The 133,440-nt window shown below is 42.0% G+C and overlaps 6 protein-coding genes across 11 annotated transcripts in view; 4 read left to right on the forward strand and 2 right to left on the reverse strand.

Annotated features, from left to right (window-relative positions):
* mpp7b (MAGUK p55 scaffold protein 7b) overlaps positions 1 to 1,735 on the forward strand; it is a 61,004-nt gene extending 59,269 nt beyond the window's left edge. The window contains exons 18-19 of the mRNA XM_060866002.1: positions 1,030 to 1,208; positions 1,429 to 1,735. Of these exons, the coding sequence (XP_060721985.1) occupies positions 1,030 to 1,203 (174 nt within the window). The 3' untranslated portion in view covers positions 1,204 to 1,208; positions 1,429 to 1,735. The remainder of the gene's footprint in view (positions 1 to 1,029; positions 1,209 to 1,428) is intronic.
* Positions 1,736 to 24,570: 22,835 nt separating this feature from the next.
* mkxb (mohawk homeobox b) lies at positions 24,571 to 40,147 on the forward strand. The gene is made up of 7 exons (XM_060867839.1): positions 24,571 to 24,650; positions 25,318 to 25,560; positions 27,919 to 28,066; positions 28,267 to 28,420; positions 29,398 to 29,682; positions 38,554 to 38,587; positions 38,684 to 40,147. Exons 2-7 carry the CDS (start codon positions 25,397 to 25,399, stop codon positions 38,877 to 38,879), a joined length of 981 nt encoding a protein of 326 aa, XP_060723822.1. The 5' UTR covers positions 24,571 to 24,650; positions 25,318 to 25,396; the 3' UTR covers positions 38,880 to 40,147.
* A 3,103-nt stretch (positions 40,148 to 43,250) lies between these two features.
* Positions 43,251 to 52,298, reverse strand: rab18b (RAB18B, member RAS oncogene family). The gene is made up of 7 exons (XM_060867850.1): positions 52,133 to 52,298; positions 50,402 to 50,457; positions 49,845 to 49,906; positions 49,449 to 49,521; positions 46,514 to 46,632; positions 45,922 to 45,988; positions 43,251 to 45,487 (listed from the first exon to the last, which is right to left on the reverse strand). Exons 1-7 carry the CDS (start codon positions 52,198 to 52,200, stop codon positions 45,315 to 45,317), a joined length of 618 nt encoding a protein of 205 aa, XP_060723833.1. The 5' UTR covers positions 52,201 to 52,298; the 3' UTR covers positions 43,251 to 45,314.
* A 2,616-nt stretch (positions 52,299 to 54,914) lies between these two features.
* Positions 54,915 to 58,225, forward strand: LOC132842977 (patched domain-containing protein 3). Its single transcript, XM_060866014.1, has 4 exons — positions 54,915 to 55,736; positions 56,260 to 56,381; positions 56,477 to 56,622; positions 56,709 to 58,225. The coding sequence occupies exons 1-4, from the start codon at positions 54,963 to 54,965 to the stop codon at positions 58,223 to 58,225; spliced, it is 2,559 nt and encodes an 852-aa protein (XP_060721997.1). The 5' UTR covers positions 54,915 to 54,962.
* Positions 58,226 to 58,931: 706 nt separating this feature from the next.
* yme1l1b (YME1-like 1b) lies at positions 58,932 to 68,973 on the reverse strand. The gene is made up of 18 exons (XM_060867865.1): positions 68,791 to 68,973; positions 68,035 to 68,145; positions 66,537 to 66,717; positions 65,961 to 66,059; positions 65,743 to 65,852; positions 65,461 to 65,611; positions 65,277 to 65,360; positions 64,845 to 65,018; positions 64,584 to 64,736; positions 63,997 to 64,129; positions 63,820 to 63,882; positions 63,322 to 63,434; positions 63,007 to 63,162; positions 62,682 to 62,833; positions 61,428 to 61,554; positions 61,038 to 61,111; positions 60,084 to 60,170; positions 58,932 to 59,982 (listed from the first exon to the last, which is right to left on the reverse strand). The coding sequence occupies exons 1-18, from the start codon at positions 68,821 to 68,823 to the stop codon at positions 59,839 to 59,841; spliced, it is 2,145 nt and encodes a 714-aa protein (XP_060723848.1). The 5' UTR covers positions 68,824 to 68,973; the 3' UTR covers positions 58,932 to 59,838.
* A 902-nt stretch (positions 68,974 to 69,875) lies between these two features.
* Positions 69,876 to 119,842, forward strand: mib1 (MIB E3 ubiquitin protein ligase 1). 6 transcript variants are annotated; one of them, XM_060867886.1, is made up of 23 exons: positions 69,876 to 70,039; positions 71,071 to 71,310; positions 72,575 to 72,746; positions 74,027 to 74,156; positions 75,327 to 75,431; positions 76,545 to 76,611; positions 78,202 to 78,406; positions 78,580 to 78,763; positions 80,032 to 80,176; positions 80,886 to 81,019; positions 83,549 to 83,656; positions 86,019 to 86,216; positions 86,304 to 86,455; positions 108,447 to 108,579; positions 110,283 to 110,369; positions 111,234 to 111,392; positions 114,854 to 115,035; positions 115,403 to 115,592; positions 115,803 to 115,881; positions 116,103 to 116,222; positions 118,420 to 118,491; positions 118,882 to 118,982; positions 119,483 to 119,842. In XM_060867886.1, the coding sequence occupies exons 2-23, from the start codon at positions 71,082 to 71,084 to the stop codon at positions 119,621 to 119,623; spliced, it is 3,093 nt and encodes a 1,030-aa protein (XP_060723869.1). In that variant the 5' UTR covers positions 69,876 to 70,039; positions 71,071 to 71,081; the 3' UTR covers positions 119,624 to 119,842. The 6 variants fall into 6 exon arrangements, with proteins under 6 accessions (XP_060723869.1, XP_060723887.1, XP_060723895.1 ...); XM_060867904.1 differs by lacking the exon at positions 69,876 to 70,039 and having other exon boundaries at positions 70,973 to 71,310; positions 116,103 to 116,189; XM_060867912.1 differs by lacking the exon at positions 69,876 to 70,039 and having other exon boundaries at positions 70,973 to 71,310; positions 116,103 to 116,189; positions 118,423 to 118,491.
* Positions 119,843 to 133,440: the final 13,598 nt, after the last annotated feature.

A 133,440-nucleotide genomic window follows, 5' to 3' on the forward strand; every position in this document is an offset into this window, starting at 1 on the left:
ACCGCTCCAGGGTGGGCTGCAGGTGTCCTCAAAGCAGGTTCTCCTGCCCTCTGCACTGGCTTCATGTGATTTCTGGTGAGTCGTAGGACCGGAGTTTGGGGGTCTGGATGGAGAGGAATCATACTGTATGGATCACTCACACTGGAGCATCTTAAGCCACCCCAGGGTCTTATAAAAAACCCTTAAATGTCATCCCACACACCTGGATGTCGTTTTATGTACTGTCAGAGTCTGAGGTGACGTCCGAAGTGTCGCTCGTCTCAGTCTCAGCTTTCCGGATTAACCTGTGGATTAACGTCTATGATTTAAATAAATGAATTATTGGACGGGGGGCACGGTGGCTTAGTGGTTAGCACGTTCGCCTCACACCTCCAGGGTTGGGGCTTCGATTCCCGCCTCCACCTTGTGTGTGTGGAGTTAGCATGTTCTCCCCGTGCCTCGGGGGTTTCCTCCGGGTACTCCGGTTTCCTCCCCTGGTCCAAAGACATGCATGGTAGGTTGATTGGCATCTCTGAAAAATTGTCCGTAGTGTGTGATTGCGTGAGTGAATGAGTGTGTGTGTGTGTGTGTGCCCTGTGATGGGTTGGCACTCCGTCCAGGGTGTATCTTGCCTTGATGCCCGATGACGACTGAGACTGAGGCTCCCCGTGACCCGAGGTAGTTCGGATAAGCGGTAGAAGATGAGTGAATGAATGAATGAATTATTGGACTTTGGTCACAATCACATTCTATTCCACATCGAATCTTGATGTTTCGTGTACGATATGAAATGCCTTTATGAGAAAAATCCGGACTTATTTATGAGGATCGTACCGTAGCACGTTCAGTTTCAGGAATCCATAAATCTTTATTTTTCCGTTTTTAAATATGGCGGACACTGTCATTGTTGGACCGGTGACCGGTACTCTGTTTAACCAGATCCACATTAGCTGGATTAAACTGCACAGTTTTTTTTTTTGTACAGTGCATTAATCACTCAGCTAATTCTTTACAGCTGTGAAACACTACTGACATTTGAAATTTTTACAGGAGGCAGACTTCAAGGAGATGATTAACACCGCACAGGATATGGAGGATAATTACGGCTACTTGTTCGAGAAGATCATCATCAACGACGATCTGGCCGCGGTGTTCGCTGAGCTGAGAGCTGAACTGAAGAAGCTTGAAAAGGAAAGCAACTGGATTCCCAAAATATGGGCTTAAATACTGTGAGGAGTCATATAATGAATCGTAAATCACGAACAAGTCATGAATCAGCAAGTTAGATATCCAATTCAATTCAATTCAATTCAATTCAATTCAATTCAATTCCATTTATTTGTGTAGCGCTTTTAACAACTGACACTGTCTCAAAGCAGATTTACAGAAATATAGAAACGTTTGAATGTTTGAAATTAAATTACTGTTTATCTCTAAATCTATCCTTAGTGATCAAGCCTGAGGTCATGGTGGCAAGAAAAAGCATCCCTGAGATGATATGAGGAAGAAACCTTGAGAGGAACCAGACTCAGAAGGGAACCTCATCCAAAGATGGCGTGATAGTCTCCAAAATATATTTTCAGAATATATTATTATTAATTCCTTGAACTGCCGTTGCATCGGTCAGCTTTGTGCTCGAGTCTTCATCAGAGAACATTTGTAGACGTCTGCAAGGGGAAGTGGTGGCTCAACTGGTTAAGGCTCTGGGTTGTTGATCGAAGGATCAGGGTTCAAGGCCCAGCACTGCCAAGCTGCCACTGTTGGGCCCTTGAGCAAGGCCCTCAACCCTGCCTGCTCCCTGCACGTTGACCCCATCCTCCTCAGTTGGGGTATGTGAAAAGAATTCCACTGTGCTGTAATGTATATGTGGCGATGATAAAGGCTTCTATGCCTCGTTCTTCTTCTTCTTCTTCTTAAGAAGGAATTAGTGTTAAGTCTGTAATGAACTCAGTAATGACTCTGACCTGCTTGTTCATCAGGAGCTCTTGGATGGAGTTTATTCCACTCACCTACAAACAGTTGAAGAATGGACATTATTTACATTTACATTATTTCCTGTCCGGTGTCCCACAAATGAGGATGAGGTTCACTTCTGAGTCTGGTTCCTCTCAAGGTAATAAACTAATCATCAGGTTCATGGCGTCAGGAGACACTTCATTCTTCTTCATTCTTTTTTTCTTCACTTCCTGAAGTGTTTTGTTCTTCTTATAACACAGTGGTTTGAATTAATAAAATAAATAAATAAATAAATAAAAATAAACATGTAATCTTTTTTTTCATCTATTTCTAGTTATAGTTACTGATGTGGAAATTTCTGGAGTTTGCCTCGTCGGTAAACGTACAGCTTTACCTCAGACTAGACTCCTTCGATTAATCATCAATAAACAGAAAATTTCACCGTATGATTAATTACACTGATTTATTTATTTTTTTAATCGGTTTCTGTTTGGCGTTCATCGTACTAGCCCCAGTAACTGAGCGGTTACTATAGAAACGATACCTGGAGATTGCAGCTGCTTTAATCTTGAAGCTGTAATCTCTTATAGAAAATGAATCAACTTTAAGGCCGAAGAGAATCAGAAGAATTCACCAGCGCTGTTGTATAAGCTGCTGCTTACAAGTTCTTAAAAAAAAAAAACTTCATATCTCGCTCTATTAAATATGACAAGGTTACAGAGGACAAATGAGGCTGCTAATTTTAATATAATCTTCAGTAACAATCTGGCCATCGAAATGAACCTGAGACGCTCGCAAAAAGTTAATCAGCCGCATTCCAAAAAATATGAGCTCCGTTTTCAAAAATGTGGAATTCCTGTCATGAGAACCGACGGCCGAACGCGTGTAATAAGTTTATGTCATGTTTTGACAGCTAGAGAAAGCGAAGGTTGTAATTGAAAGCTTATAAACTTTCCAGTCGCGTTCGCTTGTTTGTTATGATCCGTTACATTGTTGAAAAATCGCAGCAAAACGAACAAACGTAACGATTTCACGTCTCAATACGGCTCTCGAATGTAAACGCGATGCTCTGTTTGTGTGTGTGCGTGTGTGTGTGTGTGTGTGTGTACCGCCATAGCTCATATTTGGACATTAATTGCAAGCAGACCTGGACTCTCCATAACAAGATGTGTTCTCAATTTGGATTAAGTGGGGTAGAGCAAGGCCACGATCATCGCTCTTAACTCGTGACTACAGGAGTGAACTCTGGATGAAGCCCTCTGAAACATGTCCAGGTAGCTTCAGTGTACGTGCACCAGACGTTTCCACTGAAGCACGAACACACTTCCAGTCCGCTTCTGATGCTGACCATGGCCGGAGGCTTACGATGATTTACATGCGTCTCGGTCTTCTGCATACCGTTGACTCAGTGTTTAGACTTGGAGAAATTGATGGAGAAATTGATCCATCGTTACAGAATGGATCACAAAGCACCTCGTGTTAGATCGCTGTTCGTGTTGTGTGCTTGTATGGACAGCCAAAAGGGTCAATAGTTCACGAAAGGCCTTTTTTTTCCCCCTCAGAAAAGGAAAGCGATTTGGTGTGGGCGAGCTGAAACAGAACGGTGAATTAGGAGCCACTGGGACTTTCTAGAAGCCAGGAGAGGAAGTACTTATTATATTAAAGTGGAATTAAAGAGTGACTGGGGAGTCAGTTGGATCACTTCGGCTGGATGTCTGGGTGGGACAATGGAAGCAAAAAGTCCACTTCCACCTGATTTTTACCTTCAAGCGAGGCCAGGATGACAAGAGAGTCCAAAATATGCATTATACTGTATGTAATATGTATTGAATTATCAGAGTTCCCCTTGTAACTTAAGGTCTCTGATGAATTTGTTTAATAACGTGTCCTTGGAGCTCGGTTACACATCCTGTACTTCACATTTGAAGATCAGATATTTTTGTTATTGAGAAATTTGTGGGTAGAAACCAGGAAACGCCGACAAACACTTAGAGCTACAGACTGGATCTTTTTTTAATCTTTCTTTTAAACTACTGAACTTTTCTAATATGTGTGGTTATTTCTCTAAATTGAATTTTCTAAGGGGGGGCACGGTGGCTTAGCACGTTCGCCTCACACCTCCAGGGTTGGGGGTGCGATTCCCGCCTCCGCCTTGTGTGTGTGGAGTTTGCATGTTCTCCCCGTGCCAAAGACATGCATGGTAGGTTGATTGGCATCTCTGGAAAATTGTCCGTAGTGTGTGATTGCGTGAGTGAATGAGTGTGTGTGTGTGTGTGCCCCGCGATGGGTTGGCACTCCGTCCAGGGTGTATCCTGCCTTGATGCCCGATGACGCCTGAGATAGGCACAGGCTCCCCGTGACCCGAGGTAGTTCAGATAAGCGGTAGAAGATGAATGAATGAATTAATTAATTTTCTAAGTGTATTGTTTTATTACCCTTATCGATACAGCTAATAACTGGTGGTCCGTGGTTCGGCCGAGAACACAGCATAATGCTGGAGAAATTCTGTAGTATAAAGGGCTGGTAGTAAGAAATAAATGTAAGCTTTTGTTCAGTGACTGTTGTGGCTTCTGTACTACATTCTCCACCAGCTACATGGCTAGAGATATGAACGTTTTCACAGACTTGATTTCACAGAAGTTGCCTAGCAACAGACAATGGAAAGGTTGATCACAATTTTAATACAGATGATGTTACAGCCATCTACTATTAGGATCAGGTGGGAGGGATGATGTTGCTCTCTCACCTGTCAATCACAATAACACCAGCCAATCATGGGAGTTTGTGTGTGTTTGAGGAAGGAGGCAGATATCGCTTTAATTTCCTGCATGTGTGTGTGTGTGTGTTGAGAAGATGCACTTGAATGGTTTCACGTGTCTCCCAGGGAGCTTACGTTGTATAATAGTGGGCGGGAACGGGTTAAATTTGTTAAGACATTTTATTTAAAATGGACCTTCATCTGTTTTAGTGGAACCTCTCAAGTGCTGTTACTTTAGTATTCAAGCATCTCTACTTCAAGTTTCAACATTTCAGAAGATAAATCACTTCTTATCTCTAATCACTTCTTACCGCTAATCACTGCATTTCTCTAACTTTATTAGGCACCGTTTTAAATCAGGCAGCTTTCAAGAAGTCCATTGAAATTCCTGACGTGTCTAAAGTTTAACAGATGGCAGACATGATGACTTGTAAGACCCATCGCTGTAATCTATCTGCTGCAGTTAGAAATCTTAGCATTCAAATCGAGTTATCCTCGTGCTAGCTGACGTGCATGAAGTTCGAAATTAAGCTGTTACAACTAAGCATTAGCTAATGTTTTGCCACATTCCTGGGTTTCTTGGTGGGACTAATTTACCAAAATCGGTGTGTGATTTGAATTTGAGACAAACGTCTTGTCTTATCCTTTTAATCTGACTCAAAGTTTACGCTTTAAACGGAGGATTTATTCACATGAGTCACTGCAGTTTTACTCGTCCGAATTAACATCACTGTCGGTCTTACGTCGCCTCTGGTAACTGATTTACAGTCAACCAGTGCAGGAGAACCTGAGGCCAAGTGGAAGATCTGGAGAGCGAGATGCTTGTGATACTGCACGCGTCTGGTTTTGTGAGGAGATTCGGCGGATCGCACGGAGCACGAAGCTTGCAGCTTTACGAGAGGTCAGGTTCCTTTACAGGCTGATGTCATCTCTATTAAAAGGCTATCTGACCAGCCAGGCAGGAGTGTGTTGAATCATCTAAACAGAGGCTACGGCGCTGCCTGAACTGAGTCTGTTACAGTCATTGAACTCCACTGCATTGACTGGCGTGTATTATTTGTTTCCTTCTAATCCTGACACGGGTTTGTTGCCTCGCTGTTTAACAAATTGCGTCGCTTGCCTAAAGCATACCTGCGCTCGAGCCAATACAAAGAAACAATCTTCCATTTTAATGAGGAGTGCTATTAGCAAACCGCCAGGTGAAAAAGAGCGATCCCAGCACTCTATTTACACTGCCTAATTACTAATGGATAAGGTCATTTGATGTGAATTCATGCGAACGGAGCCAAATATAACACTTTAAGGAGGCTGATGCAGTGTGACGAACGGCGCCTGGTTTCTTAAAGCGTTTAGCGCAGTCACGGTTTACACCCGTGCAGCGGAGAAGGTGATTGGTCGAGCTCATTGCCGCACACTAGTCGTTGATCACGCTGTTGAAATTAGAAATGCAAACGTTTTCAGATGTGCTACCTTTTTTTTTTTCAAGACAGAGTGGATAAACTAGGTCCAATGGGTCGCAGATTATGTCGGTCTGTGTCTGTGTGGTGTGTGTGTGTGTGTGTACTGTAAGCTTGAGTGTGTGTGAGTGTGTGTGTGTGAGTGTGTGTGTGTGAGTGTGTGTGAGTAAGTGTGTGTGTGTGTGTGTATGTGTGTGAGTAAGTGTGTGAGTGTGTGTGAGTGTGTGTGAGTGTGTGTGTGTGTGAGCAAGTGTGTGTGTGTGTGAGTAAGTGTGTGAGTGTGTGTGAGTAAGTGTGAGTGTGTGTAAGTGTGTGTGAGTGTGTGTGAGTAAGTGTGTGTGTGTGTGTGAGTAAGTGTGTGTGTGTGTGTGTGAGTGTGTGTGTGTGAGTAAGTGTGTGTGTGTGAGTGTGTGTGTGTGAGTAAGTGTGTGTGTGTGTGTGTGAGTAAGTGTGTGTGTGTGTGTGTGTGTGTGTGAGTGTGTGTGTGTGTGAGTAAGTGTGTGTGTGTGAGTGTGTGTGTGTGTGTGAGTAAGTGTGTGTGTGTGTGTGTGTGTGAGTGTGTGTGTGTGAATGTGTGTGTGTGTGTGTGTGTGTGTGTTTGTTCGTGTGTGTGTGTGTTCTGCTTCAGCCAATACCATGCTACCTTCCTGGACCGAATTCTTCCAGAAAGTTCTCTCAAAGCAAGGCTGCTGAACATGTGTGATAATTGGTTGGTGTTTTTTTTTTTTGTTTGTTTTTTTTTCTTGACTAGCGATAAGTTGATACGTATAATAAACCTTCAAATGCATTTAAAAGGGTGGTGAAGTTAGTTATAACCAAACATACAGCTGTGGTCGAAGGTTTACACACCCCCGTTAATATATAGATCTTTTTCCACATTTAATGTCATATAGCAACCAATATGGGAATAAATTAGCAATGAGATGGTTGTATATGTCCTTAACTAGCACTTAAGGATCTCCTGACTCCAGTGCGCAGCCTTCTTTGAGTCGTTCCACATGTTTTCTACAGGATTAGAATTCTAACTAGACCACTCCAGACCTTGGATGATGTTCTTCTAAAGCAGACTCTGATTTGTGCTTTGTGTCCAGTCCCAGCTGAAGAGAAGCAGAACCACAGCATGATGCTGCCACCACCGTGCTATATCTTGGACGCTAGTTAGTTCATCTTGGATGTTTTTTTGTTTGTTTTGTTTCATTTCTCCATACCAAAGGTCTCCTGTCTAGCCGCTCTACCTCAAAGCCGAGACGTTTAAAGAATACGAGAGATTGTTGTTCCATGAAAGAAGTGACCAGTACTAGCCAGATATTCCTGCAGCTCCTTTAACGTTGCTCTAATCCTCTCGGCAGCTTTCCTGATAACGTTTCTTTGTTTGCCAATTCCACTTTTGGAGGAACGTTCTGTTCTTGTTAGTGTCGCCGTGCTGCTCCGTGTTCTCCACTTGTCGATCATGACTTTCCTGATGTTCTGAGGTATACGGTAATGTTTTGGAAATCATTTATTCCCGACTCCTGTTCAGGAATTTTGAGTGAGCGAGATACCACGCATGCTTTGTAAGATCTTTGAGGATCACGGCTTCAGCAGGCGGATGTAACCAAGAGGTCAATAAAATCGTACAGAAGCGGCTGATCTTTATTTGGTGTTCAGATATCACTTCTTGGCGGTGTTTGGAATTAAAGTGGCTTGTTTTGAGTGTTGTTTGAGGGTTAAGGGCCTTGATCAGGGGCCCAGGAGTGGCAGCTTGGTGGCCCTGGTATTCAAACTCATGACTTTCCAATCAGTAGTCCAACAATTCCCCATATTTAATCGGCTATTTCTGAGTTTGCGCACAGTCACCTGCCTTGTTATAAAACGGTGTGCACATTTACACAGCCAGGATTTTACACGTTTTTTCCCTCCTTTTTCTTTTCGTAATCCAGAATGAATCGCCATTTGTTCAACGAAAGCTAAATGCCCTTATGTTTACAGAATATGACAGATGAAACAAACGCATACTTCCACTTTTCATCAGGTCCTGTAGCAAAAGTCACGCAATCAGACTGTTTTTCTAAAGCAGATGGATCAACAGTGTGATATTTTAAAGGCAAATGGGGAAAGTTTTATTCTGGAAGCTGACATTTGATTTCAAACATTTCAAGCAGCAGAAACAAGGTTCCTTTTGTACCGCCTAAGTGCTTTATTTAGCGTTTTTATAAACTCGTCCCATTCTGTGGTATTGTAGTGTTTGCCTCAACACGTAAACTATTCAGTAATTAGGCCCTCCTGGGATTGATTACATCTGGATTAGAAAAAAAAATCCATTGCCTTATTTCGGAGCTTAGATATGTTGCATGTGTTCACGTGTACAGTCCAGCTAGCAAAAGAAAAGAAACATGCAGGTGTGTTCCCGCTCTTTTTTTTTATTACGGCATCGCATTTATACCGAAAATAACCTGTCAGATTTTTTTAAACAAGTCGACATGTTGAGCATTTAATTATTCTGACAGTGGGACAATTTTGATTAAACGCGTTTGTGGAAGCTATGAATGAAACCGACTCACATGCGCTTTGAAATGCGAGAACGGATATTCTAAACACATTCAAAACCAATTAGGACAGATTGAAAGGGTGGACCCTCCTCACTGGAGATAGACATGAAACAAGCGCACCACATGATGAGAGCAAAAGTCACAAATTAGTATGAACAAATTCATTCTGCACTCCATCTCTGGACACTGCATTTTGTACCATGTAATAAAAACACACATTTTGTTTTGTTACAGTTACTACATGTAACACAACTGGACATTTTGTACAGTTACAGTTACTACATGTAACACAACTGGGCATTTTGTTTTGTTACAGTTACTACATGTAACACAACTGGACATTTTGTACAGTTACAGTTACTACATGTAACACAACCGGACATTTTGTTTTGTTACAGTTACTACATGTAACACAACCGGACATTTTGTACAGTTACAGTTACTACATGTAACACAACCGGACATTTTGTACAGTTACAGTTACTACATGTAACACAACCGGACATTTTGTACAGTTACAGTTACTACATGTAACACAACCGGACATTTTGTACAGTTACAGTTACTACATGTAACACAACCGGACATTTTGTTTTGTTACAGTTACTACATGTAACACAACCGGACATTTTGTACAGTTACAGTTACTACATGTAACACAAGCGGACATTTTGTACAGTTACAGTTTCTACATGTAACACAAGCGGACATTTTGTACAGTTACAGTTACTACATGTAACACAACTGGACATTTTGTACAGTTACAGTTACTACATGTAACACAACTGGACATTTTGTACAGTTACAGTTACTACATGTAACACAACTGGACATTTTGTACAGTTACAGTTACTACATGTAACACAACTGGACATTTTGTACAGTTACAGTTACTACATGTAACACAAGCGGACATTTTGTACAGTTACAGTTACTACATGTAACACAAGCGGACATTTTGTACAGTTACAGTTACTACATGTAACACAACTGGGCATTTTGTACAGTTACAGTTACTACATGTAACACAACTGGGCATTTTGTACAGTTACAGTTACTACATGTAACACAAGCGGACATTTTGTACAGTTAAAGTTACTACATGTAACACAAGCGGACATTTTGTACAGTTACAGTTACTACATGTAACACAAGCGGACATTTTGTACAGTTACAGTTACTACATGTAACACAACCAGACATTTTGTACAGTTACAGTTACTACATTAGATTTCTCATTAGTTACTAATGTAAATGAGAACTGTTACCAGAGCAACAATAATAATAAGTGCATTTAATTCATAAGAACCTGTGCAGAACCATTCTGTCTTCTGACCAATCAGAACAAATAATTCAGCTTTTCTGTGGTAATTATTAAACCTTTCCTCTGGTGGAGTCGGATCCTTTGCTCATGATCGTTAAAGCCAGCCAAAGAAAAGACAAACAGAGGAAGAGAAAAAAAAAAATGTAACTATGTCCACTATCACCGTTTTCCCTCAGCAGAATTCTGTCTGTTGCAAAGTGCAGAAATGTAGTTGGATCGTAGCTTTGTTTCATTAATCAGCTGTGGAGTCGCTGTGGAGTCTGTGGAGTCGCTGTGGAGTCTGTGGAGTCGCTGTGGAGTCGCTGTGGAGTCGCTGTGGAGTCTGTGGAGTCGCTGTGGAGTCGCTGTGGAGTCTGTGGAGTCGATGTTCTTACACTCTCACCTTTCCCACCTTCTGCACACTGACATGATAATAAAAGGGCGATGAAACGCTGTTTTCTTTGGGACTGTTTTTTACGGCATCGTCCGACAAATTGGTATCGGTGCAGGATTTGAGCGTGAGGTGGCGTGGCGTGGCGTGGCGTGGCGTGGCGTGGCATGGCAAGTGAGCTGAGCCACGCTCCTGCAACATTTAATGGACTAGAACCAAAGAGAACATAAAGAGCCACAGAGACCTGGCGTTCACCTCCGACCAAAACGCTCGATCGGTCCTTCGGCCCAAATCTGGGATTACAAAAATGTGTTTTTCTTCAGCTCTGGCATGATCGCTGTGTACAGTATGTATAGGTTATATATGTATGCTCTGGAAATGGCTGTGCAAACTGCATAATGGCTGCTGTGGGATTTCAGACAGACTGCAGACAGACCAGCGTTGTTTTACGGCTCTGAATCGACGCGTGCTAACGCCTGTGCACTTGTGGGGGAATTCTTTAAAATGGGACTTTCTCTTTTGAACTAAAAGATAATATTTGTTCTTCATTGTTTGAATCGATACGATTGTTAAAGAAACAACGCTGATGATCCAAGTGTGTAGAAGTTTTCTGAATAAACCTTTTAAACCTTACATACAGGCAGCAAAGTACTGGATTTCTCCTGCGTTTCCTTCCTGTGGTTAAACTGCTTTGTTGAGATTTTGGATCACTTACATTGTCAGATTTGGTTGTAACTCACGTTTTTGCATTAAAGAAGAAAGAATGAAATAAAAAATTAAATAATAAAAAAAACATTTGTCACACTATGTTGTTGACAAGGTTGGATGTGGCACTGACGAAAATGAAACCTATATTAAAAATATATCAGAAATATATTAAAAACAAATTGAAAGCAGATCGGTGAGTCAGTTCCCCTGACGCTTCGTTTTTGCGGAAATAAGGCTGCAATTAATGCTCTTTAAATATAACCCTAATGAGGACTATTTATTGTGGTCACAACCAGCATTTCGTCTTCTATGGATGAAGTGAGTATATTTTGGCATGGACAGGGCGGAATCTGATTTCCAAGCAAAACACCGTTTTATGTGGCTCTTGTAACGCGGCCATTTTTAAGTGAGACGTGATTCCGAAAACAGGACACTTCCTCTCCCGGGTGTTCTTGGGTCACGTCCTCGTTAGATTTGACACGTCAAAGAGATACAGGAAAGTGAGAATATAATCCAATTGAAACCCTGAAGCAGATTTTAGCACTTTTTAACTCAGAGTGAAGTCCAGAAAGGGGTCAGATTCCTCTCCGGTGGCTCGACTCGGTTTAGATTGGACGTGCGGATCCTCTGTGGAGGTGCGAATCGGTGACTTTAGCCTTTTTGCTTGTATGAATTCTCAGCACAGTGATTCAGGGATGTTTATTTTTCTGATCTGTGTGCGAGAGCCCGAGGCCACCTGGAGTGAATTTTTACACTCTTGTGGCTCACTTGTTGTGAGCTTTTACACGCTTTATATATTTTACGTTCTTTCTTCGGCTCTAGTGAGCTTCAGACACCAGTGTAACCGTGGCTACGTTCACCACGTACAACACACTAGCAGTTTTAGGGAAACGGTGCCATGTCTACAAAGTAGTCGAACGCCCTGCCCTCTAGTTATAAGTTCTCTAGTTATAACATGATATCACTTACATTACATACATGATGTGAAATGTCTGATAGTCTGGATACTAAACCTTACAGGCTCGTGTGGCTGAATTCCTAAAAAAAAAAAGTCCAAAGCTCACAGTATGTCACAGTATAGTCTAGAGTCTCCACAGCTGTGCCACTTGGTGCCACAAAACTCCCAGAACTTTGACTTCCACAGCGGCCAGACTTCATCTAACGCTGGAAAGTTCTTGAACCTTTCAAACGGTTGTACATAAGAGTGGAAAAACTTGGCATGTCTGCGAGACAAACTGCCTCGCTAGCTGCTAAACTAAAAAATAACTTACAAAATTCCTGCGTTCACAGCCAGATGTTGTGTTTTTCCACCATGATGGGGGGAGATTCATTTTCTTTAGCGAAATATCCTAATTTGTATGTCTGCTCTTTCATTTTGGATGTCCTTCTTTGGAGGAGGATTATCCTCTCGCTTGTTTAGCTTGGTACGCACGAGTATATCGAGAGGGCGCTGAAGGCTTTCCAGACGTGATAAATAGAGATGACAGTAAAAGGTGGATGATGAACACGGTGCCTATTAATCCAAATGAAACACTAGAGTTGGAAGCCAACACAAAGTCAGGTAGTGTTGCCCAAATCCTTTCTAAAATATTAATGACCTAATATCAGGAAAGTAAATGAATAATCCTTACGTTTCTGGACTTATTGTGGTGGCACTCGGTTACAGTTGAGTCCAAGCAGATGTTTTATACTCGGACCAACAGGAGCTTGGCACGGAACTCGCTTCAGGATGGGAGAATTACAGCGTCAGCGACACTCATTACCGGCTCCATGCCTCATTATTCTCCGTTTGTGCTGGTGACCGAGCAGCTAGAGAGACGGTAATGAGAGCCGTAATTGCAGGTGAGTTCGTCTTGTGTACATCATTAGTAGAAGATTGAGCATGATCAGTCTAAATAGTGAGGAATAAAATGCTTAGGGGAAAACAATTAACAGAGCAGATCGAGCGTCACCCCGAAGTGGATCTATTCCTGAACGGTTTAATAAAAACAACTACCCTGTTAATGGCACATTTATGAACCTGTTGTTATGAACACACACAAGACCAAGTGCTGACACTGGAGACTCCTTTCTTAAATGAGTGTCTTGTGATTGAGTGGTTACTATGGAAACGATAGCGTATAAGAAAGAACATATTTATACAAACCCCAGCACTGGAAAACCAAACAATTTGAGAATTCAACAGAGCACCGTGCTAGAAGGAGCACCGAGCAAAAAAAATCTCCCTCTCCTCTGGATCATACAGTCAATTGGGCGTGAAAGGCATAAAATAGTGTGTGGGCGGAAATCAGCATGATGCTAAGTAAGAAGAAGTTAATGTGCTACAGGGGATTCCGGTACAGAGTTACGGCTGAATGTACACATTTACGGACACACACACACACACACATTCACACCAAAAAGCTTCCAAAGAAGCGCTGGAATGGGATAAACGAGTCGACAGCTGTCAGGTCTGATTATGTCCCATAGTAACTCAAAGAGCCTGAAGTGGTGTTTACAGCTCCGCTCAGGAACCGCCGAGGAACCGCGCAGGAACCGCTCAGGAACTGGTGAACGGAGAAAAGCATGTGGAGTCCCCAAATATTGAATTATGGATTGGCTGCTTGACTAACAAACATGACCTGATCCATGAAACACGGAGAAGCCTGTGAGGTGAAGGACGCATGTGGAGAGCGAGTCCACGGGAAAGCGCTCGGGCTTGGAGGAACATATGGGAACTATTTGTTGGGTTAATGATGCATTTGTATGAAAAGAATGATTGATGGCTAAGTCATAATTATATGATATAGTTACTACAGCATTTAAACACCCAGGGATTTTAGGGAGCACATGTGGCACAGCCCTGTGTGTTCATACAGCAATTCATCAAAGCAAAGTCACACAGAGCATTGGCTCTTACAACCAGGGTTATTATTATTATTATTATTATTATTATTATTATTATTATTATTATTATCCACAAAGTCACCGTATAATGTTAAGATGCATAAAAACTCAACAGCGATGAACCTGAGAAAGATGGATATGCGGATGCTTATAAAGCAGCTATCACATTAATTCAGCTCTTATTTCTCTAATATTATCGTTGTCAGGCTTGAGTCTGGAAACAAGATGTCCATTTACAGCTGCATTACACCATTAATACTCCATTTTCCCTCATGTACAATGTCTCATATAGTTATTGCTCTGCACAAAAAAAAAATCCTGCTTCACCACCAAAGTTAAATGGCATTTGGAAGCCAGAGCGGTCGAGCTGCCAGAGATTGTAACAACGAATCTGAACGCTCGTTTAAATTAGGTTTTGAACGCACCCCTTATAATAACACAGTGATCCTGAATGAAGCCTCACAGTGTTTTTCGTGCAGGATTTTAATAGAGAATCTACAGGAAGAACCACACAGCAGGCCACATCCAAGCAACATTGTTATTTGTGTAATTATTATTATTATTATTATTATTATTATTATTATTATTATTATTATTATTATTATTATTATTATTATTATTATTATTATTATTATCTGCTTCACACTGATGGCGATCCAGCCAGTCTTGGTTGTTGATGAGGTGTTCATCATGTTGAGATCTTGTCCAATTTTTTATAGCTTGCTGTTGTATATAATCCTAGATATTCACCGTTTATTAAATCTGATGAAATCGCTGTTTTTGTAATTATTTTAATTATTTTTCATTTAATAAAAAGGTCAATCGTCCAAGCTACAAATAGCAAAATTGTTTGCATCATAAGCCAAATATCAGATAAAATCAGTCTGACATAAAGCACATTTTATTATTATTAATATTATATTATTTATATAATTATTATTATTATTTATTTATATTTATTATATATTTATTTATATGTATTATATAAGTATTAATATTATTTATTTATATTATTATTATTATTATTATTATTATTATTGTTATTGTTATTGTTATGATTGTTATTATGATTGTTATTATTATTATTATTATTATTATTATTATTATTATTATTATTATTATTATTATTATTATTATTATTATGAACAGTTTTTGTATTATTTCTTGTCTATAAATCACAATTCAAGTTAATTTTCTTCTTTCTCTTCCCAACCCATAGCCTATTTTCACTGAGCCCTCCCACTGCTCATGAATATTCATATTGGACCCAAAAACAGTCCTTGATCTTTAGAAACTTCTTTAGCCTGGTTATGGTGAACCTTCAGGAAAACTGGCCACAAGCTAAGAATACACAGTGTTACATCTAGGGGCAACCTAGTGTCACCTGTGGTAGTATTAAGTGTTGTTCTGAGGTAGGAGGAACCCAGAGAACTCATAGGAAACACACATGGACACAGAGAAAGCCTCCACATCACTGGAGCTATAAGATGCCGATGCTACCTGCTGCATCACCTGCCTTGTTAGTTGTAGTAGTAGAATCTTCTTCTTCTACTTTCGTCTTTTCTCGTTAGGGGTCACCACAGCGAATCATCTGTTTCCACCTGTCCTCCTTTAACACATCCATATATCTCCTCTTTGGCCTTCCTCTTGACCTCTTACTGTACCTGCAGCTCCATCTCCAACATCATTCTACCAATATAACCATCTCCCTCCTCTGTACACGTCCAAACCATCTCAATCTAGTCTCTCTGTCCTTGTCCCCAAAACAGCCAACGTGATCTGTCCCTCTGATGTCCTCGTTCCTAATCCTGTCCATCCTCATCACTCCTAAACAGAACCTCAACATCCTCATCTCAGCTACCTCCATCTCTGCCTCGTGTCTTTTCCTCACTACTACAGTCTCTAACCCATACAGCAGAGCTGCTCTCATTACCGTCTTCTACACCTTTCCTTTTATAGTAGTAGTAGTATGTTAATTGGTAATAGTACTAGACGTAGTCTCTGTGTTTGTATTAATAGTTATTAAAGTATTAATAGTAATAGCAGTTGTAGTAGTCACAGTCATAGTAGTAGCAGTATAGTAGAAATAGTAGAATAGTGATGCTAATAGTGTTGTTGTAGATGTGTAGTAATAATAAGTGTAGCAGTAATAGTATTATAATTGTAGTAGTAATTGAGAGAAGTTAATATGATGAATAAAAGATTTTTTGTACACATCACATAAAGTGACTCTTTGAGGTCCAAACGCATCTAATTCATATTTAATGGAAAACATTGGTTAACATTATAGTAGTAATAGTAGTATAATAATAATAATAATAATAATAATAATAATAATAATAATAATAATAATAATCATGCATTTTATTTCATGGCGCCTTTCAGAACACCCAAGGTCACCTTACAAGCAATATACAGGTCATTGCATAAGACAAAACACATAAACAAACAGCATATCGTCGCTGTCGGGCGGAATCCTCGTATCTCCAAAACCGTTACTTTTCAGGAAATTAAAAAAAGCCGTACCTTATCTGCAGTGCACAGGGTTTAGTCCGCGTTGCAGTGGATTGTCTTGCGCTAAATTCCTGTCCTCAGACGAGCACCAGAACCAGTGGGGGTCAAGATTTTTTTTTCTTTGAGCCCAGTGTTTTGAAGGCATTTACCTCAGAAGACGTGTTGATTCGTTGCGACTCTTCTTGAGGAGAAATATGCCGCGAAGCTCTCCCGAGTGAGGAAGAGGTGGACAGTTGAAGTGTCCAATGGAGTTATGAGATTTGCGCTCAAGCTATTTTCAAGACTTTAGATTGGTTAATAACTTGTAAAAATAACAGACCCACGTGGGGACTGACCAATAGCATCGATATGTGAAAAAAATATGAAATTGACCAAATTTGGACATACGAGGTTTCTGCTCGACAGCGACGATATATTATATAAATATATATAAAGTGCATTTAAGGCTCAATAAAACATGTTATAAGAAAGCCTGTATAAAAAGATAAGTCTTAAGACGCATTTTAAAAGTCAACAAGCACTCGCTATTGCGAACATCGAGGGGAAGAGAATTCCATAGGCGGGGGGAAACATAACTAAAAGATCTGGCACTCATAGTAGTAAGTTGAATCCGAGGTACCACAAGAGAAATAGAAGATGAAGATCTGAGTGCACGTGAAGGAGTGTAAACCTGGAGAAGTTGAGTAAGGTATTGTGGTGCAAGATTATGAAGTGCCTTATAAGTGAGTAGCAGGATTTTAAACTGAACTCTATATTTTACTTTGTAATAGTAATAGAAAGTAATAATAGTAATAGTAGTAATGATTGGAGTCTTGGTTGTAGCTGAAGTAGCCGAAGTAGTTGCAGTAGCCGGAGCCATAGCAGTAGCAGGAAAACTAGTATAGTAGTATAGCAGTAGGAGTGTAGTAGTAATGATAGTATATTAGTAGTGTTAATAGTGCTGTGAATAGTAGTAGTGATAGTAGTAGTAGTGTAGTTATACATTTTTGAACACATCACGAGAACTCACAATACAGCCTTTGAGTTCGAAAACGCTAACGTTATAGTCATAGTAGTAGTAGTGATAGTAGTGCTACTAGTAGAGTAGTGGGGGGGGACATAGAAGCCTTTATTATCGCCACATATACATTACAGCACAGTGGAATTCTTTTCTTCAACTGAGGAGGTTGGGGTCAGAGTGCAGGGGCAGATATGATACAGCGCCCCTGGAGCAGGGAGGGTTGAGGGTCTTGCTCAAGGGCCCAGCGGTGGCAGCTTGGCTGTGCTGGGCCTTAAACCCTGATCCTCCAATCAATAACCCAGTAGCCTTAACCAGTTGAACCACCACAATGTAATAGTATAACCGCCCTTTTAAGAGACTTTTTTTTATATTGCATTGCAAAGAAAGAAAAGCTTATTTATATATTTAAAACATAGTTTGTTTATTTATTTATTTATTTATTTATTTATTAGTTTATTTTAGTGTATCTGGTGATCTGCATCCCGTGCTATAGCAGTTTGCTGTAACTGACTCCAGCATTAAAATCTAAGGAACATACCATAAAGAACACGTGACTTCAAATTAGACTCAAGCCAAGCAGGTGTAAAATCTCACACAGGGTGTGAAAAGATAGTTAATCACATTCAACAACGTTGTTGTTTTTTTTTTTTTATATCCTTCAAGAATCATAAACCCTCTCGATCAAGCTGCTCCTCAGTTAATGGGCAAAACAGCTCTGACACGAAGATGGTGCTGATGTAAGACGGTCATCAGGCTACATTTACTGGACTCTGTGGATGATATTCAGCCCCTGTTGATTTATTAGCGAAGAGAAAAATGACGCAAAAGGGATTTTATGGGATTTAACTTTGCAGATTGTTGATTAGTGATGTGACATGATGAGAAAAGAAAATGCAAGGCTTCGCTGGTCACACACATGGAAATGAAATCACAGCAGGCAGAGTGAATAATGTTTTGTAATATTACTTGTTCTAACACTTAAAATCACATTACGAGCATGTTCACTATTTTCCTCATCCTCATCATTTTCTAATTTGTCTTATTCGTTTTTCATATTGTACGCTGCACATTTTGTGGTTTACACTGTGATACACAAGTAACTGTGAGATGACGATTATTTAGCATTTATAGAAGGAGTCTCCGGTGTCGGTGCACTGGACCGTCATAATAATTAGCTTCCAACTAACGATCTGGCATGAACTGACAAATGGGCTAAAGGTACTGTACTGTACTGTATATCCATGTCACAACACCAGTGACTCCATGATGTCATTCCAAGACTGAAATAAAGTGCAATGTTATTAGTTATTTACACCTTTAGCTTCATGTAACCTCAATGAACAGTTTTAAACAGGACTCACAACAAGGTAAAGTAGCTTGTGGTCATGAAAAAGATCTTTTGGCAGAACTATATGAATTCATGGTCATGAGTCGATTCGGACAAATCCAGTCGTTAATTTAGGATTTTCTTGAACATTAAGTTTAGATTCTTTCCGTGTTTTCCGATAAAATTTCGGATCCGAGTTTATACTCTAGACCAAATAGTTAGTTTAGTCTAATTTGTATTTTGTCCTGTTGTTCGCACGGAAGCCTTATTTATTTTATTGACATATAAATCTTTGTGATAAAACTTTTTACGATACGATTTTTTTGCACAAGCTCTCTCTCACTCTCTCTCACTCATTTTCTACCTCTTATCCGAACTACCGCGGGTCACTGGGAGCCTGTGCCTATCTCAGGCATCATCGGGCATCAAGGCAGGATACACCCTGGACGGAGTGCCAACCCATCACAGGGCACACACACACACACACTCTCATTCACTCACGCAATCACACACTACAGACAATTTTCCAGAGATGCCAATCAACCTACCATGCATGTCTTTGGACCGGGGGAGGAAACCGGAGTACCCGGAGGAAACCCCCGAGGCACGGGGAGAACATGCAAACTCCACACACACAAGGTGGAGGCGGGAATCGAACCCCCAACCCTGGAGGTGTGAGGCGAACGTGCTAACCACTAAGCCACCGTGCCCCCTTTGCACAAGCTATTTCATTTAATTTAATTTAGTTCAGATGTATAGAGACATCGGATAGAAAATTTGGATGTTTTTGTTTTATGTTTTTGAGAGGAACTTTTTTATTTTTTCTGTAAACATATTTTGGATGTGAGTTTATTAAAAAAACACCACGGATTTATGTTTGTTATTAAGTTTAGTAGTACTGTAGGTGTCCTTTCTGCTTGTTTCAATGAAGACTATCAGTTCATTAAAGTGTACATTGAGACAGCACTGAAGAGAAAGCCCCCCCCCCCAAGGCAAAATGGCGTCTCGTGCTGATGAAAGAAGGCGGAGAGTCACGCAATACGGCCGAGTATAACTTTATTTCCTTGACATGAATGGGGCGAATATTTTATGTGTCAGTAGCAATTTGACACAGAAGTTACGTCTAAGCCAATGACAAGCTAATCCACACGTTTGTCTAGCAGCAGGAGGAGAAAAGTGAGCCGTCTTGGCACGGTGCTTATTTAGATAACACATGTGGAGCTGGTTATGAGAAAGAGAGAGCGAGAGAGAGAGAGAAAAAGAAAGGAAAAGAGAGAGAGAGAGAGAGAGCACGAGCACTTTCCGTTACACAGAGCTGAGTGTGAACGTGCTGTTTAAAAGACGTAACAGCCAATCAGATTAAAACGCCGCGGCCTCACGAGCCAGGGCCGGCCAATCAAATGCAGCAAATAAAAAACAAAATAAACAAAACATGTCCCAATAGAGGAATGGTTTCTTTTCTTTCTTTCATTCTTTTTTTCTTCTTTCTTTCTTTCTAAAGCTTTATTTTCCAGACAAACCTAGCTGAATTTCATGTCAGCTCAGTGTTAAGACAATCTGGCATAAGCAAAAGGTCAGTAATAAAAGGAAAATAAATATATTAATTAGATATTAAACATAAAGCCAAAGAAAGGAACGGCGCTGGATGGAGTGATGAAAAATGTCTTTCTAAACTGAACAGACTAACAGGCTGTTTCATATTGATCTCATGGCGTATTATAATTATAACCCCATCATTTTATTGTCTGTTACAGAACGTTTTGGATTCAAAGCTTGCGGTGTCTCGTCACCTCCAAATTGGTACCGTAAAGTTGCATTGTCTGGTGTTTTTCATAAAAATGTCTAAAAAAATAAAAATTGGACAGCCGTTTTTAGGGCTCTGCAGCCACATAACTACATTTTCTCATAGAAATTGCAGCAACAGAGTGTCTATAATGTAACAGCAAATCTTTTTGGGCTTGACCTTGAACTTGGTGGGTAGCACATTCACCTCTCACCTCCATGGTTGGGGGTTCGATTCCCGCCTCCGCCTTGTGTGTGTGGAGTTTGCATGTTCTCCCCGTGCCTCGGGGGTTTCCTCCGGGTACTCCGGTTTCCTCCCCTGGTCCAAAGACATGCATGGTAGGTTGATTGGCATCTCTGGAAAATTGTTCGTAGTGTGATTGCGTGAGTGAATGAGAGTGTGTGTGTGTGTGCCCTGTGATGGGTTGGCACTCCGTCCAGGGTGTATCCTGCCTTGATGCCCGATGACGCCTGAGATAGGCACAGGCTCCCCGTGACCTGAGGTAGTTCGGATAAGCGGTAGAAAATGAGTGAGATAGAGAGAGAGAGAGAGAGAGAGAGAGAGAGAGAGAGAGAGAGAAATTTGCAATTGAAGTATACAATATATACAATTTGTATGTAAACAGTAAACAGTATAGACAATGTACAGGTGTGCAAGTATGAAATGTGCAAATTGAGTTATACATAGTACAAATGTGCAAGTGTGAAATGTACAATTAGGTGTTGTGTGTTCCATGGTGTTAATTGTTCATCAGATGGATTGCTCGAGGGAAGAAACACAGAGCTGAGTGTGAATGTGCTGTTTAAAAGACGTAACAGCCAATCAGATTAAAACGCCGCGGCCTCACGAGCCAGGGCCGGCCAATCAACCAATCCACCAATCCTAAAATGCGTCGCTGCTGTAAACAGGTTAGTCTGTAGGCTACACTTCAGCCAGAATGAATGAATTTAAAAAAGTAACGGACAAACGCACCGTATGGTAACAGTAACGGAGTTACTTTAGTTACTGTCAAAAGTAACTGCGTTACTAGTAACACATTCCTGCCCAACACTGGTTATCACAGACGTGTTTCCATCACTTGCAGAACTATCAGCACAAAGTGTAAAATACTTCACGTTAATCTCGAAACACGTGATCAGGAAGTCGTGATGAGACGTTCAGAGGAACGATAGTGTTTAATAAAAAACTGTCACACCTCCTCGAAATCAAATTAGGAACAAAAACAAAAGGTAACATTAAACGCCGGAGCACCGTGTCACCTGAAAATATTACTGAGAAAACAAAGGGAAGATTTCTTTTCTTTCTCTTTTTCTTTTTTAAACAAAATCTAAACTCCAAAGTCATGTCAATGAACATTTGAACAGAACATATAACGAAAAATGGTTTACTTTAATCATTATTTATTTTAAAGTCCAAATGAATAGCTTTTGTTTTAAATACAGAATAATGTTCACTTCCTGAATATTAAAAGCAAACACATTGGGATTTTTTTTTTCAGCTTCCAGGCAAACAGAATCCAGGAAAACAGATCATTTGAGTAAAGTCTAGAGGCTTTTATTGTCATTTCAACCATATGTAGCTGGCGCAGTACACAGTGAAATGAAACAGTGGTTCTCCAGGACCCTTGTGTTACATAGAAAGTCGTAAAGCTACATAAAAACTATACAGAACTACACAGAGCTAAGGACTTAAAGGTGCGGTGCACGATGTTTGAAAGACAATGTTGACATTTGAAATCACCAAAACAAACACGCCCCTAACCCAAATGGGTGTCACCCCTGTTTGATAGCTCCGCCCACACATATATACGCAACCCAGGCAACTATTATGGCGGAACCTGTTGGGGCAGCTGACCAAGGGGATATTTTTATCAATAAATGAACACAATGAGTAATACTATGGTAATACAAATGTGTTTTTGTAGTACTGTGTGTTGTACCGTGAAAGGTTTAGCTCCGTTTCACGCGGAAGACGACGTTCAACACCTAGAACAGAGGTCAGTACGAACGAGTCAGAGGTAACAGCAGGTATCCGCCATGTCAATGTTTCAATCTCTTTCGGCTAATGTCAGACATGCGCACCGAACACTCTCTCCGCCCCATATTGACAAGACACGCCCCTTTCTGCTCATTGGCTACACGTTTGTTTTGTTAGTCGGCCCGACTCAGTTTTCTGAAGCATTTCTCAAACATCGTGCACCGCACCTTTAAAGGCAAGTTGTCTTATCCACATAAAGTGTGTTGTGCAAACAGTGCGAGACAAAAGACAGCACAGACAGACACGACAGGACAAATACACAAAATAACGCCAACCGGTGTGTATTCAGTATATTACACAGTACAATTAAATGTACTGAAATGTTGTGTTCAAAACAGCAGTTCAGTTCAGCGCTTTACTCTGTTCTACACACTTCTCACTACACATGTTCTCTAGAGTTCTTTGCAAACATCAAATGTGAACAGCTCAACTTATGTTCCTAATTTCCCCGTGTCCTTCAGAAAGAAAACAGAGCCTTCATTTTTATCCACAGTGACCACAAGCGATGTCGAAAGAGGAAACCCGGCAGAGATACGAGCACCAGTCATCCTTCACCTCACAGACAGCAGGGCAGGACAGACCACAGCTCGAAAGACATAACTCAGAAGAAATGCCGAGCGTGTCTCGCGTCTCAGAGCTTGTAGCACATCTCGCTAGATGCTAACTGGCGGAAAGGTTCTGTGCGATCTCTGAGGAGAAGGGATTTATGATGTGTGCAGCTGTGTTAGTGGACTGTACCGCTGCACTGGAATGTGCTGTCTGGGTTTTACAGTGTCACAGGGGGATGAGCTCAGTGATCAGCAGAGCTTAAAGCTTGGAATAATAATAATAATAGTAATAAAAAGTAATAATAATTGTCGACTGTCCAGTTTGGGCCCAGCGTAGCCTTCGGATACCTGGAATCCGACGTGATCTTCCATGTAAAGATTATTTAGCCTTCCTGGGTTTTATTTTTTCTGTGTAAACTCTACACACTTCTGTGCATGAACATATCATCAGTGATCATCTCTTTCCCACTTGAACCGAATGTGCATGATTTTACACACTGGATGATTGGATATTAGACATAAAGAGCAGGTGTACATGTGTTCCTATTAAAGTGGCCGTACACCTGGGTGTTTTTATTTATTTACTTACCTGCTGACTTATTGGAGCTGTTTAAAGGCTAAAACGGCGTCATTTTAATATTAGTTGATACTTTAAAAAGGTTTTTTTGCCACATGCTGTTAATAGCAGGTCTGTGTTTCACGTGCGGATGTGAAAGAAAAAAAAAAAAGAAGTAATGCGGTTTGGCACGCGCTCGGTATTGCTGAAACCGGAGCGTTCGCTCTGTGCCGCTGTACACGTGCAACTTGTCTGTGTTGCGCGAGCCTCCGGTAGCCGCTCAGTAGCCATCCGGGATCTGCGTGTGCGCGCGCGTGTGCGAGAGAGAGAGAGAGAGAGAGAGAGAGAGAGATCAGTGAGACAGAGAGAGAGAGAGAGAGAGAGAGAGAGAGACAGAGAGAGAGAGAGAGAGAGAGACAGAGAGAGAGAGAGAGAGAGAGAGAGAGAGAGAGAGAGAGAGAGATCAGTGAGAGAGAGAGAGAGAGAGATCAGTGAGAGAGAGAGAGAGAGAGAGAGATCAGTGAGAGAGAGAGAGAGAGAGAGAGAGAGAGAGATCAGTGAGAGAGAGAGAGAGAGAGAGAGAGATCAGAGAGAGAGAGAGAGAGAGAGAGAGATCAGTGAGAGAGAGAGAGAGAGAGAGAGAGAGATCAGTGAGAGAGAGAGAGAGAGAGAGAGAGAGAGATATCAGTGAGAGAGAGAGAGAGATCAGTGAGAGAGAGAGAGACAGATTGACACACAGAGAGAGAGAGAGAGAGAGAGAGAGAGATCAGTGAGAGAGAGAGAGAGACAGATTGAGACACAGAGAAAGAGAGAGAGAGAGAAGGGAGGGTGAAGGGAGGGAGGTTCAGGCAGAACAACATACAGTGCGCACCACCGGAATCACCATAAGGATTTCCGAGCTGATGGAACACGAGCCGGAGTAAGTGATGCTCTGATAAATCTGTAGTACAAACTTATTAGTGATCAGTGTTTGTGTTTGTGTGTTTTACATCTGCACTTTATAGTTAGCTCTTTAAGATCACTGTGCAGCTGCAGCTCTTCTCTTTTATTATACTTTATTTTGGGCTTTGTTTATATTTTTTGAAAAAAAATCTATCTATCTATCTATCTATCTATCTATCTATCTATCTATCTATCTATCTATCTATCTATCTATCTGTGTATCTATCTATCTATCTATCTATCTATCTATCTATCTATCTATCTATCTATCTATCTGCCTGTCTATCTATCTGCCTGTCTATCTATCTATCTATCTATCTATCTATCTATCTATCTATCTATCTATCTATCTATCTGTGTATCTATCTATCTATCTATCTATCTATCTATCTATCTATCTATCTATCTATCTATCTATCTATCTATCTGTCTGTCTATCTGTCTATCTATCTATCTATCTATCTATCTATCTATCTATCTATCCATCTATGTATATGTATATACACATACATACACATATATACATATTTACACACACACACACACACACACACACACACACACACACACACACACACACACACACACACACACACACACACACATCTGCACCATTAGACTAAACTCCCACTCTAACTCCTCAGGAAGAGAATTTGGGACTTGTCCATGGACCCACACCCACACACTAACTTCTGAGCTTGATGCAAACGGACCTCTAGGACGATGAGTGCGCTGGTGTTCAGCAAACTGGACGAGCGTCTGAGTTTCGAGGAGAGCGGAAAAGCCGTAGAAAGGAAGAGCCTGAGTTATCTAGAAGTGCTCAACGGACAGCATGCGGATTCTCTGACCAAGAGGATGGACGGAGCTCTGCAGCACCGGAGACAGAGGTATGAGCCGTCTGTATCTCAGCACAGGTTTAAAGTGGAGACTAGTAGTAAATAAATAAATAACATCCAGTCTCATGTGGATCGTACAAATCATACAGACAGGAACTAAACAGAAACATCTACACATACTGTATGTACTGTACCATTTGAGATCTGTGAAGCACCAAATACAACATATACAGTATGAATCTATAAGTAGATTGTGACTGAAGTTAATCCCAGTGCATGTGGATGTGTGTCTGTCCGTATTGAATGCTTAGTAATGCTTTAAATGGCTTTACATGTTCAATAGAAATGATGTTTAACCATGTAAACATGGCCGAAGCACTGACTGAGGGGTCAGGAGATGATCCTTTCATTAAATTGTTGCTCTCAGTTTGTTGTTTTGTGAGTACAGTGTCATCACTGTGAAGTGTGTGTGTGTGTGTGTGTGTGTGTGTGGAGTGAACAGCTTTTACTCCACACACACACACACACACACACACACACACTTCACAGTGATCACACTGTGAAGTGTGTGTGTGTGTGGAGTGAACAGCTTTTACTCCACACACACACACACACACACACACATACACACACACACACACACACACACACACTTCACAGTGATGACACAGCCGAAGCACTGACTGAGGGGTCAGGAGATGATCCTTTCATTAAATTGTTGCTCTCAGTTTGTTGTTTTGTGAGTACAGTGTCATCACTGTGAAGTGTGTGTATGTGTGTGTGTGTGTGTGTGTGTGAAGTGAACAGCTTTTACTCCACACACACACACACACACACACACACACACACACACACACACACACCTCACAGTGATGACACTGTGAGGTGTGTGTGTGTGTGTGTGTGTGTGTGTGTGTGTGGAGTGAACAGCTTTTACTCCACACTGACATCTGCTGCTTAAACTAACTTCCCACGAAGCTGCTTAAAATGAGTCGAATCAAACGAAGCCAGTCATTAAATCCAGGATTTCCTTTACGTTAAGTTTCGATTTTTTCCGTGTTTTCAGAATCGTTTGATATTTAAAGTCAGATTTGTATTTTGTCGTGTTGTTCACACAGGACCGTTATTTATTTAGTCGTGGTGGGAATCTGAGAACTGAGTATTTGGAGGTCTGTTCTTTTTATAAGTTATACAACAAGCTGTGATATAAACAACACTTTATTGTCATGTTGCTGACTTTATTGTTTCATTTGACTTCATCATGGTGGGAAGGATGGATTTAAGGACGAAAGATTCTTCTTTAATGAAGAATGGCATCGTTACCTGTTGTGTACATCCAGTTGGAAAAAATATAACAATCAAATAAACAACTCTGTGTAATGAAAACTGTTGAGCTCCGCCCCTTTAAAGGTGGGGTCTCTGTTGTTTGAGAAATGCTTCAGAAAACTGCGTCGGGCCGCCAAACAAAACAAAAACAAAACTAACGTGTAGCCAATGAGCAGAAAGGGGTGTGTCTTGTCAATATGGGCAGAGAGAGTGTTCAGTGCGCATGAGTGACATTAGCAGAAAGCGGTTTTAACATTGACATGGAGGATAAAAACATTTCACGGTACAACACACAGTACTACAAAAACACATTAGTATTACCATAGTATTGCTCATTGAGTTCATTTATTGATAAAAATATCCCCTCGGTCAGCTGCCCCAACAGGTTCCGCCATAATACTTGTCTGGTGAATGTGTGGGCGGAGCTATCAAAACAGGGATGGGACACATTTGGGTTGGGGCGTGTTTGTTCTGGTGATTTCAAATGTCAACATTGGCTTTCAAACCACGGAGACCCCACCTTTAATCTCCCTGTTCTGAGCTCAAAGTCAGATTTAAACTCCATCCGTGCCTCTTGTTCTAAAACTCGCTTTCTATTTCACTGTAGTGACTGAAAAATATGGTTTACAATAAAGATTTAATAATAATCCAGGATTTTCATTGGTTAAACCCGAGCTGTAGCGACAGCAGAGCGTCGGCTTATCTATTAAATCAGCCGTCAATGAAAGGAGAGAAAATATGAACACAGTTTGAATAATCTGAGAAGAGAAAATCATGACCTCTGTTTAGCATCGTGTGGCTTCATTACACTAAAGTGCAAATAAAAGTTGTGAAAAATGTGTTGGCTTTTCCAGGCCTGTGCTATTTCAGTCATTTCCCAAGTGTAGAGCTTTTACATTTCAGGACTCGGTGAAATCAACTCGCAATTAAATAATTATCCTGTAAAAGCTTGGAAAAGTAAACTAACCAGAAATGTCTTGACTCAGGATGCAGAAGTTAGTGGAAACTAAGATCTCTCTCTCTCACACACACACACACACACACACATTCACTGTCGCTGTTTTTTTTTTTCTCCGTGATGAGTGGAGGGAAGGTGCGGCACAAGCGTCAGGCTCTTCAGGACATGGCCAGGCCTCTGAAACAGTGGCTGTACAAACACAGGGACAACCCGTATCCAACCAAAACCGAGAAGATCCTGCTCGCCCTCGGCTCCCACATGACCCTGGTTCAGGTGAGCCTCAGAGATGGCGCTTACATATGAGCGCAGTCATTTTGAACTGAATCGGATCTTTCCTAAGTCTAAGATACAAAGCACATATAAGGAATATCCGATACGATTTAATGACACGATTAGACCGATTTGAACTCTACGGTAAACTCTTCTTGTTTATCCTGATCGTTATATAAGGAACCGAACCTCTTGCATTGCAGGTATCAAACTGGTTCGCTAACGCACGCCGCAGACTGAAGAACACTGTGCGACAACCCGACCTGAGCTGGGCGCTACGCATCAAACTCTACAACAAATACGTTCAGGGCAACGCGGAGAGGCTCAGCATCAGCAGCGACGACTCTGATTCTGACGGTAAGAAAAAAAAAAACAATAGCAGGAGGTTTATGGGTCCAAAGCTCCGTAATTCACATCTGGACAAATCATCTGTTTATTAGGTAGACTAAGAGCTCAGGTTGTTGCACAGCCCTGTATTTTGGTGGCCTGGAGTCTGACTAGCTTAAAAAGTGGTAGCTAGCATAAAGCAAGAATGTTGCTAGTTAGCTTTATGACTTCTGTAGGATCGTGTCTTATCTGTTCACATTAAATATTAGGGATTTATCAAAATTCTAACGTCTACACGTCTGCCGGGGTCTTTAGTTCATGCAGCAGGTTGGATTTAGCAGAACGAGCTAATGAGCAGCTGTAGCTACTCCGACGATGTGATTCATAACACTGCAAAGTGCATTAAGGGTAATCGTAGTATCGCGTTATAAAAATATAGTGTAAGTTATTTGTTGATCTCACTTGTTTACTGAAGAATTAATTGATCCATTTAGTCCAATAACCTGCTTGTCCTGGAGACCTCGCTTCTGATTTGTCCAACCACGTCATGGGAGATATGACAAATATATCAGAGCTTCATCACACATCTGGATCTTATGTTGCATACTTAATAAAAAGTCAATATTAGATGTAAGAAATGTTACTTTGAAGCCATAAAAATTCTTGGTTTTGATTGGCGGGAAGGTGTGAAGTTTGTTTCATTGTGTAATCAGGCAACGGTTTTGGAAAGGCTTAAATCCAGGACCTTCCTCCAGAGCGTTCTTTGGTTTGTCCATGTTGAACATTAGAACAGTCTTCAGGAACTTAACGTTCCAAGGAACCTTTCAAGAATCCGATTTCCCATGTCGAAAATGTACACCATGTGTATATATGTGTATAAAGATAAAAAAAATCCCAAGAATTTACTTCTGTACCAAATCTGAACAGTTTAAATACCCATGATTCATCGTTCCTGTATATTCTATTAGCTATAATCCGCTCACAGACACGATCTCTTCTTGATCCAGACGGTGAGAACGCTCTCCAGATGCAGCCCAGCGAATCCGAGTCCAGTCAGCCCACGCACAAGAGCGTGATCCAGGAGAGCCGAGGCCTCGATTACGTCTCCCCGCCGAAGTACAAGAACAGTCTGCTGAACCGCTACCTCAACGACTCCCTGCGGCACGTCATGGCCTCCAACACCGACTCGCGCAAGAGGAACCACTCGGGATCCTTCAGCTCCAACGAGTACGACGACGAGCTCCTGTCGCCCTCGTCGTCTGAAACCGAGGCCAACTTCAGCTTCCGCACAGGTCAGAGCCGTTTACAGAAATCTGAAATGTTTTCTGCTTTTATATTAATTGCAAAAAAAAAAAAAAAACAACACCGTAGGATGTGCTGTTATGGCAAAACATGTAAACGTCGGGAGGTCGTGGCCTAATGGTTAGAGAGTCTGACTCCTAACCCTAAGGTTGTGGGTTCGAGTCTCGGGCCGGCCACGACTGAGGTGCCCTTGAGCAAGGCACCGACCCCCTCCAACTGCTCCCCGGGCGCCGCAGCATAAATGGCTGCCCACTGCTCCAGGTGTGTGTTCACGGTGTGTGTGTGTGTGTTCACTGCTGTGTGTGTGCACTTTGGATGGGTTAAACGCAGAGTACAAATTCTGAGTATGGGTCATCGTACTTAGCCGTACGTCACTTAGGTCGTCATGTTCAGAAGGAGTCTCTGGTGTCAGCACTTTGTAACAGTAAACTTTAGGTCTTCAGGACGCTCTTCCAAGCTGCGTTTTTGTCGTCTTAACATGAACAGAGGAAAAAAAAACCTAATTGCTGAGGTATAGTAATTGGAATAAAACCCTTTCCAACACGACTATCTTTACGATGACGTGTTACTTCACTACGCATTTGTCCCATCGTTGGACTTTATTCAGGTCGGAAACTTCTATTACTCGGTGGCGTCGGTAGCTTATAGAAACACCTGCTAACGTCTTGGGACGGAGAACGTTTCTGTCAGACCGCAATCGCGGGCTTTTAATTCATCACTTGCATAATTTCCACCACAGACCCCGTTTTTATTTTTTTTTAATCATGAATGTTCTATTGCTCTGTTGGTTTTGTCTCTTTGCCATCATGGAACAGTTCTGGACAATTAAGGAATGTTCCCCGTTTTGGAACTTGTAATTTAAGAAAGTTATTTGTGTGGCTTGCGTCAGAGCCAAACAAGGTATCCGACCGCAAAGCGTCGACGATTCGCATTTTTCTAACGAGGCGTAAGAGCGGCGGCGGATATCTCCCGGATCTTATCACGACTTACATGCAGAAAATTCACTGTTCAGCTGGAGATCAGCTTAGCGAGGTACGTGGCACAGGCATGAGGAGAATTCTTCCACAAGGTCAGCGTCGGTCAGCTTTCTGAATATAACCGAGACGTCTTGTGGTCGTGGGATTTACAGTGACGAAGCACAAACGGTCGTTTCGATGAAGACCAAGACAAACTTGCGTTCCAGATCCAAAGGTGGTGTAAAACGGAGTCTATGAGGCTGAAAGTCTACTGAATCCACATCCTAATAACCAGATCTTGTTCCTGATTCCCGAGCGCGACTTTTAGTAAATAAATTACCAAATCATTAGAATCCCGCTTGATGTAATCCTGCTATGACATTTCTTTCTGTGCTCTGCCTTATTTCTTTCTTCAGCTATACAGATCTATCAGTTTTACGGCCCCCGGTTTCGGTACTTTTCCACATACTGCAGCATCCGCCGCGCGCCAACACTGTTTTCAGTCAAACTGACAGGCCGCCCAGCGCAGCCCAGCGAAACAGAACAGAAAAATCCTATTATCCATCTGAAAGATCACATTCAACATATAGAACAAGCTGGAGAGAGAGAGAGAGAGAGAGAGAGAGAGAGAGAGAGAGAGCGAGATCCTGCTAAACAGTTTAGCGTGTCTCACTCTGGCAGTTTTGGAGAGCTGGCGCACGTCTGGACGTTGCCTCTAAACCCGCTGCAAAGTGAATGGAAACATTCTCATCAAAACCAGAGTGGAATTATAGAGAAACATCAGAGGCATAAAAAAAAAAAAAATCACTTCACGCTGTTTCCTCCTCGAAGATTCAGCGCTGCAGAGTGACGAGTCGCGCCACAGTCACACACGGACGCGTCTGCGGTAGTTCGCCTCACGTGTCATCAGCAGGGTCTTGACGTTACAGTATATACGGTTCATTCATTCATTCATTCGTTTTCTACCGCTTATCCGAACTACCTCGGGTCACGGGGAGCCTGTGCCTATCTCAGGCGTCATTGGGCATCAAGGCAGGATACACCCTGGACGGAGTGCCAACCCATCACAGGGCACACACACACTCTCATTCACTCACACACTCACACACTACGGACAATTTTCCAGAGATGCCAATCAACCTACCATGCATGTCTTTGGACCGGGGGAGGAAACTGGAGTACCCGGAGGAAACCCCCGAGGCACGGGGAGAACATGCACACTCCACACACACAAGGTGGAGGCGGGAATCGAACCCCCAACCCTGGAGGTGTGAGGCGAACGTGCTACCCACTAAGCCACCGTGTCCCCCAACATACGGTTCATCACTTATATAATTTTGTAGATATTTACAACAGAAAGCAAAGACTTCAGCTCTCAGGGGAAAAGTTTGACATGTTTACAGAAATGTTTATCATTGGCTGTCGATCTTTTTAGGATCAGGGTCAGTTAACTAACTAATAACTAGAATCAACTAGTTAAGATTAGATTTAAACTGCTCACAGCATAAAGGAGTCAGTAACCCAGACATCCAGGATTAGCAGGTATTATATTTAGGATATTAGATTAGAGTAAAGTCAATGATCTGATATGTTAAAAAAAAATAAAGTGCTCCTTGTTGAGGATAGAAAAAAAATCTATTACGCTGTGATTTAAAAAAAATAACAACAACAACAACAACAAATCTTCAGATGTGTTGGAGATCGAGAAAAAAACACCAAACGCCTTCATGTTGTTTTTTATATTTTTTTGGATTTTGTATAAATGCGATATTAATTGCAAACCTCATGTTTACAAGACCGTCAGCCGTCACGCTACATCCTGACGAAGGAAGAACCGGATCATTCGTGTTTGAGATGGTTTTTTAAATCCATCGCACAAACAACTAGAGATTGGGGACTCGAGTCATATGACTTGACTCGAGTCAGACTTAAGTCGCAAATTTGAGACTTGAGAGTTTCTTGTCGCAAATTTGAGACTTGAGACTTTGACTTGACATTCGTGACTTGAGACTTGACTCGGACTTGAGTTAAATGACTCGGAGATGGGGGAATCGACTTGACTCGAGTCAGACTTAAGTCGCAAATTTGAGACTTGAGACTTGCTTGATAAATATTAAAAAAGACTCGACTTGACTTTGACTTGACATTCGTGACTTGAGACTTGACTCGGACTTGAGTTAAATGACTCGGAGATGGGGGACTCGACTTGACTCGAGTCAGACTTAAGTCGCAAAATTTGAGACCTGAGACTTGCTTGACAAATATTAAAAAAAGACTCGACTTGACTTTAACTTGACATTCATGACTTGAGACTTACTTGTGACTTGCACACGTGTGACTTACTCCCTCCTCTGTTTCAGTACATTCTTGTTTTTTGGGGAAAGTCTTTGTTTTGTTCGTAGATCTCCGCATCTCTGATCTACACCTTGTTTTAATACCATCGTCAACACTTTCAACTCACATTCAGGCAAAAAGCAGCTGGAACTGAGCAGAGGAGCTGAAACTTTAACACAAAATGACATCAGAGCAGATTCTCCGAGCGCGACAGTCAATATTCTTACACCGTTACTGCGAGTTTGAAGCCGAATCTGACTCAGATCTGTTGGAGAATAACACAAAATGGTCGAAGGTTCGACTTCCCGCAGAGGCAACAGCAGGAGGCAATAAACCTCTTGACTTAAAGCAGTAGAGTGTGAAAACGTGGCACAGTCTTGCTTACGTGTGTGAATCGTGAGTCATCTACGTGTTTCAGTTGGACTTCCATCAGGTTTGTTCGGTCACCTGACGTCCACGAACACAACCTGACTCTGGCTTCCGGGACCCGTCTTTGATTACAGCGCCGCCTATTAAACGTTATCACGAGAGTATGCGATCAATCACGCTCAAACCGAAGAGTAGACTTCGACCGTCCTTAGAGCTTCAATCAAACCTCAGAAGCTGAAGAGAGAGCTGTTCGGTAGCGCGAAAGGAATTAGGGTCGAATGATTTATTAATGCTTTAAAGTAGCTTTTGGCGCAGGCGCTGTTTTAAGAAATCCGAGCTGGAGATGTTACAGGCGAAGGCGATTTGGAAAAAAAAATAATAAAAAAAGGAAAAAAAATCATGTGCACCAAAAGGTCGCAGTCCAATTTTCCCTCTCACGTCTCCCTCGTGAGACATTATTTTTCCTCCCTGATCTGGCTGCTTTCTGCGGAATAATGAAGCAGTTCCACTGTTACAAGATCAACTTAAGCAGATACTTTAGGAAAAGGCTTCAGGAACACCGGAGCAAATATGTTAGAAATGCGTCCGAGGGTTTAGTGATGCGATGCGTATGAAATGTTGAGCTCCACAGTCACGTACCAGAGATTCTCAGCTCCAGCCGTGGAGGTCTGATGTTCTGCAGGTTCTGCCTGGATGAAAAACGTCTCATCCGAATAACCGATTTTTCAAATCTACAATTTGTAGATTAGGTTATAAAACGTAAAGGACGGTACGACGTCTCGGTGAAACTGGAGTTTAATCTTTAAACGTTTAAAAGATTCCTCTTTTGGGACAAAAAAAAAAAACACTTAAAATGCTGGAAATTTCTGGCAGAAAGTTTTTTCAGTTTTTCAGGTTGGGAATGTTTGTCAGTAGATGACGACGTAGTAGACGATGCCCAAATCAGCCATAACATTAAAAGCACCTGTCTAAAATTCCAAAACAGCTCTGACCCGTTGAGAATTGGACTCGACCAGACCTCTGCTCTTTGGTATCTGGCACCAAGACACAAGCAGCAGATCCTTCCAGCGGCTCCCGGACGTCTAGCCATCACAATTTGTCAAAGTCTCTTAGATCTTTACGCTCGCCCATTTTTCCTGCTTCTGACAAATCAACTTCCAGAACCGACCCTTCACTAGGAGTATCATTTTCCCACCCTTTAGAGGTTTTAACGTTACGGCCGATGGGTGTAACTAAAGTTAAGGACACTTAGATGTTGGCTGCTCCTGCGTCGGACGTATCCAGGGCGTCAAGGAGCCGTGGACACTTCAGCTGGATCTTAGGACATAGAGTGGCGTTACCTTGGAAACCGTCCTCCTGGTTATCCTCTCAGGAAACGAGACGAGGGAAAGGACCTCAGGACGACGGAGAACTGATACGCAGATATCTGCTCCAGCTCGGCGGATAAACGCTACCTGTAACTCCTGTGTGAAACATCTGCAGGGATTCGGGAGTCCAGGTCCAGGTCGAGTTCTGCTGGATCCATTCGGAGGCGAAAGCTTTCTGTAACAAACGAGGCACCGTGGATCCGAGCGCAACTCGAGATTTATTAACGTGCACATCAATAAAAAAATCATTAAAAAAAATGAAATACTTTCAACAAAGTACCAAAACAGGTGTGTTGTTGCACCTCCAGCGTAGCCTTGAAATCCAACACGCTAACACAACACGCTAACACAACACGCTAACACAACACGCTAACACAACATGCTAACACAACATGCTAACACAACACGCTCACACAACACGCTAACACAACACGCTAACTTAACACGCTAACACAACACGCTAACACAACATGCTAACACAACATGCTAACACAACACGAGGAGCTGGAAATGAGAGTGTTGGGAAAAAATGACTCGCGATTTTAGAACATTGTTAATTGTTTTTTTTTTCCCCCTCAGTTCAGTGTTATGAGAAACACACACACTCATACACACACACACACACAGGGGAAAATAGCTTGAATGATGCAAATGAGCTGTGGAGCGGTGGAACAGAGTGCACGTCTCTGTTCCTGACACAGCACAGATATGCTTTTTCCATCTCCACACATAATTGCATTTGTTTTGGCGTGAGTGCCCGAGCCCGAGCGGTCTAAAGGCCCACGGCCGTTCGCCTGTAACTCTCCGCAGATGCAGCTTTTCCCGCCAGCACGCACATGCCTTTAGACATTTCGATTTACACGCAAGCAAAGCAAAGCAACAACGCCAGCATGAACTGAGGTCGACACGACGGCACGGGCAGCACGAGCGGGACAGACAATTCCTTCCTTCTGTGTTTGCATTACACTTTGCTTTCTGTGGTTTCGCTTGGAAGCTGTTTAATCTTGTTTTTTTTATATTTTTTTATTGCCAAGACAAAACATCGAGACTTCAGCCCAACGTGATGAGATTCAGCGTCCAAAATGTTTCCGATGTTGTTGAGGCAAGCGTCCCAGCGCTTAACGAGTGTCCAGATTCCTCCAGGATTAAAAAAAAAGCCGTATTTAATTCTAATTCTCATCTGTAGGTTTTCATTTCCTTTCCTTCTTAGATCACAGTGCTCTCGAGTCTGATTGGTCAGAGCAGAAAAGGCGTCAGTTAATCGTCTGTAACAGCAGCTTTGACGTTTACATTATCGTTTCTATAGTAACTGTTCACAGGAAGCTCTTTTGTGAGGAGAAAAGGGGGTCAGGGAAGGAGTCTCCAGTGTCGGTTGTTGTTGTTGTATCATCAACAGACGACAGGAACTCTGTTTGTAACCTAAATGATAACCAAACCTGGAACCTTGTTCCGCAACCATAAATGCAACTATAGATGGATTAAAAGTGTTGTAATATGCTGTATATAAACCAGAGGTGTTTGTAATGCTGTATATAAACCAGAGGTGTTTGTCTGTAATGCTGTATATAAACCAGAGGTGTTTGTCTGTAACGCTGTATATAAACCAGAGGTGTTTGTAATGCTGTATATAAACCAGAGGTGTTTGACTGTAATGCTGTATATAAACCAGAGGTGTTTGTAATGCTGTATATAAACCAGAGGTGTTTGTCTGTAATGCTGTATATAAACCAGAGGTGTTTGTCTGTAACGCTGTATATAAACCAGAGGTGTTTGTAATGCTGTATATAAACCAGAGGTGTTTGTAATGCTGTATATAAACCAGAGGTGTTTGTCTGTAACGCTGTATATAAACCAGAGGTGTTTGTCTGTAACGCTGTATATAAACCAGAGGTGTTTGACTGTAATGCTGTATATAAACCAGAGGTGTTTGTCTGTAACGCTGTATATAAACCAGAGGTGTTTGTCTGTAACGCTGTATATAAACCAGAGGTGTTTGTCTGTAACGCTGTATATAAACCAGAGGTGTTTGTCTGTAATGCTGTATATAAACCAGAGGTGTTTGACTGTAATGCTGTATATAAACCAGAGGTGTTTGACTGTAATGCTGTATATAAACCAGAGGTGTTTGACTGTAATGCTGTATATAAACCAGAGGTGTTTGTAATGCTGTATATAAACCAGAGGTGTTTAACTCTAATGCTGTATATAAACCAGAGGTGTTTTTACTGTAATGCTGTATATAAACCAGAGGTGTTTTTACTGTAACGCTGTATATAAACCAGAGGTGTTTGACTGTAATGCTGTATATAAACCAGAGGTGTTTGACTGTAATGCTGTATATAAACCAGAGGTGTTTGACTGTAACGCTGTATATAAACCAGAGCTGTTTGACTGTAATGCTGTATATAAACCAGAGGTGTTTGACTGTAACGCTGTATATAAACCAGAGGTGTTTGTAATGCTGTATATAAACCAGAGGTGTTTGACCGTAACGCTGTATATAAACCAGAGGTGTTTGTCTGTAATGCTGTATATAAACCAGAGGTGTTTGACTGTAATGCTGTATATAAACCAGAGGTGTTTGACCGTAACGCTGTATATAAACCAGAGGTGTTTGACCGTAACGCTGTATATAAACCAGAGGTGTTTGACTGTAACGCTGTATATAAACCAGAGGTGTTTGTAATGCTGTATATAAACCAGAGGTGTTTGTCTGTAACGCTGTATATAAACCAGAGGTGTTTGACCGTAAAGCTGTATATAAACCAGAGGTGTTTGACCGTAATGCTGTATATAAACCAGAGGTGTTTGACCGTAACGCTGTATATAAACCAGAGGTGTTTGAATGTAACGCTGTATATAAACCAGAGGTGTTTGACTGTAATGCTGTATATAAACCAGAGGTGTTTGTAATGCTGTATATAAACCAGAGGTGTTTGTAATGCTGTATATAAACCAGAGGTGTTTGTCTGTAATGCTGTATATAAACCAGAGGTGTTTGTCTGTAATGCTGTATATAAACCAGAGGTGTTTGACCGTAACGCTGTATATAAACCAGAGGTGTTTGACTGTAACGCTGTATATAAACCAGAGGTGTTTGACTGTAATGCTGTATATAAACCAGAGGTGTTTGTCTGTAATGCTGTATATAAACCAGAGGTGTTTGTCTGTAATGCTGTATATAAACCAGAGGTGTTTGACCGTAACGCTGTATATAAACCAGAGGTGTTTGACTGTAACGCTGTATATAAACCAGAGGTGTTTGACTGTAATGCTGTATATTATCCAGAGGTGTTTGACTGTAACACTGTATATAAACCAGAGGTGTTTGACTGTAACGCTGTATATAAACCAGAGGTGTTTGTAATGCTGTATATAAACCAGAGGTGTTTGACTGTAACGCTGTATATAAACCAGAGGTGTTTGTAATGCTGTATATAAACCAGAGGTGTTTGTAATGCTGTATATAAACCAGAGGTGTTTGTAATGCTGTATATAAACCAGAGGTGTTTGACTGTAATGCTGTATATAAACCAGAGGTGTTTGACTGTAATGCTGTATATAAACCAGAGGTGTTTGTCTGTAATGCTGTATATAAACCAGAGGTGTTTGACTGTAATGCTGTATATAAACCAGAGGTGTTTGACTGTAATGCTGTATATAAACCAGAGGTGTTTGTCTGTAATGCTGTATATAAACCAGAGGTGTTTGACTGTAATGCTGTATATAAACCAGAGGTGTTTGACTGTAATGCTGTATATAAACGAGAGGTGTTTGACTTTAAGGAATCACTGAACCCCTTTTTGTCTGTTTGTGTTTTTTTTTCTTCTTCTAGAATCCATGGACTGTGGCTCTCAGTTCCACGACAGGTACGTCGCTCTTTATACCCCCGAATTCTCCTCTAATCGAAATGCTTTCAAACCCGACACATCGCTAACCATCGCTAACCGACGCTCTCCTGTCAGGTGCAATCCCAAAGGAGGCGCACGAGTTAAAAGCGGGCCGTACTGGAGCGAGCTGCACGCCGCCATGGCGCTGACTAACCTGGCTCAGAGCGAGGAGGCCACCGCGCATGCTGGCACCACCAGCCGCATCATCCAGAAATCCTCACACATAGCGGAGATAAAAACTGTCAAAGTGCCCATCGCTCCTCCTCAGTAGTGCTCCGGAGGCCTGGGGCCGGACGCAGGCGGTCAGCATGAGACTTCTTCAAGACTTGAACGTGGATGTTAGTTTTGGAAACTAAAGATTTTTACAAAGACGTGATTTGGATATTTCACCGAAGTGCCTGATTATGACTAATGACATCCAGACTGTTCACCAAACACCAACAGGAAGAGACGTGTCACGGATGGAAGTTTGGTTTGGACAGTAAACGTCAACGAATCGCTGGCTTAAAATCATGTAACGACATCCACACGTTTTGTATTTTTCTTCAATATCATTTTCCTTCTGACAGGTTTCACAATCCTCAGTGGAAATGTAATATATTCATATCCATCTTTACCCTCATGTTTTCTAACTTAAGTGTAATGTTTACCGAGGCAGGATTATTGTCCAACGATTGTTGCTCCGCAGTTGTTTCTCCTTATTTTTTATGCTATAGGTTACAGCCATAACTAACGTGGCCTTGTGTATCTGATGACGGACGAGTCCTCGGGGGGAAACGACAGGCCGGGTCGGACCGGCTCGCCCCGTCACAGACTGCGATCGCTGATAATGAAAACCTTTTCTTGAACCCTGACTGACCCGTCTGTGAGTCTGTGAGTGATCAGCACTCTGCCCATCACCCAGCGTGACTCAGAGAGTCGTCACTCACAGATCGAGTCCTGACCAGATTTACCAGTTTCAAAACATTGTCTCAGAAACATTTCCCTCTTTCCAGCATTTTCCACTTTCAATAAAACCAGATGACTCGATTCTTTCAGTCTTTTATGTCAAAACCTTCTAAACGTCCGACGAGAACAACTGCTAGAATTTCATTCGTTACGTGACGCGAAGACAAATGCAAGAAAACACAGGTATTAAAATCAGAAGAATCAGAACTTCTGAAGAAGTTGTTTCTGTTTCTTGATTTTCAGCGATGATTTGAGATTTGATTGACAGGTTCGCCGATGAGGTCAGAACTCGTTAAGACGAATCGTAGCCGTAACTAACAATAACTCCGCTTTGATTATTTTCCTTTAAAAACACAACCTCCGAATGTTTTATTCCTCTCATAACAAAGAAGGTTCTTATCTCACAGACGCTGAAACGTTTACAGCTGCTCGTATCTAAAACCTCCTCAGATGTTAGTTAGAGGATTTGTCCGTAATGGATCCGCGATGTGCGTTTCAGTTATGCGTCTTGATAATATTAAATATTACGAGTCTAAGAAACTTCCCATCAAACGCTCTTTTTGACAGGAGATATGTTTGGGATCGTATCGTGTTACAGCTGTTTGATGTTTTTTTTTTTTTTTAATCTCTTTTTATCTAAAGCTCCATGATTTATGTAAGCGTTTCGTTGTCCAGCACCTGAGAGCATTTCAGCTACACCCTTTATATCAACAGCTTTAGTTTTGTTTTGTTTTTTTCTCTCCACAAATTGTCCTTGTTAAAAATTTCAGCAGTGGTTTGTGGTTTGGGAGGGAAAACATCTGGAAGCTGTACGATGGACCAAACATGATAAACATCGATGTTTAGAGCTGAAGAACCACACCTGACCGAGAGAAAGCTCACAAACACACACTTGTCATCACTGTAAACTCAAGTCTATATATTTTTAAACATGGACAAAGTTGATTTTTGCTGTCTGACTCGGTATAATGGAGCTGGAATGATATAATAAAGTGAAAGTGAAAGTCTCAGCTTTAATTTGACGGTACAGATTTAAAAATCGGCTGAAGCGAATATGTATATATAAATATATAAAACGTCTCTCATTTGTAAAGGACCCAAAGAAATAAACAACGACGGTGCGTTTGGGTCCGACCGGGAAGTCGTAATTACGACATCAGTTACGAGACGGAGGGAGGTGTACGTTCTCTTAATTCTCAAGAAAACCAATAATAAAGAACATGCATCAGGTGTGTATTACTTTTTCAGTCGATACAGAAAACACTTCTCTCCTGTACACGTATAAATAATAACCAGTTTGCTTGTCCCCGAGTTACGAAGACCTGCGTTCCAGCGACCTCACTGTAAATATATAAAGTCGGACCATGACCTAGCCGACCTAGGAGTCTTAAAGAATGGTGATCAGTATGGGGTTGTATACTCACTCACTCACTCACTCATCTTCTACCACTTATCCGAACTACCTCGGGTCACGGGGAGCCTGTGCCTATCTCAGGCGTCATCGGGCATCAAGGCAGGATACACCCTGGACGGAGTGCCAACCCATCGCAGGGCACACACACTCATTCACTCACACAATCACACACTACGGACAATTTTCCAGAGATGCCAATCAACCTACCATGCATGTCTTTGGACCGGGGGAGGAAACCGGAGTACCCGGAGGAAACCCCAGAGGCACGGGGAGAACATGCAAACTCCACACACACAAGGCGGAGGCGGGAATCGAACCCCCAACCCTGGAGGTGTGAGGCGAACGTGCTAACCACTAAACTACTGTGCCCCCCGGGTAGTATACTGAAATTTGTTAATAATTAACATTTGGCTAATGATTAGAAAGATTCGAAAGTTTGTTCAATAAATCGCTAAAGCTACGTATCGTACATGCATCAAAGTATCGTATCGTATCGTATCGTGCTCACAGAGATCCTGTCCAAAGTCTACGTACTTGAACAATGTTAGGTTGTTGATGGCTACGTTAACAACTTCACTCTGTCGATCGCTAGCGTTAGTGAGTAAACCGCAACTGTGGCTGCTATCCGTGAGCCATCATTAGGCTGAAAAATAAAAACCAAAGCCAACCGAGAGATAACACGAACCTACAGCCACAACCGACGGATGGTACGATCTTAAAACGAAAGATTTCCCGCTGAAGAAAAGCACCTCATGACACTCGGCGAGGTCAATAAAGCTCTTTCAGAAGTAGGAGTATCTGTGTCAAAGATATAAAGCAACTTGTAAGATGAAAAACAAACAAGAAGCAGTTCTGGAACGTTCTTATAGACAGATGAGAGAAAGATCAACCAGAACGATGGGAAGAAGAGCCTCAGTAGATAGATAGAAGCCTTTATTTTGTCACACAGTGAAATTCTTTCTTCTCAAGTCCCAACTTCGAGGTTGGGGTCAGACATGATACAGCACCACTGGAGTACCAAGGGTTAAGGGCCTTGCTCAGGGGCCAAACGGTGGCAGCTTGAACCCCAATCCGTCGATCAACAACCCAGAGCCTTAACCGCTTGAGCCACTGCTGAACTTAAGACCTTGAAATATTATCTCATAAGCTTGGCTTTTTACCTCATGGGATCATTATACCATCTTGTGTTCAGTGTTCTCTCTTTGTGATGGTCAGATGTGTACATACTGTACGTCTGGCCTTATAGCCTATACTCAGGCTTTGAGACAGAAGATAATATCTCATAGGCTCATTATATTATCATGGTTATCTCGTATCCTAAATTGGTCCTTCTCTAAATCCTCACAGCCACGATCCAGAATCTAGTAGAAGCTTATTATGAAAGTAAACTGGAGAATGGGATCTTCAACGAGTCAGGTGTCAGGTGTGACGGTTTGGGGTGCACAAACTTTTGGCCTTGTAGAATGTAATATAGTGTAGTATAGTATATTATATCCTTGTTGCTTCAACGTGTCTTACAGCTTCTGTATATTATTTCAGAAAGTCAATTTATTATATAAATATATAAAAGAAACACCACATCATGGCTCGTGAGATGCTCCAGAAGAACCAGTCCATCATGTGGATCTAATTAACACAAGACACAGAGTGAGGAATCTACCAAAATAAACCTTCAGAGCAGTCATAACAGTGGGACAATCAGAGTCTCTGTAACGTTTGAGTTATCATTTCCGTTCCGTCACGCGGCCCGAGCCCCGCAGCCATCAGACCGACGCTCTCATCAGAAACAGCAGCTGGACGTTGGTGGTATTTAACGATGGAGCGTTTCTGCAGAACTAAAGCCTGATGACTGATTGACACACGCGACCACTGTGACACGGAATATGAATGGATCTACACTTCCTTGTGTTTGTTGCCAGAAGACAGCCATGTTTAGGGTCTTCTCTCTGCTTATTGCCATAGTAACAAGACACCGAGTCGGAGGACCGAGTTCCTGTCTGTCCACGGAACCGTCTCTGGTCATCTGGAGCTCGTTTTGAAATTCTCACAACATGATATGGATACGATGAATAATAAATACCGGACTTAAATATACGTTTTTGTTTCCTTCATTTAAACTACAGCTACCTTTAGCATAACGAAGCGTTTAGAGACGAGTGTCCACGGTGTCCTGGCTTGTAGACCTACTCCAAATAATGCAGAATTAAAATAAATAACAAATAAATAAATAAATAAATATAAAAATAATAAATAATTCTAGAACAGAAGACGATAAAGCCGTTTGGTTAGAAGTGACATTTTATTGCAAAAGAGAACGGTACTGATGCTCGGAGTGACACGTTTCCAATCCGACTACAGAAGATTCGGACAGCGACGGACGTGCTGGACTCGTCGGACCAATAGATTAGATTTCTTCATCTGGTTTGTTGCTTTATTTCCAGAAATGTGAGATACGTTTAGGTTCAACATCCAAAGAGCCCAAAATAATAATAATAACTAATAATAATAATAATAATGATGATGATGATGATAATAATATTGATGATAATAATAATAAGCCAGAGATGAATATACATGGTGTCAGTATTAAATGATGCGACACGGCAGATCAGACTGTCGATCGGTTCATTTTATTCCATTAAGTCCTAAACTCAGGTCAGATTAATACCAGGTGGTTTTATTAACCTTTAAAAAGTCACAGAATCCTGTTTTAAACTTCATCTGACGCTTCTAATCTAATTCAGGGTTCTTTACACAGTAACGTAGCATCAGTGTTACATACAGCCGCTTTAAAAATGGATCCCGACAGTCAGGTTGAAACAGAGAACTAAGAGAAAGTACTAATGCCTGCTTTAAATGAGATGGACTTTAATCTGCGCTCTCAGACAGACTCACTGGGATTAAAGTGATTAAACAGATAGTGTTTAAGGGACAGAGTTCACTTTGTGACGGCTCTTGGTGGAGGTGACAGTCCCAGAGTTACGTTTCCACCCCAGTGACGACTGATGCTGTCCTTTTCTCTCTCTGAGGATGAGGAACAGTGTTACTGAAATTCATCAGGACATGATCGACTGGAGGAAAACTCGGTTCTAATGATTTAGTATCACGATACGTTAACAGTGACGGTCTTTAACACAGCCATCAGAGATCAAACCAAGTGTAAAATATGATGACTCATTGAAAGAGAAAAGAAAGAAAGAAAGAAAGAGAGAGAGAGAGAGAGAGAGAGAGAGAGAGAGAGAGAGAGAGAGAGAGAGAGAGACGGGGGGAGAGAGAGAGACAGAGAGAGAGACAGAGAGAGAGACAGAGAGAGAGACAGACAGAATAAGAGACAGAAAGAGAGACAGAGCGAGAGAGAGAAAGACACAGAGAGACACAGAGAGAGAGAGACAGAAAGAGAGAGAGAGCGAGAGACAGACAGAGAGAGAGAGCGAGAGACAGACAGAGAGAGAGACAGAGGGAGAGACAGAGACGGACAGAGAGAGAGGAAGCTATAATCTATGTAGTGAAATCAGGACGGCAGGACACTCGGTCCTCACATGCTACTTGTTGAAATCACACATCAGTGGTCCGTGAATGAAAGTTTTTACACTTCAGGAATTAAAAAAAGACATTCCTTATATTTTTAGCATGAATGTTTCACAAGAAATGCGATCAGGAGCGTGCGAAGCGAAGAGAAAAATCACAACACCAGCAAACAGGATGGTGTCTGGCTCCGGGTTCAAGCAGGAACCACAACGACGCCTGAAACTATTACAAAGGTAAAAGATTTATATTGTATTAGCTCAAGCAAACAGACTCGGGGATAAAGCACGAGGATAGTTTACCTCTGGAGAGAGGAGGAGAGACTGTGTCATGGCCCCAGAGAGAGAGAGAGAGAGAGAGAGAGAGAGAGAGACAGAGAGAGAGAGACAGAGAGAGAGAGACAGAGAGAGAGAGTGAGAGAGAGAGTGTGAGAGAGAGAGTGTGAGAGAGAGAGAGAGAGAGAGAGAGAGAGTGAGAGAGAGAGAGAGAGAGAGAGAGAGAGAGAGAGAGAGAGAGTGAGAGAGAGAGAGAGAGAGAGAGAGAGAGAGAGAGAGAGAGAGAGAGAGAGAGTGATGTGAGCGTCAATCCTTCTGCTTGGTGTAGGTGACAGTGACAGCAGACAGTAATTCATTGCAGCTCTATGATAAGTTAGATAAAATACCGTACAGAAATCGAAGTGAAAGGACAAACGTAGCGATCGAACGTCCTTCCGCTGCCCTGACGGAGCCGGCCTTCGCCTCTCGCTCGGGAGCAGGAAATAGTCTTTTTTTTTTTTTTCATCCCGTGATCTCGTGTCTCAGTCCGGTGGAATGGTCGAGGTTAGATGAGGGAGCAGTAACCGCCGCAGGCGCCGTAGTTGTGCTGCTGCTGCTCTCCGAGCTGAACGCCCTGATTCTGGACGCTGCTCTCCCACAGGCCCGGAGTCTGCAGGATCTTCTCCACCAGCTCCTCAAAGGCACACTGGACACCATCCTTGGTCTTAGCGCTCGCCTCTGAGAAGAAACAGAAACTGCTGAATGAATGAATCAGCTTAGGACAAGCAGGTATATTTATACACACACACACACACACACACACACACACACACAACACACACACTACATATCTAGTACTTTTCCCCTCTTTGCATTCTCTATTCACAGACACATGGAGTGAGAGTTTAAGTATACGAGGCTCTGATGCAATGATGATGACATCAGCACGGAGAATAAAGCAATGGAGGCAACAGAGCAAGTGGAAGCAGGCAGCAGGGGTGAGATTGTGGTGAGTTCAGTGGTTTTATGGCACCGTGTTAATCCTCCAGACTTTTATCTCATCACTTCAGTCTCTCTCATTAACTCCGTCACCAACGCATATGAATAACTGTTCACAAATATGCTAAACATGAGCGTTAAGTCCATCCCACATGACCCCCTGACGAGCGTACCGATGAAGAGCATGGAGTGTTTACGAGCAAACTTCAGACCCTCGTTTCTGTCCACCTCCCGATTGTCCTGCAGTAAAAAACAAAAAAAAAACAAATTGTTTTGTTATTTTTCTTAAAGCCGTGTCTGAGTTACAGAAAGAGTCAGTTACTGAAGTTACCCTAAAGGTTGCTATAATAAACATTAAATCACTTAACCTGATCATGAATATGCAAATCGGCCCGATGACCACACCTGCTCCGATTTGCGTACCAAACCATGACAGGCTGTTTAAAACCATGACCTAATACCACTTTTCCCAACACACTTACTTTAAAAAAGGTATTTTTGAAAGTTTACTGTGACTTTTTTCTTCCTTTACTCCTCCTTAACACCACGGCTCTAATGAACGCTCGGTCCTGATTGGTCCGAAGGTGCTGGCTCTAATACGCCTTCTTTAAGGAAGTGCCGATCTTTAATGAATAAATATATACAGTAATGCTAGATAATCGCTGTGGTATAAAAGGAGTAAAACATTTTAGTGGGCTAACAGTGACTCCACATTAACTTGAGTGTTTGATTGAATCATTTAAGGCTCTTCCTACGTGAACAAACCTTGTCGATTTTGTTTCCCACGAGCATTTTCACCAGGTCGTTGCGTGTGCAGTACGTCTCCAACTCACTTAACCAGTTCTCCAGCTTCGTGAACGAGTCCCGCTTCGTCACGTCGTACACTGAGACACACGAGAGTGAACAAGTTTAGACGTTTAACAATTGATTCGATCGCCTGGAGGACGTGTTGATTCAAATCAGCACGTCGCGACTGATTCTGAAGACGATTTACAGCTGCAGGTTTGACTAGCGAGCGTGAACGTACACGAGCGGATGGTACAGACCCGGCGCTGTGCGCTAGCACCTTGATAAACAAGATCCAGCTCTCAATATTTACAATCTGGCTGATTGGAAACAGGCAACATGTGCGCCGTGTCCTCTCTGAACGATACACACGCTGTGCTGATAGACGACCCATTAGCGTGCTGAGAAACAATAACCCAGGACGTGGTGTTTAACAAACACACCGAGAGCCGTAATACCTGAGTAATCGATACGGACACGTTAGCGTACACATCAGCGGTCCGATAGTCAGAACGGGATCGGATCGTGTAAACAGCGTTGTCTGACTGAGCTCTCCACGTGCTCCGGTTGATAGACGATTTGGAGCACGTCTCGCTCGTGCTTTCTGTGATGATGTGCAGCTCTTTCTGAAAAGGAACGAGTGATGACAGCCTGACGTCCGACATGAGAGACCGTTCTTCTCTGGTTTGTTTCTCTGCAGTTGACACGACTATTTAAAACGAAAAAAAAAGAAATCTCAATCAAATAAATTCCTTGCGGATGATATCACGAGCAACAGGCTCCAGACTCCAGGAGCTTGACTGATTCGTACCTAAACATGTCCATAAAAACCTGCAGGCTGTTAGTGTGTCTAGGATTCGAAATTGTCACGATTTAAACGATAAGACGCTCACCGGCCGCTTTATTAGGAACGTTCAGTCAGCACATAGCGTCGTGCTGATACCAGTCGAGAGCTGTGGTTGATCTGCACATCAGACATCGGATCTCAGCGTCTGCTGTGATTTCCTGGGATTTTCTTACACTACAATTTTTAACAGAGACAAGACAAAAGAAATTTTAGCTGATGTTGTCGACAGTAAGGCTACGTTAACTCAAAGAACCGCTCGTTACAGCCGCGCTGCGCTGAAAGCATCTCAGAACGCACAACCTTGAGCTGGACGGGTTACAGGAGCACAGAACCGGGTTCCGCTCGTGTCAGACAAGTCAGACAGCTGAAGGTTAGAAAGAGGCCAGGAGACAGAACCTTTGTCCAGTCATCAGGAGAGTTGAATAAATTAAATAATTTGCTCCAGGCCAAAAGGATGAGGAACAAGACTAAACTTTATACACTGCGATAATTTTTTTTTTTTTTTTATGTCTCATTTCTATGTAATACATCATGTATAAATGAATTTTATTCAGGGTTCTGCTCTATATATGAGTTAACGCCCAAATGACTAATCCCAAGCCCCGCCCCTGCTCCTTTACTGCTGTTCTCTAGATCAAACTCACCAAATATTACAACTGGCCAAGTCACTGCTTAAACTAAAACTCAGTGATGAAACACCGCTACAACCTGAACATTGTGTATGCTGTGTGTGAGTGTGTGTGAGTGTGTGTTAGAGAGAGAGAGAGAGTGTGTGTGTGTGTTAGAGAGAGAGAGAGAGAGAGAGAGAGAGAGAGTGTGTGTGTGTTAGAGAGAGAGAGAGTGTGTGTGTGTGTTTGTGTGTGTGTGAGTGAGTGAGTGAGTGTCTGTGTGATAGAGAGTGTGTGTGAGTGCATATGTGTGAGAATGTGTGTGTGTCCGTGAGTGTGCCTGTGTGTGAGAATGTGTGTTTGTCTGTGAGTGTGTGTATATGTGTCTGTGTGTGAGTGAGTGTCTGTGTTTGTGAGAAAGTGAGTGTATGTGAGTGTCTGTATGTGTGTCTGTGTGTGAGTGAGTGAGTGTGTATGTGAGTGTCTGTGTGTGAGTGAGTGTCTGTGTGTGTCTCTGTGTTTGTGAGTGAGTGAGTGTGGATGTGAGTGTCTGTATGTGTGTGTCTGTGTGTGAGTGAGTGTCTGTGTTTGTGAGAAAGTGAGTGTATGTGAGTGTCTGTATGTGTGTCTGTGTGTGAGTGAGTGTCTGTGTGTGTCTGTGTTTGTGAGTGAGTGAATGTGTATGTGAGTGTCTGTATGTGTGTGTCTGTATGTGAGTGAGTGTCTGTGTGTGTGTCTGTGTTTGTGAGTGAGTGTCTGTGTTTGTGAGTGAGTGAATGTGGATGTGAGTGTCTGTATGTGTGTGTCTGTGTGTGAGTGAGTGTCTGTGTTTGTGAGAAAGTGAGTGTATGTGAGTGTCTGTATGTGTGTCTGTGTGTGAGTGAGTGTCTGTGTGTGTCTGTGTTTGTGAGTGAGTGAATGTGTATGTGAGTGTCTGTATGTGTGTGTCTGTATGTGAGTGAGTGTCTGTGTGTGTGTCTGTGTTTGTGAGTGAGTGTCTGTGTTTGTGAGTGAGTGAATGTGGATGTGAGTGTCTGTATGTGTGTGTCTGTGTGTGAGTGAGTGTCTGTGTTTGTGAGAAAGTGAGTGTATGTGAGTGTCTGTATGTGTGTCTGTGTGTGAGTGAGTGTCTGTGTTTGTGAGTGAGTGAGTGTGTATGTGAGTGTCTGTATGTGTGTCTGTGTGTGTGAGTGAGTGTCTGTGTTTGTGAGTGAGTGAATGTGGATGTGAGTGTCTGTATGTGTGTCTGTGTGTGAGTGAGTGTCTGTGTGTGTCTCTGTGTTTGTGAGTGAGTGAGTGTGGATGTGAGTGTCTGTATGTGTGTGTCTGTGTGTGAGTGAGTGTCTGTGTGTGTCTCTGTGTTTGTGAGTGAGTGAATGTGGATGTGAGTGTCTGTATGTGTGTCTGTGTATGAGTAAGTGTGTGTGTCATCTTGGGCCATAAGTGCGTGGACACTTACCTAATATTACCCCCTGTGCTCCTCTGTAGTAGCTGGGCGTCAGAGTTCTGAACCTTTCCTGTCCGGCTGTGTCCTGGGTTTGAAGGAAAAACAGACGCTTTATTAGACAGATAAAGTTAAATACTGAAGACAAACTCGTCAGCTTATCATACGTGTGTTCAACTTAATGCAGGTTAAACTCCAGGACTCGAATATGACTCATACTGTGTCGAATCAACAGCATTGAAAAAGCAACAGCGACACCTTGTGGGCAAACTGATCCACTGCAGGACTGCAGCCACAAAATCCGGAATGTTCAATAAACAATAGTGAATGATTCAATTAAGGAACAATATATTACGTGCTTTATAAAAGAGCTAAAAGCTAAACAACTGCATACAACCTGTAAGTACTTACCCATATAGCAAGCTTGGCTCTGTTACCGTCCACTGCTATGGTTTTCACTTTGAAATCCACACCTAGAGAACACAGACACGGCTCTAAATCTCACTTATTTACATTGATTTATAACTATTCAAAAAATTCCTTTGCTTAATTATTATTTAGCTCTTTATACTAGAAGTCCGACCGCATTTCGGCTTAAATTTGATGGGTACATCGACTTACTGCTTCTTATTAAATCTTTAAAAAAAACATTCTTTCTTTCTCTTCACCAATTTGGTGGAAACCTCCTGAGAGCTCGGTGTTTAAACTGTTATGTGGTTTTGTTAATATCCAGAAAGTGAGAGCTGCTAATGATTATGAAATATTCCTGCTTTTACATAAGCTACAGAAGAACTAATCATGTTAGACCTATGTCGCATTTACACGAACAACATGATCATTCTGAATCTTATTCAAGCCTGAATACGGTCTGTAGTGGTGTAATGTGACTGTTATGCACACAGACAGCGACAGAAGTGGGAAAACTGAAGCCGATTCAGGAAATGGGATAAAATAATCCTCTGACTCACCGATTGTTGCGGCTAATTCTGGGTCGAACGTGTCGTCTGTAAACCTCAGGAGCAAACTGTAAGAGAAAGAAAAGATGTTTTTTTAATTGTTTCTACAGCTATAACGTGTCAAAAGGATTGTTTTATGAATAGTGCGATACAATAAAAACAAGCCCCGTCGTTTTTGACACATCAGAGTTGCATTTCTAATTTTCTTTTTCATTTATTATATTTTATTATTTTTATTGTGCTTATTTTGAGTTTAAATGGCTTTCCCATTGCCTTTTGAAAATCTTCTTCATCCATCCTCAGGAACTATCCTGGGAATGCTAGTCTGGAATGCACTCTGGTTGGGAAGGCCGCCCATTGCAGTGAATCAGATTATTTGGCTCAGCTAAACAAAAAGACTCGACTCTTTCGGTTGCTGAATGACTCCCTAGACATTATCATGACTGGTCATTGTTCTTCATGGCCTAACCACAGACAAATATGCTCCATTAAATCTTACTCTACCTTCTGATTACCAAAATAACATTATATGTTTTGGCATTCACACTATTCATCGTTACCCAGAAGAAGAGTCATTTGTGAGTTTCGGTTCCTGTATCAGTATGTAATCGTCTCTTCATTGATTTTATTGATCTGACGTGTGTTAAGGATTCACTTCCATTCATTATGATAACACAGATGTTAAAAAATAATAATAATAATAATAAAAAAAAGATTCTGAATGTAAACATTCTGTTTCCATTAATCACAACACAAGATTAACACCATTGGCGATTCAAAGAGTCGACTCGCTCAGAATGACACACCATTAACATACCTTTCTGGCAGAAACTTTCTGCAAATATATAGGTGTTTTATGTAGATTATTTTTATCCATCAGCAGGATCTTTGATTCTAAAAGGTAATAACATACATCAGACTCATGACACGTCAGAGTATTAGTCTGCAGATTAGTCTATGATGCGTCACTCGGAACGAGTCGGGACGTCGAAGAATCGGTTCAGAGAGTCAGTTCGTTCTTGTACAATAACACGCTTATGTTTTATGACTGAACAATACAATATACATCTCTATGGTTGATCAAGAAACTACAGACATCTACAGATTTGTGTTCTCTAACCATTTTGAACTGAAGAATCATAATGTTAGCTAGCTCTGGAATATTTATTTGGGTTTATTTGAATTTGAAAGGACCCGAAATCAACGTAGCCGTCATTCGGGTAATATTTTAAGCCAAAGGTTCTTCATTTCTAACAAAAGAGATTGAAATCTACTAACAAAATGCATGTATTTAGCCAAAGCTACTAACTAGTTAGCTTCACTATCGGTTTCTATCGGACAACCATCTTTCTACGCTATGATTGGCTGATAGATGAAGTCGACCAATCCCGTTGTTGTAAGAGGGAAAAGACCAACCAATCCTAGTATAGGAGGAGGGACTTATGCGACAGCTGAGCACATAAAAAGGACAGCCGTTAGCTTTAGCTAACATACAAAAAGTTGTATTTCAGGTCAACAAAAATACATTAACATAATAAATAAATCTCCCGTTTCAAAACTAATACACCTAAGCGGTAATAAAACATCACGAGAATAAAAACGATTTACTGTTTACTGAAAACAGCGACATATTTTTCTCATCATAGCGCTAGCATTAGCATTAGCAAGGTATGCTAAGTTTGTTTCGTAACTTCTGGACAGCAAAAAAATGTCTCCATATTAAACAACAACTTCTCACGTTACCTAGATTTTCCGACACCGCTCTCTCCGATGATTAATATCTTTAAGGTGGTTAACACGTCGTCGTCCATGTTGTGAGGTTTAACGGAGCTTCACTCGGAACAATACGGTGACGTGACACTGTTTGTGTCTAAAGGCTTGTGTGGGCGGGGCTACGGATGTCGCCAGGTGACGTCACCGCGTGCCACTTGTAAACCGTTAGCGTCCACGTGTTAAAGGGTAAAGTTAAACTCTATCAAGGGCGTCGTTGTGTAAACTACATTCAGATTGGGGAGAAGAGTCCTTGGGATGTGTTACAGGTTACAGGGTTCTGTTTGCTGACATGTTGTAAAAAGGATTAAAAAAAGGGTTTGTGTGTGAACACGTGTCATTAAACTTCTATTCAGAGTGAATTCATTCATGAAGCCTGAGGACTTTCTATTAGAGTCAATGAATATGTGCCACTGATAGCAAGTAAAAAGAGGATGAACATGCACTTTAACCACCCAAGCCGGTGTATGTCAATTTCTCTGTTTTTAAATTACCTTCAATTTTATATATTAATATATTTCCTGTTAGACCGAGTGTGAAGTTATATTCAGAAATGCAATGTTTCTGGGTGTAAACGCAGTCAAGCCCTTGGTTTGTTTACATGTGACACCATAATAAGTTCATAAATAATTTCATAACTAGTTTCTTTAGTAATAATAAGAATAAAAAACTGCTTCTTATAAAATAATAATAATTAAAAAAAACCTGTTTTATCTAATTGCAATTGTAAAAAAACGTGGAAACGTGCCGTAAATAAAAACCAGAATAAAAGATTTAGTGTTTCTTTCTCTTCACCAATTTGGTGGAAACCTCCTGAGAGCTCGGTGTTTACATTGTTATGCGGTTTTGTTAATATCCAGAAAGTGAGAGCTGCTAATGATTATAAAATATTCCTGCTTTCACATAAGCTACAGGCGAACTAATCATGTTAGACGAACAACATAATCAGTCTGAATCTTATTTAAGCCTGAATAAGGTCTATACTGGTGTTATGTGTCTGTTATACACACAAACAGCAACAGAAGTGGTAAAAGGTAATGGGACAGAATAATATGTTCATAACTAGTTTCTTAGGCTTTATCTAAAATAACCATAAACCATGAGTGATGAGAATCATAAATCAGCAGTAAAGCCTTAAATTTAGCTAATCATGGCAACGTCTATCTATAAATATTATAGGTTTTCTTCATAAACTATCATTTTTTTTTATTTAATAGAATTCCAATTCTCCTTATTAAAAAACACGCTTACCCCGAATTACCAAACAATACCGATCGTATAATCTTACTAAAGCGGTGAGTGTATATATATATATATATATATATATATATATATACACACACACACACACACATGTGTGTGTGTGTTTTCACCAGCTCAGGTATTCACACTCTTCCAATCACTTAACTAATCACTAAGAAAAATATAAGAAATTGTATATTTAACAGGGGACACGGTGGCTTAGTGGTTAGCATGTTCGCCTCACACCTCCAGGGTTGGGGGTTCGATTCCTGCCTCCGCCTTGTGTGTGTGGAGTTTGCATGTTCTCCCCGTGCCTTGGGGGTTTCCTCCGGGTACTCCGGTTTCCTCCCCCGGTCCAAAGACATGCATGGTAGGTTGACTGGCATCTCTGGAAATTTGTCCGTAGTGTGTGATTGTGTGAGTGAATGAGAGTGTGTGAGTGAATGTGTGTGTGTGTGTGTGTGCCCTGCGATGGGTTGGCACTCCGTCCAGGGTGTATCCTGCCTTGATGCCCGATGACGCTTGAGATAGGCACAGGCTCCCCGTGACCCGAGGTAGTTCGGATAAGCGGTAGAAGATGAATGAGAGAGTGAGTGTATATTTAACATATGTACATCTTGCTACTATTAAGCACAAATATAGTGAAAATGATTTATTAAGAAATTAAAATTTCTTTGATCAAACACTGAGTAAAAAAAGCTAATCATATACTAGTCATGTATCACATTGGCTGAGATTATTTTAATTACTATCAGAAGAAGGAAAGAAGATCGCTCTCTACTCCACTGCTCTCTAAAAGCCTGACTGAATCCAAACTTCTTTGGTACTTCAGATTTGACCATTTTGGGTCTGGAAAAAAAAGCCAAAAAAAAAATACCAGAATACAATCTTTGCTTTTGTTCATAATAAACATTCTTAAATCCATACTCATACAGTACAAGAAAGAAACAAAATAAATCAAGAATATCCATTTCCTTTTTGGATTAATCAGCAGTGTGCCATTTTCCCTGAGGATAGATTTCCTTATCCAGGAACAAAAGACCAATTGTTCCATTCCCAAAGTGCATAATAGCCTCCAGGGAAACAGGAGATACCTGATCGCTGTATCAGAAAATTACCGCTCTTCAGTGAAAGCTTTGTTATTATCTTATTTTTCAGAAGACAATCCTTAATTGTTCTTGCAGTTCTAAAATAATAGAGAGCTAAAGAAGCTTTGTGTTCCTCATCAGTGCTTCTACTCAATCAACTCAGTGTAAGATCGTGTGTGTGTGATCATGTAAAAGTTTCAGGTTCTCCTGGTTCTCCCCTCCTGATACACCTGAGCCAGCGTATGATCTCATTACGAAGCTTGTCATGAGCTGGGCAGGTTTGAGGAGAGGGGAGGTTGATGCATCTCTGACTGGAGTTCAGGAAGCACCAGTGAGAAAAGAACAGAAGACCGAGCCGTAGAGGCTTTGTAACGAGAGGTAACGGAAAAGGTAGGGCTTGAAAAGGTCAATGCAGATTAATAGGTATTGGTGTGAAAAAGTCAACCTGAGAAATCGGAGCATATCAACTCGCCATGGTCACCATGGTGTTCACTACAAATTGTGTAGAGAAACCGGTCCGGTCTTGTCTGGAAAGCCTCGGCAGATTCATCGGACGGCATCCATGGTGGTTCATCGTCATCCCTATCAGTCTGTCTTCAGCTCTCGGGGTCGGTTTCTACTTTGTTGAGGACAGGAAGTCTAACGATATCGTGAAGCAGTTCACACCACGTGATGGCCAGGCAAAAGCCGAGAAGCATTTCTTTGAGAGTTTTTTCCAAAGCAGCAGCAACAAAGATAAGAACGATGATGACGACGACAACGACGATGAAGATGACGACTTATTCTCTGCTCTGAGACTGAGCACTGACGGTACGTACGCATCCGCTATCTTCACCTGTGAGATGAATGTTCTCAGCGAAGATGCTCTCACCGAAATCCTGCACGTGGACAAACACGTGAGGAAGATGACCGTGAAATACGATGGACGGGAATTTTCCTACAGCGATGTTTGTGCTCGAGTGAATGAGTCCTGTCAAGAGAACATCCTTCTCAAGGTTTTGGACTATAATGCCATCAACATCCACAGGTTCAACCTGACTTTTCCTGTCTATCACGATAACACGTTCGGCGCTGTTCGTCTAGAACATTCAGTCGGACATGTAGAAGTGGATGGGGACGGATTTGTTCAGAGCGCCAAGGCTGTGAGACTTACTTACTACCTACGGCAAACTAATAACGTGCTGGAGAACGCTTGGTTGGATGACTTTGTAAATTTGCTGAGCAACAAGTCAACATATCTGACGCAGGTATGTCAAGATTTCTTTATCTCATGAGCTAAAGTCCCTGTATCCTCTATGTCCAGAATTTAGTGGCATTCAGTGGAATGTGATTTGATTTTTTCTGTACCATCCAATTTAAGATTCACTACTTCACCAGATTCTGTAGGTGTGTTAGGAGACATTTGTAGATGGCAGGAATACGGCTGAAACAAGTAGCTCCTTAACCTTCCAGATTCACAGGTTTCCACATAAAACATGCTGGTAGGTTTAAGATGGACCCTGAATTGCACCAAGGTCTGACACTGGTGTCCTGTCCTGGATCCCAGGGTAGGCTCCAGATCCATCGTTTACACATTTACAATGTTTTTTTTTTTTTTTTTTCTTATCTTAAAGAAATCTACCTTTCTATAGAGCTTGGTTCGAGCTTACTTGCTTAGGTGTCGTAGATTAGGGTGGTAGCTGAAGAAAATCTGAAGTCTAGCGGTTTTTTTAGGGGCATCTAGAAAGTACTAAATGCCATAAATCATGAACTGAGTGGGCTTTGTTCCAGGTATCCTATTTCACATCCATATCAAGGCAACAAGAATTCGAGAAGAGCACCGAGTCCGTCACAATGCTGTTTTCCATCACCTACTTTATCGCCATTGCGTTTTCAGTGCTGTCGTGTATAAGGTTTGTGTCACACTTGTTAGTTTTTTTTTAGAATTACAAGAATAATATGAAATGTCTAATAACTTCACAGTGCTCTGATTGACTGTACTCTGTAGGCTCGACAACGTGAGGAATAAGGTTTGGGTTGCTTCTCTCGGCGTAATCTCAACCGGACTAGCCGTGCTTTCTGGCTTTGGCTTACTCTTGCTAATGGATGTCCCATTCGTCATAACCGTGGCATCTTCTCCATTTCTGGTACTCGGTAAGACTTCTTATCCACATTAACAACCCGAGTAAGTTTTTCATGAAGGTACGGTGCATGAATGGTAACTGCATTGACTTTTTCAGGGATCGGCATTGATGATATGTTTATCATGATCTCCTGCTGGCAGCAAACCAACGTCCAAGACAGTGTTGAAGATCGTATGGCTGCGACCTACAGAGAAGCAGCCATTTCGATCACGATCACCACCTTGACTGATGTTGTGGCCTTTTGCCTCAGTTACAGCAACCCCTTCGGTTCTGTACGGTCGTTCTGTTTATATGCTGGGACGGCCATTTTGTTCTGCTACCTCTTTAACATCACGTTCTTTGGCGCCTGCTTGGCACTTAATGGCAAAAGAGAGGAAAGCAATCGGCACTGGATGACGTGCTTAAAAGTTCCAGAAGAAAGACTGCCTGGATCTTCCAAAGCTTATGTTGCCTGCTGTGTCGGGGGAACCTACAACCACGAAACCGGAAACGAAGATGAACACTTGATGAAATTGTTCTTCAGGAAGTACTACGGACCTTTTTTGACCACAGGTTTTGCCAAAGCAACAGCGGTTCTCCTTTACGTCGGCTATATTGCCACCAGTATCTACGGATGCACTACAATCAAAGAAGGGATTGACCTGAAGAACCTGGCGGTGGATCAATCGTACGTGGTCGAATACTATGAAGCTGAAAAGACTCACTTTGGCGAGTACGGTCCGATCGTCATGCTGGCAGTCAACACTACCTTTCCATATTGGGACGAAGTAAAACGAGCTCAACTGGAATCTTGCATTTTAAAATTCCTAGGCCTTCCTTTTGTTGAGAATTTGAGCACCTCTTGGCTTCATTCTTTTGAGAGTTATGCCAAAGAAAAGCACCTCAACATCAAGTCCAAAGTTGAATTTATGGAACACCTGCACCATTTTCTACAAGGTCAACCGATGCTCCGATTGGACGTCAACATGACCGACGACGCTATACAAGCCTCACGCTTATTTCTTCAAACGGTTGATGTTCCATCTGAAAAGATCCTGCTAGAAACTTTAAGAAAACTTGCCCAAACTTGCCAGTTTCCTTTAGTGGTCTACCATCCTGCTTTTATATATTATGATCAATATACTGTGATTGCAAGCAGCACTATTCAGACCGTTAGCGTAGCTACTGCGGTGATGCTCGTCATCTCGTTTCTTCTCATCCCAAGTCCGGTTTGTGCTTTATGGGTCACTTTTGCCATCGGATCAGTCATTGTAGGAGTCGCAGGCTTCATGGGGTTGCTGGGTATCAACTTGGACTCCATTTCAATGATCAACCTGGTCATTAGTATCGGGTTCTCTGTGGATTTCTCAGCTCATATCTCTTACACGTTCGTATCCAGCGCTAAGCCTAGTGTGAACGATAAAGCTGTGGAGGCGCTGTCACATCTGGGTTATCCCATACTACAGGGGGCGCTTTCTACCATTCTCGGGGTAGCGGTGCTCTCTGCGTCGGTAAGCTACATCTTCAGAACCTTCTTCACCATCATGTTTCTGGTCATTTCGTTGGGTTTGCTTCACGGCATCGCCTTCATCCCTGTGTTTTTAACCTTTTCTGGCTTTTGTGTGAAGTTTTAATAAAAAGTTTTATTTTGCTGCCTAATATCTATTGTTTTCAAACACAGTGTCAATGACATTTTTCGATTTTATTTTTCAGAAATTTTTGTACTGAATTCAAAATGAGCACAATGTCAAATACGATCGATACAAAAACGCTGATGTATTTCATTAGCGACAGAGAAAAGCAAAATTCATTGCACTCGTTTACTCTTGTAAACAAGGTTTATTTGGGGGCAAAAAATGGGTAAAAAAACAAAAACGCACAGACATATCTGTAGAATATAATTCATATAAAATCCATTTTTGAGTCTTTTGACTTCAAATGTTTTTTGGTGAAAGCTAAGACATGTGGCTATGACCTTGAGTTGTTCTTTAGCTCCTGACATGTGTTTACAGTAGTGTTTTTTTTAGTCATTTTACAGTAAAATTATTTGGGCGGAAATGAAACCCTCCATTCTAGCCTCTGTAACTCTTTGCCAGTAAGGTCTAGAATCACAGTGACACTTGTATCTGAAACTAGAGATTATCTTCTTTCCAATGAGACCAGGCACCCCTGAGTGTCAAAGTATGTGGGAGCTGTACCATGTTTTAGTTGGGTATGTCATGTAGGTGAAAATCATGAAAATCAGGGCGTATATTAAACAGGTTAAATATAATGTGTAGTCATATAAAGTTGATGAGATTCAATTCCGTGTAAGATAAGAAAGAAAGAAATTCTTAAAAATCAGTTTATCATCATTTTTTATTCGTTTTTTTCCACTCGTTCATGATGCACAATTTAAAAAACATTTTAAATAAAAATCCATCAAACCCCAAGCTTACATTCTTCTATACATCTATATACAAAGCTAAAATTTTGCAATATATTGTGAGTTTATTGATATAGACAGAACCAAACATAAGGGGTTGACCAAACCAAACTGAATTTAGCTTTAAGGATAAAGTATTATTTCACTAATGCATCAACACAGAGATAACCAGCAGGCTTTAGGACTGTGGATGGGTTTTATATATTGTTTTCCCCCAATATGTAATACAGCATATATACATTTTTAAAGATATATCGCCTCTTATTTTACTTTTACGGACTGGTGGAAGTGAGGACTATATGAAATGACATTTTCAGACCTTGCGACTGTGTTTTTTCCAGCTATACGTCACCTGATTCTGATTTCTACTATGTCTGACCCTTTCTTTGGTCACGTTATTATGAACAATCGTGTAGGTTCTCCGTGTTGATCTGCATATCGATCTGGAATTCTGAGTAAGTGATCCAGCATGTTGTGCCATGTTGAAAATGAAAATGTTTTATGTATCTTCACGTGACAGCGTGTACTCTGAACACGCACCGCTGTCATTATACCTACAAAGTGCGTCGATGGCCGCCGTGAGCGGCGATTACACATCACCTTTTCTCGACATTCGTCACCTCTCCACTGTGGAGAATGTAGTTAGAAATGCCTTCAGGTGAGCAGGAATTAAGGAGAAGTGTTGATTTAAACACGTGTGTTTTGTTCAGCTTTACATACATAAAGGAGGTGAAGCTTGCTAGGATGTTTTGTTGTTTATGTACATTCTCTCTCTCGCACACACACACACACACACACACACACACACACAGAGAGAGAGACTCATCTGCTGTCCAACGTCTTCCCATCCAAGACCATCTGAATCTCTCTGGCGTCCAGCGTCTCGTACCTCAGCAGAGCCTCAGCCAGGTTCTTGTGCTCTTTCGCACGAGCCTTCAGGAGAGTTTTAGCGCGCTCGTACGAATCCTGGTGAGAAAAAGAACAACGTGTGAATGAATCCTGATGCATTGGGCGTTATGTAAACGTGTATATGGGCTGAATCAGTGGATGCTGAGCATGAAGCTTACTCTCAGAAGTGTCCTGACTTCCTGTTCGATGGCTGCTTGAGTCTCTGGGCTTTGCTTCGACAGATCTGTGTACGTCATGACACCCAGCTAGACCATGAAAATCAGAATATATTTATAAAAAAATAATTAAAAAACATGCTAAAAAACAATGGCAAGTCAACAGCGAGTGATGGAAATAATCAGCACTAATTACAATAATAAATACAAATATTTGTAATACTGTTGTTTATGTAACTGTTGACGAGAATTGAAGGATTTTTTTAGAACGGATTCTAAAAATAAAATAAAAATTATTATATATCAAATAGAAAATATAAAGGGGAGAAAATGGGGTTAAAAAAAAGAAATTAAAATTCAATTAAAATGAGTAAAAAAAAAAAAAGTTCATTCATTCATCTTCTACCGCTTATCCGAACTACCTCGGGTCACGGGGAGCCTGTGCCTATCTCAGGCGTCATCGGGCATCAAGGCAGGATACACCCTGGACGGAGTGCCAACCCATCACAGGGCACACACACACACACACACACACACACACACACACACACTCTCATTCACTCACGCAATCACACACTATGGACAATTTTCCAGAGATGCCAAATCAACCAACCATGCATGTCTTTGGACCGGGGGAGGAAACCGGAGTACCCGGAGGAAACCCCCGAGGCACGGGGAGAACATGCAAACTCCACACACACAAGGAGGAGGCGGGAATCGAACCCCCAACCCTGGAGGTGTGTGGCGAACGTGCTAAACACTAAGCCACCGTGCCCCTTAATTATAATTTAATTTATCAAAATGTTTGATTGAAACAAAATAAATGACCAATAATTTAGTTATCAGACTCCTTTCAATGCCAGATTTAAGATGATTAAGACTTTACAGACCCAGAGTCCACACCTGGTTACAGAAAGATTATCGTTGTTCTGTTCAATGTTATCTGACAAAACGAACCTTTTCGCTCATGCCGTAATGCGTCACCATCATCTTGGCGATTTTTGTAGCGCTTTCGAAATCACTGGATGCACCTGTCGGGACACAAGACAGCATTTTAATAAAAAAACACCACAAATACTCACTTGGTGTTCCTTTCGATGTATGAATCGTGTCTGCTTAAAGCGTTAATAATTCTATTTCAGTTTGTTTCTCACATATTTCTACATCGGCTGACAGACGTCTTGACACTTTATTTTAAGACACTGGAAGAGATTCTAAAATGTCATTTCAGACAAATCACCGGTCACCAGATAACAGCTGTAACGTGTAACACCATTAAAGCTTTCAGTGGGTTTGTACGGATGATACCGATATATAAAGTGACTCTTTTATATCCCACACATCCACCTGTGGTGATGTTTTCGTTTCCGAAAACGAGCTCCTCGGCCACGCGGCCCCCCATGCTGACGTCCATCTGAGCCAGAAGCTGAGCTCGGGTCTCGCTCCAGCGATCGTTCTCTGGCAGCATGGACACCTGGGACAAGACAAAGAGCGAGAACGTTCAGGAAAGAAATCATAGAACTGGCTACAAACCAAAGCAATGGTGTAAAGACAGGACAGTGATGATTAATGGAGTTGTTGGACGCGACCAGACACAAAGCAGAGTTAGTCGTCGCAGGTGTGTGATATTCCTCTTGCTCTTATATAAATGAAGGAGATGATGAAAGGTTCACAAAACACTTTCTGATGACGGTTTTCACCGGTCTCTCTATTTCCCCCCCTCTCCTGTTACAAAGCTTTAACAGTGGAGACTCCATCTATAAGTTTTATCTAATGGTGGTGGTAGCTCAGCGGTTAAGATGTTCTGATCAGAAGGTTGTGAGCTCAAATCTCAGGACCACCAAACTGCCAATCCTGGGCCCCTGAGCAAGTGAGTGACGTGACATACGGCTAAGTACGGTGACCCATACTCAGAATTTGTTCTCTGCATTTAACCCATCCAAAGTGCACACACAGAGCAGTAAACACACACACACACACACACCGTGAACACACACCCGGAACAGTGGGCAGCCATTTATGCCGCGGCGCCCGGGGAGCAGTTGGGGCTTTCGGTGCCTTGCTCACATCATTCGTGGCCGGCCCGAGACTTGAACCCACAACCTTAGGGTTAGGAGTCAGACTCTCTAACCATTAGGCCACGACTTCCCCCAGTCCCTTAGGCCCTTAACCCTTAATAAGAGATAAATGTAACTCTGGATAAGGGCGTCTGACAAATGTCAGAAATATGAACTAAACATATGAAGAAAACTTCACCAGATCAACAACGACATGCTTTCTTTAACCCTTTAGCTGTAGAAATCCCGGCAAATGAGCTGTTGCTATGGAAACGGTAACTAGAAACGATATTAAAAATGAGCGCATTCATATAAAACTGATTTATTTCTGCTATAAACAAAAACAAACAAACAAACAAAAAAAATAAATACTACTACTACTAATAATCAAAGCCTTCTGACCAATCAGAGCCAAGGATTCATCAGGGTTTAAAACCTGATGGGTAAAATCTGTATAAAAATCTAATGACCGAATTTATTTGTAGGACTTTATTCACAGATGGATACGTTAACGTGCGCCAACACAAGAATCAGCCTGACTCACGTGACCCAGTGTGACGCCTCTCGGCATGATGGTAGCCTTGTTGATGGGCATGGCGTCCTTGGTGTAGTGTGCGATGATGGCGTGTCCTGACTCGTGGTAGGCCGTGATCACTTGGTTTTTCTGATCGATCACTGCACTCCTGCGCTCGGGGCCTGTTCAGGAGACAGAAACAGCAAAAAAAAAAAAAAGTTTCAGTCTTCTTTGTCCTCTCTTGTTCTTTGTTTTATAGTAAGAATAGGAAAAGTAAACGTCCAGCAGGCATCTGTCCAGAGAGTCTCCAGAAATTTGTGTTTAAAATATATCTGAATAAAAGTGTGATTCTAACCCATCAGGATTTTGTCCTTGGCGAACTCCAGCTCCTTCATGGTCACCATGTCTTTCTCATCAACAGCAGCCTTCAAAGCAGCCTGGTTCACCAGGTTCTCCAGCTCGGCTCCGGAGAAACCCACCGTCCCTCTGGCGATGATCTCGGCCTCCACGGCTGCACTTGTGGAAACGATAGTACTTTAAAAAAAAAACCTTTGACGGACCGACCGGTGTGAACAGCGTAATAAATATTTAACGGAGGTGTATTTTTGTAACTCTGTTACTGCGTTCTTGGAATTTATTTTAATTGCGGTATTTAATTACAAAAGTATACCTGGGTCTACTTTGATGTTTTTGAGGTACCACTTCAGGATCTCCGTCCGTCCCTTCACGTCGGGTCGTGGGACAGTGACCTGCACGTCGAAGCGTCCCGGCCGGATCAGGGCGCTGCAGGACAGAAACACGAAACCCGTCGGATTCATTATTGATTCAGGTCTGTTATCTGTAAAGGTCTATTCAGAGCACCTTAGCGAGCTGTAATAAGAGTAGCTTAGATGATACAAAAAAAATAGACCAGTAGTTCAGTGATCTGTATCAGACCCTCTGGTGGGGTTTATCTAAGCAAGGGTATTAGGTTATAAATTTTGTGTGTGTGTGTGTGTGTGTGTGTGTGTCTTTAGATTGTTGTGGTAATGACTGGAGTTTTTTTAAAAACCTTTCTAGATTTGATCACCGGTCTGATTAAGGAACTGATCTTGACCTTGACTCATCATTACATAAAACTGTGACGTAAAATCGTCTTAGTCATAGTTGAAACCCTTGGCTGACTCACCTATCTAAAGCTTCAGGGAAGTTTGTAGCACCGATAATGATCACGCCTTCGTTTGGTTTAAATCTGTAGATTAAAGAAGGCATACAACAACAACAACAACAACAACGTTACACACAGATTCAGCACAAACATGAGTGCAGTGTGTAGATGAAGGGTTGAGGCTCACTCATCACTCACCCGTCCATCTCAGCCAGAAGCTGGTTGATGGTCTGCCTGGAATAAGGGTGCATGGGAGACTCGATTCTCTTCCCTCCGACGCTGTCGAGCTCGTCGATGAAGATCACGCACGGAGTGTTTGCTTTGGCTTCCCCTGATAAAGAAATGAAACAGCTTTGTCATGTAATATCTAAACTGAAGATTTTGGGATTGCAAATTTCTCTTTTTATTGAACGTAATCAAAACAAAACGTTTCGCATATAACGACAGACCTAATTTCCTGTCCAGAATTCATCACTTCCTGCGGCCTGGCTATAAGACGTTATGACGTAACCTAGCTGCTATGAGCAGATTTTTGAGGATGGGGTGATATTTGCGATTCTGAGACAAAACTAAATCTAGCAGAAGGATTCAAGGATGCAAGTCTCTGGTTAAACGCAGTGTTTGGGTTTATATTCGGTCTCAGCTTCTTATACGCTTGTAAAGGACGTTACTGAAGGTTACGTTTACTTCCTTCAAAGAGTGGTGAGTGAAACACGTGAGCAGGAACGCGATAAAAACTTTATCCTAAATCTGATCTAATGTCTTTTCATAACCTCAAAACTTACGGAAAAGGTTCCTGATGCGACTTGCTCCGACCCCGACGAACATCTCGTCAAACTCTGATCCGGATGCGTAGTAGAAAGGCACATCAGCTTCCCCTGCCACTGCGCGTGCCAGCAGAGTTTTCCCCGTCCCTGGAGGTCCGACTAACAAAATCCCTGCAGAGGAAACATCGAGTAGGAAACACTTCATTACCATCCCAAGCACCACGCATGTGTTCCACACACACACACACACACAAAGAAAGAAACGTTACACAGGTTTACCTTTAGGGAGTTTCCCTCCTAGGACTGTGAACTTCTGCGGGTTCTTGAGGAACTCCACTACCTCCTGCAGCTCGTTCTTGGCCTCCTCAGCTCCTTTCACGTGCTCGAAGGTGATGTTTTTTATCTGCACAGGGTCCACTGCCGAATCCAGGCCTGATGTGGTTCGGAATCGCACTGTCCAGAACGGTTAGATTACAGTTCACACACCAAAGGCACGCTGCACACCACACACACACACACACACACAGCACTTCACAAAACCCGTGCCATGCTCACAGGAGTTAGAATATTACCGTATAATGTGATTGACTTCAGATATGTTATGTTTTAGATAGCACACGTGCACAAACGGTACCGAGGCACTCGCGATTACAGAACAAACACAGCACAGGTGTTTAAAAAGTGCTAAACTGGTCCAATCAGTAGCTTTACCCGATAGAAACGGCGTTTTGGAGAGTCCGTACAATCCAACCAGCAAGAGGATCAGCAGGATCAGCCGTGTTCGCCGTAACGACTCTATAGAGGAAAACATACACAAACGTTAGTCCTGTTTTAAACTTCTACTGTGATTATGAATAAAGATTTAAAACAGGGAATGAAAACTGATGCGTCTTACCTTGTGTTCTCTGTGTGAGAGCCTGAGCTTTCAGAAAGCCCTCTGCGAAACCTGTCTTGAAAGCGTCGTGACTTGCGTCGGGAATGTTTCTGCTTTTGAGAATAGTGTCTAAAGTCTCGGGAAGTTGACCTTTGTCCCGCTTGAGTAAACCCTGAGGGACCAGACGTGGTGCAAAACTGTAAGAAAACTTTGGGGATGTATGAACCGCCTGCCCCCCCCAACACACACACACACACACACACACAGGTTCAGTAGGTTTTCACACTCGCACGTGGATCAGACCTTTATAAAAGATGGAGTGAGCGTGTCCGTCTCTGGTGAATGGTCAGAGCCGCTCTGCAGACGCCTCGTTTTGGTCTTCAGGGTTTTAAAGCCTCGTCTTTGGATCAAGACTGAAACAAAAAGTAAAACTGTTCTTTACAAGCATTGTACACCTTATCTGTCAATGTGATTGTGTGACTCTGCGTGATACAAACATCCAGATGTATGGTGCAAGTTACCTGGCCAGACGTTCAGATCGGCACACATGGCCTGTAGAGATGAAGGGCTCTGTCTGCAAAAAAACGGCGATACGGCTCCCATCTTGGCTGGAGACAAACCTGGAGGGAGAAAAAAAAACCCCAAAACAATAAAACAAATAAATAATAACAATAAACAGCAAACGTTCCTCTGTGGTGTCAACAAAAGCAAGATTCAAAGGAGCATCCTAAGATGTTTACATGAGACAAAGCGAATTTATTGTGATATATTACATATTATATGATTATTACTGTATGTATAACAAATCTACTATGTTCTATTTTAAACCAGGATTTCTGTTTTTCTATGCAAATTAGGCATACGGTAAAATCCAAAGGAGTTGCTCAAATGATTTCTCAGACTGAAGTTCCCCTTATACACTTGTAGTTCCTGCCTGCAATTAGTTCCCATTTACTGTATAGGAAAAAAGCGTATAAAGTTGTGCATCATCGCGTCAATATATACGACCTTTAATTAAATGTGTAGAGACCACAGAAACGCTGGAAAGCAACAATTACACACCCTGTCTTACTGACTCTGTTCTGCATGTGTCTCACCATATTTGTTGTGATAAAAGGAGTCAGTGGACAGATAGGATGTCCTCCAAGGGTGTGATTCAGCTCTGTGGGCTTTCAAAGACATGTCCTGAGTTTCACACGGCAGCAGTTTGTCCACAAGTTCGTCCAGCTGTCCCACTCCCAGATCGGTCAGTCCCATATCTTTGAGGCTCCATGATGGCTGTGTGACACAAACACAGGGAAAAGGTTAGCAGATATCATTAGAACAGGTTATATTTATATTTCACTTGAAATCACTCACTCAGTAATCATCTATCATGCTATGAATACATAGACTTGAATATATACATTTTTTGGAGATGCTCCATATAATTGGATATCATTTTAAATGAAGTTTTTAATAAAATACAACCAATTTGACTTCAATGCTGTGATGGATTTTTTAATTTGAACTAGATATATATCTTATCCAGATATATTTTTTTCAAATCCTCCTCGTCGGTGTTAATTTTTTTTTTTATATAGACATTTTAAGTGTGTGTGTGTCTGTGTGTGTGTGTGTGTGTGTGTATATATATATATATATATATATATATATATATATTAGAGAGAGAGAGAGAGAGAGAGAGAGTCGCTGTCGGGCGGAAACCTCATATGTCCAAATTTGGTCAATTTCATATTTTTTCACATATCGATGCTATTGCTCAGTCCCCACGTGGGTCTGTAATTTTTACAAGTTATTAACCAATCTAAAGTCTTGAAAATAGCTTGAGCGCAAATCTCATAACTCCATTGGACACTTCAACTGTCCACCTCTTCCTCACTCGGGAGAGCTTCGCGCCATATTTCTCCTCAAGAAGAGTCGCAACGAATCAACACGTCTTCTGAGGTAAATGTCTTCAAAACACTGGGCTCAAAGAAAAAAAAATCTTGACCCCCGCTAGTTCTGGTGCTCGTCTGAGGACAGGAATTTAGCGCAAGACAATCCACTGCAACGCGGACTAAACCCTGTGCACTGCAGATAAGGTACGGCGTTTTTTTAATTTCCTGAAAAATAACGGTTTTGGAGATACGAGGATTCCGTCTGACAGCGACGAGAGATATAATATATATATATATATAATTCACATTTATTTATCTTCTTGGTCTTGGTGAGGTGGAAACACATCTTAGAAACTATCACACGCTCATTCACACTTAAGGGCAATTTAGAATCATCAATCAAGCTAGTGACATGTTTTCAGCAGATGAGAGGAAAACGTGAACCTCTAAGAAAACGTGCACCTGGAGGAAAACGTGAACCTCCAAGAAAACGTGAACCTCCAAGAAAACGTGAACCTGGAGGAAAACCCGTCTAGATACAGGAGGAACAATAACACTAAATCGGGATCAAACCAACAAATTGTGAATCTCTGAGACACGTCAAAATCTGACAATATAACGGTCTGGCTGTCAAACAGGTCAGTTGTTAGACCAGGTACATTAACCCTGTCTTGTGTACATGTCCAGGGTTTTAATAGAAACATTATAGGTGTACCTCTGTGACGTGAAGCTCTTGCTCTGTTCTCCTTTCTCTGTGCTTTGGATTGACCACTGAACCTTTTAAAGAGTGAAAGGTGTTGATCAGGTGACTCAGTGGAACCGTGACCTGAGAATGAATAATGATGTTTAGGTTCATTCACGGTGTTCAGTTCACGCATGCGCAGTGAAACAATTACACTTCTGACGCAAGACGATCAACCACAAAAATCATTATATATTCAAGATTATTTTTAATCTGCTACCATTTTTGAACGTTTACTGAAAATATATATATATATATATATATATATATATATATATATATATATATATATATATATATATATATATAACTGTCTTGTCATTCAAAATAAATATAACAATAAAGTATGTTCCGTTATTATAGGCCTTAAACTAAGTGGCCCAATCCTAAATATCTCCCTGCTCCTTATATAAACTCACTACTTTATAGAATTATATTATAGAATAACAACTTCCTCGCTTTACTCAGTGCACTAGTTATACAAGTAGACAGTTTAGTATTGAACCAGCTAATGGCTACGAGCTAGTAATGCTAAAGGCTTCTAATCAAAATACTAACTAGTTATTAAACTCCAAGTAACAAGCTAGTGATTAAAAATCGGATAGTAATCCGATTACAAATGTTGTACAAGATAACAACTGCTGACAGACAGCTAAAAAGTTAGCTAGCACAGTTAGCTAGCTAACCTTGCTAGCACAGTTAGCTAGCACAGTTAGCTAGCACGGTTACCTGCGGCTGTACTGTAGACGAGAAAGAAAACATTTCCGATACAGCAACGATCACTTCTAAGTGACGCGACACATTTAAATAGATTTAGTTGTGTTAATGTAAATGAAACGTCGTGCACCGGCGTCCTCCAAGCTAATCGTAACAGCGAGCGTTTCTAGTAGCTTCCGCCAGCGTTAATGCAATAGCGCCCCTTGTGGCCGCTGTGATATCGCACGCCTGAGTTCGCCTTAATACAGTAATTAAGTGAACTGTTTTTTTTCCCCAAGTTAAACACTTTTGACGTTAAAATAAAAATAATAACAAATAAAAATATTCCATGTGACACGTTTATATGTAAATGCTTTCAGCTAAAATGCTAAAAAAAATGCTTTTTTGAAGATTAATAGATGTTTTTTAATAAATAATAATTTGTATATTTATAGAAATTTATAGAAATAGAAATTACGTTGTAATTACGAGCTTTATTACAATAGCAGTAATATTAGCACTACGTGTATATATATATATATATATATATATATATATATATATATATATATATATATATATATATAATTCACATGTAACAAAGTAAATACTGTGTTTTTATCACGTTTTTTTCTTTTTATTTAAAATAATATTTTCTGATCATAACCACCACCACCATCATCGTAATCATAATCATCATCATCATCATCATCATCATCATCATCACATTATTAGTATTATTATTAGTAGTAGTATCTCACTTAACGTTGTGCTAGTATTTGTTTATCTGTTAATGATATAAAGTTTCTATCTATCTAGCAAGTCTCTATCTATCTATCTATCTATCTATCTATCTATCTATCTATCTATCACAAGATTATATCACTATTTTTATATTTGTTCAACTGTAAACTGTTATATTCTAATCTAAATATTTAGTATAGTATTTTACATTTATTTAGTCGTTACATAATAACATAGTATAATTTACCATTATTATTATTATTATTATTATTATTATTATTATTACTATTATTATAAGCATTCTTATTCTTTTATGTGTGTATGTGTGTGTGAGTGTGTGTGAGTGTTTGTGTTTATGTGTGACGTCACGGGGAGGGAGGGCAGGAGGGAGGCTGCAGGCCGCTGTAATGGCGACTCTCTGTGTCTGATCCGAGTCTCAGCTCATTGCATCCGCGCGGTTCCTCACAGATCATCGGGGTTTCTCTTTAATCTGCGAGCTTCAGAGAGATTTAAAGGAAAACAATAAGGCAGGTTGGAAGTAAGTAAACCTTAATGAGCCGAACAGAAACCCTGGAGATTTAACCGGTGTGTGGGACAAAAGGCTCTGAGCTCCGAGCTGCTGTTTACACAAATGTGGAATTTTACAGGAGGAGACAAACCTGCTGCTCTTCTCCTACATTCACATTTATATGCCATTTCACTTTTATTTTCATTTCATTTCGTTTGATTGCATCTCAGTAAACGGAAAGCTAGTAAAAATGCCTTGTTTTGGAACTGAAGACAAACATCAGCACTAAAACTGAGCCCCTTTAGCCACTTTAGCTAGCTTTTGTTTTCTTCTTTTCTTGTTTATTTTTTTTATTATATTACAGAGAAGAAACAGGAGCTCGGATCCATCTGTTGAGCCTCGAGTCGAATTAAACGTCCTTTGTTTGTTTTACACAGTAGATTTCTTTCGTCTTTACCTGCCCTGCTTGTGTCTATTTACTCGCTGTGCTCGAGTTAACCTGCTTTACAACTTACTTAGTAAACGGTTATCTAACTAGTGAGTGAGTGAGTGAGTGAGTGATTTAGCCAGAAAAATGCGTCTAAATCGTATGTAAACACGTCTGTAATAAAATATACGCCTTTTAAAAAACAAGGGAAGGTTATAAATATTAGTAAAAAATTAGAAAAAAAAAACTAATAAATAAGCCATTTTGCGTGTTTACGAGCAGGCCAAAGAGCAGATAAAGTGGTCAAACCGTTAGTTAGGAACAAACTAGCAAACACTTCTGTGGTGAATTTGTGTCCTTTAGTGTTTTGTCTGTTTGGTTCTAAACATATAACGTACCTAATAATTTTACTAATGAACGTTTTAAGGTGTCTTTTTGTTTTGTTTGCTTGTTTAATTAATTCTGACCTCTTATTTTTATTGTCTGTGTCCAAGCTAAAACAAATTAGCTTCCTAGCTAGCTAGCTAGCTAACTCGGCTAAGGATAACGGTTACAGTCGCTTGTGATGCGATTAGCATGTTTTGCTAACAAACGGTTGTTCTCTTTTATTTTTTATTTGTATTTTTATTTGGAGATATTCGTTAAATGAGCAGCGGGAGGAATAACAGAGTGATGATGGAAGGAGTGGGCGCTCGAGTAATCCGCGGCCCGGACTGGAAGTGGGGGAAGCAGGACGGCGGTGAGGGACATGTAGGCACCGTGAGGAGCTTCGAGAGCCCGGAGGAGGTGGTCGTGGTCTGGGATAACGGTACCGCGGCGAACTACCGCTGCTCCGGGGCCTACGACGTCCGGATACTGGACAGCGCGCCTACAGGTAACGACCCCTCCTGAGCTGCTCACCTGCAGACGCTTTATAGGCTGCATTATCAGGACTGACAATCATCAAATCATCTGTATATTACACACTAATGCTGCCTTATATGTATTGCACAAAAAGCATAATATTGCACAATATTGTTATTTGCCCTCACACACTTTACGTACATTACCGATCGTTCATATTCCATATTCATATTTTATTCATTCTGTATGCATATTTTATACTCATTCTGTCTATATCGTATCTCGTCGTCTGCGTTGTTTTCTTGTATAGTGTTGTGTTTATTTATGTCTGTACCTTTTGAGAGTCACAAACTGCTGGAACCAAATTCCTCGTGTGTGTCAACACACTTGGAAAATCATTCTGATTCTGATAGGGAAAGTAAACATAGTGCTCATTTGCATATTAATTAAATTCATCGAAATGGTTGACTTTTAATGTGCATTGTTAATATGAAAGTAGTTCCGGCTGTAAAATCAAACCACACGTTGATATTAATCTTTTTTTTTTTTTTTTTTTTTTTATGCGGCGTTATTGTTTCTGTATGAACAGCCAGTGCACATACACAGTCCACTCAAACTGTATCCAAGATCATAGTCACTGTGTCCCAAATCAGTCAAAAACGAAACGATTATCCTGGATGGTGTGTTATTTCTGAGAAATTGTGTTTATTGTGGAAGTGAATAATGCTAAAGATGCCTAGTGTGAGGGAGGTGGAGTTTTGGGATGGTTTGCTTCGCTGTGTTTTTGGACACATTTTAGTGAGGTGTAATAGAACGTTGAGAAAAGTACGATGAATAAATGTATAACGAATAAAGAAAGGCTGAAACGAAGCTGGCGGTTTGTTGCGACCATGTTCTCTTTCGTTACTTTTTGTCTCGCTTTCGTGCACTAGTTTGGATTAAGTTCAAGAAGTTCGGTTCTCAAAACGAGGAACCGCTTGAGCAGCGATGTTTTATAATGTTTAAGAACTACTATTCTGCCGTCAGGCAGGTATTTCAGCATTGCTTAAGATATAAAAAATGTCTGGATTTTATGGAACGTCGGTGAGGGAAAAACTTGTTTTATCCGCTTAAGAATCAAGCTAGTTCCTGTTATCACTTTCATTCTAACAGACATAAACAGTCGCTTGCTTCCTCCCCAGCTTCTCTTACTTTACCTTTCTCTTGAACGTAAGTAAGCAAAAACCGCTGACATTGGAGACTCCTTCCATACAAACGACAGACGTGACCTATGACCCTGTGTTTCTTTGTTGTAGGTATCAAGCACGACGGCACCATGTGTGACACCTGCAGGCAGCAGCCCATCATCGGCATCCGCTGGAAATGTGCCGAGTGCACCAACTATGACCTCTGCACCACCTGTTACCATGGAGACAAACACCACCTAAGACACAGGTTCTACCGCATCACCACGCCAGGCAGCGAGAGGTGAGTGGTTCAGCAGTGACGTATGTTATATATGTGTTACTACATACAGTAAACCATATAACTGTGATCTAGTGGTAAGGAAATAAACATTGTTGGGATTTGTTCACGTGTGTGATTAGATGTAAATGAATTATGATGGGATGTTGGTGCTTGGTGTCTTACTTTATGTGACACAAACACAATATCGACATTACGTCGTTATATCGTCCGGCTCTAGTGCGTGTTAATGGGTGACTTTTGGTCTGTTTATTGTTTGCTGTCTGAATCCGAGACGCACCACATAAGCGAAAAACGAATCAAAAGAGTCGCTTTCATGTCGGAATTGGGAATAATGTGAAAGCGATGTGATTTTCCTTGTAGCTTGTATCACTGCATCATTTTTAACGCATATGTTAAATGCAGATAGAGCGAGGTTTCATTTAGACACAGGATTTGCATTACAACGAAGCGCAAACACTTTTTTTTTTTTTTTTTTGACACGAACATCTCTTGAACAATCTCTTGTATTTAATGTCTCCACATTAGGATAAGCAGTGTGTACTTTAACACTAACACCAGGGCCGGATGACGTCTCCTGTCTCCGTACGGTGAGGCGATTAATGTTGAAAAGGCCAGCAGTTGGTTAGAGCGCTCTTGTGTCGTGCTTCCTGCGTTCGGTAACAAGTCTCATCGTGACGCAGGAAACAATGGGTTTGTCTAACAGCTGCTCCGTGTAAACTGCCGTTCTCTCGGGAGCGTCGCTCCACGCTACGGCGGGATTTTCTCCTCTCTGTAAAGGAATTGCTGTCGTTTTCCCTTTGCCTGCCAGCTGCCTCGTCTACTCCAGCAGGCTGTAGAACAATAAATGTGTGTGACGGCTATGTGTGTGTTTTGGGCAAGATCAGAGGCTTAACAGGGAGGAATATTAACCTGGAAAAATCTCACATGTGGCTGCACAGAAGCTCAGAGGATTCAGCGGGTTTTTATTTATTTTTATTGTCTCGGTGGATTTGCACTGAAAAAGAAGTTAAATAAGATCCGGATTGTTAAACAGGTTACTAGACTTTATAATCCCAGATTATAAATACATTTATTATAAATAAAGTTTTTAATCCCAGAACTATTTTATTTTTCCATTATTTCGATATTAACCATGACATTTAAGTCGCTGTTGTCATCCTCATTAACCGTTTAAAGATTAAAGATTTAAATGAGTAAATATTGTGATTTTGTGACTACATTAGACATTTAACAGCACGTCCAGTCTGCTGTCATCTGATCACGTCCTTTTTTGTGTCCAGGGTCCTTTTAGAATCTCGGCGCAAATCCAAGAAGATCACAGCGCGAGGAATTTTCACAGGAGGTCGTGTGGTGCGAGGGGTGGACTGGCAGTGGGAGGACCAGGATGGAGGAAACGGCAGGAGAGGAAAGGTATGAACATTAATGAACAACTTTACACACTACAACTCTATACACTACAACTTTACACACTACAACTTTACACACTACAACTCTATACACTACAACTTTACACACCACAACTCTATACACTACAACTTTACACACCACAACTCTATACACTACAACTTTACACACTACAACTTTACACACCACAACTCTATACACTACAACTTTACACACTACAACTTTACACACTACAACTTTACACACTACAACTTTACACACTACAACTTTACACTCCACAACTCTATACACTACAACTTTACACACTACAACTTTACACTCCACAACTCTATACACTACAACTTTACACACTACAGCTTTATACACTACAACTTTACACACTACAACTTTACACACTACAACTTTACACTCCACAACTCTATACACTACAACTTTACACACTACAGCTTTATACACTACAACTTTACACACTACAACTTTACACTCCACAACTCTATACACTACAACTTTACACACTACAACTCTATACACTACAACTTTACACACTACAACTCTATACACTACAACTTTACACACCACAACTCTATACACTACAACTTTACACACCACAACTTTACACACCACAACTTTACACACCACAACTTTACACACCACAACTTTACACACCACAACTTTACACACCACAACTTTACACACTACAACTTTACACACCACAACTTTACACACTACAACTTTACACACCACAACTCTATACACTACAACTTTACACACCACAACTTTACACACTACAACTTTACACACCACAACTTTACACACCACAACTTTACACACTACAACTTTACACTCCACAACTCTATACACTACAGCTTTACACTCCACAACTCTATACACTACAGCTTTACACACCACAACTCTACACACCACAACTCTACACACCACAACTCTATACACTACAACTTTACATTTGTGTCATTTTTTATTGGAAATTTGAATTGGTGTGAAATACGAGAGATATTGTGTCATTTAGCACAGCAAGCCTTTAAAGGAAGGCCAGTACTTTATTCTTGGTGAGCTTGCTGTGTAGACACGTGCACACGTGATGTCAATTCATCTTGTTCTTTGTGCTATACCCCCATATCTACCCCCACCATCCACCTCCACCCCTTTCACCTCAAGGTGACGGAGATCCAGGACTGGAGTGCTGCGAGTCCTCACAGTGCCGCTTACGTCCTCTGGGACAACGGGGCCAAGAACCTTTACCGGGTCGGCTTTGAGGGCATGGTGAGTCTCACACACACACACACACACACACACACGCGCGTCTCACAAAGAGGCAGCTGTTCCCGGCTGAGGCCCATTGAGAGAACCCCAGCAGCCGGCATGTGTGCTGCCTCTTTTGTTGGAGCAGCTGGAAGCTCCATCTACATGATAAAGGAAATCTGCTGCCTCTTTTTGTTTTGCCGTGGAACGACAGAGTGGACTCTGCAAAACAAAAAGGAAAAGAGGGGAGGGATGGTCGTCTGGAGAAAGCGTGCCGCTTTTGTCTAACCAAGTTTTCCGCCTCCTTATTGGCCAAAAGTCATCGTGCTGGGTTTGAATGTGAACCTATAGGACGGCTGCAGGAGGAACACCTCCAGGCTTTCTTATTAACATCGTCACACTGGGGTCATTCGCTGCGTACGTTGGGTCTGTATTTAATAATATAGACTAGTTTAATCCTGTCTAATCTAAAATAAAACGATTCGCCGTCTTCAGAAATCACCAACCTTTTTTCTTCCTGTTCCTTTTTGAGGTTTTAGATTATTGGCAGATAAAAAAAAATTGACAGGAAGTACAATGTTAAAATACTTCTGCTCTCAGTTTTTTCCTACTTCTGCTTTTGCTGGTCAGATATGCTAAAGATTTACTCTTCCTTTAAAACGTATCAAAACACATCTGATATCGTTCAGCGGTGAAAGTGCGAATACGATGTAAATTAATAATAAAAAATAAATAAATACGGTCAATTTCTTCAATTTCAGATTAAAAAAATAAGGGTTTTATTTCCAGTTATTTTAATCAAATTTATTCAGGATGATAAATTTTTTTTTTATCCTTATTATTTTCTTACCTTCATTTTATATCTATAGCAAATAATTTTTGACAAAGTAACAAAAAACATTATGAAAGCTCAGTAAAAAAAAGAAACGTTTACAGTAAACTACAGTTCATAAATGACTTAATGAAACACACACACGATTCTTTTGTGCCTCATAAAAGCTTGTGCTTGTTTGACACTTTTTTCCCCAAATGGTTAGTTAATAATAAGTAAGTTATTTTTTTATGTTGTTTGCGACACCCTGCAAACGTGTGTGTGTGTGTGTGTGTGTGTGTGTGTGTTTTTTCACCTCACAGTCGGACCTAAAATGTGTGCAAGATGCAAAAGGGGGAACTTTCTACAGAGACCACTGTCCAGTCTTGGGTGAGTATCGCTACTGTGTGTGTGTGTGTGTGTGTCTGTGTGTGCGCGTGCGTGTGTGTGTGTCGGGGCTGGGCGATGCACTAAAATATTAAGTCCAGAAGCAGATATATAATACGATATCTTGATACGTTTTTGCTTTTCTGAAATATTGTGATCTTTTTAAAATCAATTAATCAATTCAGCCATTAATTTATACATTCATTTATGTCTTAAAATGGATTTAATTCCAGACTCCCTGGGAGCAATTGACCCGACTCGTCCTTTAAATTAATATTATATACAGACACCATTTTTATTCTTTTGAATATTTTATTTTAATTTACATAATCTAAAAAAAAAAAATTATATATAATTATTTTTTTTTAAATTAAAACTTTATCTCAGTTATCTAACATAAATACAAAGTGGCTGTTTTGCCAGCAGTTTGTGAGGGAACCTGAAGCTCATTCTGCGTATCACAGAAGAGACCTGGGCTTGCAACGCATTGCCCCGGACGTCCTCCATCAACCCCTTTGTAGTGACGTTTGAGATGTCCACTAGGTGGCAGCACTTTTTTCAGCTTCGTGGTTTGAAAGCCCTCCTGGCCGGGAGCCATAATCGACCAGGTCCTGGTGCCTGGTGTCTTGGCTGCAGTCTTACAGCTGAAGTAAACAGAATGTACTCACTTAACAAACGCTCAATAACGTTTCCACATCCCAGTGAACCTGCTCAATCCAATAAAGTGGATTCAATAATATTAATACTAACGCAAGGTAAAGCTGAAGCATTGATACATCAGTACTGGTTTTATTCGGTACACATTAGCACATCCTCTGCTATTTGCTGTGCAACCGATATTTTATGACGAGCTATTCTAGTGCTATGGACGTGACATTTAAACTCATAACGACCTGCCAAGTGTCTCACTGCTCGCACAGAATTAGCGTCAGCTCGCCTAGTCGTGAAAGCTTTCAGAGAGAGCAGCTTTCAGAGCAGGATTTAAAGCTAAGATCTGAATCAAAGCATGACACATTTACACCAGAGCGCCGCATGATTGGTCAGGAGACGTTTCATAACGGCGGCGCTGCAAGTCACAGGTTTATATTTATAACGCACACGTTCTAATGTGGTCCCGTTTCTATAGTAACAGCTCGGGCGGGGCGTTCGGGCGCTTGGCGTAAACAGATCGAAGAAAAAAACGAATGTTTTCCGTGATTTATGGAAGGAGTCTCCAGTGTCGAGTTTTTTAAGTTCGTCAGGAAACTTTTACAGTTTCTTAGTAATTACTGTTTTTGTTTTATTTTTGATTTATTCACTTGAAAAAACAGAGAAATGTCTACCGACCGATGCGACTGTATCAAGCTGCGATAACAAGGACGGAGATCAGGATATTGATCCAATCTTCTAATCACTGGCAGGTTGATGTACTCTGATACCAGGATACCAGGTTTATACTTCCTTTCAGTGTTGTGGAACGTCCTTGTACCTGTGGGTGATCTGTTACTATGGAAACCAGTGCGTGCGCAATAATAGAAACGTGCGCCTAGTGAACCAATCAGAAAAGAGAGTACGGTATTATTAGTAATCGTATGCGATGTGATTTCCCTCCAGGTGAACAGAACGGGAACAGGAACCCCGGCGGCCTGCAGATCGGAGACCTGGTCAACATCGACTTGGACCTGGAGATCGTCCAGTCTCTGCAGCACGGCCACGGCGGCTGGACGGACGGCATGTTCGAGACGCTCACCACCACGGGCACGGTGTGCGGCATCGACGAGGACCACGACATCGTCGTCCAGTATCCCAGCGGCAACAGGTCGGCACTCACGGCCACATAGATCCTTCACACTGAACCCCAAAATAATCAGCAGACACGACATTTCCCTTTAATCCCGAGTTTTCTTTTAAATCCCGAGGTTTCCCTTTTAACACGAGTCTTGTTTCTTCTCCTGCCTGATTGTTCATATTTAAACGCGCCCCGTGTCACAGGTGGACGTTTAACCCGGCCGTCCTGACCAAAGCGAACGTGACGCGCAGCGGCGAGGTTCCGGCCGGCGCTGAAGGAGGAAGCTCCCAGTTCATGGTGGGGGATCTGGTGCAGATCTGTTACGACATCGATCGCATTAAACTGCTGCAGAGGGGACATGGAGAGTGGGCCGAGGCCATGCTGCCGGTGAGCATTATGATCCCGTAATGATCCCGTAATGATCCTGTAATCTCACACACACACACACACACCACGGATCGATCATAACATCAGGATAAAATATCTTTTAATTCCTTGTCCTTGTATTTTTTCTAAAACATTAAAAATGGTTTACAAATTGTTTAGCTGACAAAAACATATAAAAGGTCAACAGTTTATTATTGTATGCATTATAATCAGACATTACTACACGTTTTCATCACTGGCTCAGTTTTTTTTTTTTTCATTTATTTTTAACAACTGTACTTTTTATGACCAATAAAAATCTGCTTTTGTTTTTTTTATAACATTTTTAGAAATGTTATTTTTTTAATAGGTTCTAAATGGGTGCTTTAATTTTTTTTCTAATTGACTAGAATAATGTTTGTTGTCCGGTTGACATTTTTCTAATGTCCGGTTTCCTCCCCTGGTCCAAAGACATGCATGGTAGGTTGATTGGCATCTCTGTAAAATTGTCCATAGTGTGTGATTGCGTGAGTGAATGAGAGTGTGTGTGTGTGCCCTGTGATGGGTTGGCACTCCGTTCAGGGTGTATCCTGCCTTGATGCCCGATGACGCCTGAGATAGGCACAGGCTCCCCGTGACCCGAGATAGTTCGGATAAGCGGTAGAAGATGAATGAGAATGTTTGTTTGTATTTTCAGACTTATTAAATGTTTATAATTAATGACTTTTTTTTTATTATTAATAAACAGAATTTATTCTTTCACTTCCAATAGTCTGAGTCTGAAATGCTAGAAGTTGTTTTATGGCTGCGTTTGTGTTTTGTCTCCCTCTATGGACGAGGCTTAACAGCTTTCCAATCTCAGTACGTTTTGTACGAGAAATAAAGCTGAGAAACCGACTCGGAGCTCCTGAGCATGCGTTTATTATCCTAAATGTTCTTCATCTTGTTTTTAAATCCAAACCTTTACCTCTCGTTCTCTGGGATCTTCCTCTGTGTCTGTAAATGTAATTATATATACAATCATTTATTATTATTATTATTATTATTATTATTATTATTATTAATAATAATAAAAAGTATTATAATTTTTATAATTAATAATTATAACACAAATTTGTAGTCTATTTATTTATTTATTTACTTACATAACACTTTTCTTTCTTTTCTCTCATGTAAATGTCTTGTTTAAGAAAGAGGTCGTTCAATGAGAGTGCTCAGAAAAGCTACACATACACACTCTCGTTTACACTCTGTGTGTGTGTGTGTGTGTGTGTGTGTGTGTTCCTCAGACTCTGGGGAAGATGGGCCGTGTGCAGCAGATCTACTCTGACAGCGACCTGAAAGTGGAAGTTTGCGGCACGTCCTGGACCTACAACCCGGCCGCCGTCACTAAAGTGGCTTCTGCTGGTTCTGCAATTACTAACGCATCTGGAGGTAACACACACACACACACACACACACACACAAACACACACACACAGGTCCTTATATTTGTGTTAAATAACCTATAATTGAACTCCTAACAATTACATCACAGTGGTTCAAAACTTGAGTTTTCTTCAAAAAGAATTTTCTGGTTTCATTTTTTTTAAAACTAGAAGTTTCTAGAAGCTTTTAACGTTTTAACTCAACCTACATCTGGTTATTATTATTTTTTCTTATGATTAATAGTTGAATTATGTATCTGGTTTATATCAAGTCTGGTTTTTCTCTCTCTGGTTTTTGTTTAAACATCAGGTTTATTTTTTTTAATTTTAAACCTGCATGAGGTTTTTTAAGCTGTTAATTCATATTTTTTAAACATGCATTTTATTGTTTTTATTTATTGTTGTTGATTTTTTTAAATGTATAAAACATACTGAGACTAAATTGTATTTATTTATTAATTCAGAAGACATTTAAGATCATCATACTGCCTTTAATCCACTTCCAACATACTTCAGAGGTTTTTTCCTCCTTATTTGTTTAAATAAGTAACGTAAAGCACCGATTGTTGTCGTCTTAATTTTATTTATTTTTTTTATCTGATCCTTGTTCTAGAGGTCGTGTTGAATCGCTCCCTGTGCTCACAGTCATACAGTATTAAATGAGAAGAGATAAGGTTGTGTTTCGCCCTGATGAAAGCGTGTCCCTGTGTCCTCAGAGCGTCTGTCCCAGCTGCTGAAGAAGCTGTTTGAGACTCAGGAGTCTGGAGACATTAACGAAGAGCTGGTGAAGGCTGCGGCCAACGGAGACCTGGCCAAAGTGGAGGATATCCTGAAGAGACCGGACGTGGACGTAAGTAACGTTTTTTTTTTTTATGTACCATAAAGAGTGTGTGTGTGTGTTTGAGTATATCAAAAATAAGTCAAAAATCATCACCTTTTATAGCTGTTCATGTGTCTGTAGTGAGTGTGTGTGTCTGTGGTGAGTGTGTGCGTGTCTGTGCCTGAGTGTGTGCGTGTCTGTGCCTGAGTGTGTGCGTGTCTGTGCCTGAGTGTGTGCGTGTGTGTGCCTGAGTGTGTGCGTGTCTGTGCCTGAGTGTGTGCGTGTCTGTGCCTGAGTGTGTGCGTGTGTGTGTGAGTGTGTGTGTGTGTCTGTGGTGAGTGTGTGTGTGTGTCTGTGGTGAGTGTGTGTGTGTGTCTGTGGTGAGTGTGTGTGTGTCTGTGGTGAGTGTGTGTGTCTGTGGTGAGTGTGTGTGTGTGTGTGTGTCTGTGGTGTGTGTGTGTGTGTGTCTGTGGTGAGTGTGTGTGTGTGTGTCTGTGGTGTGTGTGTGTCTGTGGTGAGTGTGTGTGTGTGTGTGTCTGTGGTGAGTGTGTGTGTGTGTCTGTGGTGAGTGTGTGTGTGTGTCTGTGGTGAGTGTGTGTGTGTGTGTCTGTGGTGAGTGTGTGTGTGTGTGTCTGTGGTGAGTGTGTGTGTGTGTGTCTGTGGTGAGTGTGTGTGTGTGTGTCTGTGGTGTGTGTGTGTGTGTGTCTGTGGTGAGTGTGTGTGTGTGTGTCTGTGGTGAGTGTGTGTGTGTGTGTCTGTGGTGAGTGTGTGTGTGTGTGTGTCTGTGGTGAGTGTGTGTGTCTGTGGTGAGTGTGTGTGTGTGTCTGTGGTGAGTGTGTGTGCGTGTCTGTGGTGAGTGTGTGTGTGTCTGTGGTGAGTGTGTGTGTGTCTGGTGAGTGTGTGTGTCTGTGGTGAGTGTGTGCACGTGTGTCTGTGGTGAGTGTGCACGTGTGTCTGTGGTGAGTGTGTGCACGTGTGTCTGTGGTGAGTGTGTGCGCGTGTGTCTGTGGTGAGTGTGTGTGTGTCTGTGGTGAGTGTGTGTGTGTGTGTGTGTGTGTCTGTGGTGAGTGTGTGTGTGTGTCTGTGGTGAGTGTGTGTGTGTGTCTGTGGTGAGTGTGTGTGTGTCTGTGGTGAGTGTGTGTGTGTGTCTGTGGTGAGTGTGTGTGTGTGTCTGTGGTGAGTGTGTGTGTGTGTCTGTGGTGAGTGTGTGTGTGTGTCTGTGGTGAGTGTGTGTGTGTGTCTGTGGTGAGTGTGTGTGTGTCTGTGGTGAGTGTGTGTGTGTCTGTGGTGAGTGTGTGTGTGTCTGTGGTGAGTGTGTGTGTGTCTGTGGTGAGTGTGTGTGTGTCTGTGGTGAGTGTGTGCACGTGTGTCTGTGGTGAGTGTGTGCGCGTGTGTCTGTGGTGAGTGTGTGCGCGTGTGTCTGTGGTGAGTGTGTGTGTCTGTGGTGAGTGTGTGTGTGTGTGTGTGTGTCTGTGGTGAGTGTGTGTGTGTGTCTGTGGTGAGTGTGTGTGTGTGTGTGTCTGTGGTGAGTGGCGCGCCTGTAGTGTGTGTGTAGTGTGTAGAATAAAAAAGTGCTGTGTTAGTGGATCTGAGTGCTGCAGCTTCACTGACCTGCACAAGTGTGTGTGTGTGTGTGTGTATGTATGAGAAACTTTACATTTGTTCACATGCACTAGTATAAAACTTTCATTCCTGACTCGTGTATCCAGTCGATTATTATTATTATTATTTTTAACAAATTGTATTTGGTTAAAATGTTTTCAAAAGATTTTTTGAGTTTGGAATTTATTATTATTATTATTATTATTATTATTTATTTATTTATTTTTCCAGTTTTCTTTTTTTTTTTGACCCTATTTTTTGGGTGGGGTTTGGTTTTAAACCAGCATGTGTTCAGTTTTATGGGTATAAAAATGGCATGTAGTGAAATGTGTTGATATAAATGTGCACATTTCCTGCTCACACCTTTAGGTCTTGAGAGCTTCCCGCGGTTTAGTGTTATTTAGTTGGTACTATAATATAAATCCCGGCTCGGTTCCAGCTTTAGCTGATCTTTAGATGCCCCTTTGACCTTTTTGTAAGTCTGATGTCCTGTTTATCTGCTGTGTAGCTGCAGCGGCGTCCTGCTCCTCTCGGGACGGGACGGTACTTTGCTGACCCTCTGTAACACGTAAACGAGGATCGTTAGAAGGAAAAAGAAATGGCGCAGCGAGTGGCGCAGTGGCCTGTCTGTCGCTCCCCTCAGGATTCATCGTGTAGAACAGAGAGAAAGAGAAAGAGGGGGGATGAAAAGAATAGAAGAGTGAGAAAGGAATGAGAAGGAAAAGGAGGGGCTGAGCGTCCGAGCGCTACGCCCGTCAGGACGAGACGTGTCCTGTGAGCTCTCCAAGGAGCCGGGGCATCAATATTCATGCCATCACACACTGCTTTAACTTACCGCAGCGCTGCAGATCACACACCCGAGCGCACACACACACACACACACATCTATTTGCACGCCCTGTATACGTGTGTATTCCTGTGTACGTCTGCCTCAGCCGTGCCTTTTTTCCCCTGCAGGTGAACGGGCAGTGCGCAGGACACACGGCCATGCAGGCGGCGAGTCAGAACGGCCACGTGGACGTCCTCAAGCTGCTGCTGAAACACAACGTGGACCTGGAAGCTGAGGTAATCCTGGTCCTGCACCTCCAGACCCATCACCACAAACGTTCACGTAACACTCCTTCATCATACGCCGTCACCGCCGGCGGAATTCAGTCGCATCATTTCTACTCTAGATTATTTCCAACTGTTCACAACTGAGTCAGATAGCGATGACGGGTGTCAGAAATAATGTCAGTAAATCGTTTCATTAAAGTATTAAACGTGTTAAATATTATGTAATTATTATGTAATTGTAATAACATATAAAGTTTGTGTATCCAGATCTGATACAAGGCTTAAAATATGAGATCTTACATCATAAATCATAGTGTGTAAAGCACTGTAAGGGTCTTGAAATCAAAATAATAATAATGATAATTATTATTATTATTAATAATAATAATAAGCAATATGAATATTGTAGCAATATAAAATCAGTAGAAATGATTCTCAAGTAATGTTGATGATAATTAATTCCTTTAATATTAAAACGTACGTCAAAGCAAGTAAGAGTGATAAATATATATACATTTAGTCTGCTCTAAATATAATAATAATAATAACTAGAATGTACATGATGGCAAATATAATAATAATAATAATAATAATAACTAGAATGTACCTGATGGCAAATCCCGGAGGCTAGTCAAGACGAGCATGTGACGTCATCAGAATACACGTGAGGAAGTCCCCCTCGTTGTTCTGAGTGTTTTGATATGTCACATGTCCATGTTGTAAAAAGTTTTTTGATTTTGCATATTTTGGGGGCGGGGCTGCGGCACAACCGGAAGGCCACTTTGAGACCCGGGTACCGTAAGTACCGGTACTCGGATCGCTTATAAAAGTCATAGCACACCTCTCCTCAATGAGCCGGTCGATTTGACACGTCATTCATGGGTCTAGGACAAAAGCAGCGGGACAAGTTACGCGCCGAAGTTTTGTCCGGCACAATAGTAATAATGTTGCTTTGCAAACACCATAAATGGTAATTATATATATTTTTTTATTAGTCGTCCAATAATCCAAAATATGAATAAATATAAAGGACGTTTAATCTACAATTTACATGAAATGAAGAACGTTAAAATCCGATCATTCCATATAAATTATTTAAATTATATTAGATTGAAATAATATTAATTAAAAGGTGATTATTATCATTGAGTATTTGTTGATTTTGTCGTTACTTAAAGAATATAAAATATCAGTAAACAAGGTTGTGTATGATTTTTCAGAGAAAATATAAGAAAAAAATTACTGTAAGAAATAACTTTTATTTTTACTTTTATATAATCATTGAAAATTTTAATATTGTATTTGTTTAAAATATATATACTATACTATACTAAAATAAAATTATACTATATTTAAAGTGTTATTTTTAAAATATATTTTAATCTTTGTGCAAATTTGATAGAATTTTCATTTTCGTGCCGGGAAAAAAAAAAACATTTTTTAATTTTTATTTTCAGTTTGTTCTAAAAGTTTGATGAAAAATGAAGGTAAAAATGAGGAAAGATGAAGGAAAAGCTGCTTAATTTTTTTTTAAACAGAAAGAACGAATGTTACGGCGGTGTGTGTGATCCTTTAGAGCGCCTTCAAGTTTCAGAAATAAACGACATGATTTCTGGTCATCTAAATTCCTCCAGCTTTATAAATATTTCCTCTCGTATCGCGTAATAACTCGGCGTGTAAAAAAAAACCACGGATTTAATTCCCTGTGGAAAAAAATGTCTGCGCTCAGTTTATTCATCAACCTCGAATTTCTGAGCCACTCAAAGTCCTTTTTTTTTTTTCACCACATGAGGTTGTAACTCCTAATGAGGATCAGTTATAAATAAATAAAGAGATTATTTATTTACACATCTTGATTTTAAAGCTACAGACTTTCGGCACAAAGATCTGCTAGTCTTCTCGTTCACATCACACATCATCTCTTTTCTCTCATCTTTAAGTAAAGACAAAAGGAAGAAGTTCTCAGGGTGGGCGGAGCATGTCGTTTCTCACCCGTCAATCAGCGTCGCTAGCCAATCACAGGCCTCCGAGAGCTTGTTCATGCAGAAGAGGGGAAAAAAAAATTGCGAATGTAATATTCATAATATTTGTGTTGTGATTTAGAGATTTGTTCATTTGTTGCTGATTCCAAAATGAATTTATGCTAAAAATTTATGCCGTTAATGATTCCTCAGTCCTGACTCTCAGCTTTAGTTCCTGTTTACTGTTTATTCAGCAAAAAAAAAAAAACTTAATATCTACAGTTTCATCTTCCTCCTGTTACAGACGAAAACCGCTAACTAAACTGGAAATAGACCAAAATGTCGATCGCTTGTTAAGTGTAAAGATTAATATGCAAATCGTTAACGCCGGAATTTTGCTCGTTGTGAAGGATAAGGACGGAGACCGTGCCGTTCATCACGCCTCGTTCGGTGACGAGGGCTCAGTCATCGAGGTCCTGCACAGAGGCGGAGCCGATCTCAACGCCAGGAACAAGCGTAGACAGACGCCGCTGCACATCGCCGTCAACAAGGGTCACCTGCAGGTGGTGAAGACGCTGCTCGACTTCGGCTGCCACCCCAGCCTTCAGGTAAACCTCGCTAAAGGGGCGGAGTCAACATTACGCTAACGGGTTCTCGGACTTACGCGTAACCCTGGATCTCTGTACTCCTCGTAGGACTCGGAGGGAGACACGCCTCTCCACGACGCCATCAGCAAGAAGAGAGACGACATGCTGTCCGTTCTGCTGGAGTCCGGCGCCGACGTCACCATCACCAACAACAACGGCTTCAACGCTCTCCATCATGCAGCGCTGCGGGGGAACCCCAGGTACAGCTGCTTCTCTCTTCCATCACATGGCTTTTTGAGCAGCGTTGCTAGTGCGAAGGTGTTGGTAATAGAATGTGCCGGAAAGCTCTCAAGAAAAAATGTTTGGGTCGCGGTTGTTTTTTTTCCAGCGTCTTTAGAAAGTCCACACACTTCCTGTTTCCGGTGATCTCTTGGTTGAGAATAAACAGCTGGAGTTTGTTCATTTGAAAGAGGGCAAAGTTGTGACAATTTTCAGGGCCATTTTCTAGAATGTGCTTCCATCTTTATTCCATCATCTCCTCCATAAAGAATATCACTTTGGACGTAGCAGATATGTCCGAACGGCGGCTATATATGTGTATGTGTATATAAAACACAGAACATAGAGCTGAACACAAACCACAGATCATCGTGTGTGTGTTTTTCTTAAGTCCACGTGGTATTTCAGGATCACCACGACTCTGTACTTTGGCCCAGTTTGCGCCTCATGCCTCAGTTTATCAGCTGAGATCTGCTGGAAAACAACATTCAGTCCTGTCATGGTTTTTTAGAGTCGCTTTGGAATCGACTCCGAGTCGATTCCGAGTCTGTTTGTTCTGTCAGGAGTTCAGTTGAAAGCGGATCACGACGATCTCGCTCAAACTGCTTTAAGGGGCGTGTGTGTGTGTTCACAAACTTCCCAAGCCTGATCACATGGTCATCACCTGCCTTAAAGAAGCGCGACACCTCGTGTGTCACAACGGTGAGTTACACCCAGGTTTATGTCTCACTAGAGCTGCCTCTGGTTTCTCAAGTCACAAAACGGACACGTTTAAAGTTAAATTTCGTTTAAATAGGAAGCGTGGGTTTCTTTACACACACCAACACACACACACACACACACTTTTGTGCTTTTGTTTAATTATTTCTTGCTAGCGATGTCCTGGGATGTTTTTATTACCTCTGTGGGATGCAATTAGGCACTTCGTATCTAAACTTAGACTTTTTTTTTCGTCCCTGCGTTTTGGGTGGCGGCAACACGATACTCCACCTGAAGATGCTTTCACTGGACGCAGTATGTAGAAGAGGTTGTTGCTGGGAAAACTCTCACCGCCGCACTGAACCGTGAGTGCATGGATTTGTCAAACATCAGAGCTCTGAAAAGGCGGAAAGACGGCGTGTTTTTATCTGACGATTTCTTTCCTCGTTCGTCTTCGTGTCGCAGTAAATAAGAACGCGGTTCGGTTTTAACCATCCACACCGTTTCCCAAGCCGTTTGACCAGCTGGAAAATAGCTTGCGTTTAATCACAAAACACTCGGCTGCAGAAAAACGGATGCAGGTAAACTGAGGCTAAAATCTGATAACGAATTCTGATGAACATGAAACATTTAAGGTTTTACACAGAAGCCCTATAAGAGCTGTTATTTTTGCAATATAAACAGAAAGCCTCATTTAAAAAAGTCGATTTTGTGGTTGTATATTTTTGCTGTAGCAAAGTTTTGTGTGTGTGTGTGTGTGTGTGTGGTTCCTCTTTGTCGCTCTGTTTACAATGCTGTCACAGCGTCAGCTTCCAGCAGCCCAAACAATGCGATTAATAGCCCGTGACTTACAGCAGCATTTGCAACAGACCCTGCAGAGGCCTCACTGCACATTTTATACAGTTATACGCTTTAGACTTTATTTATTTATTTGTTTGTTTGTTTATTTATTTATTTTCTAAGATACCACGAACAGGTCGAGCCGTTTGTTAGTTACCAGTCAGAGCTCGGTCCCCGATACACACGACTGTGTGTGAGATGTGTGTGGAACAACAGCGTAGGCAGATTTTTCAAATGACTTTGACAACCCAGGATCATCTCGACTACAGCCTTAGCGTCCGCATTTCCGGCACGAGGAAGATCTCGTGTGTGCGTGTGTGTGTGTGTGTGTGTGTGTGTGTGTGTGTGAATACATCTTTCTGAGTAACGAGGACAGGAAGAGGTTTCGGTAAAAATTTTATTTCCTCGAAACCCAGGAGCTGTAGAGCGTCGCTAAACAAGTTTATAGTGTGAAGTTTAAAAAGAAAAAAATAGAGAATAACAGTATTTTATAAGAGTAATAGGCGAATAATAGTGGAGTAAAAATAGCAGTGACAGAAAGTAAAAAAACACAACATAAATGGTGTTTTAAAAAATATACATATAATGAGAGAGGTGATTGTGTCTGCGTGTGTGTGTGTGAGCGTGAGTCTGCGTGAGTGAGTGAGTGTGAGTGAGTGTGTGTGTGTACACAACCCCCCATGCTCTATAGCATCTGGCTTTTATCCGCACTCCTCTCTACACCAGATTACTCAGAGACTGAGCTTGTCGCAGTGTCTCCTCATTCCCACTGCCTGTATAAGGCATGAAGGTGTGTGTGTGTGTGTGGGCGTGCGTGAGCGCGTGTGCATGTGTGTGTGTGTGTGTGTTCTGGATTAGCTAACTCTCAGCAAACTCTTCTGTGCTTTTTCTATTCAGCACTGATATCCCCCCACAGCACGAAACCTGATCATCCTGAACACTGTATTAAAGATAAAGACATCAGGGAGCAAACATTTATACAGAATGCATTCAACACACACACACACACACACACACAGGAAATGAGCTGTACAAATGTCAATTTTATAGGGTTTTCTTTTCTGGAAAGGAAAATTATTTATTCTGGAAAGTATGTACAATAATTACTGACAGATATAAATATCTAAATATAAAGGGGTTTAACAAAAGCGATATAACTCGTGTTGAGCTACATTTACAAAACGTTAATGAAAAACACAACACGTGATGTGTGACATTTAAAAAAAAAGGTTTCAGTTTTATTTAATGTTTCCAGAAATAAGTTAACATTAAAAAGAGTGGTAAATTTAAAGTTTAGTCCATTTTATAGTCAGTTTGCGTTTAGTTTCCTAGTTTTAATTGGTTTGTTTGTAATGTTTCATTTTTTTATTTTAAAACATATGTTTAACATTTTACATCTATTTTCTATTCATTTTAATTGATTGTTTTTCAAAAAAAAAAAAAAAAATGTAAAAAATAAAATTTCATTAAACGAATAGAAGTAAATTAATTAATGTTTAATTAATAAATTAAAAAAATAAAATATTGTGAGGGGGCACGGTGGCTTAGTGGTTAGCACGTTCGCCTCACACCTCCAGGGTCGGGGTTCGATTCCCACCTCCTCCTTGTGTGTGTGGAGTTTGCATGTTCTCCCCATGCCTCGGGGGTTTCCTCCGGGTACTCCGGTTTCCTCCCCCGGTCCAAAGACATGCATGGTAGGTTGATTGGCATCTCTGGAAAATTGTCCCTAGTGTGTGAATGTGTGAGTGTGTGTGTATGTGTGTGTGTGTGCCCTGGGATGGGTTGGCACTCCGTCCAGGGTGTATCCTGCCTTGATGCCCGATGACGCCTGAGATAGGCACAGGCTCCCCGTGACCCGAGGTAGTTCGGATAAGCGGTAGAAGATGAATGAATGAAATATTGTGCTTACAATAAGGGTTTGAAAAAATTAACACTGATTAAGAAAAAAAAATCTGTTTAATCTGTATGTAAATAAACAATTAGCATATTTTTTTATTGTGATAGTTTTAACTGCAGTAAAGAAAATAGAGCGAAGTTTTCTTTAATATTTGTAAATATTTATTGACACTTTATTGACAGAAATCGACATTTTTATTTATTTATATATTTATATATATATATATATATATATATATGAAAAATTTTACAGTTTAAAGCTTCGTTTGTTTCCATCGAGTTTGCGTGACTGAAATGAAATAAATTTTGTAAAATCAATTCAGTTCATTATATAAATTATTTAATCTTCTTATAAATAAAACGATACCGAAAGGAACAAAAGCAAAATAATTTTTAATAGCTTTTAAAAAAATTTAATAGCTTTTAATCAGTCTTTAATTGTTGTAGTGAAACGTTGTTGTAATCATCACACTATTAATACACACACTGGATCAGAAGCATTATGTATTTTGGTGAAATTTGTCATGATATTCATTTGATATCATCAAAAGGCCCAGCTATAATATAAACAAACAAACAAACATAAATAAATATTTTCTGCGCTCATTGAATTGAATGGAAACAGCACCATGATGGGAGAAGCAGAACCGTTCCTGCTGTCATCAAAGCATAGCTACAGCTGGTTGAAGGGGACCAAATCCATTGAAGATGTGATTTGGTTCCATTTTACCAGCTTTAGCAAAGCATTGGGCTCGTCAGCGTGGAATCCGCTGGTGGGACAGTCCAACTCGGAGACAACAGAACCTCCTGCGTCAACACTTCACCTGACCTGTTACTCAAGGGATCCTTTACTCCTTTTCTGTCCAAACACAGCAGGATTGTGTTATTGACTTTCCCACTACGTCTCAGCGTCCCCAAACACCCTCTGGCAAACTAGCGTCCCCTTTATTTCGCTCTTTGCCCGAGAAAGAAAAATCGCGGCCAAAGAAAAGGATAATAATAATCTGTCCTGGTACACTTGAGCCATTTTGGGGAGTCAGGTAGCAATTACAGCAGCTTGAAGGATGGGGCCTGGTGTCGCTCCGGCATTCGTCACATGTCCTACTTGCTCTGTTACAGTCATCACATTCTCTACCCGTACCAGCGCCAGTGTCCCATGGTGCACTGCGAAGCTTTGATCATTTTCCAGCTTAATTACAGAGAGTGGGGAGGGAAAGTGCTCCTCGGAGAGTCGTACCGATGTTAGAAAACAAATGCTGATATTTGTGCATTCCTCAAGACAACAGTTTCAGCACCCGGTTAAAGAATAAAGTGTTTTGGTTTTTTTTACGGCTGGTGCTCAATATGGCACTTGTTAAGCATCGGGTGGTGAAGTGCTATTTACAACGCCGATCCCCCTCCACGCTCGCGGCATCCCAGGCTACTCTCAAACCCCTAAATATGCAGGCCATAAGTGGGCAAAAGCCAGAGACAGCAGCTGAATGTTTTATAATGTCAGCATCTGCTGTGGATGTCTGTCAGGCCGAGGGGGTATGGGGGCGGGAGGAGTGGCGGATACACGAGCGATAGCGGTGACCCAACAGCACAAATTTGGAAAGAACAAAGTGCCACTATGACCAGACGGGAGAGTGCGGGATAGAAAGAGGAGTCGCCTACTTTCTGTCTCTATCACAACCAAAGGCATTAACACTATCTGTACATTGTCCTTCATTATCTCCCCTGCTGTTCACCTCCAACACAATTAAAGCTTCTCACTTTCTGGCTATTTATCTTTATAAATCAAGCGTGTCAAGGCCTCGTGTTTAGGAGAAACCACATACTTTAGAGGAGGGTTACGAAATATAGGGATTAGATAACGGCTTTAGGTACCTGTATAAGTCCCAAATCGCATAAGGACAGTTATCTTTATGCTAACTCGGAATGTTCAGAAAGCGTGACGTAATCCAGTGCGTAGAACACTGTAGAACATCTCGTCCCTCTAAAACGCCTCATCTTTTTGTCAAGAAATCAGCTGACAGCTGGAGTTTCCTGCTTTGTCACCTTTCTATGTCCTAATCTGACTTTTGTGGCCCGTCAAAAGCTTTTGTCAAGCCTCGCAAATGTGAACAAAACCAGATCAATGGGATCTTGATAAGCGTGTGCATTTTTCTAGATGGGTCTCCTCAGAAATTCCCTTCAAGTGTTTTTTTTTTTTTTTTTTTGATGATCAGGACTTTGGAAAAAGATTACGTCATTAATCGTTCAGCCATGGCAGAGGTACAGGCAGAGATGTGTCTGGCAATCGTTCAAGGCCTGTATTGCAGCAAATCGCCAATCACTGTCTTTCTGATGAGCTCGAGTTGCAGTAACGGACCTGTTAAAAATTTGCCATATTAAATAAAATTGTACATCATGCTAGCAGTCTTGCTCCAGTTTGTTATCTAGCATGCAAATTACTTTATTAGGGAGGATCACAATTGGACCGCTGGTGAAATCTCTGATGGTTCCTTCCAGAATACGTGCTCTGCATTTTTTTCAATCCAGCCCCCGAGCAACACTCGACACGTTCATACTTACCTGTAACCAACCTGAATCTGATGATCAGCACCTGACCAAGAATACATACTTCTTTACATTCCATAGCTATCATATGTTCATATGGGCACATAAAGAAGTATGTACACCAAGCAGGTAACCCCGAAGCAAAGCTCAGCATCCTTACCTTTTTTGGTTTGCTCTGGTAACATCAAAAGATTTGATATACAACCACAAGCATTTGTGTTCTGGGTTAGTCCAGAAGCGCAGTCGCCCCCTCCGTCTCTGCACAGTGCAATCTTATGGCAATACTCTGTATATAACGTAAGGTGACTTTGAGCAGAGCTTTAAAATAGACCTGCCGGCTCGTTCTCACCCAACCCATCAGAACTGGCTGTTCTCACCAGCATACATTAAGAGTGTACGGGTCCACACTGTACCGTCTGCTCCAGTGACCCTGGTCGTCCTCTAGAGATCGTACGAGGATCCACAAGGGAAAAACTGACAACAGCAGCACCCAGGACTTCTGATGCCAAGAAAAAAAAGGTGGCTAGAATCTTTTGTCCTGAGGGGAAAAAAAAAACTCCTGAAAAAGAAATGACACAAGGGAGAGTGTCCTTGCCATCTCATTTCTGTACTCCTTAAGGGGTAGCGCATTATAAAATCCTGTAAATTAAAGGCACAATCCATCCTTCATACCCACATTTTACCATCTCTTTATTTCCACGCAGCTGTCTGAACACGTCCACTAGTCCTACATCAGTCCGGTTGCTGATGTTTGAAATCGAGGTTGATCCAAGTGGAACAGGAAACTATTGTGACTGGGATTTGGGCTTTAGGTACACAGGCGAGGCCAGAGGTCACATGCAAGGGCTAATGCTCACTCAGCAGTTGCGGATTGGCCCTGGTACGCTGAGGCTTTCTTTTTTCTTTTTTTTAAGCCCTCTCCCTTTTTCTTACAGCGCCGTTTACTCATGTCCCATTTTGTCTTCTGATTGCATGCACTTCAGAAGCAGCAGCTGAGCCGAGGACGCTAGAGATCGATAACTGTTTGCGTGCTAGCGTGAAATGTTCAGTCACTCTCTAATGAATCTTTGCTCTAGCTCCACACATTCCACAAGTCAACGCCGCCCCTGTTTCACCCCCTACCTCTCCCTCCCTCCCTCCCTCCCTCCCTCCCTGCTGAAGCCCTATCGGACACAAGGCCCAGGAGGACAGGATGAGGGTGGAAAAATAACAGAAGGGCACTTAGACTTGCTATTCTGGGCACCGGTGGAAATCCTGGATGAGTTTTAGTGCTTGACATAGTTAGATATGTTGGCGTTGCATGACTGAACGCGATCCGTGAATGGTCGCCTGCTCCGGTGACACCACTATTTTCGAAAGGGGGTTGGACACAAAGTCCCCAGGTCCGAGTTATGACGTCCCATTTAGGAAATGTCACAGAGATCCGTGAGGTCCAATGTGGGAGGGCTTTCTTTGGGATTCAAGGCCTCATTGCGTTCATACAAGCAAAAGAAAAAATAAGGGTGTTTTCTCTTCAGTGGTCATTGGGGGAGTAGAGGTGGTGGTGCTGCAGCGTTCACAAAAAAAAAATGTGTGTGTTATTATCCTGAGAGTCATCAGTTTAGTAGTTGACACAAATACCCAGGAGCTACCCTGCGAAGCCTTCCCACCACACCACCCAAGAGAATTAATACACCACCACAGCTGTTTTCCGTCAGTCAGATCTCAACCCCCCACCTTGCGTCCTGCAGTGACACCGGCGTCTCTTGAACAGGAGCTCTCCAGATAACATAAACCTTTCGCCCTACCGTGATGGGACGTGTCCAGGAACTCCATGTAAGGTTTCAGAAATAAAACGTGTCCGTCACGTATCAAAAAAAATTTCAGATCTACTGTAGCAGCGCTGTAATAAAGGTGTGTCAGTGCCCCAGCAGAAAACTGTATTCCATTTTGAAGTACTGCAAAGTGGGAAAGTCCAAGCCAGAGGTCCAAATAATGACTGTTCTTTATAGAGGAGTGGATTTAAGTTAAGGAGTCCTTCATTAGATATCAGTTGCGCTGCAGCCATAAGTGGCTAATGAGCTAGAGAAGCCTGTGCTGCAGCAGACTGCCTGCCTGGGCAGCACTGGAATTGCGAGAGTGAGAGAGAGAGAGAGAGAGAGAAAGAGAGAGAGAGAAAGAGAATGTGAGAGGAAGGGAGGGAGGATGAAAATGAGAGAGAGAGAGAGAGAGAGAGAGGAAATCCATGTGGACAGTAGCAACTTTCCCCCAGTTCCAGCATCACCTGCTTCCGTATTGCCTTTCCTGTAAAAGGTTGAGTCGGAGGCGCATCCCAATGAGATGCAGTCACTTCATCCGATAGCAGTAGCTCTGTTGCTGCAGAACAGTAAATCGCACTCTTCATGCATGCACGCATACATGCATGCATGCGTGCACACCCAGTCTGACGAGCCACGTGCTTAAGAGGGAAAAGGGGGAAAAGACGTCAATGCGGATCGTCCGGCTTTGGGATGCAAAGTATCACTCAGAGGGAGGACGCGTGGAGCACGGAGCATATATTACCTGGCAGCGCTTTTTCCTCGCCGCTCCACTCCTCCCTCTTTGGTTTTTCTTCTCTGTGTGAAGAGCTGTAATGACCTCCGGCGTAGTTCTTCCAGATGCTGCAGCCATCGGATGCCGACTCGCTGAATCAGCTGCTCTAACCAGGGGGTGGGGTTGAAGGGGTATGAAGAGAGTGTGCTAGAGAGAGAGAGAGAGAGAGAGAGAGAAAGAGAGTGTGTGTAAGTCTAGAATGGGAGGAGGGGAGCGAGGGAGCAGTGAAGCTGGAGATAGAAGAAGGCACCCTTACCTTTAGGAAAGGATAGGCATCACGCTGACACGAGGAGCTGCTGTTGCTACTCTAAAGCCAGGCAGATGTAATTGCAGCACTTTTCCTTACAATCGTCTCTGGTGTGTGTGTGTGTGTGTGTGTGTGTGTGTGATCGGGAGATTCTGTAAAGATCTTCGAGGCGCCTGTGCTCCAGTTTTGCATCCCCCAAGCCCTATCTTTCTATAGCTCTTCTTATTTTTATTACAGAACATTTTACCCTTGTCATTTTTCCTCAGAAGTCCCTGGAAGCTTCTTTTAACAAGGATGTGTCTTTCTGATTAGTATGCAAGGTGTAGCATGCCGCGAACGGCTGATAAGTCTTTATGACGACTCCCTTCATTCGCCGTGAGGAAAATATCAAAGGTGAGACGAGGATCTGCGAAGATCAGTGTACTTTAGTGCGGATTTGTTAGCGTGCAGGAAAAAAGGTCAAAGATCAGAAACCAGGGACGGGGCGCACCACGGCACGGCGCAGTGCAGAGAGCTCCAAACTGTTTGCACTTCGGGGCGGAGGGAAAACCCTGCTCACATCAGTCACTATGCTTCTCTCTCTCTCTCTCTCTCTCTTGGGTCTCGCTCATCTCCCTGTGACCATATTTAGTCAAGTGGAGCAAAAAATAACCCCCTCCTCCACCCCCAGAGCAGTTTCTCTCTCCCCCACTACTCCCCCTTCCCCTCCTTTCCACAGCACCACCAGTGCCGCCGCCGCCACGGTGGTGCACAAGCTCCGGGAAACCTACCATCCGATGTTCCACCTATCGATTGTGCATCCTGCAAGGCAAGAAGCTCGGCTGCATTTTCGCAAGGAACCTGCTCGTCTGGCTGCCGTTCGCTGCTCTATTTTTAGTACTGCCAAATAAAGTGGTCTCTCATGGTCCCACTTGTGTTTCACTCACTCCCTTTTCCCCCCTTCTTGTGCTTTTCAATAGTTCCCTCCCTCCATTTTTTGGCATATTTTGAAACCTCTCCACCCCACCAAATACACAAGCACACCACCACCAACACCTCTCTCTCTCTCTCTCTCACTCTCTCTCACTCTATCTATCTCTCTCCCACTCTCTCTCTCTATCTCTCACTCACTCTCTCTCTCTCACTCACTCTCTTTCTATCTTTCACTCTCTATCTCTCACTCTCTCTCTATCTATCTATCTATCTATCTATCTATCTATCTATCTATCTATCTATCTATCTATCTATCTCACTCTCTCTCTCTCACACTCTCTATCTCTCTCTCTCTATCTATCTATCTATCTATCTATCTATCTCACTCTCTCTCTCACTCACTCTATCTTTCACTCTCTCTCTCTCTCTCTCTCTCTCTCTCTCTCACTCTCTCTCACTCTATCTATCTCTCTCCCACTCTCTCTCTCTATCTCTCACTCACTCTCTCTCTCTCACTCACTCTCTTTCTATCTTTCACTCTCTATCTATCTATCTATCTATCTATCTATCTATCTATCTATCTATCTATCTCACTCTCTCTCTCTCACACTCTCTATCTCTCTCTCTCTCTCTATCTATCTATCTATCTATCTATCTATCTCACTCTCTCTTTCTCTCTCTCTCTGTGTGTGTGTGTGTCTTAGGCAGTCCTCTTTTAAATAGTACCGGAACATGCTGCATATGGTACAGTAGATCTTGCCCCTGCTTACCTCTATACTTAGTAACGTGCACAGTTGGGTGTGAAAAAGCAAAAGGCGTGAGAGAAAATTGCAATCAGGTCTTATGAGTACTAAAGCGCAACATAAACATGCTACTTAACCAAACGTAGTTGTTTTTTTTCCCCCTCTTCTTCGATCAAAACTCACAGCTTGGACCGACCAGTTTTGGGTGTGGGTGTGGCTTGAAAATGATCTAGTTATAATGCCAGTTCTGGCATTTTGACATCTTTTTGTCATATATAACTAGATCATTTTCAAGCCACACCCAATTAAATCTCCAGATATTTGTAGCAATAATCTTTAAGATTAGCATTGACTCGTGCATGGTCTCAGCTTGCAAATCCAAATTTCTTAATTGCTCTGCTTTACCATTCAGATCCGGTTTGTTTTGCTCTCTCCAATTTTTCTCGTATTGTGTGAAGTGCAATTCAATTACTCTGTTGTCAGCCCTAAATATATAGCCATTCGATTGCTCTGTATTTATGGGTCGTACAAGGATTGACTACGTGCCAGGTGTAATGCACTCCCCTGACTAATGCTTCTCTGCCACTAGACATGGCCAAACAAACCACAACACATTCACCGGCTCTTGTTTGGTATTTTTACTTGCTCTACATGCTGGAAATGCTTTCAGTCATTATCTGCCTAACAATTAGCAAAGTTCATCTTTTTTTTTTCAGGACCCAGCGTTTAGCTCAAATGTGAGCCGTTGCTCCGGAGTCTCATTTACTGATGGGAACTAACAATACCAATCAATCTCCTCGACCCTTACGGTTTAACTGAGAACTTTGTCAATAAAGGAAAGACCAACAAAAAGGATGTGGTGGTGTGTGTTAAATTAAATTTACATTTACGGCATTTGGCAGACGCTTTTACTCAGAGCAACGACTTGCATTTTATACAACTGAGCAATTGAGGGTTAAGGGCCTTGCTCAGGGGCCCAGCAATGGCAGCTTGGTGGATTCAAACTTGCGCTCTTCTGATTGGTAGGCCAACACCATAGTCACTAGTAGGGTTGGGTATCAAAAGAAATTTTCCGGTTCCAGTTCTGCCTTATGATTCCCGGTTCTGATTCCGATTCCATAATAAAATAAATCGTCGCTGTCAGACGGAATCCTCGTATCTCCAAAACCGTTACTTTTCAGGAAATTAAAAAAACGCCGTACCTTATCTGCAGTGCACAGGGTTTAGTCCGCGTTGCAGTGGATTGTCTTGCGCTAAATTCCTGTCCTCAGACGAGCACCAGAACTAGCGGGGGTCAAGATTTTTTTTTCTTTGAGCCCAGTGTTTTGAAGACATTTACCTCAGAAGACGTGTTGATTCGTTGCGACTCTTCTTGAGGAGAAATATGCCGTGAAGCTCTCCCACGGAGTGAGGAAGAGGTGGACAGTTGAAGTGTCCAATGGAGTTATGAGATTTGCGCTCAAGCTATTTTCAAGACTTTAGATTGGTTAATAACTTGTAAAAATAACAGACCCACGTGGGGACTGACCAATAGCATCGATATGTGAAAAAATATGAAATTGACCAAATTTGGACATACGAGGTTTCCGCCCAACAGCGACGCTATGTGAAAAATAATGCACAATACTGAAACAATTCCATTTGTGTTTATTAATCACTCTTTAAATATTTTAAACAGAGCATTTCAATTCATATCAATTTAAATTGAAATAAATCCAACATCATATTTAACATCCAGAATTACAACTTAGCAAAACAGTTAGCAATTTTTCTGAAGAAACATTAACATGTCTGCTTTCTCTGGGAGAAGACGAGACCTTTCCTGGCTTATTGTATCTCCAGCTGTGGAGAAAACCCTCTCAGAGGGGGGAGATTTGCTTCATTGTTGTAGCTTTGGAAATGAATCCACACTTTAGATGTTTTTTAGACATGTTTAACACAAAGTGTACCTCAGCACAGCTGAGCGAGTGACTGATTTCTGTGGTAAGCTGCGTTAATTTGGTTGCATGACTGTAAACAGTGTAAACAATGAATATACATGAGGTAAGACATGGATGGCTATTTAAAGTGACCGCTCCCAGCGCTTTGCCCGTCATCGCATCGGAACCGTGTTTGGAACTGAACCTTAAAAATTCCGCGTGGTTCCGGTTCCTGTTAAAAAACAGAACCGGTTCTGAATAAGAACCGGTTCTCGGTTCCCAACACCATAGTCACTAGGCTACTACACGTTTTACGCTTTCAGAAGGTTGGTCTTTTTTCATTGCTACCTTTAAAACAAATTTGCTACAGTATGTATTATCGTTCTTGTCATTTTCATTATTAAAGTGTACAGACTTTGTGGAAAATAATAAAAAATCCAAGACTTCCACTTCACAGCATTGTGAAACCCTCCCAAAACTTTGTGTAACGTGATTTTATAAAACAACAAACAAGTCATTATTACAAAGCTACTCTTTTTAACAGCTATAGATCTGTTTGGCAGACTGAAGGCAACAAACCGAGCAGATGTTGATGTTTCAGACTATAGAAGACCCCATCGTATGGCGGGTTTTTCTTTTGCTTTTTTCAGGCGTTATTTACCTCCCTGAGCTGACACACGGCAAGCCAAGAAAGTTTTCAACATCCAGAACGGTTCTAGTCAAAATTTAGCCATAGTGTCTAAAAGCATTCCTTCAACTTCTTTCCAAATTGCTTTCTAAGAGACACAAATAAAGTTTACGACACAGCCTTGTCTTTCTCCTGAGTTGAAGCGCGCCTATATAATAAGTGCTGAGCTCGAATTTGAACTTAACAAAGCGTGTCATGAATCACTTCTGTACCTCGCGGGCGGGGCTCGAACAGGCGCCCATCCGTGATTTGCGAAAGTTTTAACCAGCGGATTTAATTACTATGACCTCTTCACCTGGAGGAAGACAAACCACTCCTTTAATGTTATTGGTTGCTGAATCATTTAGGCTTGGCTCTTAGAGTCAAGGATTTTGTTTTTGTTTATTTTTTCTGATCTGTCTAAAGGCCAATTCTTATTTATACGAGATTGCTATAAAGCAAGTGAATGCCATACATATAAATTAAGACCACAGTCCACAGTTTTCCCTCCTCTCTCCATTTCATTCTTGGCATTGTGCACTTTCGAACTCACTGCAAGCTCTATTACTCCCAAACGCTTGTGACAAGGCTTCTTGAGTAGTCACTTGGTACACTCGTTCTCCCTTAAAGCTTTCTATCATCGGGTGGCTAAAGCTGCTGAGCGGCACACAGCATAAAAGTGATTTATTGCAGGCCACCCCGAGTCGCGGCGAGGAAAGCCTGTAGCAGCCGATCTCCCGAGCTCCAGCTTACATTCCTTATAGCCGCAGCTCCGCCTCCACCCTTCAACTTCGTGCTCTGTCTCTTTTGTATACGTAAACCAGGCTGTGAAAGACATCGAATTTGCAACATGTGGTCAGACTCGCGGCTCTGCGTTATCACGTACACGGATTCTTAATTTAACAAGGTATATTGACAGCTTGCTCTGATTAATAATTCATCGATACTGATAGTTAAAGCGGCATCAAATATCGCGTCGCTTCTTTAGCGTTAACCCGGAGTTACATACGGCTTCAGACAGAATACTCGGCCTCCTTGAGAACTTCGGTGTAACTTTATTGGCCACAAGCTTCAGAATCATAAAGTTTACCTTATGGACTTACTACCTTTCCCTGCAGTATAGACCCCGTCACTTCAGGAAAAAAGATCCAAGCCGTCCCGTCGTACCTTGGGGGTTTTTTAAGCAGCAGTGAGATATTCTAGCACGATTGGCTAGCATGATTTATTATCATTTTTTTAAATGATGTTAATTCCAATCCGAATTGACATCATTTCGTATTTCCTTATGAAAGGAGGAATCGTCCAGGAATCGCTCAACAAAACACACAAGAATAAAACATGGATGACATTTAAAACAACTCGGGTTTTAGGGACGTAAACATCGGTATAGCTTACATACGTATATGTTATGGTCATGTGACCTTTTAATCATCAAGCTGACCACAAGTTCAATAATAAAGCAGTGCATTTGTATTACAGTGACGTGTAAGTTGTACGCGTGGACGTTTTTGTGAGATGACCGTGTAGTAAACGTTGCAACAATGATGCCTCGTTTATACAGACATTGCTTATTCCTTCTTTATCTCGTATACATTGTGAAATCGTACCCCCATCCGAATAGTGCTCTCACTTTTCGTCGATAATCTAAAATACAGTTGCGCTACTGATTACTCTGGTACAAGATTAGCACATTCCGACCTTTCCCCTAAAATCATGTGTCCACCAAGACTAGGACAAAGGACGTATCAGTCCAACAAGTCTCCAGGGGTCAATCTGAGAGCTTGTGCTTCCTTTTGGTTTGGATCAGACTGTGGCCAGATGCCAAGCGTTTCACTCGTCTGGTATAATTCTGAGAGACACGGGCTGTACACAACGCCGAAGTCGAGTCGAGTGAGAAGCAGCAGGCCAGACTTGGGGGAAGACCAAAAATGCTTCTCGCATGCTTTGTTTGTCTCCACTGGAACTATGTATCATGTCAAAGAACGGACTGTAATGCTTTCGGTGATGAGACCACGCATTCATGTCGATCAAAAACTCTAATCAGTTTCCAAAAGGCTAAAACGTCACGTTCGATTAATTTGGCGTCTATGTAGAGTTAGTTTCGTTTCTCTACGTCTATAGCTTTGCCTGGATTGCTAAAAATTAGACATTTGCTTAGAGATGGTAACATTTTCTGTTTAGCAGTTATATTCATCACTGTGGTTATATGAGAGACACCAGAAATTTATCCAGACTTCAGTTCAACCTGTACATTACTGTTTGTAGCATTTATGCTGTTAGCAAAACGTTCCAACCTGCACTAGAGGTTCGTGATCAATTATTTATTTATTTGTTTGTTTGTTTTTCTCTTGATCTGGTAGGACTTAGTTTCTCTTTTATTGCTGACACAACAGTTACAAGATTTCCTGGTGGGAATCTTGGGAAAATCCTTAACCGAAGGCATCTGTTGCGATAAGCAACAATTATCCAAGGATTACAGCGTATTTGGGGTTTGATGCATTTGATTGTTTTATTTCTTGCTAGTTGGTTCAAGGTCAGAATTTAAAACTCTAAACTGACGTACCATCGTACGTTTGTGTGTCTCATCATCATGTTAAATGTACAGACCTGGTTTTGACATATAATAAACGTTTTGCTATATAATGTTAGCTATTCTATTCAGTCTTCTTTAATGTCTAGCCCAATAATTAAAAATGCTAAAACTTCGGTCCTGAACGTTGCCTGTATACAAACCGTGCTCAGGTGGACCGAACTCCCTCACAGCTGGTAAACGGTGTGGAAATGAAGTGATTTAAAGGCTGAGATTTATAACCTCACTATATATCAGCAGAGGCTGCTCTATCCCTCTACGTCGGCTAAGAGGCAGTCAGCCACCGATCGAAAACTCTGGTCCAAGGCGTCGAATTCTACATAACATGAAGACAAAAACTCCTCACTTTGTTTTTATCTCCGCTTTATTCCTTGAGTTTTAGTTTTGCTCAAGCTTTAGGTTCTAGAATATCTTGTGCCCCTTTTCCACCAAGGCAGTTTGAGTGCTGGTTCGGAGCCTAATTTAGAACCAGTTCTTTCTTTTTCGACAGCCAAAGCACCGGCTCTGAACCAGGAAAAGTGGTTCTTAAGTAGCAACAAAACGTTGCTGGTCTAGACTTAATAACCGCTTGTGTCAGGGGCTGTGGGCGGGGCTACTGTTAGCGTATTTGGTAATGTACCTTAAGTATACTAATGTTTAATACACTTTTACTTTACCGCGATATGATACATTATCAGCACACATGATAGTAAGTAGCTACATGCTAAGGCTAACTTTTTTCTGTGTTAATGATAAAATAACATTATGTACTTTCTCGATAACAACCTCCGTTTATACAGATTACACGGAGCTGCACGTACACGTTGGATTCGCCACGTTTGGGTGTTAATGTAGGTTCACAAAGCCATGAGCATTGACAGAAAAGCAACATCCGCCATTGTTGATGTGTTTGTGTTTGCCGCTGCTGCGCTAACGTTGCTGTGTAACGTGACACGTATACAGTGACGTCAGACTCGGCTCTTTGACGGCTCTCTAGCCGGTGGAAAGGCAAACCGGTTCTTAGAAGGTTCACCAGTGGAACCAACTTTGAACCAGCACCGTCACTAGCTCTGAACCAGTACCCGGTTCTTTTTGATGGAAAAGGGGCATTGGTCACATGGTCATTTATTATTCTACATATCTATAGCCATTTCTACATCACGATCACCCGAATAAAAACCTACGTTAAATAGCGCTACTCTGATTTATATTTATACCAAAAACAATCCCTGGTATTAGAGCAAAGCAGTCTGATAAATGAGCTTTTTTACCAGAGTGCCTAGAGGAACTGAGCATGTGTATATATAATTGGGTCATGGATATTACTGTGCCATTGGGTCCCTCGTTGACTCCGAACGATTTGTATAAGAAGGGCCATCTGTAATGGTAAATGAATACTTTGTTAAAGCGAGTTGTCATCCCTGCTCATTTTTTCCTCCCATTGACCTTGCGTTAAGATACCAGTTTTGATCTAACGGCTAACGTAGGTTGCTCGATAGCTAAAGCCAATCTCTTTAGAAATTCACCAGACAACTCCGATACTTCGAATAGCATTAGATCAAAGCATGCAGTCTAGCACTGATGAATACAGAGGAAGGTCAAAGCGAAGAGAAATTTATGCAAGTCACAGCTGACACTAGCTGCTCTTTATCGAGCCGCTCGAGACGTCCCTTCAAACGTATTCATTTCCTTTTCTAAATATTGTATGTAAAGATCTCATTCTTTTTTTTTTTTTTTTTTTTTAAATTAATCTAGTTTATATATATATTTTTTTACTTTCTTATGCTTCATTACTTGCATGCCTGATAGAGTGTCTTGGTCAGGTTTAAGGGCTAGAACCATTAGGCTAGAACAACTCATTTTGTGCTTTTGGACTACTATCACGATTGGAAGTTAGTTGTGATGTTGCGATGTCAGATCGGTTGTGTTGTCTGGATGGAAACTACCCCTAACTACCCCTATTTGGCAATTGGTCAAATTGTAAATTTGGTCTAAAGAGTGTAAAACAAACGAAGCATCCGTGTTTCAACCCTTCAGATCAAGTCCTTGCTTTGTACTGAGAGAGATGTTCTGAATATCTGAGATGAAACAGATGTCTTGACAAACTGTTATGATGGCTTGAATAACAGTGCGCATTCTGGTATTCGTAACAGGCCTCGTTTAATGGGGAGAACAGGAGCATGTCCAAGTATTTATTTATTTTTTTTCTATACACATCATCGCAATGTCATTATTAACACTATTTAGTTATGACATGCTCATGCCACTTCTCTTCCTTTCTGGGCATGATGGCCAGGATATGCGGTTGGTCTTCCATTATGATTATTGCCCTCCCTGCTACTTCGACAAAGTTTGTCTGACCACCGTCGAGGAAGGAATATAACTGTGCTGTGTGACTGCCAAGCTTTTTTCAGCAGCATCGAGCTTCTGCGCTACAACAAATTACAGCGCTGCTGCTCGAGACAACAGACCCTACCGGTGCACACCCAGGGGACGTTTGCGTCTCACAGGGTGACCCAGTTCCATCATGCTTCTCTTTCGCCTATTTTATTTCTTCCTTGCTTTTTTCCCCCCTGCGTCGATTGCTTGTTTAACTTCAACGTTTGTCAGTCAAATTGATAGCAGATTTTTTTTTTTCCTTTGCTAAGCAAATCATTTTCCGAAAGGTTTAAAGGTGACACGTACCTTGGAATTCTGCAGTTTTTATTTCAATATAACTGCAATGCAGCAATGACAGAAAGCCATATTAATATTAATGTCTGCCTATTTTTGCCAACCTGTCACTCCAATGTGCTAAGTGAGCATCAACTTTTTGACCAGACTGAGTGACCAAGATTAGGGGTTTGAACTGCCAAGTCCTGACAGCTTCAAGCTACCACTCCTTTGCCTAGGAGTTCCCCTCAGGGTACATGAGATAAGCACTTCTCTTTGAAAGTAAACCTGACTTGGTTCTCGTTTGCCAAGGGAGTACTTCTCAAATGTTTGGGGTCTGATGCTGGCGCTATGACCTCACTCACTCATCTTCTACCACTTATCCGAACTACCTCGGGTCACGGGGAGCCTGTGCCTATCTCAGGCGACATCGGGCATCAAGGCAGGATACACCCTGGACGGAGTGCCAACCCATCGCAGGGCACACACACACTCATTCACTCACGCAATCACACACTACGGACAATTTTCCAAACTACCATGCATGTCTTTGGACCGGGGGAGGAAACCGGAGTACCCGGAGGAAACCCCCGAGACACGGGGAGAACATGCAAACTCCACACACACACAAGGCGGAGGCGGGAATCGAAGCCCCAACCCTGGAGGTGTGAGGCGAACGTGCTAACCACTAAGCCACCGTGCCCCCATGCCCTATGACCTTTGGTAAGTAAATCATTGCACTTTTGTTGCAAGTGCAAAAGTTAACCCTTGGATCTAGGGCCTGACGGTGCCAAGTAGTTCCCTCACTTTTGCCTACGCTTGCCTTTCTAGAAAATCCTGCCAAATCAGGGGAATGTGAGTTCTCTTGTGTTTGGGCTTAATTTGCCAAGACAGTATTTAGTTCAGAATTTGCACAGTTTATTGTCTGTTTTGTCTTTGCATCTATTAAATATGTCCAGATACAAGTGCAAAACCAAAGCCGTATTTAAAACTGGGTTAAAGTGTGAGGTTGGCACTTATAGATAAACAGTGCGGTGCACCGCATGGCCAAATGACTAAGACTATTGACTGGCATCGCAAAAGGGTTTCTTCGTCTTTGCATACCTTCTATTTTCTCTGTGATCCCGGTAAAGCAGGGGACCACATGTACACCAAGACGTAAGACTCGAGCATGATCTTTGTAATTTTTTTTTTTTGTTTGTTTTTTTTTTTTGCGCATTACATCTATAACAAAATGTCTTGGTAATGGAAAAAGTAGTTGAGTCCAGATGCAAATGCAAAACCCAAACCAGAATTATACCCCAGTTTGTGTGTGAGGTTGGCAGTTGCATTACCAAGTGGCCAAGACCTGGGACAGACACGAGCATACAGTTCGTTCACCTTCACAAACCTCCACTTTTCTACGAGACGCGACAAAGCAGGAAGCCTGGATTACGCCAAGGTTTACATTTACGCCATTTAGCAGACACCCTTATCCAGAGTGACTTACAACTGAGCAACTGAGGGTTAAGGGCCTTGCTCAGGGGCCCAGCAGTGGCAGCTTGGTGGACCTGGGGTTCGAACCCATGACCTTCCGATCAGTAGCCCAGCACCTTAACCACTGAGCTACCACATCACAACCTAGGTTCACAACCTCGGGCATTAACGCTGACCTCAGGTAGGATTATAATTGTACTTTTGATTGACCGTTTTTGTCATCGGCTCTGTTAATAAATATGCCGTCACAATGCATCGGTTTCCGGAGACAAGTGCGAAACCAAACCTGTATGTACGTATATATAAAACACGGATGGAGGTCGTATGGATTTTGTGTGTGCAGCATGTACACTGCAGTGCAGCTGCTTTGCTCTGCAGCCCTCTGAGTGTATATACTGCTGCTGACTCTCTCTCTCTCTCTCTCTCTCTCTCTCTCTCTCTCTCTCTCACACTCCCTCAGAAAAAAGGCTGGTTTTAGCGTAATCCATCGTGTAGCCCCAGAGGCTGCCGGAGTCCAGCACTTGTCTCAATACGGACATTTTTATCAATTTGTTCTACCAGATAGATGTATTTTCTATAATTTTGCTCTTTATTTTCTCCCCTCCCCTCCCCCACTCCATTTCTTCCTGCTTGCTTTCCTGGAAGTCTTGATCTGGCTTAAGCATTGATTGGGGATGTCAGATCCGGTGAGAACCGTCATAAAGCCTGCGCAGCTTGCTGAGTTTTCTTATAAGCACGGCGTTCTTTCTCTGCTCAGTTTGGCTTCTGTTCTCCCGAACGTAACCTCTTCACACTCACAACAGCAGCGTTAATCTTTCTCAGATCTCATCTCCTCGTTTTTTTTTTTTTTTGTTCTTCTTTTCAATTCCCTTACATTTACTTTCTCTCTTGCGTGTCATACAACACAACCTTTTCTCTACCTGCTCTTGTCTCAGCTTACCTTTTGCTCCCGTACCTACTCTCTCTCTCTCTCTCTCTCTCTCTCTCTCTCTCTCTCTCTCTCTCTCTCTCTCTCCCCCCCCAGCTGTAAACGATTTCTCATCTCAAGCTTCCCTCGTTTAGAGGTTTGCCTGCCCGTTGCAGGTGCCACACAGATTCCCAATCAGCTTCCTAACACCACCTCCCCCTCAACACAACTCCAGTCTTTGAGCAGTTTTTGTCTCCCACTGATCTGGAGTCAGACTCGGTGTGTCGGTCCTTGCGGACTGGATGTAGGAAGAGGAGAAGAAAACTGATTCCAGGCTCACATCAGGCCCTGCAGTGCTTCCCAGGACTCTGTACCCTCTACATAACCTTCACACCCCACACTGCAAGCCCTCCATTACCAGCAGCTTGTATTAGCTATAAAATCAGTGGTGTCCTCATAGGCAGAATGTCTGTTTGAAATGTAAGAGTGTGTTCAGGAGTTTACGCCCTGTGTCGCCGCTGACTTTACACTGATTACTGATTAGGGTTATTGTGCTCAACATTCTCTTCTCTTTTTCTCTGGTCCTGTTGTTTCAGATTTACACCTACAAGATAGGTTAAAAAATAAATGATAACCTCTCTGTCTCTCTCTCTCTCTCTCTCTCTTCCTCTGTCTCTCTCTCTGTCTGTCTCTCTCTCTCTCTCTCTCTCTCTCTCTCTCTCTCTCTCTCTCTCTCTCTCTCTCTCTCTCTCTTACTCTCTTTCTCTCTTCCTCTTACTCTCTTTCTCTCTTCTTGCTCTCTCTCTCTCTTCTCTCTCTCTCTCTCTCTCTTCTCTCTCTCTCTCTTCCTCTGTCTCTCTCTCTCTCTCTCTCTCTCTCTCTCTCTCTCTCTCTCTCTCTCTCTCTCTCTCTCTCTCTCTTACTCTCTTTATCTCTTCTTGCTCTCTCTCTCTCTCTCTCTTCCCTCTCTCTCTCTCTCTCTCTCTCTCTATCTATCTATCTTTCTGGATTTTTTTTCTTTTTCTCACCCTTTCTCTGTCCCTTCTTTCTTGCTTTTCTCTTTTTCTTTTTTGCTTTTTTCTTTATTTCCTTCCATATATTCTGTTTATTCCTTTCTTTTTCGTTTGGTTTTTCTTTTTATCTTTCTCTCATTTCTTCTCTCTCACTTTTGCTTCATTTTTCATTCTTTGTGTATTTCTTTTCTTTCTTGCTCTCATCTTTCTTCTTTGTTTATTCCGTTCAAATTTTCCTCCCCATTTCTCTTATTCTTTCTCTTGTCTCTCTCTCTCTCTCTCTCTCTCTCTCTCTCTCTCTCTCTCTCTCTCTCTCTCAGTGCCATGCGCGTGCTGTTATCCAAGCTGCCACGGCCATGGATCGTGGATGAGAAGAAAGACGACGGCTACACTGCCCTTCACCTGGCTGCACTTAACAATCACGTAGAGGTGGCAGAGCTTCTGGTCCACCAGGTACACACACACACACACACACACACACACACACTTCTCATGCACTATTGTAACAGTCAGTTTCCCTCCTGGAGTGTCAGTAATCCTGTAAGATTATCCGATCCATTTGGAAGTGTGAAAGCACCTGCGCTTACAACTACCATAAACGCTCAACATTAATTGAGGCTGATAATTGATCCACTTACGGTAATTATAGTTGGAGGGCTCAGAAAAGAGCTCTTGAGAGCCTTGTGGTCCTCATGCTGTTTACTAGATCATCACAGAGCTCACGTGAGTCAACACTCAGGTCAGACATCCAATAAAGAAATGAGAGGAAGAATCACTTTTCTGCTTATGTGAAGTCTGGCACCAAGGTTATAAATAAATAAATAAATTATATATATATATATATATATATATATATATATATATATATATATATATATATATATATATATATATATATATATATATATAAATAAATTATATCAATTAGATGTTCTTCCAGGGGACACGGTGGCTTAGTGGTTAGCACGTTCGCCTCACACCTCCAGGGTTGGGGGTTCGATTCCCGCCTCCGCCTTGTGTGTGTGGAGTTTGTATGTTCTCCCCGTGCCTCGGGGGTTTCCTCCGGGTACTCCGGTTTCCTCCCCCGGTCCAAAGACATGCATGGTAGGTTGATTGGCATCTCTGGAAAATTGTCCCTAGTGTGTGATTGTGTGTGTGAATGAGAGTGTGTGTGTGTGTGTGTGTGCGCCCTGAGATGGGTTGGCACTCCGTCCAGGGTGTATCCTGCCTTGATGCCCGATGTCGCCTGAGATAGGCACAGGCTCACCGTGGCCCGAGGTAGTTCGGATAAGAAAGTAGAAAATAGAGCTAGTGATTTAGAGCACCGTATGGAATATAACCTCCTAAATTTTTACTTATGGTAATTGTAATTTTTTTTTTTTATTTATTTTTGACTTACAGTGCCCAAGGCAAGGGTGCCAATACTTAGTGTGTAAAATTTCTCTGAGCAGTGATCTAGACCAACATTGTCACACTCATTCCGTTACTTTCATTGGTTTTGTTCTACATCAGGAAACGGATTTGACTTTTAGACTCGGGAGTCGCCTCGTATCCCGAACTAGAGCTCAGGTTTTAGTTGTCTGTGTTAAACCTCACACTTTCCCGTAGCGCAGGCATGCTCCAGCTGCAGTGCTCGTGCTCCCTCCTTATTTTATTAGCCGGCGCAGGTCTTTAGAGGGAGAGAGGGTTCACACCAGTGTGACTTGAGCCTCCTCCACTGCCGAGCCGCAGTAGAAGCTGCACTGCAGCAGTGCAGAGAGTCCGTGTTGCTGAGGGGGTTCATTCAGGGAATATCTGAATACAAATTACGTCCCAGTAGCTCACGTTTCCAAACGCAGCCTGTGGGAGCAGAATGCGGCACGTGCTAACGTGCAGATGCGCCATAAAACGGGGGGTAGTTTCTACACCGGTGCAGTGTGGGTGGGGGGTGGGGTGTTTTAACGAAAGAAAAAAGTGTATAGGATGCAGTCCATTATGAGTATGAAAGCATTCCGGGTTGTTTACTTTGCTGCATATTTCTTTGGCAGGTTCATTGCAGATTTCCCTAATGGCATTTGATTGAATGTAGTTTGTTCTGCATGAGCACCGACTTCCAGACAGGACGCTCTCAGCCAAATACGATTTAAGCACTTTGTCTCTTTCGTTCTTCCTCTCAGGGAAGTGCCAGTCTGGACATACAGAACGTAAACCAGCAGACGGCGTTGCACTTGGCCGTGGAGCGGCAGCACACGCAGATTGTCCGGGTGAGTGAGTGATCGCTGGTCTTCCCTTTGCTCTGTAGTCCTTATTCCTATTCTCCTAATCAGACAGCTCTCATTTAGTGATCTGAATCGAACACTTCTCATCCTCCCCATCCTCCTCCTCCTCCTCATTCTGAGCTCATCCACTTTAAGGACGCAAACTGCAAGGGAACGGCTCAGCTTGGCTCTACAGCGCACGGCCTCCTGCAGCAGAATTAGCCTTTGTGATTGAATTAATTCAGCCCCAAGGACTCCAGAGCGCTAATAGGAGAAAAACGAGTGTGTGGTCTGAATGAGGGATTCAAGGATTGTTTGAGCGCCCTCTTGTGGACCTGGAGCAGGATCGCACACGCGAGCTCGCGTTCGATCTCATCCACGTGTTAATATTACGTTATTAATAGTCACAGTCCTTCTGCGAATGCTGTTCAGTGGCAGCGTTACTGCTTCAACCCCAAAGTTTCATTGTATGACAATAACAGAGGTTTTATTTCTTTCATATCACAGCGTTTTGTCAACAATTCTTATGATGATTTTTTTTATTATAGCAAACAGAATATTTTTATTTATATTTACTTTTAATCTTTTAGCAGATTAAAAGATTCTTTCTATATAGCAGCTACATTCCCTCTTCAGGTTTTTTGCTTCACTCTTATAAGATGAAAAAGATGAAGATTTAAGGGTTTCCAGGCACAACCTACTCTGTTGCTGATGCAATTTAAACCATGACATCCATCTTTATTTTTGAGATCCAATACAGAGAACCAATGTGGAAATATGATTTGTGTTTTCAGCCAATCAGAAACGAGTATTTGTCTATGAGTCTTGGTGAAACTCTTGAGCTAACACGCGTCCTCCGTTTCTCTGCAGCTGCTGGTGAGAGCCGAGGCCAAGCTGGACGTGCAGGACAAGGATGGGGACACGCCGCTGCACGAGGCCCTCCGTCATCACACCCTGTCCCAGCTCCGGCAGCTCCAGGACATGCAGGAAGTCAGCAAAGTGGAGCCCTGGGAGCCTTCCAAGAACACGGTACACACCTCCCCTCAAGTCATTTCGTCAATCAGCTCTAATCAGCACACGTCTCAGGGAAAAGTACCAGCGCATTATTTTCCAGTAGCAGCACATGTCTCTGTTGTCATGACGATTACAGTTTGTCAACGATTACTGTTTTGTATTTTATAAAAAAAAAATAAAAATTCCACAGCACTCTTTAGCCATTTAATATCATAGAATTTTAATCAACCCGAAGGTTTCAGTCTCGCTGACACCGGAGACTCCTTCTGTACACGTTAATAATCAAATAAACGTCTACTCGTAGAAAATGAGAGCTTTAATACAAACCTGCAATCTGTATTTTGACCAGTCAGAATCTAGACCTTCACCGTGCTGAGAAGACGAATCGATCTTATTAAGAGATCTTAAGTACAAGTCCATAACGTAGCTGATGAAGACAGCCGACCGAGAATCAGAGAGAAACCGGAGCGGTGTTTATTAAAGCTAATCGAAGTTCCAAGTCTCCTGCACAAGCAGTAAGTCTTTCTGTGGCTGTTCATGTGCTCTTCAGCTTCTCCTTCTCCGTTTGCGCCTTGCATCGCCTTGCATCGCCTCGCCTCGCCTCGTCTCGTATCGTCTGTGCGTGATAAACCACAGAAGGCGCCGGTCGAGATCAGAGCGCGATCGGCAGGAGGACGGCCGGGGCTTGCTCGGAAGCCTAATTGATATCTCCAGCACGTTCACGTGTACAATCCAGCAGCGCAACGGAGAAAATTGAATTTCCCGGCCCAGCGGCTCCATCAGAGCAGATGTAAGAAGCGGCGAGCCAAGACACAATCAGGGGAAACGATCCGGAGTCATTGGAACGACAACGTTCAGCCCTTCTTCTTCTTCTTCCTCTTCTTTTTTTTTTTTTTTTAAAAACTCTCGACTGTCTCTCCTGTCCCGTTGACCTAAGCAGATGGAAAGCCAGAGCCACCCCGAGAGGAGAAATAGCAGCTATAGCGGAGTTAAGATAGCGGAACGGCTGCTAAATGAATCGCTTGTTCGCAGCCCATTAAGGTCCGTATTGGTAGTTTGGGGGGAGAAAAAGCGCACACTGAAGTGCCTCCTTATGAACTTTCACAGCAAACCTGTGACTCTCGAACCGCTCCTTAAACAACAGAAAAGAAACACAATGTTTTCTGAGCCTTAAGGACCGGACGACTGCAGCTAATTTATTATAGATGATGTTATAATACAGATTTATTATAGCGTGTTCTCAGAAGTAAACGAGACGGAAACTATTAGTGGCTAAAAAAAAAAAAAAAAAAATCCCGGTCTTAGTGATGTAGGATTCCTGCAGATATTCTGTTGATATTCAGACAGTAAAATGATAAATGAAGCAAGCTTCAGGAAATAAATCATGTCATCGTTCCGACGATTTAATATCTCTGTAACTGACTCTTCTGAGTGAAAGCTGAAGTATAAAGCTGTAGTGTATAAAAGTTTTAGTTCTTTTTTTACTTTAATATAATTAGAAATGATGCAACATTTTACAGCATTTGTGCAACCGAGCTATCAGAAGGATATAAATTCTCAGATCTCCTGTTCATGTTTTATAGCTTATTATACTCTGTGTGTGTGTGTGTGTGTGTGTGTGTGTGTGTGTGTGTGTGTAAGTGTGTGTGTGTGTGTTTCACCATGTTTCTAATTTACATATAGTGCCGATAAACAAAGCAGATCAAGTATAACATTTATTTGGGGGAAAAGGTCAAACTTTTTCAGTGAGTCATTTTGGGAGTCGACTCTCATTAGTGAACCGAGTCTCCAAAAAGATTTCTTTTTTCATAAAGTTGAAGTCAGTCCCAAAAGTTAGAGGGTTGATGAGAAGCGCCCTCTTGTGGACGATAAAATACAAGCAGGAGGAAAAGGAAATCAGGATCAGATCTCATCAATCAGTCAAAAGCTGACACGAGTAAAAACATTCATGTTCAGCACCCGTTCAGTACCTGGGTCTGTCTCTACGTACACTGTTATTGGTACTAAAGCTTCTTCTTTGCCTAGTCGAGGATTTTCCTCTTCTGATTGAATTATAACGCTGTACTTTGTGGACGTTTTGCTTGAACACTGAACATCATCCAGTTTTCCCCCTTGTTCTGTTCGACCTGCCGTCCGACCTCCAGTTCAGCACCGTCTCTCGTCCTCGTTAACACCCCGTGCCATCCGACCACGTCAAATCCCTAAGACTTTCCGTCTCTCACTCGGTTACACCCAACAGCTGACCTCAGACCAGCACAGATAGCATCACTGCTTCCTCATTCGCTCTGCCCTCAGACCTGCCAGCAGGCCACGTCCGCCCCCGAGTTCGCTCTAAATCACACAGCCGATGGCAGGAGGCTTATCCGAGGGCAGGAGGCTTGTCATTTACTAACGCAGGCGAATCAGCGTGACAAATCTCATGCCCGTTACCCGGCGTGTAAGCCATCCATATCCAGCTCTTCTCCTATCGCTTTCACATACACAAGGCTGTGTATGAGGGGGTTTTCACTGAGGAACCTTTTTAGGAATCAAGGCCAGTGGTGCTTCCTATGACATTTATAACATTTTAGGTTTGCTAGTTTTCTCTAGAACAGGCACTTAGTGAGGTTCCTGATTGGTCATAAGCAAACTTCACACAGTTACAAAACTCTCATAGATGCTGTTCTTGGTTGTTTTTTGCCTTTGGTAAAGCATGTTTTTCATTCTTAAAACCCTCAAAACCCTTTGGAGGGTCTCACAAACCTTTTGAGGAGCCCTGAAACCTTTTGAGGAACCCAGATACATTTTTAAGGGTCTCAGAAGCCTTTTGAGGGTCTCTGAAACCTTTTGAGGAACCTTTTGAGGAACCCTTATACCTTTTGAGGAGCCCTGAAACCTTTTTAGGATCTCTGATACATTTTGAGGGACTCAAGCCTTTTAGGTATTCGGAAACCTTTTGAGGAACCCTGAAACCTTTTGTGGAACCCTGAAACTTTTTAAGGAACTCTGATTCATTTTGAGGAACTCTGATACATTTTGAGGGTCTCAGAAGCCTTTTGAGGGTCTCTGAAACCTTTTTAGGAACTCCAAAACATTGTGAGGGACTCAAAAGCCTTTTAGGTACTCGGAAACCTTTTGGGGAACCCTTATACCCTTTGAGTGACTCTGAAGTCTTTTAGGAACTCTGAGACCTTTTCAGAAACTCTGAAGCCTTTTAGGAACTCTAAAACCTTTTAAGGGAATCAAACATGTTCAAAAATTCCAGAAACTTTATTCAGGAACCCAGCAACTTTTTCATAACCTTTTGAAAAACTTCCAAATTTCAGACAGAATTTTAGTCATTCTCAGTAGGATGCGGTATCAGTTTCAGTAGATTCTCCAGTTCTCACGTAGGCGAGCGACTCAGATTAGCAGTCTGACTGGAATTACACCCACATTACTAATCTGGTCAGTGTGGAGATTTGAGTTCTCTCTTGCTGTTTTGTGTTTTCTTGTAGTTGATTATGGGACTGGGGACTCAAGGAGCAGAGAAGAAGAGCGCCGCCTCAATCGCCTGCTTCCTGGCAGCTAACGGCGCCGACCTGACCATCCGCAACAAGAAGGGCCAGTCTCCGCTTGACCTGTGCCCCGACCCGAGCCTGTGCAAAGCCCTGGCCAAGTGCCACAAGGAAAAGAGCAGGTATTTGGAAAATGAATCATTGACGTTTGATTTATACGTTAAGCTTTAGTTTTAAAATAATTACAAGTACGTTTGTAACCTACACGTAATCTGACCTTTCGCATTTTATACGTCTGATCTACATGTATTATTTTTCTGTCTGACTCTTTGTTTTCTTTATTTTCCCCTCCATCCTGGGTTCCTTCCTGCTCTCGTCCATCTTCACGGCCTGCTCGATGTTTTCCTGTCGTCCCATTTATCTTTTGTTCGGCTTTTACCCCATTCCCCCCCTTGTCCTCTCGTCTACGTCCCGCTCGCCACTTTTTCCTTTCCTCTCATCCTGCGTCTCTTGCTGTCCTTTCTCTCTCTCTCTCTCCGTGTCTCTCAGTGGGCAGGTGGGCTCGCGCAGCCCGTCTCTCAACAGCAACAGCGAGACCCTAGAGGAGTGCATGGTGTGTTCGGACATGAAGCGGGACACGCTGTTCGGGCCGTGTGGCCACATCGCCACCTGCTCGCTGTGCTCTCCTCGCGTCAAGAAGTGTCTCATCTGTAAAGAGCAGGTCCAGTCCAGGACCAAGGTAGCGCACAATGTCTCCGTGCTGCACGGAGGACGGGAGCAAAAGTCGTTTCTTGGTCCACGAGTCGTTTGTACTCGAGTTGCGGTTAAACCGTTTTGATTTGATCTGATTTGATTCTTCAGTCATGTGACTTTGAGAATGTACACACACACCCGTGTGAGGTGTGTGTTCCTGTGTCTGTCTCTCATTTCTGATTGTCTGATTCTGCAGATTGAAGAGTGTGTGGTTTGTTCGGACAAGAAAGCAGCCGTACTCTTCCAGCCCTGCGGTCACATGTGCGCCTGCGAGAGTAAGTCAGCTGTCCGATCTTCTTTCTGCATGCGTGCGTGTGAGAGTTTTAGAGAGTGGGCGATCACGCGAGGGGGGTAGGAGTGGGTGTGTGTGAGGAAGCATTATTTAGCTTAATAGTTCACTAATGAATGTTCACTACGACGTAGTGCTTTGGGGTTTTAACCTCTTCCCTTATTTCTTGGGTTGTGTGTGTGTGTGTGTGTGTGTGTGTGTGTATAGACTGTGCCAATCTGATGAAGAAGTGCGTACAGTGTCGGGCGGTGGTGGAGCGCCGTACTCCTTTCGTCCTGTGCTGCGGAGGGAAAGGTATGGAGGATGCCACTGATGATGAGGACCTTAGTGAGTGAACTTCCACAAGCTCCCTTTTTTCTTTCTCTCCATTTTTTTTTTTTTTTTTTTTTTTTTTTTTTTCTATTTATTTATTTTTTTATATCATATTGTATTCATTACTCAATGTTTTTACTTGGCTTGTTGCTTCTGTTTCCCTTTTGCTCATGTTCATGTTTCTAATACCCCCTCTCCCCCTCCCCCGCTACAGGTTTACGTGACATTACGCTTTATAATGTCTTAAAGACAAAATCCACCCTGTTTACGTTTAGAATTGCGACGCGATCGTCAGCGGGGTGCGTGATTTATTTTAGAATAAATTTAGTACGACGCTGCGGAGCTTTAGTGATGTAGTCTGTCCAGCTGGGTCACTTCCTTTTATTTATTTATATATATATATACATATCGTCGCTGTCAGTGACGTCTGCAGTGCACAGGGTTTAGTCCGCGTTACAGTGGATTGTCTTGCGCTAAATTCCTGTCCTCAGACGAGCACCAGAACTAGCGGGGGTCAAGATTTTTTTTTCTTTGAGCCCAGTGTTTTGAAGACATTTACCTCAGAAGACGTGTTGATTCGTTGCGACTCTTCTTGAGGAGAAATATGCCGTGAAGCTCTCACACGGAGTGAGGAAGAGGTGGACAGTTGAAGTGTCCAATGGAGTTATGAGATTTGCGCTCAAGCTATTTTCAAGACTTTAGATTGGTTAATAACTTGTAAAAATAACAGACTCACGTGGGGACTGAGCAATAGCATCGATATGTGAAAAAATATGAAAATGACCAAATTTGGACATACGAGATTTCCGCCCGACAGCGACGATATACGCTCTGTTAACATGTTCTGAGAGTACAGCTTTCGTGTTAATCACGCCGTCAACACCGTCACGTTCTCACCATTAGTCGAGCGACTGCGACGTGTAGCTCCGTCGCAATCTGGTTTGCAACCTTCATTTTTAAAAGCTAACAATGCAGCCTGATTATTATTGTTTTATTTTTACGATTTATAAAAGTTTCGCTCTAGCAAAACATAACACCGTCGTCCCCTTTGTGAAGTCGCTTAATCACTACAGCAACAGAATCAGAATCGCTAAACGTCGTAAATATTTGACCTATCGTAACATTTGAAAGAAAGAGTTTCAGGGTGGACTTTCTCTCTTAACGTTGTCGTGAAGTCGTTCCTGTGTCTTTCTGACTTTTACAACCTTGTCAACCCCCCCCCCCCCCCCCCCCCCTAAAGATTTTCAGTCCTGCGTTTTGTCATGAGTATCTGAGTGTGTCGTGTTTTTTCCCTACATTATTCTTCACCCCCATTCATCACGGTCTCAGCGCTCACAGCCGCCCGTCTAATTTTTTCTGTTGCTTTAGTTTGAGTTCAAAGGGACACTAGTGTAAGTTCGCTTATACGGCATTTGTATTTCAGAGGGATCTGTTTCTTTGTAAAGCCACGCATAGATGTCGGACAGATCCTTCTAAGCTGACGTCTCATAGTCTCACACACACAGTTCAGTCGACAGAGGAATGCAGCTCATAACTCTCTTATCTCGCCCCCCACCCCCCACCCAATTGCCCTCGTCCCAACGCCTGCGTTCTGTTTGTCATAAGGGGCCACTTTTAGTTTACAGTCCCACAGAACGTCATCCGTCCTCGCAAAGAAGGGCCGACATCGTCCTCGCGAACACAAACGTACACACACACACACACACACACACACACACATTCATTCTCAGATTCCACCTCGGGTGGGATTCTGCCTGGAAGCTGTAGTCACACACCTTGTAGGCCTGAACACTTAAGCATCTACGTCTGAGGGAACTCATCAGCCCGAACGTGGCAGCCTGGGAAAAAAAAACACAAAACTTGCGGTGTGAACCGAGGGTTACACAAGGTCACAGGTTACTTGAGACCGTTGTGTTTAAGTTTTTAGACACTTTAGCAGATTTTTATCGCATGGCCGTTTAGAGAATAAGCATGCAACGATAGAATAAAAAAAAAAAAATGCACTTTTTACAAAAGGGGTGGTTTTGTCAGCGATCACCTCGCCTGCTTGAGGACAGCTACCCCTTATATCACCTTAACAGACCTCGCTCATTCCTTTGACTCCTGCTCTTGAGTACCTCATGACACTTTGCTGTAGGGCAAAATCCAGGTTAGTCCTGAGTGATTGCAGAGCGCCGTGCATTACATAACACTGTGATTGGTTGCTTCTCAGCAGGGAGCTCTAACTCAGTGGCAGGGGGGTCGCAGGATCTTCTCCAGCCCAACAATCTGGCGCTAAGTTGGTGTAAGTATTCCCTTCCTCCCCCTTCAATTCTCTCTTTTCCAAAACTTCCTTCCTGCTCTGTCAGACCGCAGAGCTCTTTGGCACCGGCTGCTCGCTCTTTCGGGAGTCTCCGGGGCCGCTGTGTGTTGGGTCCAGCTCCCGACTATGAGCAAAATCTTCCCTTAGGCTGGATTTAAACGATAACGTCTAATTGAAGCTAGCTGCCTTCCTCATGACCTCTCAGTAATCATTACTATACATTACTAAAAAAAAAAAAAAGGACACACAAGAGAATTCAGCTTTGGTCAAGGTTCTCGTTCAAGCCCGACGGTTCGCCCGACCGGGTGTCTTTTACCAGCAGGTGGCGTTGTCATGACGAGTTCTCAACATCTGCCTGTCTTTGCATTGCAGCCAGCGGAAACATCCCAGCCTTGCAGAGGGACAAGGACAACACAAACGTCAACGCAGACGTGCAGAAGCTCCAGCAGCAGCTCCAGGACATTAAAGAGCAGGTAGGGACTTAAAAGCTTACAACCTTGTAATAACAACCATAGTGGATTTTTCAGTCACAAGTTGACAGCTCTGTGAGTACTGAAAGATAAATAATGAACGGATTTTGTGACCAGGCCCAAGTTGTAGTTGCTGAGATTGTTCTTAGTTCTGGTCTACTTGGACCTGAAGCGTAGAAGGCAAACCTCAGTGTGTGGCCAACAAGTAAGTGTCCCAGAATAACCAATGACCAATGTGTAGTCGATGTCTAGAAGGTTCTTTGTTGTGTTTTTCTTGGACCTGAAGCATAGAAGGCCACCTTAGTGTGTGGCCAAACAAGTAACCGTCCCAGAATAACCGAAGACCGATACGTAGTAGATGAATGTTCTTTGTCGGGTTCTCTTTGGACCCGACACTTAGAATTCAACCTCATATTGTGGCCAACAAGTAACATTTTAGAATATAACCACTGCTAGAGGAATTTGGTGAAACAACCTAAACCACGATGTGTTATCTCTTCCAGACCATGTGCCCGGTGTGTCTGGATCGTCTGAAGAACATGATCTTCATGTGCGGCCACGGCACGTGCCAGCTGTGCGGGGACCGCATGAGCGAGTGCCCCATCTGCCGGAAGGCTATTGAGAGGCGGATCCTGCTGTACTAGCGCTCGCTCCAGGCCTCTGGCTCCTTCCTGCTTCTCACCGCAGTACCCACTCCTGTGGCTGACGCTCATCAGTGTTACATCCTTTCTTTCTTTCTGTTTTTTTTTTTATTATTTTTTTTAATGGTCTTAAAGCAACCATCTGGACTCATGTTTTGCTACATCATGGCTTATTCTCTATGGTTCATTACAAGCTCATTGTATAGTGGATGAGGAAACCATTGTGTCTTGTGCTCTTCTTTAACTTGTCCATAGTTTTTGGCTTCTCCATAAAGGTAACCTTGTTTATTAGGGAGTATATTTTTTAAACAGAGCGCATCAGCTCTCTGTTTGCCAGATTTCCGAGCTCAGAACACTACGACACTACGAGTCTTGACCCGTTCACCTTGAGCATGTTCGCCTTCGGCATCTAACGGAACTGCTGAGCAGAAGCTTGCGCTTTGTGAGATTTCTACGCCGTAGCTTTTTTTTTTTTTTTAGCGTCAACGCAATCTTGTAAGTTTAGAAAAGGATGCGTCGATTTTAACCGAAAAGCGTTTGAAACATTTTAAAGCTAAGTTCAAGCTTACAAAAGTTTTTTTCTTTTCTTTTCTTCAAATCTTCACAAGACCACAGTCATCCTTCACCTGTCAGTCAGTCACAGCGACTCTAGCCGATCGTGGGTGTCCGCGAGCTCGTTGTATCCTGGAGACGGCGGATAACACGCGGTTATCTGACTTGACGTGTCTCGGAGGAGCTCGCGCGGTTTCTTTAACTAGCGCTCAAAAGATCTTGCTAACGAGACGGACGTGTAACATCAGTTATAGAACGTTATAGAGCGAAGACGATAAACGTTGAAACGGTGCTAGCTTAACGTCATTTTAAGAGCAAAAACACAACGTCACGTCCCTAAGGAAACGGAGTACGTCTATCGCGAACAAAACGGACGCTATTCGCTCAAGCTGGTCTAATGGTGAATCGGCTCAGTGCGTGTAGGTTTTTTTTTTTTTCTTCATCATACAGGAAATGGAAGAAGGGTTAACAGGACAGCCTTAATCCAAACCAAGATACTCTACAAGGCCAGAAGTCTGAATCTAAATTCTCACATTTGTTTGCTAAACCAGAATATTGGCTGCTAGGAATATGGCCATGAATATTAAACCTGTTAAACAGCACAGTTTATAATACTAAAGCTCGTGTTGTACAGATACCAGACACTCTGTCGGCCCACAGATGATGTCTGAAAGTCGAGATGTTTCTAAAAGGCTTTTCACCAGCACCGTATTTAACTCGTGTAAGCGTGTTTAAACACGCCGGTCAATCAGATCGACAAATCTCAAATCCGTTCGATCGAGTTTCGAAGAATCGGTGCATCTTTAAATTAAACAAACTTCCACTGCTTTCTCCGAGCTTCTGAAAACGCTTTTACGGTGAACTCCACCGAGGAACACTAAACACTTAACACTGTCACACTTATCATCATCTCAGAACTGCCAGAATACATTTAGCTGCCGTTTTCGATATTGTAATCCAGTCAGGATGTTCTCCCCGTGCCTCGGGGGTTTCCTCCGGGTACTCCGGTTTCCTCCGCCGGTCCAAAGACATGCATGGTAGGTTGATTGGCATCTCTGGAAAATTGTCCGTAGTGTGTGATTGTGTGAGTGAATGAGAGTGTGTGTGTGTGTGTGTGTGTGTGTGTGTGTGTGTGTGTGTGTGTGTGTGTGTGTGTGTGTGTGTGTGCCCTGTGATGGGTTGGCACTCCGTCCAGGGTGTATCCTGCCTTGATGCCCGATGACGCCTGAGATCGCACAGGCTCCCCGTGACCTGAGGTAGTTCGGATAAGAGGTAGAAGATGAATGAATGAATGAATAAATAATCCAGTCAGGACGTTTCAGTCGACACATCCATACCGTTTATGTCTTTATTTTTCTTTTTAAACCATGGTTTTAAAATAAAAACTAGAATCTCAGTATCTATAAGTAACATGACCTTCATCCACCAGGGTGCGTAACGATACCAGCTGTAACCACAGTATGTACACACACTTAGTATTATTCTACGTTCTTATAAATAGGAGCTGAGGACTTAAGGTCACGTTTTAAGAGCACAGATACTGCGAAACATGGAAGCCCTACAAACAGATGATGAGGTTTTTTTGTGTTTCGGGGCAACAAGATGTGTTTTTTTTGTTTGTTTTTAATTACATTTGTAGACTGACATCGAGCGTACAATCTAATATACAATTCAAGACAAAATAAAACTGCTTTTTTTTTCTGGTTAGCAAGTATGAAAAGTAGGACACTAGGGGCAGCAGTGAGGAAAATTTGTAGGGGAAGAGTTCTGGTATAGAAACTCTAGAAGCTCATGTCGCTATTCTGATCCTAACCTCTCTCTCTCTCTCTCTCTCTCTCTCTCTCTCTCTCTCTCTCTCTCTCTCTCTCTCTCTCTCTCTCTCTCTCTTTGTCTACCTCTCTCTCTCTCTTTGTCTACCTCTCTCTCTCTCTCTCTTGCTCTGTCTCTCTTTGTCTCCCTCTCTCACTCTCTCTCTCTTTGTCTCTCTCACTCTCTCTCTCTCTTTCTCTCGCTCTCTCTCACGCGCTCTCTCTCTTTGTCTCCCTCTTGCTTTCTCTCTCTCTCTCCCTCTCTCTCTCTCTCTCTCTCTCTCTCTCTCTCTCTCTCTTTGTCTCCCTCTCGCTCTCTCTCTCTCTCTCTCTCTCTCTCTCTCTCTCTCTCTCTCTCTCTCTCTCTCTCTCTCTCTCTCTTTGTCTCCCCCTCTCTCTCTCTCTCTCTCTCTCTCTCTTCGTCTCCCCCCCTCTCTCTCTCTCTTTGTCTCCCTCTCTCTCTCTCTCACTCTCTCTCTCTCTTCGTCTCCCTCCCTCTCTCTCTCACTCTCTCTCTCTCTCTCTCTCTCTCTTTGTCTCCCTCCCTCTCTCTCTCTCTCTCTCTCTCTCTCTCTCTCTTTGTCTCTCTCTCTCTCTCTCTCTCTCTCGCTCTTTCTCTCTCTCATTTTGGACAGTGTTGTAACCACGCTGAGGTCTTGTTATATAATTTATTGGAACATTTACATTTATATGATTAGCAGCGCAAACCTTTTTTGTTCATTTGTTTGTTTTTCATGGGGTTTTGGGAGAAAAAGTAGGTTCATACTTTTGTCTTTTTACTATTTTGTATCATTTTCATCCGAGTAAACGTTAACATCCGAGGCTTAGGTGCACTAACGTACTTTACTGGTAGTGTCGTATTGTGTCATGGTTACTTCAAAGGTCTATTTTGTACCTTATTTTCAGTACATAAAGATTATCCAGGTTTAAAAAAAAAAAAGTTTGATGTATGCAGTACGTTTATCATGGGAAAATGTCCATCAGTCTGTATTGCAAAGAGCTTTTAAAATTGCAGAATAAAGATCTAATGAAAGAGCTGTGCTGACACTCAGCTTTTTGATTGACTTCATGGAGTTCTCTGTGGGTTCTTCATGTGTCCATGAGGGTTCTCTGTGGGTTCTCCAGTTTCTTCCCACCTTTTTGATTGGCTTCATTGAGTTCCCATCAGGTTCTTCATGTGTCCATGAGGGTTCTCTGTGGGTTCTCCGGTTTCTTCCCACCTTTTTGATTGACTTCATGGAGTTCCCATCAGGTTCTGTGTTTCCGTGATGGTTCTCTGTGGGTTCTCCAGTTTCCATCTCCAAACAATCAACAGCAGGTTGTCATGAAGTTGATTAGTTTCCTAAAATGTCATTCAACCTTCCCTGTGCAATTTGTTACCATAGCAACCATATGACGTTGAACTGAAGACATTTCTGTTTATGATAAATAATAAGGAAAGTGTTAACGTTTTGCTGGTTAAACTGCTACTAAAGGGTCATGTGACATCGGATTACTTCATTCGGGCTTCGTTCTGTATCGTAAAGTGCCGAGAGAGAAACGAACAGGAAGAGCAGAGCGATGCGGCGGCTCGGCCTTAACAGGACCGCTGAAGCATTTCCGTGCTGCTTTTCGTTAGCTTTATTCATACCCAGAGTTTCCCCCTGAGCCTCTTTCTGTTGAAGAAGTCGACACTAAGTCACATCAGAGAAATTCATCACACTCACTCCCTTCTTTTTTCCTCCCAGAGCCTTCAATATCCTTGAATCTGTTCGATCCAGAGTACACACCACTCCTTAATAGTGATTTGTAACTCCCTGTGACTCGGCACTTCGCTGCACCTGACACCACCGCCGCGGATCGGAGAAGTGCTGCGTCGGCCAGAAAAAAGCAGATCGGGAGCACTTTTAAAGACGGATGTGTGAACAGAGTGGAAATAGATCAGCGTGTGTCAGGGTGGTGACAGTCGACTCGGCAGATCTGAGATTTTTTTTTTGATAAGTAGACGCTTTGTTCTGCATCCGTCTCCTAGGCGATTTGCTACAGAGGTGTGTGTTTTTGTTTGAGCCGTGGGGCAGGGTGGGGCTCGGACGAGGCCAGAGTCATCTTCAGGCCTGGATGTTCTAAGGAAAGTGACGAAAGTGACGTGACGTACGGCTAAGTACAGTGACCCATACTCAGAATTTGTTCTCTGCATTTAACCCATCCGCAGTGAACACACACGGTCAGCCATTTATGCTGTGGCACCCGGGGAGCAGTTGGGGGGTTCGGTGCCTTGCTCAAGGGCACCTCAGTCGTGGCCGGTCCGAGACTCGAACCCCCAACCTTAGGGTTAGGAGTCAGACTTTCTTAACCACATACCTGCAAACTAGTCGCTTTTTGGCGAAATTCGCCGTTTTTAATCAAAATATGTCATTTGTGTGAATCGTGTAGATCCGAAGAGTTTTTAGGTTTTTTTGGGGGGGTGGGGGGGGCTTCTTTCAGCTGCGTCCGGAACCGCTTACTTCCATCGCGTCTCTACTTCTAATGACTTTTTATGGCGGACGGCAAACCAACTTTTGGTGCATTCACCGCCACCAACTGGACTGGAGTGTGAAGCACTAGTAAGCAGATGACGCCTCACGTCTCAAGCATCTTTTGACCAATCAGCATTCAGAAGCAAGATAAGGCAATCACCTCTTTCGTCCCTCACTTCAAGCCGCAGAGGACGAACAAAAAGCAATAAAGAGACACATTGATAAACAACGAAAGGGGCATTTGAAAGGCTTGTGGCGGCCAAAAAACAAAAGAAATAACAATATTTGTGTTCATCAATTTATTAAGGGGGGGCACGGTGGCTTAGTGGTTAGCACGTTCGCCTCACACCTCCAGGGTCGGGGTTCGATTCCCGCCTCCGCCTTGTGTGTGTGGAGTTTGCATGTTCTCCCCGTGACTCGGGGGTTTCCTCCGGGTACTCCGGTTTCCTCCCCCGGTCCAAAGACATGCATGGTAGGTTGATTGGCATCTCTGGAAAATTGTCCGTAGTGTGTGATTGCGTGAGTGAATGAGTGTGTGTGTGTGTGCCCTGTGATGGGTTGGCACTCCGTCCAGGGTGTATCCTGCCTTGATGCCCGATGACGCCTGAGATAGGCACAGGCTATGAATGAATGAATGAATTTATAAAGGTTCCAAGGCACTCAAATTGTACAGAGAAAAATTATTTCCAAGAAATTTTGGTAATAAAATAGGATTTGGTAAATAGGATTAATAAAAGTGCTTTTTTCCACTTGAAGCAAATGTTGTCTTTTCCCTTTATGGCGGTTTTTACCTTACCTTTAAGGTATGTAACCATTAGGCCACGACGGTTAAAGAGCGAGTCATTTTAGTCAGGAACAGAATAAACGTAGAGAACATCAGGAATGATGGACTGGGAGATGTTTTAGTGACCGTATTCCACTTATAGCTTATATAGTGTTCAGATATGCTTTCAATTCCCCTCCTGTGATTATCTGGTTTATTTCCTTGTCAACTTCAGTAAGCATTATATCCTGCACAGGGACGTCGTGGATCCGGATTCTATTCCAGGAGGAAGTTGGAATTTTCTCAAGAAATTTGGGTGCTTTTACAACCTCTGGGGCTTTTACCTCTGAAGGTTGAGGAATCTTGCTTGATCATTAATCAGAACTCTCCCTCTTTCATTTAATATCATCATTTACTATTGAAAAAAGAAGCAAGTTTCAGTAAGTGATTTTCTCTAAATGTTCTCATGATGATCATCATGATGGAAATCATCCTTAAATGAACTGCATTTAGTGACACCTACAAAAAAGAAAAAATCTAGAAAATGGAAGGCGTAAAAAAAAAGAGAGCTGAGAACGAATGGAGTTACAGTGTGATTAGTGTTAAATCTTCCACTAATGCAGCTCGACCACTGCAGCGATATTCAGCACCACAAACACTTCCTTGTTATAGGGTGCCATTACTTTTGTCCTAGTTAGTCTTATTTATAGTCATTAACAGGAAATGACAGTGTAATAATGATGAAATCAAAGTAACTCACAACTAATTCTACAGTTTTAATTCAGATTTTATGAAAATTGACACGAGGCGGGGGGGCATGGTGGGTTAGTGGTTAGCACGTTCGCCTCACACCTCCAGGGTTGGGGTTCGATTCCCACCTCCACCTTGTGTGTGTGGAGTTTGCATGTTCTCCCCGTGCCTCGGGGGTTTCCTCCGGGTACTCCGGTTTCCTCCCCCGGTCCAAAGACATGCATGGTAGGTTGATTGGCATCTCTGGAAAAATTGTCCGTAGTGTGTGATTGCGTGAGTGAATGAGAGTGTGTGTGTGTGCGCCCTGCGATGGGTTGGCACTCCGTCCAGGGTGTATCCTGCCTTGATGCCCAATGACGCCTGAGGCACAGGCTCCCCGTGACCCGATGAATGAATGACACAAGGCACAAACTCCAGAGTTAAATGTAAGACACAAATGAACAGGATTCTCACAAGCAGCTAAAGTCATGTTTGATATTTTTTTGGTCATGTTGAACTTTTTAAATAATTTAATTAATTTCTTCTTTAAATTCTAACTTGTAAAATGAAACATTCCTGAGATTATAAACCGTCCTCCTGGTCTGTACTTTCACCTCAACCTCGACTGGATAGTGATTAGAGGCCGTGTGGTCCGGTGTGTGTGTGTGTGTGTGTCTCTGTGGAGGACAGTAAACAGATGCAGAGTTCTGGTGTTTGATCGATGGAGAGCAGCGGAGGAGGGAACCGACCCTCACTAGCTAGCATGCTGAGCTTCTGGTTCTCGTGATCAGGAGATAATCAGGAGCTGATGAAGGCCGTCTGCCTGTTTAGTCCTGAATTCAATCCCGGATTTCACCACAAGGGGGCAGCACATGCTGGACTTGTCGCTCAGGGCCGCTTCTTGCTGAGTCGTCTCACTGTGAAGCGTTTTGATCAGAATGGCTACCAAATGTCTCGAATTTGCTCCCCAGGACCACGCCCCATGAAGACTGGTGAAGACCTGCCCCGTTGTTGTGACATTGCTCCGTGTGGCTGAAGGTCCTCTAGCGTCACCTCGTCACTGCCTGATGGAGGATATTTATGGCTCGGCGTTAATGACAGGCTCGGGCAAAGGCCGCTGAGACGGGATGGGACGAGGCCTCGAGGAGGCCGTGGAATTCGGACCCGAGCTCTGCCACAACACCCCACCTCCTAACTGTTAGACCGTAAAGGATCCAACATGTCCGCTTCCTCCCTCCTTCTGCCGTCTGACTCAATGATTTCTTTATGGATCTGGACTTGGTCAAAGTGTTTACGTGTGCAAACGTCTCTATAAAGCTAGTGCCATACGCTAGAAGTGTGTGCAAGCATTACGCCACACACACACACACACACACACACACACACACACACACACACACACACACACACACACACACACACACACACACACACACACACAGACACAGACATCTCACTGTATTTGAACAAAGTCTCTGCTTTTTCATCTTATCTGTCTTCATTCAAAATGACGAACACTTTCTATAATTCAATAAAATTTTATTTGTATAGCGCTTTTAACAACGGACGTTGTCTCAAAGCAGCTTTACAGAACATAAGAACTACAGTGCAAAAAGTTTAATATTATACAAAAGTTCAAGATTAATATTAGACTCATATTTAAATGTGTTTGTATTTATCCCCAATGAACAAGTCTGAGGTGACTGAGGTGACTGTGGGGAGGAAAAACTCCCTTAGATGGAAGAGGAAGAAACCTCGAGAGGAACCAGACTCAAAAGTGAACCTCATCCTCATTTGGGTGACACTGGAGGGTGTGATTATAAATATACAGTCTGACAACCGATGAGAAGGTTGTTGTCCTCAAAGATCACATGGAGTTGGCGTCTTCTCTTTGAATGTCAAAATCGAGACATGTCGAGATGTCTCAGGATCCTCACAAGGTTGGCTTCATCACGATGAAGCATTTTGTTCATGACATAGAACAAAACTGGAGCTGGAACAATCTCTGTATTCAAGTATATGTTAAATATACTTAAATAAAAAATATGTTTAAATATGTTTAAAATATTTGCGTACATTTTCTGTCTGTAACATGAACCTCGATTTTATTAAATGGATCGATCAGAGTATTTTAGATAAATCAATCATTTTTTTTGCAGTTTCTGGAATATTTGTTTATTAAAATGTTCTGCTTTTTTAAAATGATTAAAGTGAATTTTCTCTATTTGCTAAACTTGTGTGCAAATCAGGGTCAGAAAAATAGGAAATTCTCACTCACTCTCACTCACTCATCTTCTACCGCTTATCCAAACTACCTCGGGTCACGGGGAGCCTGTGCCTATCTCAGGCGTCATCGGGCATCAAGGCAGGATACACCCTGGACAGAGTGCCAACCCATAACTGGGCACTCACACACACTCTCTCATTCACTCACTACGGACAATTTTCCAGAGATGCCAATCAACCTACCATGCATGTCTTTGGACCGGGGGAGGAAACCGGAGTACCCGGAGGAAACCCCCGAGGCACGGGGAGAACATGCAAACTCCACACACACAAGGCGGAGGCGGGAATCGAACCCCCAACCCTGGAGGTGTGAGGCGAACGTGCTAACTACTAAGCCACCGTGACCCCCAAAATATGAAATTGAAAAATTAAATGTTATAATAAAAATATTCTCCTATCTTAATTATAATTTTAAAAAATTGAAATGTAAACTAGTGAATTATCTTTTAGAATTAATGTAAACCAGCACTTAACTTTATTAAATGAATTATATTGATTTACATTTTATTAAATAAATTTCCCCAATTGGAAAAAAAAAAATGTAATTTTTTATTATTGCTATTTTCTAATGCAGCCAAATCTCAGTAATCTCATTTCTCTTTTTCTGCAATTTTGTTTTTTTTTTCCAATCTCAATTAAAATCCAAAGTGTAAAAAAGAAAAAGAATTAAAAAAAATATTCTGGAGGAAAGAAAAAAAAAAGAGGTTAAAAAAAAGAAAAATAAATACGAATTTTAAAAATTCTACGATGTACGTTTATGGTTTCCGTCGCTGCGAAAAACGGCTTCGTTATCTCGTGTTATTTATATTTTATATCGGTGAATAAACGTTCTGCTTAGGCTTTGACGAGGAGCGTATCATCATATCATAATCTCTTCATGTTCATTCATTAAAATGCTAGTTATAAAAATGAAAGCAGCTTCTCTTCAAGTTCTTATTTTAAATCTGTGTGTTATCGTGTACTGAACTGATACACGGTTATTTTATTTTTCAGCTCCAGTTCGTTCACTACTTGTATAAATGTTGTATGAAGTCTGCAGATGTGTGTCGCGGTGTTCGGCCCCCTGTTTTGTGGCGTTATCGCTGGGCCGTGATGAAGCTGGAGCCTCTAGGCCACATTTACAGTGCAAATGTTATCGTTCCAATGACACTTTAAACAGCCTTTATCAATATATAGTCATTCAAGGTTTTATGGGCTTTGATAAAAAAAAAATAAAAAAAAAAGAAGCCACTAGCGTGTTGGGGTCGTTTTAACCCTCGCTGCTCGGTGGTGCCAGAGGGCTGTTGGTGCCATGAAAACAGAGCAGGCGGAAGACACAACGTCGTGTCGTGTTTGGAGGACGAAGCGAGATTAGCTACTGAGGAGAAAGCAGGCTAATTCTAATGCTAGCGTTGGTGCTCCTCTGGCACAATCTTATCATTCGATTATCTTTAAAACGTTCAGGTTATCATAATTGCTTACTTAATAATTCCATAAATCTCTCCAAGCACAACCTTTGGCTGGATTGTAAACCTGGAGAAATGCTGCTCAGCCCTCAGATTGGAGAAGAAGTGTTCGGGTTAAAGAGTGTTTTTTTTTTCGCTTTCTTACTTTTTCGCTGTTCGAAAAGTCTGAATTTTATCTCAGTGTTAATGACTAGAGGGAACACGGTGTTCCTGGAGGCTCATAACGTGAAAGGCATGGCTTTTAACAGGAAGGGAAAACAAGCAAGAGCTTAGAGGCTGTGTGTGTGTGTGTGTGTGTGTGTGTGTGTGTGTGTGTGTGTGTGTGTGTGTGTGTGTGTGTGTGAGGGAGACATACAGGAGGAACTCGGCTTAAAAAAAACAATTCCTTTGATAAAGAAAAGTAGAAGTATAGAGTCAAACTGTTAGAGAAAGTAAATACACTCGCTGATCACTTTATTAGGAAAACTACGTTTGGCCAAAGAGCAGTGTGTAAAATCATACAGATAAACACCAAGAGCTTCACGTTGATGTCAGGATGAGACAGAAACATCTCAGAGATCTCAGTGACTTTACTGGTCCAACGAGCACACATCAGACAGATTGGTGCGAAAAACAAAAAACATCCATCGAGCAGCATTTGTGCAGAGAGAGACAGATATATATATATATATATATATATATATATATATATATATATATATATATATATATATATAGAGAGAGAGAGAGAGAGAGAGAGAGAGAGAGAGAGAGAGAGAGAGAGACAGATAGAGACAGAGAGAGACAGTGAGAGACAGATAGAGACAGAGACAGTGATAGACAGAGACAGATAGACACACACACAGAGAGAGTCAGAGAGAGACAGATAGAGAGAAACAGTGAGAGACAGAGAGAGACAGAGAGACAGAGAGACAGATAGAGAGAGACAGTGAGAGACAGAGACAGAGAGAGACAGATATAGAGAGACAGATAGACACAGAGAGAGAGAGAGAGACAGATAGAGACAGAGAGAGAGAGAGAGAGAGAGAGTCAGAAAGAAACAGTGAGAGACAGATAGAGACAGAGACAGGTGGAGACAAATAGAGACAGAGAGACATATATAGAGAGACAGATAGACACACACAGAGAGAGAGAGAGTCAGAGAGAAACAGTGAGAGACAGATAGAGACAGAGAGAGACAGATAGAGACAGAGACAGTGAGAGACAGAGAGAGACAGATAGAGACAGATAGAGACAGAGACAGAGAGAGACAGATATAGAGAGACAGATAGACACAGAGAGAGAGACAGTGAGAGAGAGAGAGAGTGAGAGAGAGAGTCAGAGAGAAACAGTGAGAGACAGAGAGAGACAGATAGAGACAGAGACAGTGAGAGACAGAGAGAGACAGATAGAAAGACCGAGAGCTAAGAGGAGAATTACTCAAACTGAGAAGCAAGGCCTCAGTAACCTGCAGTCATCCCTCTGTACAACCACAATGACCTGAAAAGCAGGACGTCTTCTTCATGATCAGCTCCTGGGAGACGAGAACAGGAACGAATCCTGAGGCTGCAGACAAACGACAAACACAGAATTTAAAGCTTTGTAAAAATGTCACATGATCTTTTTCTGATCTTTAACAGTCCAGTGTGAGGAGCAGATAAAGTGGCCATTGGGTGTGAGGTACAATCCTTTTATAATGATCATTTCTTTTTGCTTTCTTGTAGCATTTACTCATTTACACATCGTTAAAGTTTAGTGTCATTTGGTCTCAGCAAAATAATCATTTTTTAAAATTTGTTTATTTGTTTTGTTTTGTTTTTGTGAAGCCCGTTAGCACCGTTCGGCTCAGTTCCCTTCGTCCCGGATGCAAATAAATTTTTTGTTTTTTAATCAAAATTGTAAAAAATATTTATTTAGATTTTTATATATATATATATATATATATATATATATATATATATATATATATATATATATATATATATATATATAAAAGTAAAAATTGTAAAAAGCAGTTTTATTTATTTATTTTTTCAAAAACCTTCCAGTGTTATTAAGTTCAACTTAGAAACAAACAAGTCAGTGTTTATGAGTCATAAAATAAAAATATAATCATCACTTCATCATCAAAAAATGGATTATTGCTATTAATGGATTATGGATTAACTGCCACAAATTATTCATTAACTGCAGTAAAAATAATTAAAGCACTGGACCAGTGGCTGCAGCACCTCTCTGTCAGCTCCGGACTCTTTAAAGCCTTAAAACACACGACACGTAACATCATAGGGCACAACTTTATTATGTAAAATGGGTTTTATTCATTTAACCAAGAAGAAGGAGACGTTTATTTGACGCGACAGAAGTCGTCTCCGGCGTCAGCGCTTTTGTAACTCTAAAGTTTTTAGCACAGACGAGTTTCTGCTTCTCAGGAACGTCACAAGATACGTTTTTTTTTTTCCCGTTTTATTAACGTCGACATGGAGGTAAAAAAGTGGAGGTTTGACCATTTGAGATGTTACTGTAAACAGATCAAAAGTTCATTCGTGTATAAAATTGTACGGTTTGTCAAAGTGGGGTTTAAGAGGAATAAAACACTCGCTGTGTTTGGAAATCGTCACGGTAACAGGACTGTAAATCCACTCCATCTCCCAGAAACAAGGATTTATTTTTTTAACTGATCAGAAATAACCTTCGATTTCATTCAGCAGATTTTTTTTTTTTGTGTGTGATTTGAAATCGATTTTTTTTTTTACTCGATTTTTATTTTTTTTGCTTTCTTTCTTTACAGCAAACTAAAAGTTCCTTTCATATTTATTTTTTCTTTCTTTTTTTATTCCACTGTGTTATTACACATTAATTATTAGACCGTTAACAGAATCCGCTGCTTTCGTGTTGGATTTTAGTTTGAGTTCTGATCTCTCGTGGTCTGATCTCTCGTGGTCTGATCTCTCGTGGTCTGATCTCTCGTGGTCTGATCTCTCGTGGTCTGAGAGATCGTGGTCTGGTGGTGATATGTGAGAACGGTGAATGCTGAGAGCCGGGATATTTGTGCCTCGTCTATCGATTTGGGGTTCAACCCTCGGCTGTAAAAGAGAGATAAGGTGGTTAGACATTAACTCCTGCCAGGGGTCACTATGCTGTTTCACAAAAGAGAACATGAGAGAGAACGAGCACTCAGGATGGACTCTGGAATATTGATTTTTTTTCCCCCCACTTGTCCAAAAGGAATAAAATCTAGTACATTATTATTATTTTATTTTATTATTTTTTTGTTCCACTTTTTTTTTTTTTTTTCTTGCTTCAACATAGCACATTCCATTCTCCTCGCCTCAAGGTTGCAGGAGGTCCGAGTTTAGCACCTGCCTGATGTTTTCGTCTGTCTGACGCTGTAAAAAAATAAAAGCTTATTTAATTCTTTTTCTTTTTTTTTTTTTTAAGCGAACAAGTCATTCTATGAGTAAAGCAAGTGAAGCGACAGAGGACTCTTGTACAGTATGTTGTCTTATTTATCACGAAGCAGAAAATAAAGCACACACATACTGTACACACACTCCATCAGACTGCTACACACAAGTCTATGTGCTCTATGTGGAGAGAATTTTTTTTAGAATTGAAACTTTTAGTGTTGTAGAAAGATCAGAGGCGAGAAATGATCGACTTTCATCCTGTTTAATTTGATTCTCTGAAATCTGTTCGTTCGTTCGTTCATATCGAGGAATCACAACATCCCGCTCGGGGTCACGGCCCATCCGGAGTCCGT

Source organism: Tachysurus vachellii, chromosome 1 (genome assembly GCF_030014155.1).
Source record: "Tachysurus vachellii isolate PV-2020 chromosome 1, HZAU_Pvac_v1, whole genome shotgun sequence".
NCBI lineage: Eukaryota > Metazoa > Chordata > Actinopteri > Siluriformes > Bagridae > Tachysurus > Tachysurus vachellii.

Excerpts from the sequence above, each read along its gene's own strand:
- mkxb (XM_060867839.1), top strand. The coding sequence starts at position 25,397 with ATGAGTGCGCTGGTGTTCAGCAAACTGGACGAGCGTCTGAGTTTCGAG. Across the intron at positions 28,067-28,266 it reads CCCACATGACCCTGGTTCAG|GTATCAAACTGGTTCGCTAA; the intron begins GTGAGCCTCAGA and ends CTTGCATTGCAG. Across the intron at positions 29,683-38,553 it reads CAACTTCAGCTTCCGCACAG|AATCCATGGACTGTGGCTCT; the intron begins GTCAGAGCCGTT and ends TTCTTCTTCTAG.
- rab18b (XM_060867850.1), bottom strand. The coding sequence starts at position 52,200 with ATGGACGACGACGTGTTAACCACCTTAAAGATATTAATCATCGGAGAG. Across the intron at positions 49,907-50,401 it reads AGAATTAGCCGCAACAATCG|GTGTGGATTTCAAAGTGAAA; the intron begins GTGAGTCAGAGG and ends TGTGTTCTCTAG. Across the intron at positions 49,522-49,844 it reads GAGCCAAGCTTGCTATATGG|GACACAGCCGGACAGGAAAG; the intron begins GTAAGTACTTAC and ends CTTCAAACCCAG.
- LOC132842977 (XM_060866014.1), top strand. The coding sequence starts at position 54,963 with ATGGTCACCATGGTGTTCACTACAAATTGTGTAGAGAAACCGGTCCGG. Across the intron at positions 55,737-56,259 it reads AGTCAACATATCTGACGCAG|GTATCCTATTTCACATCCAT; the intron begins GTATGTCAAGAT and ends GCTTTGTTCCAG. Across the intron at positions 56,382-56,476 it reads TCAGTGCTGTCGTGTATAAG|GCTCGACAACGTGAGGAATA; the intron begins GTTTGTGTCACA and ends TGTACTCTGTAG.
- yme1l1b (XM_060867865.1), bottom strand. The coding sequence starts at position 68,823 with ATGTTTTCTTTCTCGTCTACAGTACAGCCGCAG. Across the intron at positions 65,019-65,276 it reads CAAAACGCCGTTTCTATCGG|TGCGATTCCGAACCACATCA; the intron begins GTAAAGCTACTG and ends CGTTCTGGACAG. Across the intron at positions 59,983-60,083 it reads AAGTCAGGACACTTCTGAGA|GATTCGTACGAGCGCGCTAA; the intron begins GTAAGCTTCATG and ends TTTTCTCACCAG.
- mib1 (XM_060867886.1), top strand. The coding sequence starts at position 71,082 with ATGAGCAGCGGGAGGAATAACAGAGTGATGATGGAAGGAGTGGGCGCT. Across the intron at positions 80,177-80,885 it reads AATTACTAACGCATCTGGAG|AGCGTCTGTCCCAGCTGCTG; the intron begins GTAACACACACA and ends CTGTGTCCTCAG. Across the intron at positions 81,020-83,548 it reads TGAAGAGACCGGACGTGGAC|GTGAACGGGCAGTGCGCAGG; the intron begins GTAAGTAACGTT and ends TTTCCCCTGCAG.